Source organism: Vidua macroura, chromosome 1, assembly GCF_024509145.1.
Source record: "Vidua macroura isolate BioBank_ID:100142 chromosome 1, ASM2450914v1, whole genome shotgun sequence".
In the NCBI taxonomy this organism is placed as follows: Eukaryota; Metazoa; Chordata; class Aves; order Passeriformes; family Viduidae; genus Vidua; species Vidua macroura.
Window position 1 is genome coordinate 119,754,168 of NC_071571.1, and position 126,921 is coordinate 119,881,088.

General features: G+C 39.6%; 4 protein-coding genes and 2 long non-coding RNA genes across 15 annotated transcripts; 2 read left to right on the forward strand and 4 right to left on the reverse strand.

Annotated features, from left to right (window-relative positions):
* Positions 1-10,689: 10,689 nt before the first annotated feature.
* Positions 10,690-66,299, forward strand: SGK3 (serum/glucocorticoid regulated kinase family member 3). Of its 4 annotated transcripts, none has more exons than XM_053979142.1 (17): positions 10,690-10,878; positions 39,943-40,147; positions 44,864-44,947; positions 46,867-46,939; positions 49,766-49,841; positions 55,490-55,577; positions 57,449-57,498; positions 58,561-58,618; positions 59,416-59,499; positions 59,596-59,727; positions 60,931-61,043; positions 61,251-61,287; positions 61,400-61,486; positions 62,262-62,357; positions 63,189-63,344; positions 64,382-64,471; positions 64,908-66,299. In XM_053979142.1, the coding sequence occupies exons 2-17, from the start codon at positions 40,070-40,072 to the stop codon at positions 65,076-65,078; spliced, it is 1,473 nt and encodes a 490-aa protein (XP_053835117.1). In that variant the 5' UTR covers positions 10,690-10,878; positions 39,943-40,069; the 3' UTR covers positions 65,079-66,299. The 4 variants fall into 4 exon arrangements, with proteins under 4 accessions (XP_053835117.1, XP_053835131.1, XP_053835122.1 ...); XM_053979156.1 differs by having other exon boundaries at positions 63,262-63,344; XM_053979147.1 differs by lacking the exon at positions 10,690-10,878 and adding an exon at positions 32,461-32,871.
* A 2,194-nt stretch (positions 66,300-68,493) lies between these two features.
* On the forward strand, positions 68,494-78,818 carry MCMDC2 (minichromosome maintenance domain containing 2). Of its 2 annotated transcripts, none has more exons than XM_053981238.1 (15): positions 68,494-68,535; positions 69,152-69,280; positions 69,364-69,494; positions 69,583-69,642; positions 69,952-70,147; positions 71,118-71,240; positions 71,408-71,515; positions 72,757-72,885; positions 73,408-73,639; positions 75,300-75,505; positions 75,818-75,984; positions 76,323-76,499; positions 77,188-77,330; positions 77,849-77,958; positions 78,408-78,818. In XM_053981238.1, exons 2-15 carry the CDS (start codon positions 69,181-69,183, stop codon positions 78,572-78,574), a joined length of 2,049 nt encoding a protein of 682 aa, XP_053837213.1. In that variant the 5' UTR covers positions 68,494-68,535; positions 69,152-69,180; the 3' UTR covers positions 78,575-78,818. The 2 variants fall into 2 exon arrangements, with proteins under 2 accessions (XP_053837213.1, XP_053837218.1); XM_053981243.1 differs by lacking the exon at positions 68,494-68,535 and adding an exon at positions 68,612-68,679.
* An 833-nt stretch (positions 78,819-79,651) lies between these two features.
* On the reverse strand, positions 79,652-83,071 carry LOC128809356 (uncharacterized). Of its 4 annotated transcripts, none has more exons than XR_008437695.1 (4): positions 82,978-83,071; positions 81,316-81,426; positions 80,389-80,494; positions 79,652-79,996 (listed from the first exon to the last, which is right to left on the reverse strand). It is a non-coding gene; the product is annotated as an uncharacterized LOC128809356 (long non-coding RNA). The 4 variants fall into 4 exon arrangements; XR_008437697.1 differs by having other exon boundaries at positions 82,966-83,071; XR_008437699.1 differs by having other exon boundaries at positions 81,316-81,422; positions 82,978-83,069.
* A 2,039-nt stretch (positions 83,072-85,110) lies between these two features.
* TCF24 (transcription factor 24) lies at positions 85,111-89,197 on the reverse strand. The gene is made up of 2 exons (XM_053986091.1): positions 88,814-89,197; positions 85,111-86,056 (listed from the first exon to the last, which is right to left on the reverse strand). The coding sequence occupies exons 1-2, from the start codon at positions 89,195-89,197 to the stop codon at positions 85,943-85,945; spliced, it is 498 nt and encodes a 165-aa protein (XP_053842066.1). The 3' UTR covers positions 85,111-85,942.
* Positions 89,198-97,923: 8,726 nt separating this feature from the next.
* PPP1R42 (protein phosphatase 1 regulatory subunit 42) lies at positions 97,924-119,258 on the reverse strand. 3 transcript variants are annotated; one of them, XM_053991686.1, is made up of 9 exons: positions 119,098-119,258; positions 117,695-117,905; positions 116,326-116,492; positions 115,750-115,888; positions 113,012-113,128; positions 107,858-107,975; positions 106,461-106,589; positions 105,036-105,187; positions 97,924-98,061 (listed from the first exon to the last, which is right to left on the reverse strand). In XM_053991686.1, exons 2-9 carry the CDS (start codon positions 117,821-117,823, stop codon positions 98,017-98,019), a joined length of 996 nt encoding a protein of 331 aa, XP_053847661.1. In that variant the 5' UTR covers positions 117,824-117,905; positions 119,098-119,258; the 3' UTR covers positions 97,924-98,016. The 3 variants fall into 3 exon arrangements, with proteins under 3 accessions (XP_053847661.1, XP_053847653.1, XP_053847642.1); XM_053991678.1 differs by having other exon boundaries at positions 119,044-119,258; XM_053991667.1 differs by lacking the exons at positions 117,695-117,905; positions 119,098-119,258 and adding an exon at positions 117,485-117,644 and having other exon boundaries at positions 116,326-116,512.
* Positions 119,259-122,076: 2,818 nt separating this feature from the next.
* LOC128812841 (uncharacterized) lies at positions 122,077-122,922 on the reverse strand. Its single transcript, XR_008438848.1, has 2 exons — positions 122,673-122,922; positions 122,077-122,595 (listed from the first exon to the last, which is right to left on the reverse strand). It is a non-coding gene; the product is annotated as an uncharacterized LOC128812841 (long non-coding RNA).
* Between the last annotated feature and the right edge of the window lie 3,999 nt (positions 122,923-126,921).

Genomic DNA, 126,921 nt, shown 5'->3' on the forward strand with positions numbered 1-126,921 from the left:
GTTGTACACCGCTGCAAACAAGCAGTACGAGCTTTGCTTACGCACTGGTAATTCATTTGCATAGCAAGCGTGGTGGTTCGCAAGACAGATGCTGGTCTCGAAGAACATTTTGCGCTGGAGAATGACAGGACACCGTGATTTGCACATTGAGAACGTGAGTGCCTGTTCTGAGCTCCGGAACTCCTCAGGCGAGTGGATCAAGTAACTGCAGAGGAAGAATCCTCCTTATGGTATGACTTTACTATAGAGCACTGTATAAGGATGATTCAGGGGATAATATTTCAAGGAGAGGTTTTTCAAATAAAATCGTACTAAGGTCAAGCTCACTACTCAGACTAAGAGCCATCTCCAGGTTCAGCAGGAGAAAGCTCATTCACAGGTAGAAAGTTTGAGAGAGATTCTGTTGATATAGAGTATGTCAGGCATCCTCTGGGGAAGGCTTTCTAGATTTGAATCAGAGCAAATCTAGATGAGTAAAATAAAGTGTCAAACAGGTTGCACAACTTGATGAAATAACAAGAGAGTGAAAGAAAGACAACTTTGATACAGCATCTTTGAAACTCTCAACATTTCTAGATAATACTGAGTGTAAAGGAAGTAAAAATCAAAAATCTTTCAGAAAAAATCTGAGGTTACATGTGCCTAAGCCATCTCGATCCAAGGAACAGTAACGTGAAGAAAAATCACTTCAGTTAAAAAATGACCTTGACTCCAAAACTCAAAAAAAAAAAAAAAAAAAAAAAAAGGCAAAAAAAAGTCCACTAAATCAAATTTCCAAAGAGAAAGCAGGATGGGGAGAAAAAAAATCTAATGATGCCAAAGCAGAAAGTAAGATGTAATAAAGGGGATATAAGGAGAACACTGCAAGTGCATTATTTCTGTCAGGAATGTTTGACAATGCCATCCCAATATGGTCACCTGTTTTCTCTCAGTTTTCTCTCAGGACAGAGCACATACAGGAGAAGTGAGACCTGTCTGATCTTGGCATTCATGAATTTTGCTATTCTCTCACATTGCACTTTACAATCAAGCTGGCAGAAAATGTACTGATCTGATACTGCTGTGCTAGATAGAAAAGCCATGATTATAGCAAACTTACGTAACCACAGCATATGCAGAGCAGCTGGTCACTACCAAATTGAAAAACCATATCAAAATGAGGTTATGCAGGCATCTGTCCTCAATCTGTTCATTAATTACATGCAAGATTATACCTATCAAACTTGTGAGAAACACTGAGCTAGAAAGAGTTGCAAGCACTTTGAGGGAGAAATGTATACTTTAAAATTCTCTTGACAAGCTAGTGAAATAAATAAGATTAGAAATCAGCATATATAATATTTTATTCTCCCCTATAATCACAGGATAAAGAAGTGCATTTATTGGAAGCATTTTTCAGAAAGGATCAGGGCATACAGTGAATCACAAACTGATTGTGAGTCAGCCACGTCATATTGTTATGAAAAAGCAAAGCCTTTTAAAGGATTCAGTGAATGAGTGTCGCAGGGATACAAAAGGATCAACATGGCAACTTGCAGCAAGCACAGTGTGTGTTAGCACCTCATTTCAAGAAAGATAAGAACCAACAGGGAAAGGTCTAAGCTAAATCAACAATAAAATAATCATGATCTAGAAAAAATAAGGTTGAGAGAAAGAATGAGCGTTGCCATGTAAGCACACAAGAGCAAGGTAACTGAGGCAGATAACACACAAACTGTAACTGAGTCAAGATCTCAGTAAAGAATCATGATACAGAAATAGAGAAAATCAGAAAAATATGTTAGAGATAATATAGGTCCATGAAAAACAATCTGCTCTACTCACAACCCTTTCCTAGCTTTCTATTTGTGAATATGAGTGATAAATCCACTCCTCTGATGGTTAAGCTTTGTTCACCTCCTGTTTACACCAGGAGTAGCCAGCCCAACACTCAAGGTGAAACTTGGGGGAGTGCCCCTGACAAAGACAAACAAAAACATGCTACATTGAAAAGAAGAAAAAAAGGAAAATGATAGTTTGAGAAAAAGAGATGGAGAGATTGCCTGCTGATATGTGGGTTAGCAGAGCTGAAAGATTTAGCTAGTGCTATAGTAACCTAGAGAAGAATATTTGACTGAAGCTGTTACCCCTCCAAGAGTATTATTTCCAACTTGGCTCTTCCAAAGCACTTCACTGGCTCTCTGCAGCGTGGGGAGAAAGAAATGCATGTGGAACCTCTGATACATGGAGACACCTAAGCAGTCTGGCAGAGTGGGAAGCACCAGCTCCTCAGAAAGGTAATCCCAACAATCCCTCTTCCTTGTTGCACAATACCAAACTCCTCGAAGAAGGCCTTCTGCAGGTAAACCTACTGCAGTTGCCAGAATAAGACAGAGAAGAAAGTAGAGGCTATGTAACTGCACCCAAATCATTGTCTTTCAAGTCTAGGTGTAGGAAAGACAAATAAATCTTTAGGAACAGATAGGATCTGAAAATTCTCTGAAGTGGAGAACTAGTTTTACCACTGGTTTAATATTGATTTAGGTTTATCTAATCCCTACTTTAATTATTGTGCCTCGGTCACTCCCTAGACTCCAGACTCTTCCCAAACAGACTTTTTGTAAGCAGCCATCTCCCACTGTATGCCAAAGGATTTCTCATAAACTTGCAGCAGCTGCCACCAACAAATAAACTACCTCAGATGCAGAAAGCTACTGGTGTTTGAAATATGCTCTACTGACAACAGATCCATGGACTGTTGGTCAGAACACCTGGGACACTTGCTGGGTCTTTCCTGCTGGAGCTCTACAAAAGTTGATTACAAAATGGATGCTTTTAGACTAGACTTACAGCACACTGAAGACCCCAGAGCATAGCAGATACCCCTTACTCACTTGCACAGTTCAACTACCCTTTCATTGTATGCCCACTAAATTTCACTATGCTTATGTCTGTGTGCAAGATTAAAAAAAAAAAAAAAAAAAAAAAAGTTACTTCAGTCCTTTCCCATTTCCCATTTTGCCCTATGGTAGAGATGTCATCCATTTCCTTAGTCTCGTTGCATTTGAATTGCATTACAGGGCAGAAAAGTTCATAGAACAGAAGACAGTAAAGATGAGAAAGCAGAACAACAAAACTGAAGGGAAACAAAAATTTTATTTAATTTTTAAGTTGTACTCTTGCTATCAGCAGAGCTGGAAAGACTGCCTGTTAATGATGAGTAAGCATTAAGTAACAACACTTCCACTTGACACATATATAAAAGAATTCACATATATAAACTTTAGTAACCCTTTCACTTCACTTAGAAATGGATTACAGCTTCCTTACAGTCTTGAAATCTTGCCCACTCAAAGGGCTTATTCTCTTCTTTTAAAGGTTTTAGACTCTAACTCCTATATTAATACAGATAGGAACACCTCCATGAATTTGTGGTAGGTTTTGAGATTTTGTATCTGTGAAAGCTATTGACTCATTGCTGCTACTTCCTGATAACTCATGGGAAACATGAGACAGGGGTTCCATGTTCCCCAAAATGGCAACCACAGCTAGGACGGAAAGGAAAAAGGAGAAGAAACAAAAAAAAAAAAAAAATTCATTAAATAGATTTGTTTTCTAAGCGGGATATTTTCTTGAAGTGAAACTTTGGTAAGTTAACTCAATTTCATCTTCTTGGAAACTTACATTGTTGTATCACATGACACTTTTTTCCTGCCCTTTACCACTAAGATTTAATCCCAAGTGTTGTATTGTGTTTTTATATTTCTGTAACAGTTCTGTCATGGTTTGTGCCTTCACCCCCCATTTTCTCCCGGTGGTTCCACCCCGAGCTTTCCCGCCTTTCCCTCAATGCCAATCTCCCTGAAAATATCTAGTCATTCCTCGGTCCCCTCCCTGGCACCCTGTCCGTCACTCGGCTCTCCATCCCACTCTCCCAGAATCTTCCACCTTGGGCGTCAAGTGATTGGACAAGGGCCAGGGGTCCCTCCCTTGAACTCCCCCCATTGGTTTATGTATCTGTCTGTCCTTCTGCCTTCCACTGCCCCAAATCCCCCCATTGGTGAATGAGCGTTCCTTCCCCCTTGTTACTGCCCCGGTATTTGGGTATTTGAGATGTTGCAAGAGCCTCGAGGGCACTCTCGGCTGATGGATGCTCTGGAGTTCGGAGGGCCTCGGAGCGTGGATTAAACCTGAGACTGTTTGACTGTTTTCCCAGCCTTTAGTCGGCTCCTTTATTGCCTCCTCGGACACCGCCTCTCCTCCATACAAGGCAGACAGCGCAGCGCTCTGTCTTAGCCGCTCCCCGACTCTCCTGGAGACACAGGGGAGTGTCCCCGCAGCTGGCCGTGCCTCGGCCGGGCAGGTGAAGCCAGGGAGCTTCAGGGTGGCACGGCGGCACCCAATTCCCTTTTATACAACTTAAGAAGCAAAAGTAGACTTAGGGTTTGACTTAGGATGTCCAACTTATCATCTACTTAATTTTTACAGTTTGTATTGAGTAAGATGATTATGTGTCCTCTCATATTTTGTTTGCTGTATTGTTTGGATTTCTATTTGGAGGTATCTTGATATTACAATTATGTTTCACCTTTGCAATACATACCGTACTGCCCTTTTTTCTTATATCTTTTTGTAGAGAAATAGCTTATAATTCTTGGGTGGATGTTTGAGAATTGTTATTTAGTATATTTAAAAGAAATAGTTTCAAATTTTAAAACTATTTTAAATTTTTAAATAATTCCAAAGAACTTTTTACAGATTTGAAAAATATACTGTCTTCCATTATTTTAGCTAATTGTGCTTGCAAAGGTTGACTCTTAGATGCTGTAGCCAACATCACTGATGTTTCACATGATAAATAGTTCACAGCAGCAGGGACCCTGAATGCAAAAAATGGGCTCTGCTTTGCACGCAAAAATTTAACAGGCTTGTGGTGTGAATGGGATGGGTGTTACAGCGCATCCAGTAACAAAAGCTGAAGGGCAGCTAACCTTTTGGTCTAATTAACTTTGAACTTTACAGAGAGCATGCTAAAGCATGAAATAGCAACACAATATGTCACAACGGTTGAGTAAGAGGATATGATTGAGCAATAACAAATTTTGGTTTTGGAAGAAGGGAAAGAAAATAAAGTGTGATTTACCTATGTACCTAGACAGAGGATATGATGCTTAATTGCATACCTCTCACTATTCCAGGGAAAGAACTGTACTTACTCACTTGAAAGTTGCCCCTAGTTAGGGGCAAAGCAACAGTGCTTACATGTCCTGAAATACCAACCACAAACTTGGCAACATCTTGCGCCAATGTTCATCATCTCTCAGGATCAAACAGCAAATGACCATTATTTAATAACAGCTAAGACTAGGAAACATGTCTCTGTTTACACTCATCTGCATATCTGTCCATGAACTCCAATTCTGCAAAAATCTGATCTAGATTTACTCATGACACTGACAAGTACAAACTAAAGTATGTAATTCAAAGCATGCAACAGTGTAGGAAACATAACCAGCCTAAAGTGGTGGCTATGAGAAGAGGGACTCTACTCCTCTGTACCTGTTGTGACGTGGGTGTTTATGTGAAAGCCTAATGGCAATGCTTTGGAGAAGATATTTTTCCTTGAAGGCACAATGAGAGGTAGGGATCCCCAGATGTGATTTGGTAACTAAGTTCCTGGAACTCAATAAAGCATTTATTTTTATTTGACATTTGTGTTAAACTTTCATCTTAATTGCTGTGGTCCATGTTTCACATGTTCAATAAAATGTGTTATACTACCTTATTGGAAGAAAGCATTTTCAATACTATACCTTCTAATTCTCTAAGCTAATTAAAAATACGAACTGTTAACTAGCCTCCTGAAGATGAACTTAATAATTCCTTCAGGAACTTGCTCTGAAAAGATGGGAATTTACATGCCTGAAGATAGGAGCCTCTTCATGAACATGGAGTCAGTGGCAGATGAGTCCATGTCACAACAAGCCTTTCTCATGATACGTAATCATTGATTTATTGCCTGGTTAGTATGTGGTTGTGGGGGATCTACTCAGCTTGAGCATGTACTGTCAGGTCTGCTGAACAGAAAGCCAAGGTAAAAGGTCACCTTATATAACTCTGCTCTCTACTTCAAAACTTTTTAAACTTCTTTTATTCCACTTGTCCTTAGTCAGTCTCTATTTCTTTCATCCCTACTTTGGCCCATAGTGCTAGAGAGCTTGCTACACGTCTACATCAGCTAACGACCATTTGCCTTTGCAGTCTCCCCTCTGGAGTTCAGCCCGTGCTATTACGTGGCTTCTTCATGTGGGAGGAGGCAGAAGTAGGATGTATAAAGGCAGAGTTGCTGCGGGGAAAGAAGTGCAAAGGGATGAAAGGCGGAGACATGCAAATAGGTGGAGCAAGAGAGAGAATGAAAGAAGGTATAGCAAGAAGGCAGAAGTCCTAGTGATCTCACAAAAGATGTTTCCCCCCTTTGGCCTCTCATAGTGAGATGACAATGCATCATATCCACAACTTCTGAGTTACTACAAAAAGGGTTTATTCTGACCTGACTCTGTGCACCAGACTGTTGATATTGACAGGAGTTTTGTTACGCTTTAAAAGCAGAATATCATCATCATAATCTGTTTTTTCTCTGTTTTCTCTTTCAGTATTGGTGGTGCTTTTAGGTGTGCTGTTCAGACATTGACCAGAGTGTAGTTAAACAAATCAACCTGTCTGGAAGGATATGCATAAGAGAAGAAAACAAACAATGGAGCAGACATGAGGAAACAAATGAGGCACATCTATTAGCTTTGTTTGCTCAGCAGCCGGCCTGAGACTGATCTTTTAAAGATTTTCTAAGTTTAGTGCTTCCTAGTATAGAGGACATGGCATTAGGGACCTTGAGGGTGTACTTGTGTCCTCACAGTGGAATACCAAAGCAAGAGGAAAAAGCCATTCTTGTAGGAAAACTAAGATGGAAGAAAAGGCTGGCTGTAGTGGCAAGTCACTTTTTCCTTTGTTTCCTTTTTTTTTTTAAGAGGCTTTTACTGTATGTGAACTCTGCTTACATTGAAGTGGAGATGGTTAAGATTTTCTTTGATATTTTGGTTTTCTGCTGTGTCTGTGCAGGAGTGCAATAGCCTGACTAGCAACAAAGAAGTCTCTGGAGGAAATAAACTCGAAAAGAGCATGAACTTGCAGTTGCTCAGGAACTCCACCACCATGGCTGCATCTGCACACTGTGGTCTAGACTGGAAACTTTTCCCCAGGCTGTCAACATGGCAACCCATCACCTGCAAGAGGACCATGTCTTTCCCAAGTTGCCTAGTTTGTGCCAAAGTGTATGTGAAGCAGGAAAAAATTAATTATATCAGGTCAAAGAAGGATTTGTTGTGTTTTTACACACACATGTGCACAAAACGGACTAGAAGAGGCTTCCAGCACTTCAGACCACTCAACTGATAAAGTATTCTATTTACAGCTGACCTTTTGTGTTCCTTTGTGCCATCTCTGTGTTCTTTTATGTGGCAGGAAAACTCTAGAAAGAGTTTCTTGTTATTGTTAGTTAACTGAAGTGGATTTCACTTAAGATGGATGCTTTTGAAAATGTTTAATTTCTGGTAAGGAATAAACAAGTATACCTGGTTAGAGCTTTGGAAATAGGAATTCTATAGGCACTTTATGCAGTATTTAAGAAGCTCAAGTATTTTGAGATGATACATCAGATTATAGGCTACCTTGAGGTGGAACAAATTTTTCCTTCTTAGGAAGGGGAAAGAACATTTTTTGTTCTTAGTTTTGTCCTGATATAGGAGAAGATCCTTCAAGACTTTTTCCTCATTCAGGTTCTTTGTGAGAGAAGGGAAATGAGGGAATAGTTACATCTATTATTCAATCCTGTCTCTGCTAATTTAATGCAAGGCAGAAATAGGGTTCTGATACTGACAGATAAATTCCTGAAAATCTAGGCCTTACAGGAAATGTTTAGTTTTGTTTATCAAATCCCTTCTCCCAGTAATAATACAGCTAGAATCACTTATCACTTTTTAGCACTACTTCTGCAAAACAGGAGTGGGTCTCTTGAGTGGGTCAAACTGCATCATCTTTTTGTCTGGAGATTTGCCTTTTGGAAGTTGTCTTGTAAATAGTTTTCTGTGTGACTGTATTCTAAATAATTACACATGCAAGATGGATCAAGGACACCCACGTGTGCTAACATTAAATGTGTGCAAGCCTCATGAGGAACATAAGGTTAGGATGATCACAGAAACATAGAATCATAGGATAGTTCAGGTTGGAAGGGACCTCTAAAGGCCATCTAGTCCAAACTGCCTGCAACAAGCAGGGACATCTTCAGCTCAAACAGATTGATTAAAGCCCCATCCAACCTGAACTTGAATGTTTCTACTGATGGGGAATCTACCACTCACAGACAGGCAGCCTGTTTCAGTGTTTCACCACCCACATTGTAAAATTTCTCTTCCTTATATCTAATCTAAACCTACCCTCTGTCAGTTTAAAGCCATTATCCCCTGTCCTATCATTTCCTGCCCTTGTAAAAAGTACCCTCCTCAGCTCCCTTGTAGCTCCTCTTTAGGTACTGGAAGGTGCTATAAGGTCAACCTTCCTCTAACAACCCCAACTCTCAGCCTGTCTTCGTAGGAGAGGTGCTCCAGCCCTCTGAGCATCTTTAAGGACCTCCTCTATCTGGACAAAGACTTGTTGCAACAGGTCCATGTCTTTCCTGTGTTGGGGACCCCAGAGCTGGATGCAGCACACCAGGTAGGATCTCATCACAGCAAAGAAGTGGGAGAATCCCCTCAACCTGCTGGTCATGATGCTTTTGATGCAGTCCAGGATACAGTCAGCTTTCTGATCTGCAAGCACATATTGCTGGGTCACATCCAGCTTTTCATCCACCGCAAGTCCTTCTCCACAGGTCTGCTCTCCATCCATTCATCCCCCAACTTATACTGATAATGGGGATTGCTCCAGGTATAGTGTCTTGCACTTGTTGAACCTCATGAGGTTCCCATGGGCCAACTTCTGGAGCATGTCCAAGTCCATCTGGATGGCATCCTGTACTTCAGGCCTGTCAACAGCACCGCTTGGCAGTGTCATCTGCAAATTTGCTGAGAGTGTACTTGATCCCTTTGTCTATGCCATTGGTGAGGACACTGAAGAGCATTAGTCCCAGTATGGATCCCTAAGGGACATCATTTGCCACTGATCTTCACCTGGAGATTGAGCCATTGGGATGGCTCAAGCCACTACCCTTGGGATGCAATGAATTTTAGGTGCAGTCAGGTGACTGGGCACAATGATGGGTTAAAACATGGAAGCAAAATCCCTGGATGAAGAGAGGAATTTTGCATGAAAACATAACCATCTTGGCAAGAACTGCTTATACCTACCTTTCCTAAAAGATGTGGCTTTTAGCTGTACTTTTTCATCTCACTCTTTTGCTTCACTGAAAGCTGGGAAGGAAGGAACTATCCAAACTGATGTACTGAAGGGACATTGTAATTTAGGGATCATTTTTTTAAGATGTACTATGATAAAAGATTAACTATACTAGACCTTCATATTGAGCATATTGAGCTCATTCTGTGGGATTCACTTTTGCCCATACTATAATCTCTGTCTTCTTTCCAGCCTCTCAGGATGCAAGAGCTGTTGCTGTCCTCATCAGTCTCTTCCCTTCCCCTTATTATCACTCAAAAAAAATCACCTGTGCCTTGGTTGTGCTTGGAAAAATCTCCCTCATCTCACATCCTCTCACTGAGGCCTTCCTGGAAATTCTCATCATTTTGTGAAGTGTCCAAGCTGGTGCCATCTCCTAAGGTGTGCCATGTGGGGACCTGAGGTGGCCATACCCAGAACCATGAATCTGACAGAAATGTTTTGAGGCTGGATTGCACAAATTAAGGGTGAGGTGAGTTTTGCTGTGCTGCATCCTGTGGTAACTTGTGGAGAAGAAAGTGTGCCAGGATGCATAAAAAACCAGCCAAAAGAGAGATAACAAATGTTGTTTGAGACAAACTGATAACTATTTTTACCACATCCTGCTGTGAGAAATGAGCACTGAAGGTGATTATTGAGAAAAAAAGGCAAAATAATGCCTACAGGACAGAGTGGGGAGGATGCTTCTGTACCCTAACTGATGTCTCCGATGTGCCTCTCCTCCATCCAGCCCACTTGATCTATTTTTGCCGCCCAGGTGGATAAAATATCGGCATCGAAAACCATCGTCGCTTTCTGCGCCGGGGTGTGAGCGCTCTGCAGCGGACGGAGCGGCCCGGTGCTGGGCAGGCTCCGTGTATGTCCCGATGGAGCACGGTCCCTGCCAGCGGCCTGGCAGCACCGTCAGCTCTCGGAGCTCGCTCCCGAGGCGCAGCCTGCGCGCCCGCTCTGTGCCGCGTGTGGGGAGGACGGCGTCGCCCTGCATTATCTGCCGGTTTAGCAGGAGGATCGCGGTAATCCTTCCCTGGATCGCACACCCGCGCTAGCCGGCAGCCGCGGGCTCTGCGGTCCCTCGGGCAGCTGCAGCCGCGGGGCCCCGGGCGGGAGCGGGCCCGGCTGCGCGTCCCCGCCTGACCCCGGCTGCCGCCGCCCGGGGGGGCGCTGGTCGGGGCCGGCGGCGGGGGCGGCACCGACAGCGACGGCGACACCGACAGCGACGGTGGCCCCGCCTGCGCCGGCGGGGAGCGGCGGTGGCCCGTGGCCGCCCCGGGGTGGGCGCAGCCCCGCGAGGGGAGCCCGTCATCCCGCGGCCGCGGCGGGAGGAGCGCGGCTGACGCGGCAGGGAGGAGGAAGCGGCAACTCCAGCGGGCGGACGAGCGCACGGACAGACGGACGGACATCCCCGGCCCGCCCCGGCCGGCGGAGGGACGCAGGGTCGGAGGGAGGCAGGTACGCGGGGTGCAGCCGGCCAGGGGTCCGTGCCCCCTCCCACGGCCGGGTAGAGAGAGCCCGTCCGGAGCCGCGGAGGTTCCGCGGCCGCGGGCACACGGGATTCACCGGGGGACACGGGACTCGGGGACGTTTCGCTTCCCTTTTGTTGCAGCGCGAAAACGTCTGCGTGCTTTGCCCACACCGCCGGCGTTCCCGAGGAGTGTGTTCGGTGCGGCCCTCGCCAGGCTCCTGCGGAGGGGGCCGGGGGCTGAACGTGTTCCCGCAGGAAAGCGCCGCTCCGCGTGGGCGTGCGGCTCCGGCGGCTGGGATCCGCTTACGGACAGGGGGCAAAGTGCTCGCAGGCGAATAAACAAACAAACATGCAGAAACTTCTGCTCCCCCCGCCCCCGCCGCTATAATTTTAGATATTGTATTTGCAAAGAAGTTTTAAAGTCATTTAGTGTTTCATATTCTCCTCTCTTTTTTTTTTTTTTTTTTTTTTTTTTTTTTTAAATTCTCACCCTTCTCCAGCAGTGTTACTGGCTCCTGCTACTACTCTTGCCCTAATGTTTTTACTGCGTGTATATGTAGTTTTACACACTATGCTTTATTTTGCATGGCTGGCTCGGTCTGGGAGGGTTTATTTCTGTGTTGCAACTACGGACACCACCAAACTCCATTTCAGTTCCACTACTTAACTCCATAAAGACAGTAAAGCTATGCTGGAATCAGACATTTAAGAGGTGAAGAATGGCTGGGAGTTTACATTTAGAGCAGGTGAAAGAGCCCTTTTCCAGAGTCCTTTACCTCTGCCCCCGCAGGATGAGGTAACCCTGGTTAGCTTTGCTTTGTGCCTTGCAAAAGGCACAAAGAGGCAAAGCAGGGAACGTGGTTTGGGTCTGCAGTCCCTCTTCCTGATGGTCTCTGTGCCAGAGAGGCAAGGGCTGGAATTGTCTCTTTACTCCTTTAAACACCTTCAGCATAAGAGAAGATTGGAGGGAGGGAGAGAACTAAAATAATGCTTCCTCCTCCTGTGCACAAGAAGTTGCAAAGTATTAGTGCTCCCTGCACATGTCTTTTGTGAGAAGGTAAAATTCTGGCGCAGACTTGAGAGATTTGAATTGAGGAGAGAAGTGGTCGAGCTTGAAGGAGTATCCAGTAATACTCACTTGCATGACTTTGTTACTTGCAGGATGTCTGCCTCAGTGCTTTTGTGAGCATTGGTCAGAGCTCCTTGGCTTCCCCTTGCTGAGACTTACATGCTCCTGCAAAGCTTTTTTTTTTTTTTAAATCTGAATTCTGTCAGGCTCTTTCCCTTAATTTTTGAGATTGTGTGAAGAGCAGAAATATGCACTAGTTGGCAGCAAAAACCAGTTAGTAATCTCTGTATTTCTCTCCACTAAGTGCTACAGCCTCTTTATTATGTGGTCTAAGCATTGAAATAGCAGTAACATTTATGCTGGACACTAAGAATAGATGTTGACAGCCCTTGCATTTAATTTCTTTCATGCTAATCTGATAAATTCAGTATCTATTGTAATCTCCAAAGAGGATTAAACATTTCCTGAGGGAAAGTTATGTGGACATGGGCTGCATCAAGAGTGCTGCAAGACGTGTAATTCATTGGTTATGTTGTTCTGAGGGGACCTTCATCCTGATAATCAACAACCCATAGGAGCTGTTTCTTTTTATGATCAGCATGTGCATTCTCATTCTCCAGGGACAGATACCTTTCTAAGAAGCCTGACAAAGCTGGAGGTTCAAGTCTCATTGAACAGAAGTCTTCAAAAGACTTATGGGGGTACAGTAGTTGGGTGGTTCCTAGTCCACTCTGCTTATAAAATAATGTATTGCAGGGAGCTAATAGTTCAGGTTTTAAGATGTGAGCACTTTAAAATCACTACTCTGTTCATTTTCTGACTTGTTTAAAGTCAATCCACAAGTAGGTGGATAATTTGACTGTAATGGCATGTGTTTAAAATAGTGATTGGTGGTTTTTAATATGCAGAATTGCTTCAGCCTAGCTAGCTGGAATAGCTGCAAGCCTCCAAAGCTGACTTGACCCAGCAACAAAATATTTCCGTAGGGTATGCTGAGGGCCAAAAATAAAGTCTATTAAATAAAATGGCCCAGGTATTAGCAAATAACACTAGATGCAAAGCATCTCTTGTTTCTCTTTGGATCTAGGGTTTATGATGGAAATCGCCTGTCAATCTAAAATGCCATGCATGCTAATGGCAGGTTCATGTTAATCATCACTGTATAAGAGGGTATGTCAAATCCTATTTTCCTTCCCATCCATACAGGATAAGCTGCTAATAAGCTGTGATCCTTCAGCCACATCCACACATCAGTTCTCTCCTGGGTTGTCCTCCCTATATCCTAGATCATTTTCCAGATGGTTTCAGTTTTATAATTTGCATGCAAGTAACTAGGGCTTTTTGTCCCATGGCTACAAGCCATTTTATACACAAATAGCCTGCATTTCTGCATGAAAATAGAGCTCAGATTACACATATTTGCAGTTCCAAATTATGTTTTTGTTTTGGCTGTCTAAGTTGTCATTAAGAAGAATGTTATTTTGAAGGAATGTGCACTTCCCAAAAGGAAAGTCACTGTTGGTTGGTTTTGTGACTTCATTTTTGGACATGCCTACGTCATTGAAGAGTTATTCTGCTGTGATCTTTTTTTTCTGTAGACCAAGGAACTAGAAACGACTGTAAATAAAGTATGTACTTATATAGACTGAGCCATAGTAAAGCAATATGTTGTTTTTATTTGAAGTTAGCTCTTTGAGTGTTTGTATTGAAGGATTCATTTTGTTCTAGTTTAAGTAGTATCCATATGCTAAAATGTCCTACAAAGAAAACACACTTTCCAAAGTAGAACTGAAGGGCTTCCGCACGCTGTAAGAACATTATAAAATATGTTAATCAGGTTCCTGCTTGCATTCCTAATTCTCAAACAGAATTTATTCCCCCAAGTCTTCCAAACCACCTAACACTGTGTCTGCCTGACTCTGAAAGTGTCTTAAACTTATTGGATCTCCTTCTTTGAGCAGAAAGTTCTTAAGCGCCTTATCTAGAGCTGCTGTAGTTGAGCATCAAAGCCCTGAGGAGATGAAGAAAGTAGGGCACCTGGCAAGCACATCGTAAACACACGCGCTGATGGATCGGTTGCGTCTCGAAATGCAGCTGTGTGCTTCCTTTGGGAGCACTGCCCGAAGAGGAGCCAGTGCTCACCCTTCCCTGAGAGCTGCTGGTGGCAGGATTTGTCTGAACAGCAGGCTGTGTTCTGGGAGTCGAAACTTGGGCTCCTGCTCCCTGTGCCTGAGGGGTTCAAGCCCACATCTTCTGTCACCTCTGCAGCTGTTGAATAGGCTGAAGAAAGCCAGCAGAAGGGCACACTTTGCTTCTCATGTTCAGCCTGGGCCATCTTGTGGAAGATGGCAGCAGGTTGCCCAAGGCTGGCACGAGGGAGCACCAGAACCTTGACTCTGTCACAGCACACACTCTGAGGGCTGGGATCTGGTGGTTGCTTGCTGATGATGATTATCAGAGGTGAGCATTTCCATGACATCCTCTGTGTTTCAAGAGAGGATCAACACTTGACTAATTTCTCTAGGAGAGAACTGGGCCCAGGAGAACAGAGATCTCAGAGAGCTCAGAAATCTGGAGTGGGTGGTGACAGCTGGTTGTAGTCCCAGTTTAGAAGTTCAAGCCTGCAGGCTGAAGTGGGGAAAGTATCCAGTGTTTCCTTCCAGAAAACCCCATTTCCAGTGCAGGAATCTCCATCCTGGGCCACCACTTTCACACGGTGTATCTGTGTGGCAATAGGTGTCACCCTGCCGGTTTTATATTATGCAGGTCTTTAGGTGGTATTTTATGTGTTCTGTGCCACAGATTTGTGTGTTTGTGTCCTGACATGAAACTCCATTCCCTTGCCCAGTTCTGTGTTAGGATTCTTTCTCCCTGCTCTTTAGCAAAGGAAGAAGTAAGGTTGTATCTTCATGTGACATTTTCACTTCAGTTTCTCAGACACCCTGTGAGCATCATCTGAGGAGAAGAGGGAACTTCCTTATTCCCTCATATTTGAAAAGCTTTGCTTTGCAACTACAGTTTTTCTGTGACTTAGGGCAGGAAAGCACCTGGGAGTTGGGGGAGTGTGGATAAGCAAGATTGATGTCTACGTTTATTTCACAGCTCCTTTATTCAAAGAGATGTCACATCTTACTTCTTGGCAGTCTTGTTTGAAACAGTGAGGGCAACTGGCAAGCTGCTAGTGCTGAGTGTCTTGCCAAATACTATTGCAAAATACTGCCAGTGAAGAAGTTGCATAGCTTTACAGACTGTTATGTTTCTCTGGGGGTAAACCAAAGGGGTTCCAACTTCTGATCCTTTGCCTCTAAAGAGAAGCAGGACCAACATGTTTCCATTGCCTTATGAGGCACCATTATGGTGCTTTGCTGCTTGCTGTCTCTTCCAGCCCTTGGGATTAATTTTCCTTTAATGGTACTTCTCCATCTCTTGCTCACTGTTGTGAAATAACTGAGGAAACAGAAGTATTTAAAACATCTTCACTATATTGTTAATTGCAAAATATTTTGGAGCAGACATTGGACCAAGGAAAGCTTTGCCTCTGATCCTGGACTCAATGTTGCAAATGCAGGAGGTGCATCAAAATAAATTTGCTGTGCCCCACAGAGTTATACCCCATATTTGAGTGTTTTTTGAAGAGCCATGCAACTGAAGTCAATCCCAACTATTTATCAGTATAATATAGGATGCAAAATCTGATATCTAAATATATGCAAACTGTGTGCCAATGATTGAGACCTTGTAATTTTGCTCTTAAAACAAGGCACGAATTGGAAACACAGATCTATTTTTCAGTAACTATCTTGATAGCTATTTCAGAGCTTTGCATCGTTCATCTGTACTCAATTTGGTATTTTAGTGAGAAAATGGGCACCTGTGAAGATTATTGTCCCATGTTATTGTATATAATTTTGCATTACAGTGATATTTCTGGATTCAGCTAGGAAGATAAGCTGAAGGGGTAAGTGCTGCTCATGGCTAAACATCTTAAATCATGCTGTTATTCTGGTTAGAAGGAACCTTGGAAGGTGGTGGGTTAACTCACCAGCTTGAGTGAATTCCTTGCCCTGAGTGTTCAGACAGTGCTGCTCAGGGCTGTGTTTGCCTGGGTTTTGAAAACCTCCAAAGAGGCTCCACAGCCCCCCTGGACACCCTGTCCTAGTGGTCAGTTAAAATCCCTGTGGGGATTTTCCTTCTCATGCAATGCACCAGTGAGTCTGTCTTGGGAACCTTCTCAAAGACATTGGGAGGCTGCTGTTAGGTGCCCCTCAAGCCTCTTCTCAAGGCTAACAAAGTAAGTGCAGTTGCCTCCAGCTCATCTAGAGAATGTGCTGCAGCCCGTGACTGTCTGTGTTTTGGCCTCTTCCATACTCTGTGTTGTTCCTGCTTAAGTGAAGGAATGTTGGATGCATGTGTTAGGATGCAAGTGTACTTGGTCTGCATGACTCTGAACTACTGTGTGTTTATATTATAATAGTTTAGGTTTAGATTTTTGTTTGTTTGTTTGTAAATTCCCAGTGTTAGGTATTTATGAACTGGGATCACTATCAAACCCAAAAATATATTTTATACTAAGTTTAGTAAATAAGTAAGGACTGAGCATTCAGAAAATGAATGCTTTTACTCAACCATGGTAGAATTTGCAGTTTATGGTATGTGTTTTGCTTTAATGCTGGAAAGAGCATAGAAGAGGGACAGGAGGTAATTAAAGAAGAAAATAACTCCTGTACTCCCTTTGGATGGGACTTAAACATACTTTGCAAAAGCAAGATGCATTAAGTCTACAAGTTTGGAATGCTGCCAAAACCTACAAAACAGAGAAAACGTAGGACGATTCAGAAATAAAAACTACCTGGCAAAAGTATCCAGACTGTCGAATGCCTTGAAGACAAGTGCATTAAAAAGAACTAGGAGACTTCTGCTTCCTTGCTGCCGTAGTAGTGGTGCATCTTGAATATATTAAAGTAGAGGGGGGTGTGAGGGGGGAAAGAAAAAAGCTATATTTTCATAAAAAGGTGTGTAAAAAGAGCATGTAGCATTAAGGACTATATAGCAATGCTTTATGAAAGGTGAGAAGGGGGTTCTTTGGAGTCATAGTGGATGCTGATAACCTAGAATCCAATTATCCAATTAGCCTCCTGATTATTTTTTTTCTTTTTCTTTTTTTTTTTCAAATACTAGACCCTCCTCTTTCATTTAAGCAATAAATGTAATGCTGTTAATTTAATCTCCCAGTACTCATGGTAAATATCTTGCAAATAATTAACTTATTTTCAACAATTGCTCTTTAAAAGGGGTCACAGATTTTTCAGACTAGTGAAAAAACAGCATTTTAATATTTTAATTTCTAAATTTCACTCTCCCAAATCAGCCTTTGGTAAGAGACTATCTGTTGTCTTTGGAAGTTTTGGGACTAACAATTCTTTCCTGCCATCCTTCTGTTTTCAGAGCCCTGATAATAAACAGATGGAGTTTCTCTGTCAGGGAACCACAAAACTGTCCCTTAGTTGTGTCCCTTGAAAATAACGTGACACTTTGAGTAGTGACAGAAAACCAGATAATTACTGTGCTCTGGTGAGAGAATGTGTGCTACAAAATTTTCAGCTGTCTTGGTGTAAAGTGTTTGTACCAAGAATTAACAGTGCTGTTTGCAATGAGGTTTTACATCTTGTGTGTGTGTCCACACACATTATATGTAACTCTAAAGGCATATGCCAGATAGATTGGTTTAACTTCACTTTTCTTCAGAATTTTTAGGAGGTTGGCTGCCTCCTTGGTGCTCTTTTCATGTTAACTAATAGGTTATGTGGTGGATGAATAGGATTCTTTATAGAATTATCTAAAACCAGGCACTGATTTATTTGAAAACAAAGGGTTTCTTTAGAGCTGAGTTTAAGCTGGCATTGCCATGAATCCTAGAATTATTCTACATTTAAATGAGAGAACAGTGATGCACTTGTACTTGGGCTTTGAACAGCACAGAGCTGTTGACCAGAGACTTGGAGACTGCTGAGCAAATCTGTTTAGGTTCCTTTGCCGAAGTTTCCAAGCCTACTCTTCTCTCCTTACAGATGATGAGAAGCAAAGCTAAAAAGACACTATAAGTTGCACTGATTGGTTTGTTTGGAGGAAGGCAAGTTGTTTGCTAGTGTGTGATCAAAAAATGTATAAAATCCTGCTCTGTAGCAATCTCAACACATACTTTTTCTCTGTTTTGCTTTGGGGTGTGGGGTCTAGAGCATAGCAGCTAAACAATACCTCACTTGTTTAAAAAAAAAACCTTGGGAAGAAGGGGTGAGAAAGAAGAAAATATTTACAGTAGCTTTCTACCCAATTAAATTCAGAAGGCAGACTAAAAAGGAAAGAGTTCATCTATGGTCCAAGCCAATTAAAAGTAAATTTTGCCGCTTGGATGTTAATTTACACATCCAAGGCAATGTAAATTTAAACTAGAAGCTTGACTTAACCTCACCAGTTCAGATGAACTTCAGATTTATGACTCATTTCGATTTGGTCATAGCATCTGGCTGTTTAAGCACATTTTATGTGAATTGACATTAGAAATTCATAAACTGTCTTAAAATGTTAAATCTGTGGAGTACTTCACCAGAATGTGTAAATAATGCCTGTCTCACAAACACAGCTCTGCAACACAAGCTGGCTCAGATCCTCAGTCAAGATATTCTTATGTTTTATGCCCTCAGCCATTTATCCCCTTGTTTAATTATTTGAGAATAAAACCAGATTTCTGTAGCTTCTCTCAAGTATTAAAAGGTATCTTGAATGTCTCTGCAAATGCTTTAATTGTATTTGTTGATATTAGTTGAGATTGTTTTTGGAGTTTTACACATAAAAAGTGGGTTTATTTATAAAGAATGGAAATAGAGGTAGAAGGAGGACTATCATAACACTTACAGGGTTTTACTCCACAATTAAACTGCAAACTTGTCAATGTGTGCACAAATCAGTTTACTGTTTTATATAGGAGCATCACTTGAAATGACCTGAAATGAATGTTACCATCAACCACCCAATCAAATCCTGGATAATTATTCATGGTCAGGGAACCATGTTGGATTTGTGATGTGCACAGAGTAAGAAACAAAACAGTCCTTGAGAAGAAATCTGAAGGGACTGAGTATTTCAGAAGCTACAGAGCATAAGGAACAGAGGACGGCCTTGCAGCTCAGAATCTAAACAGGGACACACACAGACATGTGCACAATTTGACACTTCTTTAGAAAAAGGAAGTTCATGAAATGAAAATATGTTGGTATTAGCAAGTGGCAAGGAGAAACTGGAATATTCTTTGTCTTGGTTACTGGTCTATGACTCGGCAGCTGGAAAAGATTGATGACTTGGGTGCTTGGCCCTTTGCTTTGGTTTTGCTGTTTTAATTTATGAGTCAGAAATCCCTAGACACAGGTCTCATTTAAAGAAAAGAAAGTAAGAAAAATAAGACAGACAATGTTATATTAAAGCAAATGCAATTGCTAAGTTAAAATATTGTGATAGTTGTTCCAGTGTATTTACAGATCTACCAAAGATGTCCATATGTCACATCAGATGTCAATTAAAATCGTCAATATGTTGTTTCAAATCAGTCAGTGCCTGGTTTCTAGAGAGTGATCACTGTCACTCCAGTCATGCTCGTTGCTGCAAAGCATTTAGATCAGTGTTACAGTGGAGGAAAGCACTGTTGTTGGTCTGGTCTGCTATGGCTGGTGTGTCCTGCTTTGGTCTCTGCCACATGGATGTCACAGCTGGTCCCTGGATTCCTCTGGCTTGGCTTCAGATGAGTCTCTGTTACAGGATCAGTTCAGTTCAGGAGCATGCTTTTGGAGTACATCCTTTGTGGTTCATTCTGCTGCGGGATCTTGGGGAACATGAGCTGGATTCCTTTCAGATGAAATAAGATTGGAAGATGTTCTTCCAGCGTGCTCTTAGCACTGAACCAGGCACAGGACCAGGATAAAGCTGGGTTGAAGCAAAACAGACAACCTGCCATGCCAACATGGGTCATGTGGGTGCTGCATCTTCAGCATCAATTGTCTTCCTCTCTGTGGATATGCTTTTCTTGCACTGCATTATTTGCTGAGGTGGACATTGAAACAAAAACAGCAGCAAGAGTAGATCCAAGCACTGGAGCCTGTCTTTTCTCTAGACTTCAGGTGCAGCCTCATAAGTCATTGCTTATAAAAGTGTAACACACCTCTGAAATGACTCTCCCTGCAAATGGCAGTCTCATTTTTCATCTTTGTTTTCCCCAGCTTCCTTCCTGTCACCTGACTTCCCTCAGTGCTTCTCTCTGTGTTTCTAAACCACTTTTTCCTCCCCTCACTTCTGGTTTGCCACCATGGCATTCTTCAACCATTGCTCCCAGCCATAGGGTCTCAGTCTCAAGCGGTCTCTTCCCCAAAGATGCAATCTTTTTTATGAAGAAGTGTTTGCTTCGGCTGTTTTTAAAGCTCTTTCCTGGTAAAATCTCTTCCATTGATTCACTACCCTTCCAACAGTTTTTTCATGTTCTTGTGTCCCCTCCTCCAGTGCTTATTAACCTGAACCTTTTATGTGCTCATTTTAAGCTCATTAGGACTTGTCTTGAAGAGACAATTCCATTCTCTTTGAAGTAGTCATCCAAGATAACAGGCACCTCTCAAGTGGGTTCCCCCCACCCCACCCCACACTAGCTTACCCATCCCACTTCCCCATAAGTCACATTTTCTAGACCAGTTTTCATTCTTATTTCTGTTAGACCCGCACAGGTAGGACCACCATGTCCTAGGTATTCACACAAAAACAGAGTGAAGTAGAAGGACTTCTCTGAGTTCAGCAGATTATGCTCAGGCTTTCCATTCTTATTTTATATCTCACAGCAATATTTGCTTAGAACAGCATGACATTTGTCTTTGTGCTGTAGTCTGAGGCCTTGTTTCCTATCCTGTATTTCCATATTAGACGTTTCCTGCCCCTGGGCAATATCTTGCATATAATCTGCTACATTTCACTCCATTCTTCCAGATCACTACCTTGTCCTGATGATGATATATTTAACCTTTGTTTCTCACATCCAGAACTAATATTTATTCTTCCTGCTTCTGTAACCCGGTTGTAAAATATCTCAAGGCAGTTTCAAAGCTTTTCTAAAGGGAAGGTGTGACATCTGTGATTTCTCTCCTACCTCTCTGGAAGGCTGTCAGAGGAAGTTAGCAATGTGATTTAACAAATCTCTTTTGGCTATTACTTAGGATTATCTTCCAGGTGCTGCTAATTGATCTGTTTTGGATTGTTTTCCCCAGGAATTTGAAGTTAAACTGACTCACTGGTCTTTAATAGTCTTACCTGTTATTTTGTGTTGCTTTGGTTTGTGTACTTTTTTTTTTTTTCATTGTGTAGATGTGCACACACTGCCACTCACATTTTCTGTCTCTCTCCCATTTCTCCTGAAATCTTTCCTGTCATTACTATTATTTATGCCAATCACTGCTTGCATTTGACCTCCTTGGTGAAGACTGATGTCCTAGACATGATGGTCTTTTGGGTGTCATCTCTCATCAGCTTTTCTCTGTGTAGGGACAGAAGGTTTTTCTTGCTCTTAAGCTATAAACATATTGATAATAAGGATTTATTTTTGTTGTTAGTATTTTTTTTTGCATTATAATTCTACCTTAACCATGCTGATTCTCATAACTATGTACTTCTGCAGATTTTATATTTATTGCTAGCAATTTGACTATGTTTTCACATTTTGTGCCTGTCTTGACAAATGAATCTTGTGCTGCTTTTGTTTATTTTTACAGGGCACAAGCACAGATTATCCTGTTGTATTGTTTTGTAGAGGAATTGCTGCTTCTTTCTTGTCTCCCCTCTTAGTGTGTCTTGTGTTCACATTCTCTTTGCTACATTCTTAGGCTCCTAAAGTTTACATTTAGTCAACTTTTCTTCTGAACTGGTTGCTTTCCATTTGTCTAGAAACAAATCTAAAAGATCCACTGCCTTTTTTAAATGTAAAAAAAAAAAATCTGATTTTTGAATAACAGAAGTTTAAGTCTAAACTAAACTAAAGTGCTGTCAATTCACAGGTCTTTGCTCCTTATGCCATGTGACTGTTGAGATACCACATGGTAGTAGATTCAAGCTCTTTGGTTTTACTTCTAAGTTGTTAGCTGTTTGATATGCAGATTTGAGATATGAAACAAATAACTGGTGCTGGTAGGTGGTTTTTAATGGCTTTGTTGTTGTTTAAACTGATTAGCCCTGTCAGTGCAAATGGCTTGTTTTTGCAAGGCTTCAGATTCTGCTGACTGTCATTGTGATTGTTGTCTGTCGTCTACCATAGTGGGAAACATCAATTTAAAACCTAAAGAGAGTGTATCCTTTCAGATTTACAGAATAACAGAATGGTTTGGATTGGAAGGGACCTTAAAGATCATCTAGTCTCCATTTCTGGTCTGTAACCTCAGCCCATTCCTGGGATGGTCCAGATCTTATTTCACAAGTTGTTGACCCTTTATAAAGGTCAGATGCTGGATCCAGACTCTTCCAACCATGAATTGATTTCCTTGGCTCATTACAGCAATGACAGTAGAACATTTTAACTGAACCACTCCATCAGAATGAACGGCTGCTTGACGTGGGTGACCTCAGCAATTAACTGAAATGCCTCCCCTTGCTGTCTTGAATGGGGAATGCTGGACTGCATTCCACTCCCAAGAGACAACAGAACCTTTGGATGTTCACCCTTGGTGACACCAGTGATGCCAAAGGCTTACCATTGACTTCTTTCACATCCAGGGTGAGTGGAAAAGGCACCCACCTTGCTGTGGGAAGCCTGTGAGTTCGGCATTCCTCTGAATTAAAGATGTGACATGTGCTGCCACACTTGGAAAAGAAAAGGATCTGGTTAAAATGTAAGATAAATTCCACAATTTATGTGTTCAGAAGATACTAACAATTATTCTCTGGAATAATCATTTGTTAGTACCCGATTTACTTACTTTTGTAGTAAATTTGTCCTTGCCACCCTCCCCCCCATATATGTTTGGGGTTTTTTGTTGGGTGGTTTCTTTCTTTACAAAAGAAAATCTCAAGATAATTATTATTATTTTAGTTATAAAGAAAAGGAATTCTGCATGTTTTCCTCTCTCCTTCCAGACACTACAGGAAGTCGTGGTCTCTCCTCTCAACTTTCCTGAACACATAATAAAACAAAACTGAATATAATTCCATGTAAATTAAATAAGTAATCCCAACATCTTGGTTTCATACTTCCACAATTCTAGCGGCCATACAAGTATAGTTTGGCTCTACCTGTCCACCATGGTAGGCATATTAATGTTTTCAAATTTTCTTTTATGTGAAACGTCCAAAATGTCTTTTTCTTTGGTGTTTGTTTGATGTTTTATTTGTTCACTTTTTGTCTCACTCTACCACTGGTCCTTTTGTTAGTTGATAGAAGTTCTACTGCCTATTGTTTATTCCATAAATTGCTCTGACTTGTGACATCCTTCCCATAAACCAGATTTGAAAATGTGGTACAAGTTTAACTGTGCAGGTTCATGTTATGGTTTAACCCCAGGTGGCAGCCAGTCCCTTGCTCACTCTTCCTGTCCTGGTGGGATGCAGGGGAGAACTGGAGAAAGGTACAACCCATGGGTTGAGGTGAGAAAAGTTTAAGAATTGAAATAAAGTAATAATAATAATAATAATAGTGAAATAGGAGAAAATTAAAAGAAAAGAATAAAACCCAAGAGAAAGAAGTGATGGACAATAGAATTGTTCACCATGCCCTGATACCCAACCCATCCCTGAGCAGGGATTGGTGGCTGCTGGCCAACTCCCCCAGTTTGTATGCTGAGTATGATGTTCTAATGTATGGAATATCTCTTTGGCCAGTTCAGCTCAGCTGTCCCAGCTGTGATCCCTCCCAGATTCTTGTGCACCTGCTCAGTGTCAGAGGATGGGAACCTGAAAAGCCCTTGACTTAGGGTAAACACTGCTTAGCAACAACTAAAACATCAATGTGTTATCAGCACTGTTCTCATACTGCATCCAAAACACAGCACTGCACCAACTAATAGAAAGAAAATGAACTCTATCCCAGATGAAACCAGGACAGTTTACAATGCATGCAATAAAGTGCATATGAAAAATCTAATTTAGCAATTATGTGTATAGGAACGCTGGAAATGGGAGTCAGCAGTAGAAACAGCCAACCTCCTTACTGTGACTTTAAAAAAATCCTGATTACTTCTTCATTTCTCTTCTCAAAATTAGTCATCATTCCTGTAAGAATGAGGAATAAAGAGTGGTTGTATTTTCTGACTTTGGACTCGCTTCTACATCAATCAGGGGAGGTAGATGGGTGAAGGATTAAAATGTCCACAATTATCCCAATTTTATTTTAACAGAGGTGTGTGGTGAGGACCCCTTGGCTGGACATTTCCCGGCACCCCAGGCTCCCTAGGGGAGGTGACCACAGCAGCAGGCAGGTTCTGAGGTTCCCTGAGGTTCTGGTGTGGCAACAGCTACTTTCGGGAAGGCGTAAATTGGTGACAAACAAATCAAAAAAAAAAAAAAAAAAAAAAAAAAAGAGCAGCGTAGGCCTGGGAGAACCACAGTTACATAAAGGTGAACAATGAAACATTATTTCTCAAGTGGGTATTTTGAAGGGCTGTTACCGCAACACTGTTTAAATAAATGAAAGGTACATTTGAATCGGAAGCAATTTGGTGTAGCAAACTGCTACTGACTCATCCCAGACCTGAGGGGAAACAGAACTGCTGTGTGACATGGGGAGATTTTTGAGTGCTTGCATGGGATGTGCTTCAGACCATCCAAGAGTGAGAGATATTAGTACCCTCCTCCAACAGTGCTCCTATTTGCATCCACTAGCATGGTGCACATTCCAGTTAGGAGATCCTCATTGCCACTGCAATTGCATCCAATTGATTGACTGTTGGTAGTTTCTTGAATGTTATACAGATTCCACACATATCCCATATTTTAATACCAATGCAGTAACAATCTATTTATCAAGAGCTTCAGTGCAGAAGATGTACCTCTTGAGTTCTCATGGCTTTACTAAATCTTTTATCTTCTTTCCAGAACAAAATTTTTTCTCCAATTCAGAGATTTATAGAAACATTTAATGAACCAGGTTGACACAAAGATTGCCATGTAATTAGAAAACTATGACATTTTGCTCTTTTGTGTTCTTGTGCAAACTTAGAATTGTGCTGTCATCTACAAAAACTACTTTAATTTGTACAGCATTGTTGGAGAAAACTGTAGTTGGAATAAGACTTGCTTTTGATACATCCAAGAGTAGCTTGGATTATGTGCAGGAACATTTTCTTATGAAATATTTTGTTAATTTGAACTATGACTTCAAGAAAACAGTGTCTTTTAAATAAACTGATTTTTACTGTCCCTTTTAAAATGGCTGTATGTACATCAAAGCTAAATGTCAATAGATACAATTTTGGGATAATTTCTCCTACCTAGTAGTCAAGGTCCATGCTGTAACCTGCAATATCTTGCCTTCTTCTGTGTGGTCCGTACCCTGCAACACCACAACATCTAATATAAAAAAATGGTTGACCTCAAATATTAAATACTGCCATTTTCCTTTTTAAAGCTGGAAAATGTAACAATGGTCTTGAATTAGTGTTGAGATTAGATGGATTTGTTTAATTGTTGCTTATGCTCTATACTTAGATTTACAATATTCCATTACCTGGCTTCTGCTAGATTGCCATATTATAAAAAGAAAGGTAAGTTAAAGAAAAAATTAGTTTAGTGAAGTCCAGAAGTCTGTACCTACTTCTTGTTGTATTGGTTTTACCTGGTATAAGAGGACCATATGCATCTTTAAATAAAATATTGTTGATGTATCTTTATATAAGTCCTTTCTGAAACTCACTTAAAAGTTCAGACTCACATGTACCTTCAAACACTGGCCCAAGTTCCCAGGACAGAAAATGTGAATATGAAAATGTTCTTGGAGAACAAAAATCACACTCTCTGGCTAGCAGATGAATGTACATCTTCTCTGTGGGTCGGGAATAGGGCTATGAATCTGGCAAACCTGGGAAATGACTAGATAAACAAGTAAGCAAATAATAAACTCATGAAACATTTGTCTTAAATCTGTGTCCTTTCTTGGATTTTAAGATACATCTTCCTGCTTTGATAAGTTGGGGGTTTTTTTCACTGTTGCTACTTTTTTTCTACTCTGAAAAAAAGTTGGTGCATAACAGTGCTTTAGTGGAATTCATGTGTCTTTTGCCATAAACAGTTTGTTGGAAGTATTAATAGAATAACAAAAACAAATCTGGACTATTCTGTAGATCCTAGGCTGCCTTTAAAATGCTTTTATTTTGGAAAAAGCCTGTGAGCCTTTTGTGAGTGGACATACACACCCCAAACCAAAGCCCTTGTTCAGTTTCTTTTGACTAGAATACCAGTAAATAGCTTGAAAATGTAAACGGGGTCCTTGTGTTCTTGCTCATCTCTACAATTTGAGGAAGAACTCTTGACATTCTGGGTAGACCCCACCTACATAACATTGTGTGCCAGAGAACTTGTTTACCAAAGCATGTTTGTTCACCCCAGCCTGTATTTGCAATTCTAGCAGAACGTGCTGTAGCTGGGATTCAGGAGGCTGAAATAAGAAACATCCATACAGAATTACTACTTAGAGAGATTTTTTTCTTTTATACTTAGCTTTGGTATACCTTCCTGCACAAATCACTCAGATCTCCTGGAAACTCAGAGACTTGACCTATATTACAAAACTGTATTTATAAATGGAATTCCAAAGAATCTTTGTTGAGAGCAAAATGTATGACTACAGTGCTGTCAGTTGGGACAGGTTTTTGACAATTTATACTTTATGGGCTGTATTTGATAACTTCAGCTTCACAGTGTTTACCAGTACAGTAGTTTATTACTGTGTTTTATGCAAGTCTACTGATGCTAGTCTCAGAACATGTCAGCATGTACCAAATAAGCTGTATATGTGACATATCAAATACATGTGTTGCTATATGCCTATAAAGCAGCTGGGTATCTTTGTCCTTTTATTATCTATATATTCCCTTTTGTTATATGTGTATTCACCCTTGTAGGACTTGGTGGTAAGCCAGGACCAATGTGCTTCTTTTTTCCTCGTATTCATGGAACCCATGTAAATCTTTTGTGTTTCCATGTAAGCAAATAGAGGTGGCTTGAGGCAGTATCCACACTGTGGGTCTCTGAGATAACTGATAACTAAGGTAAACTAGGCTATCAGGAACTCAGCATTCACACTGTTCTTCTTCTGGCAGCTGAACTAGTTCATGGAGATTTCACTTGGGCATGCTTGCAGTGAGTGAGGGCAGCTGCAGGGCAAAAGGACATAGGGGCCATGTGCCCTCTGATAGTTGTGCTTCTCCTAAGGACGCAGCTATGGTTGGGTGATGTCTCCTGGTGGAACCCTGCCAGCTATTGGAGTGATAAGTGAACAGGATGTAAACAGCAGGGTTTCGGTCAGACAGTTCATGTGCACGGAATTCACCATTCACTTTAAATGCCTTACATGCTAAGTAATTTTTAGAAACTAATCACTGAAAAAAGTGAAACTAACCTGACAAAGTATTCCATGTAGAGTAACAATAATACATTTTGGTGTGTGCATGAGGGAAGTACTTAAGGAGAATGAAATCAGGAAAGCAGAGATTCATGTATTGAAATTGCAGATATGGTATTTCACTTCCTGATATTGCTTTTTTACTTTGAAATTTAATTGTTTGTTCATGCTATTGGCAGAATGCTTGTTTGTGTACTAGCATTCCTTTTTAGTATATGCTTCAGTTGATTTAAACCAGTTTTCTTCTGAGCTTCTGTGAAGAATTTCTTTGATGTGGTGCTGCTGTCATTTTTCTGGTTCATGTTATACACACTCTGTGATGCTCATGAAATAATGTAGTTTATTATGTTTTTTCTATAGTTTTCCATCATTTTGATTTGTGGTGTTTGCTATGCTGAGGGAGAGTCCATGTAGTGTTGTTGGAGATTGTGGTTTTGATATTCATTAACCTCTGTGCTCCAGGACATTCTTCTTGTAATATTCATGGATCATCATCTTTGTGTCTGGAGTGCTGGAAAACTGGCAGTTCACTATGTCACTATGAATGAAGCCTCCTTACACTTGCCGGTTCTTACGTTTTGTCAAAAGACAATACTAAATCTTTTAGCTGTGTTTAGGAGACTTGTGGTAGTTTCTGGTGGGTTGGTTAGTTTGCTTGGGAGAAGGGGTTGAAGTATATGTTTGCAATGAATCAGTCCTTTAAGTATTCATTTCATTCCTTCAAATTGAAAGACTGTCATATGAAGACATTCTGTAGCTGATCTAGCGTACAAAAAGAAAGTAGGGAAAAAACCATTTCCTCTGTGCAGCTCATGTAAAACTGAACCATTACTCAGACTCCTGTAATAAGCACAGGCATGCAACTATGAAAATGAGTTAAATGAAATCTATTAATATGCATACATTCATTAAGTGTTACAAAAGCAGCTTTGGTAAAGAACAGTTACCTGGCGATACTGTTGCTTCCATCTGCATTGTGATCTTTAAATCTTGCCCAGCTGGCATTTCTTCCACAGTTTTAACTGTCAGGCTTTCAGCTAGTTCACTTTCCCATCTTACTTGATGTTGTCCATGGTAGCCTGCGTATTTTGGTAATCTCATGAGCCCAGGACACTGTTTTCTCCAGTACACAACTCTTGGGCACCACGCTTTGCAGGGCTGAATGCCAGGTCCCAACTGGCCCATGCCCAAACCTCTGCTGTCCCTAATCAGATGGCAGGGTGGGAGCATGGCCTAATTAGCTGCCAAACAAGAGGCTGGAGAGCAGTGTGAGAGTTACTCATAGAACAGGGCAGGTGCATATCTGTCTTCACACGTTTCTGGGGTCTTTGTGGCAGCCAGAATCCCTGGTGTTAGACAGTATTTGCCCAGAGCTGCTGTGCCTGTGTCATTGTGAGGCCCATCCATTGCAGCCTGAGGCCTTTCTGAAGGGCGATGTCCTCAGACCGCTCAGTGCTGTGCGGGTGGGTACGGCCTGCTTTGATTAAAACAATTCTTTGATTAAAACAATTGGCACATGCGATGTTAACGACAGTGGCCATGAGTTGTTTCCTGAATGAAGTCTAAGCCCAGGGCTTGATGGGCTGAAGGCTAACAATAATAAATTATTTAAAAGATTGATTCATATCTATTACCGTATCATGTTTGGAGGGTTTTAAACAGACACATTTGGTCTAACTGGAGTTAACAGTTGGCAAGATACTGCCACAGAAGAAGTTTTAATTCCCAACACCAACTCATCTTAGTGTCCAAACTTCTTGACTATTAACAGTCTGTTCTGGGGCAAGAAGGTTGTTTTCCTTAGTGTGAGGAGTAGGATACAAAGCTTGGTGTTAACCAAGGTAGGGTAAGATATTCCTTTGAGGATCCAAGAACTGAAATGGAGAGCTGTGTGTTAATGTTTGAAGCTGATAGGGAAGTAATGATTTTGTTGCTCAATGACCTGCTGTGTTTTAGAAGTAACTAAAGTTACTAGAAGTAACTTTAGAAGTAACTAAAATTGACTATGCTTGTCAAGCGGTTTGGGCTGTGCTTTTTGTCTTAATATTTGAATGTATACAAAAGTTTCACGGTATATTTATATGGAACAGTATTCACTAGCAAAATTCCTGGCTCCATTTAAACAAGTCATCTGTATTCCTGCTAGGCTCTGTCTTACAATTTTTTTTATGCTCTGTTTTTTTCTGTACGGCTCTCTTGATGTTATAAAATGAGACTTTTGATCTTTGGTCAGGGACAAGGTTTTCATACTGATTTAAAGACATTTTCAGTAAAAACAGAACTGAATAGTTCATATTGTTGCTACCTGCTCTTTCTGGGCTTGGAGAAACATGTTAAAGGTACTCTGCATTTCTGTGACCTCTTGCATTTGCAGTGGGTTGAGATGGGTCCTTCATTTCTCTTCTGTTTTCTCATATTTTCCACCCCCAGCACCCAATCACTGATACTCCTTGAGCAAAGGCTTAAAATCGTTGGGATGGCAGCACATGACATGGATTTGTAACATTCCTTAGAAGCAAAGTACTGCAAATCAGTGGAAATGAGATTCTCTCTGTGTGTTACTGCCCAGAAAACATAAATGGGGAATGCAAGGGAGTTCCTGGGGACAAAAATGTCAGAGTGAATGCTGACCTTTAACTTCACTAAAAGGCAAGCTGAGTTCCTTGCATTTCTCTGTGTGCTATGCAGTTAACCACCTGGTACCCACCCTGACATTAGAATATTAGCCTTTAAAAGATCATCAAGCAAATCTGTAAATTACAATTTATTTAAATTTTAGGACCTTAACAGTCTTTTGTATAGCATTGATGCACTAGACAGATGAATGTGCTGTGGAATTCATTCAGGCAAATTACAATTTAAGGATATGTACCGTGTTGCTAATCTCTAATCACCTACACCACAATAGGGAGAGGAACTGCATAAAATTAACCACTCGACAGCCCAGTCTTCAGAGGGATTTTCAGTGTGAGGAAGGGCAAATAGCTGCTCGTTAGTCAAAGGTTTAGGGCTTAGACTGTGTGGACAGGGAGACAGAGTTAAATTATCTCCAAGCCAGGGTCATCTTGTCACTTGCCTAGGTTGAGGCTATACTGTAAATCAGTCCAATAGCTCCATTTAACTGATCTGCTGACGAGTGAATGATTAACTGAAAACTATCAACCAGACAGAAGCAGAACACTGTTCAACAACTGCTAAGTAAAATAGCTCTTGAATACAGATTACCTGATTAAATTATTTGTCAATGAGTTATTCTACCTGACTGAAGTTCAGAAGCATTCTGGTCTGGGGCTCACCACGAGAAGGCCTAACAAAGCTTCTTTAAACCTCTCCATGAATGCAGAGGCAAATACCTTGCCAGACTGGAAGGAGCAAGAGAAGGCTGTTGCTACAATGCCAAGTCTAAGTATCTAGCAGTACCTATCCAAAACCACAAAACTCCAAAATCAGGAAAGGGCAGGTTAGAATGGGAAAATTCCTCATTTCTTCCTGTGTGTACTTTACTGAAATGGAAGCTTGTGATCCAATTGACTTGTAGCTTGTGTGGACGCAGTTACAACACAGTAATCCAAACACTGACGTATTTTAAAAACTGCCAGACTGCTTCTCTGATTTGTTTTTGGAGAATGCTTGGATGACTGTCAGTGCCTGACACCAGAGTGTAGCATTATGCAGGAATACTTCTGCAGCAGCACTGTTCAGAAACAGGATCTCCTGAATTGCTGCTTGCCAGCTACTTGCCAATACCTGTGACTGTTGAAATGAGCACCGTCATGTCCTGTCAGGCCCAAATACAAGTCTGGTGAAGGCAGGCCTGTAGAATGTGGGGCTTCTCCATAATCAATAGAACAGTTCCTCATGACAGCTTGTGGGGTTTCGGGGACACCCTTGTGTTACATTGGGAATACAGTGGAGTGGGCTGCAGTATTTTCACAATTGCTCATTCTTTACATGGCCGTTGAAATCCCAAGAAACATTTCAGGTATTTATAGGGAGGAAGCTAAAATGGCATAGGCTTTTAACTCATCCTGAGTGTTACCATTTGCATTAGATATTCCCTGCCTCTTAAGCCTTCTCTGAATGTTTGAAAGCATAACAGACCCTCAGTAAACATGAGGCTTTAAATTAATGGGTGTGGTGGTCTTTTCTGTTAAACAGAATCTGTGCTAACTCCTGTTTGTCTCACACTTTTAGATCTCGTTAACAAAATAAAGGAGTGATACTGTCATTAAAGGAGCTCTTTCCCCCCCTCTATAATTTATATTTTTATAACTGTTTTATGGCCTCAACCTGCTCAAGAAAACGTAGCAAGTTACAGATCATTTTAAAGACGTCCCATTGAATTTTAGCGGGTGTATTGAAACTTACCCCTGAAATTTTAGAGGTTGCAGAAATAGTTCCCTAAATAGCGCTAGATATCATACAAACCTATCTCATTTTCCCTGTGTTATTGCTCCTGCCCATACTCCCCTCCCTTCTCTCAGAAGGCTGGTTGGTTTAATGACGACCTTGCCGGTGGATTGTGGGCACCTCTGGACACACTGAAGAGTTAAACTGAAACCCCTCGTGTGCGCAGGGGTGTTTTAAAGTTATTTTTACCAGAGCGTTGCTGTTTTTCCAGAGTTTCTGTGGGGAGCCGCCCAGCAGAAGCAGGAGCATCCCCCTAGGGGCTGAGGAGGGGAGAGGGGACTGAAGCCTTGGGATTAGGGAAGTGAAAACTTGCCCCTAGAACAAAACATGTTTTTTAAAGTTTTTTATTTTTGAGTAGCTATATAGATATATATAGAGAGAGAGCGGGACGGGGAGAAGATCTCACCTCCCGGCCCCGTCCTACAGCCCGGGGCAAGCCGGGGTCTGGGCTCCGCGGAGGGTTGCGCGGGCGGGCGGGCAGCCTGGCGCCGCGGGCGGGGAGGGGCGGGAGGCAGGGAAGGAGAGAGGGAGGGAGGGAAGAAGAGAAGGAGGAGGGAGGGAGAGAGGGAGGGCGGCCGCAGCCTCCGCGCCCAGGCGGAGCCGCCTTTCCCTTTCCCTGGCCGCCGAGCCCCGAGCGCCTTATCCTGCGGGGGCGGGCGATGGCCGCGCGGGGCGGCGGCGGCGGGCGCTGGGCCGGGAACGGCAGGAACGCCTTAACTTCCTAGAAGTCGAGGAGCCCAGAAATAGTTGCTGGGGTGAAGGCGAGAGAAGCTTGTTTCGTTCCCGAGGTACTCGCGGTGCGGTGAAGCCGGTGGCTGCGCCGGTGAGGAGGAGGAGGAGGAGGAAGAGGAAGAGCAGCCGGAGGAGGAGGAGGTAGGTGCGGGTCCGTGGTACCCGGGGAGTGGAACCGGCGCGGCCTCTGCGCGGTCGCTCTCGTCCTTCTCCGAGTGGTTCGCAGCCAGGACGTGCTGCTGTTTCGGAAGAGCAGCACTGAAGTGTCTTTGGCAACGCTGGTTTGTCGAAATTCAGGTACCCTTGAGGAATTTAATTTTGTGGAGGTTAATTAAAAGGCTGTTGTAAAGTATTACGGCTAAAGCTCTTTTGACAGGTCGTCCTTTTTTTTGTGTGTGTGTGTGTTTATGTGAGTTTTCCTCCTCTAGCAGCTCGCAAAGCTGTAACTGCTGCTTCTGAACGTGCAGTAGTTTCGCAGGATAGAATGACCCTTTCTTATTCCCCATTAAACTTAGGATACGTTGTTATGGGAGTAATGCATTTCATCACAGCACAGCAGTGTCACCTGAATGCCCTCATGGTTCTTCTTGCACTGAAGATTTCTGTGAATATTGCTTGCTGCAGTGTCCTTGTAGCTAAGGTTTGTTTATAACTTCTTTCAGACATTCCACGTGGTTTTATAGACACACACAGAATGGGACTGTATTTTTAAAGGTTGATGTTACTCTGTTTTGGATTCTTCTAACATTAGTGTTGTTTCACTCTCAGTGTCTAAATATAGTTCTGACCTTTTTTTTTTCTTCACCTGCACATCAATTTCTTCAATGACTGTAATATGAACTAATGGTAAAAACAGAAGCTGCATATGGAGGAGTATTTTCCTGAAGGCTTTAAGATACTTTAAATTTCAGGGAAAATTGTTACTAGCTTTTGGAAAGCATTTCGGAAAGTTCACTGTTGTTAAGGTAGTCTCCGTGCATGATATTTCTTATAATATAAAGCTAGAAAACTGACCTGTTTCTTAAAAGATACTTTGAGATCCTCGTTTAGATCAGAAATGCAGCACAATTGACTTGCCCGTGTCAGTGAGAAGTACTAGTTGTTTAAAAAACCTTGGCAAAGCTGAAGAAGTAGGCACTAGTGGTTACATGATAATGTAGCATAATAATAATAACAACATAATGTGTTAAAATTGCTTTCCAGCCTCGAATTCCCACCTGTGATGTAAATTACAGCCTCACCACATCTGATGCTGTTGCACCAAATTCTGTTTTCTGTACGTGAGCCACTAATCTGTGAATCCTTATGAACCGAACCTTCTCATTCTCTGTGCAGTACAGAAATACGTGAGAGTTCAGTGTACGCTCTCACCTGCAGGAGTCTGTAAACTGTCCCTGAGGAATGGATGTAGAATATTTGCTGTGGTTGCACTGATGCAACGTGATGAATCAACTGGTGGTGAACTGGACATGCAGTTTGTATATTGCTAAAGGGTCTTTCTCCTGCTTGCTTTTTATATTCCAGTGTTTAAGTTGTTGCCTTTCCATTATCAAATAGCTTTATGGCTCTAGGCAGCCATCAATTCTGTAAAGCACAGACTTCAAAAGTGTGATTTCTGGATTGTGGCCTGTAACTTGGATTTGCATATTTCATTATGTCATTATCCAGCTATATTCTGTTATATGGATTTTACCCTTTTGCTGATTACAGTCCATAAAATCCTGGAACTCTCTCCATGTTCAATGTGTTAGCAGTAACGTCCATCTTAAACAGATTGGAATTCTGTATTTATGTAGTGAAACCAAGGGAGAGCAGTTGGTGACTTCTGTTGAAGGTCATGTAAGAACATGTCCAGTATATCTGGAATTGAAATGTGGTGTTCTCTCGTTTAATTTTCATCCAGAGGGGTAAAATGAGGCTGGATTTGTTTGCTTGGTGTTTACTGAAGTCTGACTGCCCTCTTATGTAGAGCTGACTATGTTGCAGGTGGCTGCTGTCAGCTGTCTGTAAGAGCTCTTCAAAGTAGTTTATGGTGCTGTTGCTGCAACTCCTGAGCTGTGCTATCCTTAGGCATCTACATTTAAAATTTAATTGGACCTGGTGTATAGGCAGACTAAGAAAGCACACCAAGAAATGTGCAGGTAGCAAGTGGATTTCTTAAATATACTCTGTTGTTTGTGTAAGTTGTACTGTCTGAGACACATAGAGGTCCTTGTGGATACTATGGACACAGGCTAAAGTTGAAATTATTATGTAGATGTGTTCAGGATTAAAAGACAACTGCCTCTTACTGGCAGTATTTGTTCTGAAGACCTGTTTTATTACTCAGGTTTGCTTACCACAGCAGAGAACCTGTGTTCTGTCATGTAATAAATATGAATGCAAATAGGTCTAATCCAAGCCACGAATCTTGTTATATGCCAGTTAAGAGTAATTTACTGGAGTTTCTTTTGGGAGGTGGGGCAGAAGGGATGTTCTTGGGTGCAGTACAGTCGTGGGAAGGTAATGTTTGCCTGACTTCTCCAAAGTAAATTTGATAGAGACAAAAAGAGGGTAATTACTTATTTCATCCCTTTGGTTGCATTTTCACTTCACTTGCAGTCCTTTCCTCGAAGTAGAAAGATTCAGTTGAATTGGACTTTGCCCATGTTGCTGCAGAGGAGTGGTGCTACTAGAAATTTTTAAAACTGCTAGGTAGTGGGTGGACGTGTAAACAGGGAGCAGGCTTTTTCCTTTATACTAGTGGCTGAATTCTCAACTCTCTCCAATTGTACCTAGAAGGGAGTGTGGAGAAAAGCCAGAGATTGACTGGAGTATTTTGGTTAGTGCTCTGTTTTTTTAATTCAGGTGAAGCCTCTCTAGAGGTCTACCCTGGTGTCTAGTGTTACTGTATTAAAAATTGTATGTAGTGTGATATTTAAAAGGCTGTATTTTGTGAATGAAACCTGTTTTCCTCCAGAACCTTGTTATTGAACAGCTTCTGGCCATCCCTCTCTCTTTAGAGATTAGCAATCTGTGTTTTGCTTTTGACTTTTTATGAAGCATTTGACTTCATGTATAGTTCCCTCATCCAGTATTTCTGTTGCACTGGATTCCGACTATCTTGCCTCCCATTTCCTGTGTGTCAGCTGCCTGTCTGGTAACAAGAATGGGACACCATTTCTTCATAGAGAAGTTGAGAAAAGTTGACTTTCTGGGTTTTCTACAAGATTGTGTAAGGCCCAGTGATATGTTGAGCCATTATCAGTGCATTTGTGGAGAAGACTGAGGAAGTGATGAAAAGCATGCCAAAGTTGATACTTTCTCTAGTTATAATAATAGGAGTGCCTCCTGTGCCTTGCTTTCCGTTTCTTTATATGCATGTTCCTTTTGTAATTGGAATCACAGGTGAGATTTTCAGCAGCTGCTTTAATGATAGCTCAGTCCCAAACGAAGTCCTTCAGGGCAGATGATTAGTGTATAGAGAAGTGCCTATATGCTGTTCCAATGTTCTGTTCCAATGGATATGGATCCTGGTGATTCCTCCAAATGTGCTTGCAGGGAGAGTCTTTTGTGCTTGCAGGGAGAGTCTCTGTTTGTGTCTCTGCTTCCCTTGTGTTACTCAAAGAGTGAGTGTGATTTGTCCTGGTCTTAGAGATAATTAAGGCAACGTGGCAGCAGCTGGAGAGGCACCAGGTGAGTACACAGCTACCTGATCAAGCTTTGGACATTCTAGGCAGAGGCTGATGCATAAGCACCCAGAAAAAGGATCTTTACTTTACAGTGATACCATCTTTAGGCCATTACCATTTTAAAAAGAATAGAAAATATTTCAGTCCACAATGAAATAGTCTGATTAAATTTCAGAAACCTTTTCTAATACAGTTTGCTTATGTAGAAGAGAGTAAAAGGAGGATGACACATACTGCTAAACTATGTCATATTTGCCTGTTTCATGCAGCTATGAGGAAGCTGCACAGAAGATTTTATAGTCAGGCATACACTTGTGGGTGTAGTAGATTTGTGTATGCTCTCGTAGTGTCAGGGTTCTGCTATTGCCATGCTCTTGCTTTACTGCAGGCAAGGGTCAGCCTGAAAATTGATGTTGTTGTGGCTTCCTGCAGGAAACGGTGAAAATACTGCTGGCTTTTTGACAGCCCCCATGGAGAGAATGGACAGTGTAACTGTTGATAGGCTTGAAACTGTGCCAGAAGGACTGGTGACTTCTGATCTACTCTAACTTTTTCTGTGCTTTCTCCTGTTCCAGGCCTCCATAAGCCTGTTTAAGTTTTAGCTGTTTCTGGACAACACTGGTCTCAGCATTAATCTGTCTTACAAGTTATCTACATTATCTGTGTCTTTCACTGGTGGCCAAGTTTGATTTGAGGGGACTTACTTTGATATGTGGTTTTCTGAAGTTCCCTTCCCCTTTGGTCTATTATCAAAGTTGAGCCAAGGGGCTGCTTGTTTTTAGTTCCAGGAAGTGCTGGAAGGTAGAGGTAGACACTTCTCTGCTGACAGTGTCTGTTAAACTCACTCGTACCTGGCATCCTTCAAAATGCTGCAATTTCCATTTTGAAGCTGTGGATAAAAATGTCTCTACTGTTTTCTCTTCATTGTTACTTCATGTAGTTATCACAGCATTAGTGATTTTACCTGCTATTTAAACTACAGCTGTGTTCCTAACTGCAGCATGGTAAAGATTAAGGCAAGTCTGTCCCTATTTCTGTAGTCGGACCTACAGTTCAGATGTAAGAAGCTCTCAAGAGCTGATATGCTCGAGGCAAATAGAAATTGAAAGAAAGCTCTGATCCGCTGGAGCTTAGTGGCAAAGTGAAAATGCAGTTCTTCCAAGTTTGTCAGTTCAGCTTAGTGTTGGTGACCCAGGCATGGCTCTGAGGAGATGCCTCAGGGTAAGAAAATAATCACAGCCAGTGATCTTCCAGGCAACATAATGAATGAAATGTGAACATTACAGTTTTGGTTTCTCAGATGGTTTATTCTTCTTCTCCCCAGTAAGATGAATAAACTCTTCCTGAATTAATCTGGTTGACACTTCCTCCTTTTGTTTTTCAGAGATCTTTCAACTTCAGATCTGAAATAAAGCTCAGTCTTCCAAGACTACAGCTTTTAATCCATACGGCTCCTGTACTGGCATTTAAAACTCTGACACTAAAAATAAGAAACTGAAAGGATGAGAGAAATACAGCCTGTAGTGTGAAAATGAGTACAGGCATTTGGAAACCTTTGTAACAAATGCTGGTTTACAAAGGAGAAGGACAGTGAGTGATATTAATCAGGGAACACCTAATCCATTTTAAAGCTTTACTTGTTTTTCTGTGATGAGCAGTAAGACAGATAAAACACAGGGGCTTATGCTCAGTTCCTGATACTGGACCTGAAGTAGATAAAGATTGACACAAGCGCTTAAAGTCTAAGCTTAGTGAAACACTTACTGGAAGTGGTGCCTGTTGACTGTTTTAGTGGACCTCTTATGATGGGGAAGAACTCAGTTAACCTTTACATCTCAGTTTTAGTATGTGGCAATGGGAGAAGAGCACTGTTGATCCTATAAAATTGTGGAAGGTGTGCCTTGTAACAAAGCTTTTAACAGTAGCTTTCCAAAGGAAAAGAGAAACCAATTTGAAACCCATGGTCTGTGTAACTGTGTTGAACTGTGTTCTAGTCAAATAAAGATGGGGGAGAAGCTTAACCCTGCTCAACACTGTAATTACCTAATTGGTGAAGTAGGGAACAATCAAATTAAGGTAAATGCAGATGTAGCTAAAAATATTTTTCTGAATATCTTGCAGTATGGATGATCTATCACTTTGCTGTGATTTTAGTGGTCATAAACATTCCTTTTTGTTCAAGTCATCACACAGATCTTTGAAAATTAACTTAATTTTAAATGGCAAAAAGAGAAATAACAATATGAAGTTTGACGATCTGGTTTTTGAGAGCAAGAAAAATAGTGAGTTGACTGACTGAGCTAGTTGGGTATCAAGAACAAATCTTTTCACTCGGTTTCAGGAGCTTTGGCCTTTGTGCCAACATAAATATGGGTGTCTCTCTAATAGCAGAATTGCATGGGATTCATTTGTGCTTTTTGGAAATTTATGATATGAAATATAGAGTTCACTTTTATACTCCCCTGTTTTAAGAAAATAGGGAGTTAGTGTTGAACTGGGCACTCCTTTTTCCTCTGGCTATTTTGAAGAGACCTGAGGTCTCTCTCTTTCTAGACCACTTTTCTCATGTTTGTAAGTTGATCAGACACATCTTGTTCTAAAGCTGTGCTGCATTCAGTGAAGCAGTTCAGATGGCTGTGCTCTGCTGTGCAGGCCCAGAGGGTTGTAGCTATGCAGCCATTAATTTTGTAGCCATTTTGGCTGCTCCTGTGGACCACTGAAGTTCCTGTTGTTATCAGTGGGGTCCAGTAAAATAATGTGCTTGCGCTCAGGGCAGGTCTGGAGAATGCTGTCCTTCCGCAGGGGAAGAGGCATCTCATTGACACTAAGCTTTCTGCCTTTTTGATGGCTTTATTCTCAGTCTGTGTTGTGCCCTTCTCACATTCTGCAAGGAAACTTAACTGTTCCACTGAAGGGAAAGGGTGACCTTCCACCCTGTGTTCTGCCAAACACAAAGTATGCCCAGTAAGGGGAAGGAGGGGCAGAGAAGGTGAATATTCAGACAGACGCATGATGCTGCCTGTGTCCCTCTCTAAAATTCGCATGAAAAATTAGTTTTTCTCATGTCGTCTTTAATCTCTGATGTGACATGTAAATGCACTCAGCATGTTCTGACAAATCTGAAGTGCCCTCTGGTAGAGATTCATGCAGTTGAAAACCTTTGGTATTGAAATAAATTGTTCTGAATGTACAAGTTGGTGGCATTTCTTAGATGTCTGGTACCAGGTTGTCATCTTCAATTATTTCTTCATGCCCTTTGTTCCTACAAGGTATTCTCTGTAGTGGGCCCAAATCTGTTTCCAGTATGTCTACACAACTCAGTGAGTTTTTGGATGCACTTGTGTCTTTGGAGAATGTGACTGATTTCAGTGAAACAACAAAGAACTACAAGCATGAAAGTTTACAAAATAGCCATGATTGTGGCTTTATATGTACATATTAATGCGCATTTCCTGCCAGCAAAAGTTCTTGTCACACAGGTTTTCAGCAATGTGAGTTAAGAGCTCCTGTACTTAAACTTTCCTTCTATGTTCACTTTAAGATAACATGATGGAATTCAGATTTTCTCAAGAAAAGCTGCGGATCCTGGACCAGTACCGTTGACAAGACTTCCTGATTGCAACACCCAGAGCAGGGTCCTGTAACGAATTTGTCACAAGAAACATACAATGGATCTCAAAGAGAGCTGTCCAAGCGTTAGCATTCCCAGCTCTGATGAGCACAGAGAGAAGAAAAAGAGATTTACTGTAAGTATGTAAGAGAGTAAGCACAGTGGGCAAAGGCATAGCTATTGGTGCCTAGCAGTGCTGCTTTCTTTTATTCTGCTACTAAGTTTCGTATTATTTTCAATAGGTTTGTGGAAATCAGTTTCCATGCTCTTGTGAGTACTGGCCATAGTCCAGTGTGAAGAGTTGTGAATATTTTACAGTGTTTACCCCGAAATAGCTGCATTTGCTTGTATAAAATACTTAAGTATCCAAGTACAGGGAAAACATTCTGCTACCATTTTTAGCATTCTACATGATTTTTCATGAAGACATTTATTTTGTAAAGGGCTAAAGTGTGAATTTGGCTCTTTGTGGGGGTTTGTTTGTTTGCTTTAACATCCATTCTTTCACAGATATCCTATTATACTACTGTATTTTTTTGTGTAAAATGAAAAAAACATATAAACCATCAAATTTTTTCAAAACCTTTTTTCTGTCTTCCTTCCTGTTTCTGATTCTAATGCTTATGAGTTTTTTCCTATCCTGTTCCCATTTCCACTTCTTGTCATTTCTCTCCCTCTTCCTTTCTTTACCTCCTAGTTTGACTTTCTGGTTGTGAAGTCTTCCTATTGTTTGGGAAATTCTTTGCATTGTGTACTGAAAAATAAAGTGGCGTGGTACGGATTTTTGTTTGGCTTCTATATAATCCTAAATGACAAGATCAAAATACTTCCTTTAGAAGGCTCAAACTCTTTCATTGCTATTGTGCAACTTCCTCTAAGATTTTTTTTTTCATTGAGTGAATTAGTCACTCTTCGATGAGGAATGCAAACACTGTGGAAACAATATGGAGTTGCTGTCTGAAGAATACAACAAAACAATATTTTACTAGGAGTTACGTTGTCTCCTTTTCCTCTTCACCTCCCTTCCTCGGAGAAGAACAGTGCTCTTTGATTCTACAAGATGTAGCTTAGGGAAGGAGTGTGCCAGTAAAGGGAACTTTAAACAAAAGAGAACTTTACTAATTCCTTAAAGCTGCATTCATGTGAAACTCAGGTGAGCGGAAAAACCTTTATGAAAGTCTAAACTTGAGCAGAATGGTTCTGTTTTGTTGCCTCAGTGCTGGCAGTTCTGCAGTTAAAATATGCCACTGTGGTACACTGAGCATGTACTAATGTTGTGGCATCCAGGTCATTTTACCTAAAGGTCTGTGAGACAGCCTGGGCAGTGTAAAGGCACTTTCTTTGGGCATGCCCTTGAGAAAGCAGTATGAAACATCAGAAATGAGGGGCAGAGAGAGGAGGGGGGAAAGAATCCAGCCTAGATTACACTGTGCAGAGGTACACTTTGTCTTGCTGTCTTCTGCTTTCTCTGCCAGGGAGTAATTAGCAGCTTGACAAGAAGTGCTTTCACAACCAAGTTTTTGAATATTATCACATATATTTTAGGATTTGATAACAGAAGTGAGGGTCATACTAAACTTCATGGTAGAAACTGTGAATTCCAGCATGTGTCAGTGCTGTTATGTGTCCTCTGTTCTGTAGCTGTGTGTAATGACAGGATCCCATCAGTACTTTGACAGGGAGTGAGAAAGGGGTGCAGGGGGGAAGCAGCTCTTAGCAAATTTGTGGTAGGTATAACTGTCTCTTCTGATGGCCACACTAGTGCCATTTCTATAAAGAGCAGAAAGAAGGGTTTTTGCTTGGGGTGAAAAGAAAGGTCAGAGTGATAAAGGCTAGGAAGGATTTCAGGTGACTGTATAGTCTTCACCTTACCATTGCTCAGAGTGTTTCACTGCTGCTTCTGAGACGCTTCTAGAATCTTACTGGTCTGAACAGAAACTGATTTTCAGCTTAAACATTTCGATGGCTCACTTAATGCTGGCATGGAAACAAGACAAGTATGTGCAACTTTAGCTTTTGCTAGCTCTACTTTTTCCCCTCTACACTTACTCTGCTAAAGCATTTTTAAAAACAGTCATGTCTCTGAGCAGGCATCATTCTGATAATTAAATGAGCTTTTCAGGGGTTTGTCTCTGGAAGTGAACTTCTCATACCTCCTGAGCATTTTCATGACCTTTTATTCAATATTTGATTTGGTTTTGTTAAATACTGCATACTTTTGATATATTTACTACCAATTATATTTTTTCTTTTTTCAAATGATTACATGTTTGCATTTTTTGGGTGTTCTGGCAAGGAACCTTTTTTGCTTCCACTTAATTCATGGCAACCAGCCTCTATGTCAATCCACACTAGTTCACTGTCCCTCATTTTTCTGAAGATTCAGCATTCACTATCTCCATGAAAGGAGTAAAGTATTTCCTTGTTTTGGACCATATCTAGCCTATATTAATTGCTTTCTGCCCTTGCTGCATATTAGGTCATTCTTTTCCCTGTTTTGACAAATAGCTTTGTTTTGGGTTTCTCACTTTTATCCCTATGCTGTTTGATGTCTGAGGCTTAATTTTCTCTTCTGACCTGTTCTCATTTCTCTTTACACTCAGATCATATACAGGCTTATTAAAAAATCTCTTTCAAGGATGCTGTTTGTCTGATTAAATCTGAAAACTTTGTCTCAGACCTGTGATGTACAATATTAATCCCCATCCCTGTGGAAATTGGGAGTTGTTTTTCTTTTTTTTTTTTTATTTGTTGACAATAAATAGTTTCCTTACTTTCTCAATGATTGCTCTGTCAAAATTGGAAAACATCCTACCTTTTAATTTTTCTTTGTTTAATAAAAATCAAGCATTTAATCCAGGAGCATGAACTACCACAGAGTTGAAGTCTTTTAATTTCAGTGACTTCTTTTGTGAAGAAATCCTACTGCATCCAGAAATAGCTGGATCCTGTCCTGTCTGTATCTAGGAAGACATTTTATGGTGATGTTTTCAGAATTCTGTTTATTTTTCTTCCTTTTTATTTTTCTCAAAGCTGTGTGGTTTTTACCCACATACTATGAGTTGTGATGCATCATATCTATGTCTAAGGAGTTTTCTAAGACTAAATTCAGATTAGGAATAGTTAGACTTTAAAAGGTTATTATCTAAGTAAGTCTAGATTTCTCCCCCCTACCTTTCTAGAAATAAGCATTTTACATCTCTCTTATCATTACATAGGTGTAGCTGAGAGTAGTAAGACAACTCTGACACGTCATGGTTTTAGGTTTTACCAGATTCTTAGGGGGTTTTTTTGTGTGTTTTCTTACCACTTAGTGTGCCCATAACTGTTGGACTTGCAGCTGTTTCTTTGTTGGGGTGTGCAAGAGCTTTGTTATGACCTCATAGAGTTTTTTTTAATGCTCTCTTGTGTAAAAAATGTTGATTGTGTCATTGTTCTACAGCTACTCTGAGAACAAAACTGTTTAAATTTAGCAGTTGCCAAGGAGGTGGATATCATCTCGTATCCTGAGTTATGCTTGCCTGTGCGCTCTATCCGTGCTTCTGCCCAGCTACCTTGGCCCTCTGCTCAAGTGTGTTGGCATTGAAGTGCCGTGCAGTCATGGGGAGCAGAGGTGTTTTGTGTTTGAACATTGCTTGCAGGATTTGATTGCTGTAGAAGAGACCCACTTCACAAGGACAATGCTTAAGTTTTGCAGCTGAAGCTTTTGCTGCCTACAGTGTAGGGAGGCTCTAGAAGGGGAGTGGGTAGGTTTTATGCTAACACTTGTTTAGCAGTATGAGGCAAAGTGGGTTTTCTTAGAAGGTCTCATCAGCATTCTGCTGGATGCTTCCATCCAGCTTCCTGTGTTCCCCAGGACCAGGAACTGAGAACAGCTTATGTGAGCAGTTAGCACAGCCTGACTGCAGCCCTCAGGCTGGGAACCGATGGTGGTGGTGGCTGCCACTTCCACTGTGGGAGTTAGAGAGAGCAAAGGTGCTGCTGCAGGGCAGAATGGAGACTGGGGCATTGGTCCAGTAGTCTGCATTGGGAATTAGTGGTGCTCTGCACTCATTTCCTTGCTGTGCCCATCCACTTCCCTGAAGGAACAGCTGAGCTCCTTCTGAAAGTACAAGAAAGTAGAGAAGTGAAGACAGCTAATTGCTGAGAGACAGGAGAAACCTGCTGGACACACAGCTGCCAACCAGATTCATTAATCCAGGGACTGACAATCTCTCCAGTTACTGAAGTCCTCTGTGACATGGCATTTGAAAGGGCTGAAGTGTGCAGCAGGTTCCAGCTATACCTCCCTTCATCGCAGTGCTGTGTATTATGTTATATAGGCTGTATTTCAGCCTCAGCACCACTTCTTCCTCCCTGAACAACTGTGCCATCAGCCAGGATTCTTCTGTATTCAAGATGTTCAAATGAATAGTTATCTTTGTACCTTCCATATGTACTTTCTCTTTAGGTTTTGGTGAAGGCAGTCTTTAATACTTTTAAATGCTTTGCTTATTTAATATTTGTCTTTATTATGGATTATTGTGTTGCTAACAATTTTAATAGACCACTGTCTGATGGCCAGGTGTTCTTTTTGGATACTAACTGATTTATGAAACTCCACTAAATCAATTTTGGTGTTAGTTTTCACTTACCTGGTGTTTAAAAAATTTTCTGCAAAGTACCAGATTCTTTTAGTTGTTCTTTTAATCATTTCTGTGGATGTCTGTGTGACTTAGCTATAAGAAAGACATGGTTTGATAAGTGCATTTATGCAATAAATTTAACAACCTGCCCTTACTTCCACCACAAGATTAAACCTGAGAAGTTTTACTAACCTTTGTGGGCAATAACACTGTCCTTGTTCCTACAGGTTTACAAAGTGTTGGTTTCTGTTGGCAGAAGTGAGTGGTTTGTCTTTCGACGGTATGCAGAGTTTGATAAACTCTACAATACGGTAAGCAAAAAGCAAGCTATGAAATCATGCCAGACCAGCAGAGTAATGCTTGTAGTGTTGTGGTTTGAGTTAATCCTCTCTTGAGGAGTTTGGGTAAACATTTAATAACCATAGGAGTCTAATTAAAGAAGATGATGGAGTGGATTTTTTAAACTTTGGTTTGTTTGAATTTCAGACTCAAAATCCACTTATTTGTCACATTGTTTATAGCTCCTTGGGATCATAGCTTAATGAAACTTCCAGCTTAGTTGCTGTCAAAACATATAAAATGTGCTTTTGTTCATGATAAAAAACCCCACAAAATATCTAGATAGATATGTTCCTCCTAAATAAGTGTTTTTCTTTGAAGTACTGAAAACAATGAACAAATCCTTTTTTCTTAATATAAATTTTGTAGTCAGTCATTGATGGCAATTCATACCTGCAGTTTCATAGCAGGTATGATTTTTTGCACCAAAAAATGTGGTCAGTGTTCCAAAAAAAAAAAATAGCCCCCTTCAGCAACTAAGTATGAATTTCTTGGGTTTGTTGCTAGAAGAGGGTTTTGCTGCTTTTACGTAGTGGGCAAGTGGGGTAAATACTTGTTCAGATGTGAGTATGACTTATGTCTGCTGTGCCCATACTTTCCTCCAGTTCTTCATGTTTGGAAACCATAATTTTTGCTTTAACAAAAGAGGAAATAATTCCCCTCTGATTCCCATACTAAAATATTATCAGCTGCTTATTTGTGCCTTCCCTTCCACTGTCTCTCTGGGAACTAGTCAGGCCTTCTCTCTTCTGCCTCCCTATGCATGGATTTGCATGCGGCAGTAGCCTCTAAACATAGGCTGTGATCTTGGAAATGTTCTTGGAAATGTTTGAGCTGAAATGCCCCTGGATACCCCATGCTGTGCTTTGCCTGCATCTTGTAGAGATAGAACTGTAAGGGATGTGAAAACAGAAAATCCTCCTTTCGGAGGGAGTGTTGGTGATCCTGTTCCTTTGCTGTGTTCTCTCGCCATTAGAATTGGCCTTGCTCTGCTAAAAGTTTGTTCAGCCCCGGTCTCTCTAAACATGGCCAGAGGTGAGGTTCTGAGGAAGCATAACCAGGAGGACATTTAGTCCCGTTTCTCTTCAGAAATTCATACAATTTATACACAAAAAAGAACTTGCGCTGCTAACTGAAAGAAATACTGGTGTTGCTAAGGGAAGAAGAATTGCCAGCTACTGTATTAGAAAATTACTCCCTTAAAAAGGATGAGAGCAAGATTTCTCTTCTGGAGCACTTGAAGGTGAAGTAAATGTAGTCAAGGCTTGATTAGTGTCAGGTTTGGGGTTTTTTTAATGTATAAGTCACTGTTGTTGTGTACGATCTTCTGGTCAGTTTATCAAGTGTAATAATAATTGAATTATCAAGTGCAGGTACCTAAAATAGACTGTTCATCTGCTTGTGATTTTGATGTAGGGGTAGACCACCTGTGATTTCTAAAGCTTAAAGAATGTTATTTGGACAAAATCCAGATGCCTGTATCCCCAGCCTATCCTAAACCTCATGCATACAGCCCTGTGTAAGCAAGCAAATAAGAGAAAAACAAACCCCAAAGAGATAAAGAATTGATGGAGGAAGGAAGAAGAAGAAAAATAAAAACAATACTGAAATTTGTTTTTTTAACCTGGGGCAAATAATTTTGCACTATTGCAAAATTAAGATGAGATGGCCTTTGAATTTAAAAGAGTATGTCTTTTGCAAACAAACTGAGTACAGATTGTTCTGGGTATGTTTTTTTCACCCATGTGTATGAGCAGAGGAAATGGCACAGTGGAGCAGAATTACTAATAATCAGGTGTTCAAACTGTTCATCAGAAAACAAACAAAATGCAATTATTTCTAGGTACTTTAATGTCTAAGTACAATCCAGTTTTATGTGTTTTGTTTTCAGCTAAAGAAGCAATTTCCCACCATGAACCTGAAGATTCCAGCTAAAAGAATATTTGGAGATAATTTTGATCCTGGTATGCCATCATCTTGTTATTCATTTTGTCAGTTTCTTTATATGAAAATTGATCTATTCCAGCCTACAAGAAACTGCCTTATATGAGTTTTGCAACGGTCCTCAAAACAGTGACTAAACCAAAGTTTAGTCATGCTTCAGTCAAGAGCAGGAACTAGCGTGGGTAGGTGTTTTACCTTGTGATAGTGAACGAAGCATTGCTTGGTCGCCCAGTGCCTCTCTTGGGCTGAAGGCTATAGCTCCTCCCAGCCCTCCCATATTCAGGATTCTGATTCTGAACTGTCAGATGTGAGCTCTCTCCTATAAAAGCAAAAACCAAACCCCAAACTCTTCCTAAGCGTTGTGCGTAGTCCATTTTAAACTTTCTTTGAGTTACATGCCCCACAGCCATCTCTGAAAAATGAAACAACTCAAGGCTTTATGTTGAGGACTTTTGAACTCTCTGTATCTGAATGTGCTTCCTTGTACAGTTCAGGTGAAAACGAACTTCTGTGAGTGGAACAACAGGAAGCATGTCTGATGTGAACGTGTTGTGCTCCAGTTACCAGTGATAGGTGGCCATTTGGCTTGCTCTGTACACAGCAAAGTACTAATGACAGTCACTAGTAAGGTGCCTTGAAGTAACCTGGGTGGCACCACGGATGAATTAGTTAAAAAGGCAAATGGGAAGGGCAGACCATTGCTCTGTGTGTTTGTGCTATTCATTCAAGCCATTTTTACTTCAGGCTTTTCCTGATGCACTTTGGGCCCCTCCTGCCCTCCCCTGGCTTGCTGATGTGGTCAGACTGTAGTTTCATCTCCTCCTGCCCCTGTTTCAATTGTTTCATTTTTTCTTCTGCTGAGGAACAAATGAATCCAAAGCTGTTGAATTCTTAGGATGTGTATGTTTGGGTTTTTTAAAGTTCTGACACACAAACCTAGTTTTTGGCAGTTGCAGTTAATCATCTGGATCCTGATGTGAAATACTGTTTTATTTTTTTATTAGAACAATCAAATACAAGTACCAAGGTCTGATGTTCTCTTCTGATAAAGATGTAAATGATTGCCAATAGTTCTACGTGTATTTTGTCTACAGGGACTTTTTAGTTCTGGTTCTTTTTCTCTGACCTTGGGATTATCAGAGCTGGCTGAAGACCAGAGAATGCCATGAAGTCTGGTTTGCTGTACAGGCAAATATGCAGGTGGATTTCTTGGAGCCAAATTTAGGAAACTGGAGTTTTAATGGTGAAAAAACCCTCAACTAAAACTTTAATAAAATTATATATGTAAAACAAAGTCCTCAAACTTGTTTTAAATTTCCGTGAACTACACTGAAATCCTTGAAGCATGAGAAACCGAATAGTTCTCAAGATGTTTCTTGCTGGGAGGCAGGGTGGAGATGGAGCCATGATGCTTATGTAAATAATTTTTTCTTAACACTGATTTATTGAAGCTTTGATGTAATGTTTCTGCTGGCTCCTGAAACAAGTTACGTATTTTATAAATATTGAAGAGGTATTTTACTTCTGTAATCCATCCATGGGTATGCAGCATTGTACTATTGCATTGAAATGCAACAGAGTGAGACCTTTGCATCCTTTTACCCAAAACTACCAAAAATACTGTCATTTAAATTGCCATTTAAATGCTCCAATTTTATTGGCACTTAGGTTATTTTTAAATTAATCTTGTTTTAACTTGAAAAAATGGAACAGAAATCAGTCAGAATACAGAACCTGAAAATTTCAGATGTTACAGGCGTTTCATCTTCACAGCATGGATAGCCCTGTAGGCTTAGAGGGACTGATGACACTGTACATCTGCCACACTGAAACTGCTGCTGTTGTTCACTCCCATGATATCTGTATGCAAATTCACCCTTCTGTTAGATGTCAGTAATATCCCTGTCAATAATCAGGGATTATTAAATACCCTAGGAAGGATTCAGGGATTACAATTACCTGAAACAATACGGACATTTTTCTTAATGTTTTAAGTACAGCTGTTTCAATTAACAACTATTTAATTTTAATTTAAAATTTTAATAATAGTCAGTAATCTGGATATGACAGTTATTGAAATGCCTTAAAAGTTAGTGCAGGACTTAAGTATTCTTTTTTCCATACAAGTTATTGTTGATATGAGTAATGAAGGATAGGATTATTCCATTTTACACTTTATGTTAGAACTCCATCTCTATTCTAAATCCTTTGTGTATCTTTCCATGTTGCTACAGAACAATTACATGTCTTAAGCTTTAGACAAGGGAAGGGATTCTGAGGATTATCTTTTTTTAATGTTGGAGATGATGTCCAAAATCTAAAGGAAAGTGTTTTATTTTGTTATCTTTGATGGCTATATCTGAGTGCCTGCTGGCAGGATGAATTGTGCAATTTTCCCCCTGCCATACATACATTATGGAAATATGCTGCTTGGTGGGACTGTTCATGTAAAAACTTGAATTGTGCAACTGATGTCAGGTTTTGCCTGTGACTTCTTGGGGTTTTTGTTTCTGTGGAATCAGGTACTGAAGGGCTCACCCGTGCAGTGAAGGCTGCACAGGTTAGCCCGCTGCGGTTGCACACTGTTCTTGAAGCACAGGGTGGCACTTCTAATCCACCTGCCTTTCAACATTTGTAAGTAGTGTTACAGGGACACTGAAATTTATTCTCTCAGCTCAGTTCAATGTTTAAAGCTTGCAGTTTTTATATGTAGAATCAATCTTGTTCTAAATTAGTCATGGGCCAGTCTCCTTTTAACTGCTGTTTTAAATCCTAAAAAAACTGAATAAGAAAATAAGTCTTTTTCACAAGCTGATTGATGATTCTAATAAATCTGTTTTTTTCAGATTTTATTAAACAGAGAAGAGCAGGACTGAATGAATTCATTCAAAATTTAGTTAGACAGCCAGAGCTATGCAACCAGTAAGTAGTTTCATTTCTGTTTTATAAGGGCTGTTGAAAAGACATGAGATGAAAAGATATGTTAAATACAAAATTGCTAATTAGGTATTTAACCAGAAAATGTATTTTACCTGTTTAGAGCTCTTCAGTATAAAAAATTAAACTTTATATGGCCATCCATTCAGGAAAAATCTACAGACTGAAGAGTATAAAAGTATTTTTGTTTTCTGAAAACCAACCTACAAATCAATTCGCAGGCAATTAACTGATCTTAATTCCAGGGGTGCAGATTCCACTGTAAACTGTTGCTGTGCTGGGCAGGTGTTTGTTTTGCCAGTGGCTGTAGTGTTTGAGGGCCCTGCTGTCACTTGCTGCTGTGTTGTTGGCAGTCAGTCACTGCCTGCATCTTTTTTTTTGTTAAGAGCAGTTCATGTGTGCTCCAGAACTTGTTTAAAGGACAGTAACCAAGTGGCTTAATTAGCTGGCTGAGGTGGTTTGGGACAACCAAACTGAGCTGCCTAAAGGAAATGATGGATAAGCTTGTACCTAAACCCTTCCCAGCAGAAGAACTGCAGGTGTGTTTACCACTACCAGTGGTGCATGGGAGGTGGTGTTAGGACAGAGTCAGCTCCAGCTAAATCTGGAGAACAGCACTTTGTGTGTGAACTGCAGGGCAAAGACGTGCCTTCTTTCAGTCAAAAGCTGTAATCAGTTTCAGCTAAATCCATGCAGCTTTCTGGGTTGCTTGAACTGGTAAAATGGCAAAGCTCTATGCTTAGATTTAGTGTTGAGTAAATGTCTTTAAAAAATATGCTTTGTTAAATTAGCCTATTTGTACAGCCTGTGAAATTGCCCATTTCCCACAGGAAAAAAGTAACTCTAACAGAATATCACTGCAGTTCTCAGCATTCATTTTTCACAACAAATGAACTATTTAATGTCCTATCAACTTGAAATATGTACTTCCTTTCCTTTCTAGAAAAATAAAAATAGGAACATTTTATATATATTTCTTTTGATTAGTGAAAAAAATTAGTAATGAAGTCTTTACGGAAGGATACCTTTCCACCAGAACAAACACTGTGAGGTTTAGGTTTATGGTACTATCCTTTGGGAAATAATAAAAAGCTCTTTAATATAACAAATTACTGAGAACCAATCTGTTTTGTTTCATTGGGAATGGATACTGGTTTATTTAGGCCAATCTCGTCCTCTGGTTCTCAGTAGATTCAATTACCAAATATTTTTGTTTTGAAACATACTAGTCCTCCAAAGGTAAAATGGTGCTTTTCAGTTATGGAAAGCACAAAATGGTGTGCTTAAAAAAAAAAAGGCATCAAACCTCAAATCCACCTGCCTCCATAAATTTTGGTGAGCTTTTAAAATTGTTTTATGCTTGAATGTAACGGTAGAAGAATCAGTGATCTTTGATATGGGACTTAGATTGCCTGATCCATTAAACTAACTTAAACCAGGGTTAAGACATAGGCCTGATAGTGTTTGGTGCTGATGAAAGTGTGTTCAATAATAAGCTTATGAAACAGAGTTCTACAGTAAAAACAATAAATAGAGACCAAAGTTTGTCTCTACCCCACCCTTAAAGAAATACTGAATTAAGCAGGAGAGAAAGCCTTTAATCCACAGTTTAGTGCAAAAGCATTTAATTTTGAAGTAATTTCTGTGTTGTTTCTCTTTTAATCACTGCAAGGTGATTGTTTTTCTGAAGTTAGCTTTTACTTTTTGCAGTGTTGCACTGCAACAAATCATATTAATAATTATGTAATCTGTCACCTTTTCTGTTGTGCCAGTGAATGTTGTCATAGAAGGAATACCAATTCTTTGATCTTGGTGCTTGGAATTTTTTGTAAAATCTGACAGAAGCTACTCAAGGGATATGTGATGACTGAGTCTTCACAGATAGACCATCCTTGCTTTCTTAGTTTTGCTTTAATGTGCTAATTAAATTTGAAATTAGGTCAAAAAACTTATGTAAAGTTAGTGATGTGCAAGGAAGGCTTAGTGGGATGTGCATTCTCACAGAACCATTAGGAAATCCACCTTCCACTGCATCTTTTAAGCATTAAAACCACTATCAGCATGTCATATATTTTAAGTCCTGCTTAGGAGAATTGTTTCACTAAAAGCATAAGGGTGATTCAAGGTGTTCTCATTTTTGGATGAGAAGGTACCTAAACATCTGAAGTGAAAAACACAAACGTCAGATTCAGTGTGTCCAAGATGGTAATATTTACATTATTCTTTGAAACGTGCAGCACTGTGTTCTTATTTTCCATCAGTGGAGTTTTTTTCTTGGATCTGGCACATTTCTTGAATATTGAAGCCAAACCTTCTTGCTCAATAAAAAAAATCTAAGAAAACCTAAGGTGTATTGGAGTGCTTAGAAGAGACCCTGTGACAGCTTTTCCTGCAGTTACTGTCAGGTGGAATACAGTGTGAGATCACTGGCTTAGTCCAAATTGGGAATTAAGTGGACTAGATTCAAGCTGCATTTCCTCAGCAAACTTGCTGTGATAGACAGCTTGCTCTCACAGGTAGAATGTAGGTGTTCCAAGAAAAGGTAGGGATAGATAAGGCAGGAGGGATAGAGGTCTGATAATGTGTCCCCCTTGCTGACTGCTGTCCTTAATAGGAGCTGGGAGTTTCTTCCTAGTGAGCACTGTGAGCCTCCCTAAAACACTACACAACTCCTGAAAGTGGGCTGCTCACCCCCTCAAATGTAGGCCTTCACTGAAGTATTAATGCATTTAATTGCTGTCTATCAGAACATGTCCAAAGAAAACCTGTTTGAAAAACTGTATAATAGAGGATGCATTAAAGATATAATGCAGTTATTTTTAAATAGTCCAAAGTAGCTCCTTAATGAGAATGAGAACATTTGCATAACACTTGAAGAACTCAAGGATGACAATACTCTGCAACCTGTGGGGAAATGAGTTATCAGTTCTCTAAGTGAGAGGCAGGGTCTGAATGTGTTCCTTAGAAGAAAATCAGTCACAGTTTTTTTCTAATTTCAAAATCTGATGAATATAAAAATGAATATGAAACACCTGAATAGTAGAATCTTACAGTCCATGCTGGGGAAAGCAAACCTTGCACTATATTATTGTCTTCTTTTAAAGTATTACTTTAGCTTTACTATATTAGGGCTTTTTGAACCTTTGCTTTCTGTAAGAAAGATATCAGTGGTTTACTTTTTAAGAAAATGTGGTGACAAGAGGGAGGAGCTGCGCACTATTATTTAAATAAAATGTGTCTTAAATGTTAAGTTTCTGTCACTGGCTATTAATTCTACCATTTTGCTTCAAAATTTGTGTGACCTTTTGGGTTTCTTCATATTTCTGTGTGCATCCAAAATTTTTGTGTGGTATTATAGTGTTTTTACAGAAAGACTAATGCAGAATGACTATTACATAAGCAACAGTATTAAGCAGAGCTTGACACTCTTTTGTGTATTTCAGAGATAATCCACAAATTAAATTTATTCAATCAATCATAAAAATCCAGACAAAATCAAGTTTTCTGGTAGTATATGTACAGTGTATACTGAGTATCCTTTTTTAAGTGGTTTTCTCAACCCTTTTAATTTCATAGGTGAGGTTATTTTAGGAATAGTTTCCATGTATTCTTAAATACATTGAGTTAATCCATGCGAGTTAATACAGCATAGAAGTCTTATCAATCTGTATAGCGTTTTGCATAACATGCTGCAATCTTGCCTCAGAAATTGGTACATAAAACATTTTATTTTTAATCAGTAGTTCTTTGCAGTGCTTGTAGAATTGCAGATGTGAACAGTGTAGCATCAATTAGTTATGATTCTGGCTATTGTGGAGTTGTGGAACACCATGCAACTGTACTGCTACCTTTTCCTGTGAATTAATATTTTTATGTTTTTCCTGCTGTGAATTCAGTCATGAACAAAGTTACTATAGTAACTATTTGAGATGTATTACAACATGCTCTATTTAATCAACCAGTTGTCCAGAATAATTAATGCTGAAAGGTAATTAAGGTCTGTTTCTGTTTTTCTGTCTAGTGAAAAGCATTAACCATAACTTATTATTCTTGATTTTATGATATCCAAACGTTCTGAAACTTAAATTGTTGCATCATGACCCAGTATTACTACAATATTCAAACAACTGTGATTTTTGTTTTCCTGGCCTCAGGATACAAGACAGATGCTGAAATAGATCAGAATTTGGAGTTCATATAAAATGGGAAGTATTAAACTGAAATGATGGTGGGAAATTATGTGAACAGTCTTGTTGCTGTGCTTTAAACCTGAAAGGCTGAAGGTAACTGAAACATATTTCAAATAGGACTTAGAAATACAGAATGTAAGTGATGAAGAGTGTGAGCCTCAGATAGCCTGGGATATGAGGTAGGTTCAGTAGAGCTGACAGGAAATTGCAGGAACTGGAGAAGTGTCAGAAACAGTTCATCTCTTACTTCTGATCCTCACTGATCAGAGATGTGAAGGGTGAACGGATTGAAAATAGGGAGTACATTTGTTTCGTACTTAAAATTACCCTATTTTATATATTCTAGGGACAGATTAAAAGAGCAGCTCCATAGTAAGCTAGTGCTTTTCTTGTAGTGAATGGCTCATGTGGAGTTTCCTATCAGTGACTGCCCTGAGTCCTCCTGAAACAACTTTGTCTCTGAAATGTAGGTAATATTTCTTCCTTGATAAGAAGGTTGCCTTTTAGTGAACTGAAGGAACTTGAAAGATTCAAACCACCTCTTGAAGTGGTTTATACAGGCTATACACAATACCCACGTTTTTAGGAATTAATTTTTCCTCAGTCGTATTCCATTAATTATTACTTGCACTGTGCTGTGGCTCAGAAGGACGTTACATTCTTTTCATCTGTTGGACAAGCCTTTCATCCTGGAAGAAGGAATTCTTGGAATTCTCTTACTTTCCCACCTTTCTCTCAGTCCTTGTCCCCCAGCCCCACCAGGACAGAGCTTGAAACTGCTGCTGAAGATAAAATGCATCTCCTTAGGTACTGTGGGAAGCCTGTCGCTAATTCCTGAAGCATTTGTGTCCTGCAGCTGACTGGAAGGATTTCATAACACTGTTTTGACAGTGCCCAGCCAGAAGGAATTCTGAATACAAGATCACCATCTTCTGCTTTAAAGTGAATGGGGAGAGGAACATTACTGCTGTGTATCTCTTGGAATATGTATCTTTCCTTGGTATACAGTTGATGTATTTCATTCCCTATTGTATTGAACAATTCAATTAATTTTAGAAAACAAAAATTTAAAGTCTTCTGGTTTTGGGAAGAAAGTTGGTTTCTTGGTGGCTGCTAGCCAGTTAGAACACATGCTTTCTTCTGATAATTATCTTTAAATGCAGTTCTGCAGGGTTTCCTTCTGAAGTCTTCATATACATATGTATACTTTAACTTGTCAGGTTTTTGCAAGTGAAAAGGTTTGTGCTGTATAACACACTTGGCAGTTGAATTATGTTGCTGTAAAAGTATTGCTTGTACACAGCTCTTAGTTACCAGAACTTAAATACAAAACTTTGTGATGAGTAACTCCTCTGTATGCTGCTGTTCAATCCTATGCTCTGTGTTTATGGCTGAAAATCATGCAGATTAATGGTGTGCTAATGAAGTTAACTGTTCTTCTAGCCCAGATGTCAGAGCATTTCTTCAGATGGATAACCCAAAACACCAGTCAGATCCATCTGAAGATGAAGATGAAAGGAGCAGTCGGAAGGTAATAAAACAGAAGTAGAACAGTCTTCTGAATTTTAGCTACTTGAGGGCAATCTTCTTAGGTATATTATTTATTGAAAACTACTGGTATGTTTTGCCATAAATCCCCTCCCTGTTCTTTTAAACAACTCAGTTCCACTGTGGGCTGTAAGCTATTTTTTTGTCAGATGAGAACTGCAGAGAGGAGTAAAAGTGATTGCTGACTTTGTCTTGCTTATTCTTCCCTTGCTATATGGGTTAAAGAAACACAACTTTAGTCATAGCTTAGCTGTCAGAGTTTTTGCAGCCTATTCAAAGGCTCTTGCTAAGAACATCTGGCAAGGAGCAGGGGAGATTGAATGTTTAATTGTCTTTTTGTTTGCTTGTGTGTTCTTCTTTTTTAAAGATGGGGAGAAATAGAATTCTCTCAGGGGAAAAAATGCAGTCTTTCTGAAATTCACTTAGGAGGAAGGATGGATTTGATTTCATTTCACATATAACGCTGTGTGAGGTCTGAAGTTTCTTTTGTCAAAAAAGCTACTATATAGCTGGATGTATTCTCTGAAAATTAGTTTGCAGCCTCCAGAAACAGTGCTGTTTGAAAAAATGAGATCTAGGAAGGCAGAGGTGCCATATTTAAGCTTGTCTTCTCTATTACTTACTACCTGGCAGAAAGATGTGATATTACTGCTTCTTTTCTTATTCAGCCCCTGGTAAAGATGTAAGAGTTGTTTCAGTTTGTGTGTGATCCTCAGGAGATTTAGTGTGTTCTGAAGGTTTCATTTTAAAGTCACTAGTTTAAGATACTGATTTCCTCCTCCTTTGAAAGGTATTTTAAGTAATGTGGAATGATACAAACCATCTCTGGAAAATTAATGATGTGTCATACCACAACAAATTCCAAAAAGAGAGCTACTGCATAATGGCCTGGACCCCATATTTTTGGTGGAAAATTCACCTTATGGATAGTGTAAATGATGAAGTCAAACAACAAGGAACAAAAAAAAAGCCTTCAAAAAAAAAAAAAAAAGTCTTTTTTACAGTAGCTCTTTCGAAACTGTCCAGCACCACTGGCTCATTTCAGTGAGTAATGGCATCCAGTGCTGCAATCAGACCATTTCCCACTTCTGGACTACTGCTTTGTGCTGCCTTGGTAGCCTGTCCCCAGGTAAATTGTATTTGTGTGCAGTTTATTCTTCTCTAATAAATTCCAGAATCACAATGAGAGTACAAATACCGCTTTTCTAAATCAAAAACAAATTGAGAAAATCACCTAAATGACAGTCGCTTCCTCTGCTCCTGTAATTTACAAATTCTGCCTGGGTGTGTACCAGTAAGATTCATGGAATTCCAGGAATTGAGTTATTTAACCTTTAATGTCAGGATAGAAAAGGTTGGTAATGTTTTTCTTGGGGTTGGAAGAATGTTCACTTCCATGTTTTTAAAAGCACTGTGTCTTTCATTAATTACTCTTTTATAAACACTGTGGGTTTAAAATTATTGTATTAGTCAGATCTTGGAGAATTTGGAATAAAAGGCAGAAAATATGTTCATGAAGCAAGTAGAGAAAGAGTTAAGTTCTGAATGAGGAACAAGTTGTTTATTGAAATACTCTTCAATTTTTATTTCTGATCTTTTCCTCTCTGAATGAACGCAGATATTTTATTACCTTCATCTTGGAACAGGATGTGTGTAGAAAGAATTTGTGACAAGGTGATGATGGCCAGGTATTTCAGTTTCCAATCTAGATGTTAGATCTCTTTAAAATTCTAATGTAACAAGTATAAAAGTATGGATTGAGCAGATCAGTAGAGTATTTTGAAATTAGTATTGGTTGAAAGATAAGAGAGAAGAAAAAGCATTACAAGTAAACCTCTTTGTTTCTCCCAACAGTTAAACTCTACCTCACAGAATATCAACCTGGGACCATCTGGAAATCCTCAGTAGGTTTCAGTTAAATTGAATTTAATGTAATTTAATTTAATGTAAATTTAAAGCTTAATTAAATGGGATTAAAATTAATTTTAAAACCTGAAAAGTTAGACTGACCTGGGAGTGGTCCTACAGTGTCTGAAAACTAGTTTGGTTTATTGCATGTCAAAGGAGCCTTGTTGGTGCTACAACCCAGTTACTGCAGTGCTAACTTGTGTCTCTGTTTGGTGTCTTCTGTAGAGTTTCTGTTCTCAGTTCTATGTGAATCTGCTTTTCTCCTCTAGGAGATAACTGCTATTTTGGTTTTGCTTTCCTCACAGATTTGTTCTGGGCTAGCAGGAGGAGGTGGTTAATAGATTGCAGTAAGAAATGAAATGAAATATAAGAGTCCTTCCCTTCGGGAGCAATAAATAGAGAGGTGTACGGTGATGTAACTTGTTTTGCAATTTGAAAACACGGATAATTGTTTTGCTGACAGAATTGTATTCAGGAAAGAGTAAGGGAATCCTGGGAAAAACTGAAAGGAGTGATGATGTGGGAAATGGAAAAACTGAGAGTAAATTCATACAAACACCAAGAAGAGGCAGGTGTTAGGACCTGCCTCCTCTTACTGTAATTTAAAACAAGGGAGAATTGGATGGAGAGAAGAATGGAACAAATAAGAGGGAATAGATAATAAACTTGGTCCTTCCTTTCCTCATGTAAGCTTTAGAATCCATTTGGACTGCTGGAAATAAACTCCAGGAGACATCATGGGGAAATGGAGATTTAAAAATTACAAGAAACTAGACCATGGAGAATGAAAGAATGGTCTTGCTTCTCCTTTACATGATAAGGTTAAACTTAGTAAATAAATAAACTCAGAGGATGCAATTTGAACACTTTCCTAGAGAAAAATGGAATTGCAAAATGAAGAGGAGTTGTGTCTGAGGACAGGTCTGCAGAAGCAGTGCTGGGTGGAACAAAGAAAAGGAGGGTTCTTACACGCCATTGTGCTACATTACACTGCTGTACAGCTATAAGGCTTGTAATTTCTACCCAGATGACCTGTCTCCTTCCTAAATATCTTTCAGTGCTAAACCAACAGACTTTGATTTCCTGAAAGTTATTGGGAAAGGCAGCTTTGGCAAGGTGAGCTTTTATTCCTGTGTCTTATGGTGGTGCAAGGATGCTTGCTGGTTTCTCGTGTACAGTGACTTGGCCAGAGGTTCCAGAAGTGGTGTTGCTCTAGGGTGGCCTATAAACTGTTCTGTTGGATCCTCTTTGCTGCTGATTTGTGGCCCTGCCATTTTTTCCCTGGTGCAGCTGTTGGCTGCCTCAGCCACTTGTTGGGACTAAGAAAAGGGAGATTTTCCCTTTCTCATTACGAGCAGTTGCGATCCTCTGTTTCCCCCCGGGAGGAAGGGAGGTACCCCTATGCTTATGCAGCAGCTGGAGTACAAATAGAGTTTTTCCTCTTGTTGTCAGAGACTATTTTGTGAAACCTCTGATACTATGGAGCAGTGTGAGCAACAGCACATTGAAAAGTGACTGAAGTATTGATATTTTACAAAGATGCCAAGGAGAATCCTTTTTGAAATCTCAATTTTCTAATTATTTTTTGTGTTGTTGTTTTTCATTCAATTATCTTTACAATTTATCCCCCCCCCCAAAAAAAAAAAAAAAGCTGAAATTAATCTTGATAGAGATTTAGCAGGTCATGGAAAACAAATGTTATAATTCAATCTTTCATTATACCACTGTCGTAATAAGTTTTTACTGAACTGTAAGCTCACTCTATTAGTAAATACATTGTTGACTGACTATTAAAAGCTGTATTGTGAAAAAATAGCATGAATCCCTTCCAGTTAGGCTGAAATGATAAAATATTACCCATAGTAGGTGAACTGCAACAATCAGATTTCTTCCTTTTCTTTTGAATTTCACAGGTTCTTCTTGCAAAACGAAAACTGGATGGGAAATACTATGCTGTCAAAGTCTTGCAGAAAAAAATTGTTCTCAATAGGAAAGAGGTTAAGAAAAATAGTCTTTTTCCACCCACCTCCCTTGTTTTTTCCCTTAATTACAAAATCATTCCTGTTTACTTATTGATCTCTTACTTCTTGCAGCAAAAACATATTATGGCTGAACGTAATGTGCTTTTGAAAAATGTGAAACATCCATTTTTGGTTGGACTACATTACTCATTCCAAACAACAGAAAAGCTTTACTTTGTCCTGGATTTTGTTAATGGAGGAGAGGTATGTGATGGTTTTGTTTGCATTGTAGTCTGTCTATTCTGCTAATTCTAGGTGGGAGGAGTGAAGTGATCCTTTACAATGGGCTGTGATCAGCATTCTCCCAATTTTGAAAATTCTGTTATTATCTGATGTTGCTACAGACTTCTGTAGCTATTTGGACCCTATTCCTGTTCTTATTGACAACTTCAAGCCAAATTTATTCATGCTTGTCAGATACAAATACTGTATTTTACAGTAATATAAATTTAATTACAAATTAATCTTATGTTTACATTTTTCACCGTGGAACACTGGCTTCCTCTTGCGTATGCATTAACTGAGATGCTTATATTTCAAAAGGGGAAGAAAGGAAACTGACAACTGAATTTATTATATTGTGTCAGAGTTGGAACAAGATGGGCATTTCTCTTGTCTAATGTACCTTACTTAGACTGTATTATCAAAATCCTGGTTTGCTCTGAATTGTGGTCAGAACTTAGTTTTGTATTGTTTCGGGCAAACTAAAATACAGTGCAAAGCAGCTTTCAAATCTCAATGGAAAGCTTGGAAAGCTGGGGTGGCTTTTTATTTTTCCTGACCTTTGTAGGCAGAAACCAGAAAACTTTGTTTTCCTTAAAACCTTTACAAGTTGAGTGTGTACTGTAGTTGAATCTGTATGATTATTATTTAATCTTTATCTAGACTTCTGTATCTACTCAAATTATTTGCCAGACAATTCTCTGTAGTAGAGAGAACTGGTGGATCAGCTTGGAATATACATCTCACTCAGTGATCTACATCTAGGTTATTTCAGAATACAATTCTATAAATAATTATGCAAATCTATGAATACACACATTTTCAGAAATGAAAGATGACTTATTTGACACTAGGTTATATATTCTCCTTGGAGGCAATTTTGCATGATTTAGTCTTACCAACTTCTATTCACAGCTTAGTGATTTACTCCAGCTCCTTTTGACTAGTTCTGGTTTTAAGGGAATGTGTTTGAGTTACCTATCCATCTGAGTCACAAAAAAGAAGCAGGGAAGAGAGTAAAGTAATGACTACATCATGTAGAAAAACCAATTCTATTTCATTGTGCTTAAAAAAAAAAAAAAACTGGACAGCAAAATAAATTACTCTTCACTGTAAAATTACATGTTATTAACCTGACTTGTTTTGCCTGTGTAATATTCTTATTTCCTATTTGCATATTTACAGCTGTTCTTTCACTTACAAAGAGAACGTTCCTTTCCTGAGCACAGAGCCAGATTTTATGCTGCTGAAATAGCCAGTGCACTGGGCTACTTACACTCCATAAATATAGTGTACAGGTACGTTTCTGAAAGGTATCCGTGTCCTGCAGAAATTCAAAATAGGACAAATTACCAAATAAACTGTACAAGAAATCATCTTACAGGAAACCTGAATAAACACTTTCATCAAAACTTGAAGTTTTCAGCTGAAGAATAATAAAACCCCCTTGCCTCTGAAGCATTTATGACTACTATTTTGATTTACTACATTTTCTTTTTTAATAGGGATTTAAAACCAGAAAACATTCTCCTAGATTCACTAGTAAGTATGCAAGATTATTTCTGTTTTCTGTGTTCTCTCACAAAATTGACACTTCTGTGTATTCACATGTTGAACATGTTCTCTTTTTAACTTATCACTCTTTCTTAAACAGGGTCATGTTGTCTTGACAGACTTTGGACTTTGTAAAGAAGGGATTGCAACTTCTGATACCACTGCAACTTTCTGTGGGACCCCAGAAGTATGTTGACAGCTTTCATGGGTTTTTTATCAGTAATTAATGACTGTTGACCACTATTAATATTTGTGTAACTGGAAGGTCAGATACTGTATTTTGTACTGCTGGGAGGTTTGCATTCTTTGATGAAACCAACCCAAAGACAAGCTCCCTACACATCTATTCATTGTTCTTCTTACTAATATACAGTGTCTACTGCTTGCTACCCACATGGCCATAACTCATCTCTTCCTTCCTCTGTTTTTCCAGCCCTTTTGAAATACAGTTTTCTCCCATGTCTCCTAACTGCTGGGTAGACACAGGACAGTTAGCTTGTATAACAGCTGCTACAGATTTTTCAATATGAATCTACTTACCATATCCTGCCATTGATTCTTAGTAAGTTTACAGGGAATTAATATCTGTGCCCCAATCAAATTATTGCATATGCACAAAACTTTGAACTTGCTGACTGAGTTATTGAACTCCGTTGTCTTTTTACTGGGTAAACTGCACTGGAAAACTTAGAAGGCTTGAACATGTATGAGGGATTCACCAAACAGAGGATTAGAAACTTTGGTAACTTGATAAACATACTTTAAATTACAGGAATGACCTTGAATACAGTGAAAGATGGGTGAGGTGTAGTATTTAGCTGAAACTAGAGTGTTTCAGCAAGCTGAAATTTGAGTGTTATGAAGCAACTTTTCTTGAAAGTGTTTACTGTGAAGTGACTAAACCCTATGTTTTATCCATGCTAGCCTAATTCTCTAAAGAACTTTTTTAAAATTCATTTCAGTATCTTGCACCAGAAGTCATTAAAAAGCAGCCCTACGACAACACAGTAGACTGGTGGTGCCTTGGTGCAGTTCTTTATGAAATGCTTTATGGGCTGGTATGTACCTGATATGTAAAGGTTGTTTTCCTCCCCTCTCCCCTTTTATTTGAAGTGACCTTTGAGTGTTGTTAAAAGATACAAACTTTTTCATAATATTGGAATACTCCATTTAAGCAGATTAACAGATTGCCTTGTACTTACATAGTGCTTGTTTTTCTTTTTGGATTTTACATTGCCTCCTGGTATCTGACAGTTTGTGGAAAAGCAAAATCAGAGACATCAGCAAAATCAATCATCACTTTGAGGGACTGTGAGAGTAAACTGAATCAACAGTGATAATACACAAAAAACCCAAAGCAACTTAAAAGTAAAATTTTGTCAAATATTGCAATAAATAAAATTAAAAAACTTTTTTTTTACTTGGCTATCCCAGGTTTTCTCCTAGCTTTTGACAGCATTAGAACAAAAAAAAATCTCGCTAAGCTTCTTCTAGTCATATGTAATTACTCCAGTAAGAATCTGTTCTTCTAGTTTTTTTGAGTTCTGTCTCTTCCCATAGGACCTTAAATAGGGAGATGGATTTGTTTTACCATTCTCAGGTTCTTTTCAGGCAAGTTCAGTGGGAGCTTTGAAGCTGGATTACATCTATGGCTACTTATTAGTGTGAGAACACGTTAAGAGTAGAGAAGGCGGGTGGTGGGAAGTTATCAAGTGTAAAGTTCTGGCAGTGGTGATGACTGAATTAGAAGTTAGCAGCGCATAAAAAGGAGATTTCTGCTCAACTGCTAGCAGCTTGTATGTCTTACAGAATCATTTATTGATCATATGTAACATATGAAACAACATTGCATGTGGCTTCAAATTCATGTAGAACTTGTATTTTTTTAGCCTCCTTTTTACTGCCGTGATGTTGCTGAGATGTACGATAATATTCTTCATAAGCCCCTGGTTTTGCGCCCAGGAATCAGCCTTACAGCCTGGTCTATCCTGGAAGAACTTTTGGAGAAAGATCGGCAAAGCAGACTTGGAGCAAAGGAAGACTTTGTAAGTAATGTCCTAATTTATTAAGCCCTATTTCATTTAAAGGGACTCACTAAATTAATGTGCACAGCACAGGATTAATAGTTGGAGACAGAAACTGCATTGCTGCATCTGTCTCTCTTCTCCTCTTTTTTATTTCTTCTGTAAAGACACCAATGTGGTCTATCCCTGGAAGTTGCTGGGGATAAGAGAGCAGTGATTGTTGTGGGGTATTTTGAGCTTGGTTGCTGCTGTACCTGGCAGCAAAGAAAAAACAGTTGCTGGTGTAGCAGTCACTAAGGTGCAGAGAAGTAGGTTTCACTGTTCATAGTGAAACTGGGAAATAATCAAAAGAAAAGGCTGTCATGTGGTAATACTAATGATTTGGAAACCAGTCTTCAGGTAACGAGGAACACTAGTTCCCTGCAAACAGCAGCTTTTTTTTCAGCCTTAAAATCATGGCAGACATTTTCCCAGTGTAGCAACAAAACCTTTGTTTGCAAAAAGAGAAAGTTACAGGTGTCTTCAGAACTGTGCAATGAGGAATCATCTAGAGGATGTACTCCATCCATTAGTGATGGGATCTTTGTAGTCTTTGGTTTGCAGTCCTCATGTTAGTCTGTGGACCTTGTAACTGAGCAAGATGCAAGGATTTAGCATAGCTGTTTGCTGCTTCTTAAATAGTAAATATATTGCAGAGTTGTTGAAGCAGCTGCTTCTCAGATAGTGATATGCTTTACAAAAACTAACAAAACTTTAAGGCAGGAACAGATATCAACAGAAGACATTCTTGTTCTGGGGTAGACTTCAGGATTGTTTATTTTAGGGCTTAAAAGCAGAAAGTATGGTTTTAGAAGGAAAACTTTATAGAGGCAATCTCACAAATTTTAATTGCTGTTTTTACCGACTACAGCTTTTATTGCAAAGTAAATTGTGAATAAACAAATTGATAAGGACGTGCACATAAGAACTTCCCTATGGACATGTAGTATGAAGTAATGTTTACTACGATCCACAGGATGGATTTATGAAATATCTAAAATCTTTATTGTTTGCTACAGCTTGAAATTCAAAAGCACCCATTCTTTGAATCTCTCAGCTGGACTGATCTTCTTCAGAAGAAGATTCCACCACCATTTAATCCTAATGTGGTAGGTGCCTGGGGAGTGGTGATGGTGTTAGGGTTTGCATCTCAGATCACACATCACAGAATATTCTGAGTTGAAAGGGACCCACAAGGATCATCAAGCCCAGCTTTTAAGTGAATGCCCCATATGGGGACTAAATCCATAAAATTGGTGCTCCTAGCACCATGCTCTAATGAACTGAGCTAATCTCCCTAAGAGAGACTTTTTTCATTAAGAATGTAAGATTTGGTCAAAACTCCAACCTCAATGAAAAAAGCCCAGCCTTTTAATACCTATTTTCAGAGAAGGAGCGATGTGCTTCCTTAAATTTCTTTGCTTAAATAGAATATAACAACAAAATAGATAGCCTTGAGAGTTAAATTTGGAATCTAAAGGACAAGCACAAGTGTTTTAAACTTGTGTATTAATTTGATGACTGACAGATCCTTCTGTTTTCTAGGTTGGACCAGACGATATTGGGAATTTTGATGCAGTGTTCACAGAAGAAATGGTCCCATACTCAGTTTGTGTTTCTTCGGACTACAACATTGTTAATGCCAGTGTCCTAGAGGCAGATGATGCATTTGTTGGATTTTCTTACGCACCACCTTCTGAAGATGGATTTTCCTAGGAACTTAGAAGCGAAGAGTGCTTCGGAAATCTTGGGTTGAACTGAAATGTTAGGATTATGGACACATTCCAAAATAGCGTAAATAGTGCCTCGTCTTGTATGTAGGTTTGAAACCTATGAACAAACTTTCTCTGCTGTATAGGAAGAATTTGGGCATTTTGGATGGCTTTCTTTGGGGTTTGAACTGTTTGTTCCTGCTGCAGAAAATATTTTTAAAACCTTTAAAAAGCATTCTCTATGTATTTTTTAAGCAAAAACACTGACTGTTCTCCTCAATCCCTTCGAGTTTACATTCATACCTATCTAATTTGGCTGGCACAAACAGCAGCAGATTTAGTAAATTTATAAATGCTTTTGTACTTATTTACAGTGACTTTGTGCTTGAATTGTAACTATGCAAATTGTCTTTTGTATATTCTGGTTTAAAAAAAGGTAAATGTTTTCCCTGTTACCAGTTTGGAATACGTGTTAATTTACCTGTCAGCACTTAAATGAAATAAGTTAAGGACCAAGATTCTTAAAGGACTTCTGCAGAATGAAAGCTTGGTCACATAAAACTGGATTGTTGCTCTTGTACTTGCTGAAGTACCCATTGACTCAACTGGATTATCTGAGGTATGGGGGATTACTCAAAGCAAGGACAAAACAAATTAACTGGATTGATTTGATAACATTACTTATTATGTGTTCTACTTTTCTTTCTTCCCTAAGCTAAGTATGTCTAGATTTCAACTACATTAAAAGTATTTTTGGTTAAAACTCTGCTTCTCCAAAGATCTAATAGGCAATAATCATGGTTACTTTAAAAGTAAGTCAATTAGCTTTGACATTTTGGGGGTGGGTGGTGAGATGATCATACCAAATATTAGGGATTTTTCTCACAGATTGGTAGTTTAAAACACTCTTAGGTTCCAAATTGATTGTATTTCAGCGCTCATAGCTACTTGTCTTTGTGTTTCAGTTTGCACCATTTTTAAATCTTCACTTGACATTGGGGGAAAAATGTAAATTACACCGATAATTTTAAGAATGTGAAAAGCTATTGTATTTCTCATAACATACACATGTATGGACAAACATAATTCTGAACAATTTCTGTTTAAGGAAATTTTTTTTAAACAATGCAAAAATTGACTGCAGTTAGAGTGTATAAAAGGCATATAATAGTAGTAGTTTTATTATATATATTACTTGTAAATAACAACTTATTTTTGTCTGTTACTCCAAAAATGTTCAGTGTTTTTTGTTCATAAATAGATGCAGTTAAATGCCTTGATTTGAGAGAAGTCTGGTAAGATACTGATACATCATTTATGTAACATTAATTCAATTTTAAGCAAATTGAATAATTGTTACATAAATGTCAGTATCTTAGGTCACTTTTTTTTTTTGGCAAAATAAGCAGCTAACATAAATACACTTTATACTGCATCAAGATCTAATAATAATTAAGAGCCTAGGGGGAGAGAGTGTATCAAATCATATTTTTTATAAATAAATATTGTATCAATACATTAGAAGAATGGAAAGTAAAACAGGATTCCTTGCTTACCTCAAGGTTACCTCAAGGAGGTAAGGAGTATCTCCTAGAGCACAGTGTCCTACACATAGTGGTTAGGTGATGCTTAGCAGTTGCTACATGAGCTTTTGGAAGGAGTGATTGGGTAAAAAGTAAGAATTGACATTGGCAGGGGAGGAAGGAAGGAAGTGTATCACTTGTAGGAGCAGAATGGTGACTTGGCACTCATTTTCCATAGTTCTCTTCTGCAAGGGTTGAAAAAAGCTGTTCAGGACAACCAACAATTACGTGAATAGTTTCCTTGGCATTAATATAATTTGGAAGTAACAGCCCTGGGGTTTTTAGTTTGTGGGTGCGGGGGGGAGTTGTTGGTTGTTTTGGTTTTTGGGTTTTTGTGTTGGGTTGGTTGGTTTTTTTGTTTGGTTTTTGTGTTCTGGTTTTGGTTTTTTTAACATGGACTGGGAAACAAATTGGTGGTATGAAAGGAAGTATCCATTCTCATACTGAATTTTTAGTCTGTATGCTCCTGAAATGATTGTGTAATTATGTGGCTACTGTAACTACCTTCTCTTCATGGCAAGGAGGCACAGTTCTGTAGAGGGATGGGAAGGAGAGGGAATATTTCAGAAATTGTGGGAACTAGCAGTCTTTTACATTTTTGTCTTAAATTCCAAGACATTCATACCTAGCTGCCTGACTGGATGAAGGGTTTTGTGTTTCTGGTTTGTTTGGTTTTGTTTTTTTTTTTTGGTTTTTTTTTTTTTGTTTTTTTGTTTTTTTTTTTTTTGTTTTGTTTGTTTGTTTTTTTGTTTGTTTGTTTTTTGTTTTTTGTTTTTTTTTTCCCCCAGAGGTTCTTGCCTTTAAAAAATAGTGTGGCAGTTGAAGTTATTTCTTGGAGAGCAGCTTAATAATTGTTTATTAAGCTTTTTCCTTCGGCAGAGTCTGCCTTTTTGGCAAAGTGTGAATGTGTTCAGCACATGACTTGAAGTACTTAAGTTCTTTGAATTGAAGATTAACAGACTGTACAACATCAGGCAATAAAGCCTCATAGTATTTCTGTGCCCAGTGCTCTTGTTCCACATCTCTGTGCATCCCGTGAGGATGGTGTCCAAAGTAAGACGTGCATTTGGAGTGTTGTGGCTGCCTCACCCAGGGCTGAGCTCTGAAAAGTGTTACCTGAAACACTTGGTAAAGCCTAGAGCGGAGAGTGGATCTGCGCAGGAACTACCTGTGCTACTCCTGTTTTGGCTGATAAGTCATAAAGGGAGGCAAAATTTGCCTTTTTGTGATTAGTGCAGGGTTTTTTTTTTCTGCCTGCCTGTAGCAGAAGGGGACTGATTGTTGCTCCCCTTGCAGAGAGGGAGCCCAAGCACGCCATGGGGAGCAGGCCTTTCTCCGGTGCTGTGGAGGCCGGGAGCGGTGCTGCTCTTGTGGCCTGGGGGAACGAGAGACCACACTAAAGCTGGACTGACTGAAATGCACTATGGTTGTAAAAATGTCAACTGAAATACGACACAAATAAGAGTTCAGAGGTGCTCTCCCGGAGAGCTAAGTTTGGGAGTGCCCGTCAGCTAAAGCCAACAGTTAAATATGCAATGTGTATTAATGAGAGAAAAAGGCTCTGCCAAGTACGTTGCCGCAGTGCTTTGCACGCTGACAGAGCCGTGTCCCGTGCCCAGTGCCCTGCCCGGGTGAAGGCAGTAGCTGTGTGGGGCCGAGTCGCCAGTCCCGGCGGCGGCCGCGGGGCTGGGGCAGCTGTGGGTGTGGCGTGGGCTGGGAACTGCCTGCCCTCAGGACTCGCACTGGGCACGGGCGGTGCCCTGCGCTGCCGAGCCCTGCGGGCCCTGGCTCTCCCCGCACCGGCGGCTGAGGGGCTGAGGGGGCGGCGCGGGGAACGCCGTCCCGCCGCTGCCGAGCCCTCGCTGCCGCCCCGTGCAGGTCAGCCTTCGCCTCGCCCGCGGGCACAGGGAGCGGCGTCCCGGAGCTAAGGGCAGCCCGGGCCCCGCGGTGCCCGCTGCTGCCGACCCAGCAGGGCCGGGGCAGGACGGGGCGCAAGAAGCCTGGTGAACAGCTGGTGGGGAGGTCTGTGAGGCAGGGGTGCCGATGGCAGGAAGCCGAAGCCAGGCGGGAGATGCTGGTTGTCCGTGCCGAGTCACACCTGGAGTGGGGTTAGCTGGCTGTGGGGACAATGACCCTGGTCAAGCTTTATTTTCCACAGCTTAAGCGCTGGCTGCTCAGTGTGCAATGAGCGGGGCCACAGCTCGCTCCTTCCTATCATATGTGGTGTCCTGCGTGTCCAGCCCGGGTAACGCAGGATCCAGGGAGATACAGTGGATCTACGTGTGCACATTTCTTTAAGCCCTTCTTGCTCAAGGAATGGAGTAGTTGTTGTGCAGGAGTAATCCCAAAGACATTGGTGGGGGGAAATCCCTATTATAAATTGTCTTTTAACTTGTGCCTTTAATTTTGTGTGGCTTTGCTAGTATGTACCTTTATTATTACTGTTATAGCACGGACAGTGCTACCATCATTTCTTCACGGTTTATTCCCACAGCTGGATAAAGTGTGCAAAGATCTTGGAAGATGGATCCTGAAATACAGAAAATGAGGGAAGTTGTCCTTGTCTACCTTGACAGAAGTGGTGGCCTTCAGAAATTTGTGCATGATTGCAAAAAATATAATGGTATTAATACAAAGTCTGTTAAATTGGGTACATAATGTTATGTTAACAAATCCATTATTTTAAAATACTTTCTGCTCTTACAGACTCAAAACAAAGTTATGCTGTTTATCGTTTCATTATTTCAATTAATCCTTCTGACATTGCTGAACTAGATGCAACTCTTGGAAACTATATTCTTCATAATCCCCTACAAGCTGCACAGATTTTTCAGTCAGTAAGTGTATAATAGATGAATAGAAAGTGCATCATCTAAATTTTAACAAGATTTTACTTTCTTAAATGAAGTTATTTTTCCATTACAGGTATGCTTCGTAGCTATTAAGACATTATCATTAATTGAACAATTGCAGACAGAAGCCCAGGTGAGTCTGCATTGGTTTTCTCCATTTAGATCTTGAATCTTCTAAGTATAGTGAAATATTAACAAATATTGTTGTTATTAAGTTTTCATTTTCCCTTTGGTTGCCGTATTATTTATAATTAAAAATAGCTGGAAGTCTCACCCTACCACATTGCAATTGTGAGCTTAATTAATATGAAACCTAGTTACTCTTAATGTGTTTCTGAATTTTTTTAACAGTTATGTATCACATTGTGTGTTTGTCCATAAAAAGTAAAGCATTTTAAATAAAAATATGTTTTTATATTAATGCTCTTGTGTCTCTTGCTAGATCAGTATATTGCTGAAACCGACACATTTGCCACCTTTACCAAGTTATGTTCTGAGTCTTTCTGCATATCCCTTTAATTACACATCTCAAAGATTTTATATGTCTGAAGGGATAGTGATTGCACTGGGAACTGTAACAAAATACACACAAGGAGCAAGATTTCTTTGTACTGAGGAAACCTGCCCATTCTCTGAAGGTAGTAAAAAATATAAAATTAATCAGTACTATTTCAAAAGCTTTTAAATAAATTTGGTAATAAGACATTAAAAGCCTAGTCTAACAACGGTATTTTCCTATATAGTTTTATTATGCATACATTTTTGTAATGAACACAGCAGGATTTTTGTTAACTGAAAGGAGTGGACTTGCTCAGCATTATTAAATGTTTTGGAAGAACAGCTATGCCAGCAATCCCTTCTCCTAATGCTGAAGCAGTTTACAGCAGAAATAGTTTATAGGAGAAAACATAAGTCACCTGTATAACTCGAATATATTTAATATCCCAAATAACTTAATACTTAAATATCTTAAACGACAATATCTCTAAGCTAAACTAGTAATATACCTTTTTCCTTGGAAACTCTTTCTGTCTATTAAAAAAAATACCACAGAACATGCTTAAATGGATGGCAAAAGCTTCCAGCATAGAACAAGTGATGCTTTGATGAGTAGTTGACTCCTGTGGTACTACTACTTTGAATAGTATTACTGAACTTCTTGTACCTTTGCAGAGAGAGGCCCTAAGTACTTTTAAAGCTGTTTTCTTGCTTCTTCTGTAAGAGAGCATACAGTTATAAAAGAGATGCAAAATCCCCAAGTTTGGAGACTGCAGATTAAGTCATACAGACATCTTTACGAGGACACGAACCTCTAATAGTGACTATCCATATCCCATGTCATTCCCAGGCCAGGCAGAAGCCAAGAAAGCCCGGCCAAGCTGTTCATCTTGGGACTGTGCAGTAGGAAACTCTGCCATCTCGTGGCCAAACACAATAACTTAGATGGATTATTTTAGTGGAATATGTAAGGGAGGCTCATCTGAAGAAACACATAATACATTTAGAATTGCACTGTCCAGTATTTAATTGCTTCTGTTCTCCATGGGAAATTTAAAACTAGAGCTATGCCCTCCTTTTAAATGGTTGGTAAATTATTACTTTTTTTAGGGTTTAGGTGCATCAGAGTGCATTGTCCTGGAGCTACAGAATCTGCTACAGTGAGGACTGATTTTGTGTGTAGCTTGTGTTCTTCACCACTTCAGGAAGACATGAAATTTAGAGTACTTGGTGGTAGGATTTATGTAATCTTACTTTTAGATCTGGTAGTTTCCTACTTCTGTTACACAATAAGTAAACAAAATATTTAAGTGGAAAAAGCTCACTTAAAATAGACCAATCTTTAAAAAAAAGATGTTTTCAAGAAAATTAACCTTTTTTCTTTGCCTTTGTTTTGAAAGATAAACAAATAGTTGAAATGACTGATGCTAAAATTCTGAATGCTTTGAAAGGATATTCCATTGATAAATCATATTTTAGGATTCAGGCATTTACATTGTTCTTGAGAGGTAAGCTGAACTTTGGAGTTCTGTCAAAAATGTTTTAGAATTGATCTATAATAATCCCCCCCCCTTTTTTTTTTTTTTTTGTTAAAATGGTGAAAGTCATTATTTATATTGCATTCTTTCTGTACTCTCTCCATAATTTTATAAAAAGTAGCTAGGTGACAAAGCAGTGTGCACAGGTGATTGCAGAGTGTACATAGCAAAATTCTTGTGTCACTTTTACACCTCCATTTAATTACAATCCCCTGGCCAGCTCGGCAGTGTCTTATTGTAACTGTTGCTTTTTTTCCCTCCTTTCTACTTCCTTTGGTCATGCTGTTCTGTATTAACTTCATGTTTATTTAACATCCTTCCTCAATCTAGCTGTTTTTCACATTCCATCAGGATTTTTGGGTTCTACTACCACTGCCCTCCACCACAAACATTAAATGGTTTCTAATGTTAATACCTAAATAAAATCACAACTCAGCAACATACTTCCATTAATTCTTCAAAAGACCCCAAACAAACACAGAGACAAGCAACAAAAAATCCTCATCCATTCCAAAAGTCTAGGGAATTATATGGTTGAATACATATTAAAAACTAAATAGAAGGTAGTGCTAAAATTATAATAAAAATTTATAGAACCATCTATGGTCAAGATACTGAGAGTTCATGCAGTAAATTTCTGCAGGCTCTAGTGATCAGTGTGGTTACAGTGTTTCTCAGACTGAGACTGAGATCTGGTTGGATCTAATTCTCATTTTCAAAAAATAAACGGGATTTGGTTTTATAAGATGCACAAAAATATAAAGGTTCACAAAGCTATTTGTGGGTCTTTTTGAAATCTCTGTAGTTTGTATCTCCTTTATTGTGTTGGTTTTTTTCTCTGACATTTTATAGGACAGTGACTGATAATGGTGATGCAACAAACTTCAGAGTAGGAAATATACTTGCAAAAACTATCCATCTTCTTTTCAATGCAGGACTAAATGCATTGTCCATTTTCTTTATTATGAAATCTGTTTTCCCTAACCTGGTATGCCTTCCTTATCTTTTGCACTAAATGATTAAAACTGTATGTTTCATTTTATTCTAGCCCATTATCAGTATGGCCTCCAGCTGTTTTCTGCCAATGTTAAATCATAAAATCAAACGTTCAGAATGCGTAGAAGTTTTCTGACCATGTCTTTAAAACTGCTTTTATGCCCTAACATATCTGTAGCTTTGCCCCCCTGCACTTAGTTTTTTATTATTTGCAGATGAACTGGCCAATAAAATGACAATAGGAAACCACTACAGGATTATAGGAATTCCAGCTTGTGTACAAAATGGCTTACAAGTGACTGCATGTATAGAAGTCAATAGTATACAGCTCTATAAACCAAATGGTAAGAAGGTTCCATTAAAAATTGACTTAAACCCTAGAAAACCTCCTAGAAAAAAATCTTGAGAATTGGTAGAGTTTTTTATTATCTAGAGGTCCAGATTACAAAACCACTCAGGGACTTTCCTCTTACAGTCTGAAATGTGTACTTGCTGTTATTTGAGAATATCTGCTTTTGCCTGCTTTCCATGCATTGACAAACTCCTTAAAATTATTTAGTAGTTCTTCAACTTCTCTTTCTATCTTCTCCTATCCACTGGAAAGTACTATGTAATCATATAAAATGAACCTGATATTTCAGCTTGGTTTTCCTTTCTTATTCCATGAGTTTTAGCAGATCATGCCTGCTACCTTTCTAGAAGTAAAATTAACAGTGTCAGATGCTTACATTCTGAATTTGTGCTTAATACAGAGATATATTTGTTCTTGGTAAGTTTTTGTATGAAGACTCCAATGGTGATTTGTTCTAACTTACCTGCATAGGTTTCTTTAATGTGTTTGTTCACCTGTACTTTGTTTCCATTAGGTCCTTCTTTTGTCAGTGACAATTTTAAGTATCTGCTCTCACTGACTTCAAGTTCATGCTGGAGATTTACTGCTGTCCTGGCCAACATCTTTGCTTCTCAAGTTGTTCCACCAGGCACTTACAATACTCTTAAACTTGCAATATTGCTGAGTCTAGTACAGACGTGTGAAAAAGAAAATGCAGATTATCTGGATCTCTTGATTATGACAAGTGACACGCTAGTAATTGACAGGTAAAGAGATTCCTTTTTTTTCATGTAAGTTAGAATTTAAAATCTAGTCTTTTTAAAGATAATAGGATTGGTCTTACATGAAAAGCTAGAGACTTTGTTTTAAAAGCATACACAAGGCTCCAACTTAGTTAAATATTCAGTTTTTATCTCCTGGACATTTTTGTTTCTTTCACATAATAACTCTAGATCAGAACTTCATTAATCATAAAACCTACAAAAACTCTCATAAGATTACGGTAAGGATTTAACACTAGCACTGTTTTGCAGAGCTCAGATAAAGCTCATTCTTCTAAAATCAAAACTGAAGGCTGTTCCAGAAACTGGTAACAAAAAAAAAAGAAGGGCTCAACTTTTCAAACCTTGTGTCAATATAAACCCTCTCATCACTGATTCCCAGCGGTCGGCCTTTTGAATAATTAAGCAGCGTATACATAGGTACTTACATTTTTATCTCTTTTTCATAAAAACCATTCAAATAAGGTACCAGACTTCACATGCATTTTTACACATAGATCATAAATCTGGTTGTTGTTGTTGCCTTAAATATTTTTCACTATGCATTTTATGTATTTACCTATTCATGCAACAATAAACTGTTAAAACAATTTTACATACACTGCAGGAAAGTACAATATGCTCAGATTTACATTAATTTAAGCAAAATTACTTTCTCCTTCCATAACTTAAGATCTCTGAAAGGGGCATGAATTTTATCTTCATTTGGAAGTTATTCAACCAATTCACTAATATTTTTTTGTTGTGAAAAAAAATCCTAAAACTTCAACCTTTTTAAAATTTAGTTGTAGAAATTAGTTCAAAATTTTAAAAATGTGAACTTCAAGATTTCTTTTTTCCCAGGTTAAGATTAAGATTTCCTAAGACAAACAGCAGTTCAGTGTTTTAAGAATCAAAACATCTGGTTAATATTAAAACAGTTGCACACTGTAAATCATGATTCGACATTGTAATTTATACTATCTTCCATGTGCACAGTATTCACTGTCAGCAGCCTGTTGAAGTAGGCATTTCCTACATATTTCCATTGCTGCAATACCCTATTTACTAATTCTTACTAATTTTACTTAGTAATTTTCTCCCAGGTCATAACAGTGGGGCAAACCATGCTCTGACATCTTAAAATCATTAAGAGCTTTTGATTGTGGAACCAGACAGACAATTTGCAACCTCTCTGTGCTAAAGAACATAGTACAGGGGATGAAAAATATTTTTTATACCTTCTTTCTCCAAAAGAATTGGAGGGGAGTATGTAACTCAGGAAGGCAGAGCTTGCAAGTTCCAGCCTTTTCATTTTTCCCAGATGGCCAGAATTACTAATCGTCTAAACTTTAAATCACTGGAAACATTTCTGTAGAATAGAAAGATGAGTTAACGATGTGGGGTAAAATTATGAGATATTTTTGATTTCCTAGGATTTACCATGATTTGTCTCATGTTTAATCTATAAGAAACAGTGTCTTGTTGACAGCTGTTGGAAAGCAGGCTAGAACCTTTTGCATTTAAACAATTAGTTTTGATTCTAGTTTCACGTTAAGGTTTTTTTATCGTTGTTGTTTCTAAGTTAGTTTTAATACTTTCTAAGGTTTTTTTAGAAGTTAATAATTTAACAATTTATGACTGACAGAATTATTTAATCCTCCAGGCTTCTGAATTACAGCTTATGTCTTCTGCCTCGTGGCATACGACACCCACCTTCCAGTGACATTTTTCCTTCTGTGTCCAAAGATAAACATGGAACTGGAAGTGCCAGTATTCAAGCCTGCAGTGCTGTGCTGGCCAAGGGTGGCATCTGTTACATAGGAGACTTAAGTTCATATAAAAAGGATAAACTTGAACTTCTACAGTCTGGTAATCTCCCACCTCCTAACAAATGAGGGTACAGAACTAAACAAATATGCAGTATCAAGGCTAGGTTTGTTCCCCAGCTTATGGCCCTCAAATGCTGCAAAAATCTGTATGCTGTTTTTAATGCATGTGTGTAAAACACAAAGACAAAAAAGCCAAGGTCCTGTAAATTTAAATCTGTTACACTACAGACATTCATTAATCATAACAATTCAACAAACTCATAATCATAACTGATTTCAGAATGTGTGTGGGACTAGAATTTATAGCTAAGCTAAATCCATCACGTAACTGATGAATTTTGTCTTATCCTAGTGCTAGAGAGCAGAACAACAACAGTATTTATTCCTGGGAAGAAGTATGGAGAAGAGGCTGACCAACAAGTTACTGTTTCAGTTCAGACCAACTTTTGGTCCTTTGTAGATGTGGACTCTTCCTCAAAGAAACATATACAAAAGGAGAACTTTCTAATTGGACAGATGGTAAAGCACATGCCTTGTTATGAGAGGAACTGTGCTATAGCTGTCACTGGTGTTTATTTCCACCAATAAAATAATGAAAACAATAAAACTTGTTAGTAGTTCCCAGAAAGTCACAACTTAAATAACTTTAAATCAAGTATCTTCTAAAATGAGATAGCCTTCCCAAAAAAGTAGGTGTCATTCAAACAACATTTTACCAAGTAGTACAGGTGATTCATTAGATAATCATGCAGTATAAGTGGATATAGGATATTTCAGATATAAAACACCGTGATGCTTCTACAAGTCAAAACCCCAAAATAAAGTAGATGTTTTCTTTCTGTGGGTCTCTTCTTTAGGATGTGAGTTTGATTCCAGTTAACCTTGTAGATGGTTTTGGGCTCTTGATCTACAATGAGTTTCCTTCCTGTCGCCTGTCTTCTCCTGTTGTACATCATACTTTGAAAAAAGCCATTAATCCTGAAGCCATGGTGTACAAAGTCTCACAGCAGTTCAGAACACAGGATTACGAGGAGGTAACAAATTATACACAATAAATTAGAAATGCATTATATTTGTGAATATCATACTGGGTTTGGCATCAGAAAGTTCTTTTAATACTCACTTTCTGCCCTTCCCCCCACCATATTTCCACTAGCACTATTAGGATCACTGACAAAAGCAGCTTCAGATCTTAAAAAGGGTCAGTATCATAAATACAGTTTGAACGTGTTTCTGGAAAACATACTAAGTTAGTATTCATATGAGAACAGATCTCCAATATCTATTTTTGACCAAAAAGTTTACAACCAGTAGTAGAAGTTAATACTCCATTCTAATTAAATTGTCAATATCTGTAGCATAACTAACAGATAATTCCCCCTTGGAAGTGTTCAAGGCTAGGCTGGACAGGGCTCTGAGCAACCTGGTCTAGTGGAAGTTGTCCCATCAGAGTAGAGTTGGAATGGGATAACCTTTAAGGTCCCTTCCAACCCAAACCATTCTATAATTTTGTTTACTCTCCAAGATGTGTCCTTGTTATTATCCTTCATATTTTCCTTATTCAGTATAGCTAAATGGTGACAACTATCTTTACCAGTAAAGGTATTGGTAGAATATATTGTCCAGCCTGTATTACTATGCCACTGGTATATTAAAACATGTGAGAAAAGGTCAATTCCTTATTTTCCTGTTGAATATTTAAAATGTATGCCCTCTCTCTAGTTTATTTTGTTTGCTAGGAATCTTCATGTTGAACTGAGTTCAGAAGCAGAAAGTCTCATTCAGGGCTATTATCTTGCAAGTCGCAGGGTGAGAAGAGATTCCATTCATGGATCAACATTATCAGCCTCTGCACTAAAAATTCTGTACGTCCTACTTTCCATTTTCAAAGAGAAATTGTGCTCATCTGCTCAGGAGCTTTTTAATAAAAAGCTACATAAGACTCACGTTTTGAAAAGTTCAAGCATAAATAATCTTACTTACTATTTATGAATGCCATTTATTTTATATATTGACACTGTTAAAAGAAACCCAAGTCCAAACAACTTTGCCAGGCAAAAGAAAACTAAAAACCCCAGCTACATACAAAACATGTATCATTATTAAAGCTATCTAGAAAAAAATTGGGATTTAAATATGTACAGCTTTATTATGGGAGCAAAAAAAGTATCAATGGATAACATGCAAAGTTCCACTTTTTAGCACAAAAAGTTTATGCATAATATGCATTTTGTCAGTGGTAAGTGGAACTGCACAGCTGAAGTAGGAAAAAAACCACCCCAGTGTTAACTTTTAATTTACGCAAGTGCTTGATACAGGGCAATACACATTGCATTCATGCCTGCAGTTATTTATTTCTGACATACTTATATTGATCTCTTAGGATTTCACTGGCTAAGGCTCATGCCAAGCTCAGTTTAAGACAGAGAGTACTTGAGGAAGATGCAGTGATTGCAGTCTTGTTACTCGAGTCATCGCTGACCCTAAAACATGGTAAATAATGCACAGCAGTTCCTTAGGCTTGGGTGCATCACTGTCACATTTTGTCAGTCTGAAAAAATTCTTAATCCACTGATTGCAATAGCAGGTAATTTCAAATCAAAATCCAGAACTTCCACTGTTGAAAACTGGCACTGGAGAAGTCTGTCAGTTTGTCTCAGTGCTGTAAGTCTGTCCTTCATACTGGTTTATTTAAGGCATTGCTTCTCTGACACTGGCTCAGGTTAAACTAAGGACAGATTTCCCTCCCTGGGAAAACCAAAAACATTGGACTTTTTTTGTTTATTTAGCATCAGTCATATTTGTTCACACACAGATTTGGAAGCAAAGTAAGAATTATGATCTAGGATTGCATTACTAAGTAATTTGCATCACAGTTCCTTTTTTCCCCTCAAAGTACTGGCAAATACTAAGTCTTACAGCTTAATTTCTTCTTTGCCTAGGCACATCTGCACTATGTGTAGCACCAAATCCCGTATTTCCATTTGACCTCAGTGATGAAAACTCCCTGCAACAAAGAGATATTTACCTCATGCAGTGTCACCATCAACTGCTGAAGTTTATTGCTGCCTATAGCCCAGGAATTCACATTAATACTAATGAAGAGTAAAAACTCCACTCTAAGTAAAGCCTGAGGCTTTGGCTTTTTGAGAAGCTAGTTAGAAATACAAAATTACTAAAACCTTAGAAGACAGTTCAGTGATGTTTTACCAAGGAATAAAGCATAGCTGACAGGACTTGAATTACAAGTTTTGTGAGTTATTTGAAGGCACCAGGGATGTCTTCATCCTGGAAAGCCATGGCTTCAGAATATAGCCCCAGCCAGAACTTCTCTTCCTAGCTACCACTCTCTATTCACAGCTCAGCAAGGAGTAATTTAGGATTCAGGATTTTTAATAAGACTACAAGTAAAAATTAAACCACCATTTTAGAATCTAATGTTTCATTTCAGCTACCTGAATTCTGCAGTTTTTCTTGTTGCTTCCTTTTAAATGTATCACCCAAACAGTTAAGGAGTTTTAAGAACATTAAAAATCTTCTTTTCATAGCTTAAGTCAGTCTTTACTTATTCATGGTGTATAGATTTTAAGATGTATAAAAGTATTATCATACTGCTTCATGTTCTGTGTCTTTTTTTACATTACAGCAACATGAGATTAGACAAGGATGCCAGATGCTCCTGAAACCAAAACCCAAACAAAACAAAAAAGTCTGCAAAACTAACAAACCACAAAAGAAACCCACCAAACCACCCCAAACTGCAAAACCCAGTGTTTCCACATTATTTTATATAGACTGCAGGGGATAGTAGAGTGCTAATTAGGTAAAAGAATATTAGACAACCTGGTAGGCAGGTAGCTCAATGAGTTCAGCTCTACCTCACTGTAAAAACAAATGAAGAACGTGTGGTAGGAGATGAGATGTTCGGAGCACCCTATACTCCCCAACTATGGGCTTTCCTCTCTTTCATCTTCCTAGTAAGGATATAGCACTAGGCATAATCCTCAGCAAGCCTTGCATCCAAGACATACACCTTAAATAAAAAAGTTGCAGTAAAATTGTCCAGACTTCCTGTCAAATCTGGACAAGCTGAATAATTTAAGGCTTGTGTTACTTCTACCCAGGATGTCATCCAGCAGGATCAGAGTGCTACTGCTCCCATAGCCTTGACAAAAAAATAAATTACTGACAACAGAAATCCAAGATTTTATTCATACCCACTACTAACACTGTAAACACTCATTTAGACAACGCAAATTTTCCCACATTTTAATCTTTGCTTTATTCACTTTTGATCCATTTATTTGATACACTCAAAAAATCATACTAAGTTCTAAGACTGCCCAGAAGGCCACTTCTCTTTCTAGAGTGACACACTACACCAAACTTCATTCCAGGATTATTCATTTTCAGTGAACAGCTACTCCCCTGCCGTACTATGGAACCAAGCAGTATTTCTGATGAGCAGGAAAGGCAATGGAAGCATTTCCAAGGACATTAGAGCTCCACATTCCAGGCTTCTGTTTTCAAGCTAAGAACAATAACAAGTTAGTTTCCTGTACCCTTAGTTAATCTTAAACAAAGGTATTACCCTCACTGGCATTTCAGATCTCAAGATACACATCAAAAAACATTCAGATGGGTAAACGGCAGAAGTCTCATCATTATGCCAGAAAAATTACTCTTTAAGGGTAGACTGAAATAGAATTCCTTTATCAATCACTATTTTTGAGAAGCAATATTAAGAGCACAACATTTTATCCTTGCTTCTCCCCAGTTTCTCCCATGAGCTCTTGAAAACTGGAAGCCTTGTAGCAGTACTACAAGGAAAGGATGGTAGCCAACATGGCCAGTGCAGGCTTTCCCTGGATGGCAGTACAGCCTGCAGGAACCTGAGATTGTGACAGTAAAAAAGCAACTGACCTCCTTAAACACCCACACTTCTAGAAGTGAGTGGACTCTTCTGTTGGCCCTGTGTGCACACACAAGGCTGGAAGACAGTGGAGGTGGTCATCTGATGTCACAGAACCTTGAAAAAAAAAATCTAAAATCAGAAATGACAGGAGCAAAGCAAACTGGAAAAAACTACTGATTAGCTGGCACATCAGATATACAACACTGCTCATCACAGCATTCAGTTGGGTAAACGGCAAAGGGTTATCATCACTGTGCCAGCAGTTTCCTGCCTATGTAAGACTGCTTTTTCCAGGTACTAAATACAAGGGAATTGGTGAAGTTTGTCTCAAGAGTTGTACTTCCATAAGCTGAAGCAGAGCCTTCATCTTAACTGTTAAGCACAGAACAGATTGAGTACAACCAAGAACAAGAGAAAAACAGCTCTATTTGGGCACAAAAATGGAGGTCCCTCTCTTACATTCAAATCCCAGATGCCAAGTATCTTTCTAGAGGTAAACCTCACTACCACAGTCACCATTCCTTTTGGAACATATTCCAAGACTGACGCAGTTGAAGTGCCACCATGGATTGTGATCTGAACATACTGTTGTTCACTTAATTCTCTCAATTTCAGCTAACATCCATGAATTCTTCAAATCAGAAGTCATGTTTCCCCACTTAAAAACTAGGTTCTCTGATACAAGCCTCTTCCTTTTGACTCCTTTGGGATTCTTGAATTGCACCTGCTTTGTTCTGGGGAGCAAGTCTTAGGAAATTTTATAGCTGCCATAATAGCTTTTGTTAAGATTTCAATCTCTTAACCCTACATACAATCAAATTTCTCCTTTTTCCATCTGTAAGGGACTTTACAAGCCATTTAACAACTCCAGAACTCTTGATCTGGATTTCATGATGCTTCCCTCAACATCTTTAAGTACAGTAAGAAATACTTACTTCTGCAGCTCCAAAATTCACGTGGCATCTTTCTGCTTGCAAGGCATGGCCGAGTCCAGACTGAGGATTCCCAAAGCCAGTAACAAACTCATCTTGAGCTTCACTTTCTGCCTAAAACAATGAAAAGAAGATGTTTGATTCAGAGAGCTCCACTGCTGAGCCAGCAGCAGAAAGCACTAACACTTCTTTGGGAACAGTAAGCCAGTCCAAGAAACACAAACCTCATATTCTCTTTGTAATTACCTGGCACAGAGCATCAGCTGGGATCAAGGTTAAGCAGAGGCATGACCACTTTCCTAAAACAAGCTCTGGTGTGAGGAATGACTAATTGCAGGACAAGTACAGTGCTCCTAATGACCAGCCAGGCTGGGGAGAGGAGCACCCTGGCAGGGTACAGCCTTTAACCCCAATTCACATGCGGCACTCTGGGGAACTCAGTGATGTTTTGACCACCAGTTGAACTGAGGTCAGCACTCACACCGCAGTCTGTAATGCAAGAGAGCATTATCCCAGAGGCTGCTGATACTCCTGGGGCCCTGTCCCTGCCAGACCCCACCAGTTTGGATCTGTGACTATAACCCGAACAAGGGCACAGTCTGGGTCACCTCACAGCCCTTGCCCAATTCCCTAAAGGAAAAAAAGGTAATTTATCTTTTGAATTATGACAGGCATTTGCTGATGAAAACGATCTGTCAGCAAAACCAAGTGTCTCTGAATGTCCAATCTGTCATTCCTTTCAAGACTTGATGAGCCAGGAGACAGCTCGAAGTAACCACCGCATGGCACACAGTAATTAGGTCCATCTCGGTGTCCCACGGCACCGGCTCTCCTGGGCAGCCTGTGTGGCTGGAGTGTCAGCCTGAACTGCGCCACCCCAGCGCCCAGGGGAAACACAGGCACAGCCACGGCAGCGTGACAATCACTCCTCTTTCAAGTGACAGCTTTGGCTGTTTAGAAAAGCACCTGAAACCATCCCTGCAATTCCTGACATTACAGCCATTGCTTTGACCTGCCATGTCGGGATTTCTCACATTAACCACCCAGGAGCATTTCTAATTCCTCTGAGAAGGGCAGAGGTGCTCGACTGTTCAGACGAGCACTGCCGAGGCAGGACCTGCTCCAAGGAGCACGGCGCAGGTCGGGCGGCTGACGAATCACACGGATCGCTGCGGATCCACACGGTGGGATCACGGAATCACAGGTTAAAGGTCTGGAACGGACCTTAGCGGGCATCCAGTCCCAACCCCTTTCCTGCCACGGGCAGGGACACCGCCCACTAGACCCAGATTGCTCAAGGCCTTATCCAGCCCGGCTCTACAGGCCACCATGGCTTCGGGCACTTCACAACCTTCCTGTTCCAGCGACCTCACCACCCTGACAGTAAAGAACTTCCTCCAATACCCAACCTAAACTTCCCCTCTTTCAATTTGTACTCATCAGACTCGGCGGCCGCTGCTGCCGCTCCCACGCCCGAGGCCGGGGCACGGCGGGACGGCTCCCAAGCCACGGATCAGCACGGGCACGTCCCACGCCCGGGCACTCCCCCTTCCCAGGCACCGCCCGGGGCTCCCCTCGCCAGCCCGGGATCCTCCGGCAAAGGAAACCCCGCAGACACGGGCCGGGTCCCGCCACATCCATCCACGCACCCACCGAGGCACGCACCCCGACTGGAGGCGGGCAGGCGCGGCGGCTCCGGTCCCGTCCCCCATGGAAAGGGCGATTCCCCCCCGCGATCCCGCTAAATACGCGGCGCGCCGGGGCGGGGCGGGCGCGACGCCTTCCGGCTGCGCGCGCAGAGGGACGCGGGGAAAGCGGCGAGGGGCGGGATTGGGATGTTGAGAGCGGGCGATCCGTGTCCGGAGGCGCTGTTGGAGTTCCAGCGGAGAGCAGCGCGGGGAGGAGGTCCCTGCGCCGTACGGGCAGCGCCTCTGCTGTGGCCGCGGGAAGTTCACCTCCCATCCCTCCGAGGGAAAAGCTGTCATGACAATGACCGAAGTTTGGCGAGATCTTTTAGGTTCCTCCATGAAGAATGCCAGCTTTTGATGGCGTATAAACATTTTTCAACTGTATTCCTAGGCACGTGCATATTCCTAGTGTTAAATGCCAAACTCTTGTGTTTCAGTATACAAGGATATGAACTGTTCCTAGGAAATGCAGCATTGGAACCAAACATCAGGTTTGAAGCAAGCAGGTTCAGAGGATCTATTGTTACCCTGCTTTGTAAATTTTTAGAAGATAAAAGCTCTTGCCCCGCTAGAAGGGAGCGTGTTGCCTAAGCTAGTGTCTTCTGGAAGGAAAGGCATACTTCTGATGCAGAATAATCTGTCTCAAGGGGAAAAAAATCCCCACTCATAAATATGGGGAACTCTTCTTAACTGAAAAACTGCTGTTGTAATTTTGCATGTTCTTACAGGCCTGTAATAATTCCATAAAATGCTGAAAAAGTCTTAGGGACGTGGCTACAATAAGTAACTACAGTGCTTGCTGCTCTGATTCTCTGGCTGCCTGCAAAGCATTGTAAATATTTTGTTGTAAATACTGCAGGGGTTGTAGAGAGCTCCAGATTTTACCATACTTTTTTAACAAAATTTGTTCTTGGTAGTATTTTTTTTCCCTTTTTCCTAAATGTAATTTTAAAATTTAAAGTCTGCATAAAGGAGACAAGTGTAGTAAACACATTTCTGTCTCTTAAGATTTTTTATAGATGTGTACAGAGAAAAAGAGAAAACAATTTCTATGTCTGCTCTTTGTTTTTCTTATATAGAATGTATTTAGAGAATTGTTTACTTAGAGAGATTACTTAATTGAATTCTAGTGAAGATTGTTTGAACTTGACAGCTAATCAGATTTACTTGTATCTAAACTCTCAAGAACAGGGTCACAAGTTGTTAGTTAGATATGGTAGTTAGAAAAGTAGGAATGTAGTTTTAGTATCTTCCTTTATATAGTATATTAATGTATTATAGCATAATTATAATAAAGAAATCATTCAGCCTTCTAAACTAGAGTTAGACGTCATCATTTCTTCCCATTAAATTCACCTACATTTTACAATAGTCAACATCTATAAATTCAGAATATTATCATGTACAATGAGAAACTGATACAGGTCTTGCAGCTTGCTTGAGTCTGAAATGTATTCTCTGTGCCATCCATTAATAATTTTCCAAGTTTTTTACCCTTATTGCTAAAGCATTTTTCATTCTTACAGAATCAGATAGGTTGGAAAAGACTACTGATCCCCTTTGACTGATCACCACCTTGTCAATTTGATCACGGTACTAAGTGGCACATCCTGACTTTCCTTGAACAGCTCCAGGAATGATGACTCCACCACCTCCCGGGGCAGCCCATTCCAATGCTTAACAGCCCTTTCTCTGAAGAAATTCTTCCTGATGTCAAACTGACCCTGTGCTTCTTGGTTAAGCAGTCAGAATCTTTCAATGCCATTTAAAGGAATAAGCCTTTTAAAAACACTGAGGAATATTTTTTTTTCCCTGTTCTTGAATACTGTCCCTTCCAGGTATATTATCTTGTTAAAAGCTCAGAATGCTGCAGGGGCAGTTGAGAGCTCCAGATTTTACAGTACTGTTTTTATGAAAGTTGTTTTGGCTAATATTTTTGTTTTTCTAAATATAATTTTTTAATTTAAACCATGAAGCTTTCAGAAAGAAGACAGCATCTATAAATGTAGAATATTATCGTGTACAGTGAGAAACTGATAACAGATTTTGCAACTCAAAGTATATAATATTCACTGAATAATATTTAATAGAACATTTACCTAGGCAATAACAAACCATGTAAGTACAGTGTTTTACAGAACAGATAGAATGGATGGCATTTGTGCATTTAGTTTCAACTTTTCTTGTCAAAATACCGATGTTTAAGTGAACAAGCTAACACTTTGGGTACACCTGCTCCAACGTGTGAACTGAAATGAGCCATGGTGTGGTGAGCAGACACATGTTGTGCCAGGGGAGCAAGCCCGTAACATGTAGCGCAGTCCTGCGGGTGGGTACAAGCAGTGCCCAAATTACAGCACTCTGTGCAGTAGGGACAGGTCTCCCAGCACATTTCTACTCCATGAACATGCATCCATATTCCCAAAAATAGCTACAAACGTGTAGGACTACCGATGGCTGGAGCCCTGACCTGACAGCTGCCGTCAGGGGATTTCTACCATCGGCTTTAAGCAGTGGAGAAAGTCTATGTGGGATTACAGTTGCTATTTTTAGCCTTGCCCTTCTCTTTTCACCCAAACCTGTTTTACCCTGTACTTGGCCATTAGCACGTAATTCCTCCTCTCTTTTCTTACAGGGCTTGTCCCAGAGAGGACACGGATACTTAACTCTGCTGGCAGCTCTTTGCTGCTGCTGCTCGGATTGGTGCTGGTTGCAGTCACCACCTCCCACCCTCCCTCATTCAGATCGCAGCAGTGGTAGAAAACAATGATTGTATCACGTTAACTTAATGAGGTATTAATTACATTTAAGAATCAATTCATTCTTCTCTACAAACAGCATTTCAGGAATTACAGTTTGTCTGTAGATACTGTTTTTTAATTTAAATATATATTTATGTAAGATGTAATAAATAATCTTTTTTTTAAAAGCAAGAAGGGAGGTTAGATCTGTGAAGATGTTGATGTTTCCCCATGGTTTGCGCTGTCTCCTTGTGCCGAGTGAGTCAGAAACTGCCCTGTGGCTCCAATGTACAGCCTGGAACGCATGGGCCACTTCTGCAAGAGAGGAAACAAGCACAGCACTGAGACACCCGGGATCTTTGCACTCCAACTGCAGTTCTCAGCAAAGGTTTGATGGAATCATGGTACAAGAAAATAGGAAACTGTGGATATTCTTAGCTCAGTCAGAGAGAAAGAGAAAGGTTTTCTAACCAGGCGAGAGCCTGGGAAGCAGTTGGGAAAGAATGTAAATAATTCTCTAATCTATCGTGTTGTTCACATTGTTTATAGATATGCTCTGCCACTGTGCATCATTCACTGCACACCAATGGTGTGGGATGTTTTTACTCTAAGACCAATGAAATTAATCCGCACGATGTTCTCTATATATAGAGCGGTGCATTTGACATAAATCGGAGTTCATTCTCTTTGCCTTCTAACTTGGAGTCTTCATTCCCGTCCTGCTCAACGGCGACAGGAAACTGTTGTTATTACCAAACAAGTTCCTGTTTTGTCATTTGCTGGAAAATGTTTGGAGCTTGTTTGGAACTCAGCCTGGGTATTTGTTTTGGTAATTAATCGTGAGGCACAGCTCCCAGCCCTGCTGTGCCCCAGCAGACAGGACCAGGCTGTGCTGGCCAGTCAGCCTAGGTCAGTTTGTGTGGTAGATGTTCTGTTAGTAGAATAAAACAAAGAATTCCTTCTCAAGGCACCAGGGATGCTACAGGGATACACCTGCACCTGCAGGGATTGCAGCCCCATGTGCACACCTGTCCCTGCTGGCTGGTCCCCACAACACCACAGGGGCTGCTGCTGAAGGCTGTGAGTCTAAGGGAATTTAATGTAATTGCCCCTTGGCAGTCTTCAGCACTCTTAGCATCTTGTTCTTGTGAGCTCCAGCTATTTCAGATGACACAGTTCATCTTTACACTCACTGATTTTTGGAATCATCAGTTACTTTTGGTGTTAAATATTTATTCTGACAGCTTGAGTTTCTAACCCCAGCAGGTTTCTCACTGCAAGCAGCCCTGTGGTGTGGGTGGCCACAGCCGGGCACCCAGAACTTGGGAAGGAGCATCCAGCTCCATTTGCTGTGCCAAGGTCACTGTTAGAGAGGTGGATGCTTGAAAAGACAACTTGTCACATACATTGGATGCAAAAATACCTGAAATGCAGCCAGCACGTTGTTCCAAAAGAATGCAGGTCTTTTTAAACTCTTTTGGGAACAGACTGGCACCTTTCCTGTGGGTAAGGGGCACTTAATAATACTGCAGATAAATCTCAGCTCTTCTGTTCAAAGACCTGAAGCAGCAGCATATTCTCACTTAGAAAGACTGTACAATCTCATTCAGTAATTTCATTTCCAGCGTGATGTTAAGAGTTTGTCACCAATAAACCATCGAAGTTTAAAGTCATTAACACTATTTTTCATTCAGTGTACACACAACTGTACTTGAATATTTAACTTTCCTCACTATTTCCTCACTATTTAAGCATTTACTATGCTTAATCCATGAGTTTAGTTAAAGACTTTCTCTCTAAAGTCTCTAAAGTCTCATATCCTGCATTTTGGGGTTTTTGAAGCACATACTAGGATTGATTGTGACACATTCATCAAATATATTAATAAAAAAATAATTGCTTAAGTGAATCTAGTATTACTCTCTCCTAGTAGCTTGGGAAATGGGCATCTGGATCATTTAGCTGCTGTATTAACTATTCAAGAGAATTTTTCTCTTGAAAAAAGTAGTAGTTGGCAGCTGATAAAAAGTACCATAAGAAACCTGTGTCCTTTCATTCTGACTGAGGGAACTAACAGAAGCTATTTTAAACTTATTTTGAAATACATCACAGCATTTTTTCACTTAAATTATAGCCATCTGCTAATTGATATAGAGGTTTTGCTTTCTTTATGATAATTTAAATGGCCTCAGAAGCCTACATTCACATCATGTTGTAAAATACAGCAACCAACACTGTGAACAAGGAACTCTCTGTGAATTCGGCACTTTTTAGAAATTAGATATTACTTCAGAAATTAATCTTAATTAAATCATTCTGAATTCAGACTCTAAAAATAAAAAAAAAAAATAAAAAAAAAAGAAGAAAGAAAAAAAAAAAAAAGAAAACACCCCAGTGCTCTAACTCACTCCCTGTGAGCAGAGCCAAAGAAAACACCCTGCAGTCAGTGAGCACTGCATTTGGAAACAGTTTCCAGCCCGGTCCTCTCCAAGAGTAGTTCCCCGTTCTCATCCCTTCTGCCTCACTGTGATTTTTTTTTTTTTTTTTTTTTTTTTTTTTTGACAAAGGGAAGAGCGTATACCAACCACAGAAATGTTTTAGAAGAGCACTTTCATGGCAGTAATTAACACATGGCTGGTAATTAACAGCGCTGTCGGCACTGGGCTGCCTGGGCAGCAGAAGCAAATCACTGCTGTGGGACAGTGTCACCTCACCACGTACACCCTTCACAGCAGGATCCAGTGGGTCCGTGAGGATCACCGAGGTTTCCTCACAGGGACCAAGAAGATGCAAGGACTTCTGTGGTGCTGACCTTCACTTCCAAAAACCAGGTTTGCATCTACACAAGATTTGATATTTTGGTGCTAAGTCCCTGAAGCTGGAGGAGCAAAGCTCCAAGATATTTCCATCAGACCCCTAAGACCTAGGCACAGCGGTTAGTCCAGGCAGAATTTCCATGTAATACCGCTAGGCAAGGTACAGGAATGTGAAATCTTTAGTTTCAATTACGTGTCTAAGGCCAATGCACTCACTCACTGACAGAAGGTGTTTGCTGCTCCTCAGCTCCCCTACCTTGACAGGGTGGAGGTATCCATCCCCGCGGAGTGTGCCCAAACCCTCTCCCGGCGACTCCTCCTCATCCTGAAGGCTGCGGGTGAGGTGTGCGATGTAGGTGGTGGCCAGGAGGAGCACATCCAGCTTGGAGAGCTTGGTGTCGGGCGGCACCGAGGGCAGAGTCTTCTGCAGCTCGAGGAAGGCGTGCCGCAGGGTCTGGACCCGGCTGCGCTCCCGGGCGGCGTTGGCGGCGGCGGGGCGGCCCGGAGCGGCCCCGGCCCGCGGCCCGGCCGCCGGGGGCAGGCAGGAGTTGCTGCCGGCAGAGGAAGGCGGCAGGGGATCGGGCTCTGCGCCCGGGCTGGAGATCTCCTCTCTGCTCTCTGCTAAGTGTCCACAGTCCATCGGTGACGTGCCCGGCAGGGAGGGTCCTGCAAGCAACAAGAGCATCTCTAAAGTAAGATGCTGCCGTGAGCTGGAGCCAGCAGCCTTGTTCTGAAAACAAGGATGCTCAGAAACTCAGGCACTGCCTGTGCAGGGAAAAGCCTGAATGCAGCTCTGTGAGCCACTTTTTCACTCGCTACTTACGAAGTCAGCATCACCCAGGGGTACAGAACAGAAGTTAAAATCTTCGCAGCTATCAGTATTTGACTTTTTTTTTTTTTTTGCAGTATTACGCAGAGCAAATTTTTTGAGTGACTCAGCCCAGAGATGTCTTCTGAGAAAATCCAACAGGCACCAGCCAGAGGGACTGCCACAGTGGTTTCCATTTACAATCAACTACAAATTAGGCTAAAGGCAATTTTTAAAATATATTCTCTCTATGATTTGGGATGTGGAACTGTTAGTATATTTTCTATTTTCACTGCAATAATTTTATGAACAGTCTTATACGTGATCAGTGCTCCATGGACTATGGAAAGAAAAATATAATTTTCAAATGCATCAGTAAGTGAAGCCACAGAGCATGGACTCAGTTTTTGAAGGGCAAAACTTGGCCCATAATTTTAAAGGATCAGGAACTAACTTCTCCTGTTCTCCCACCCCTAACTTTACTAAAGAAATTGTATGCTTATCCTTTCTCATCTACATTTTCAAACTTCAAAAGAATTTTGTAAGATGTATTTTGACCATTGGGGGGCAAAATAACCTTTTGAAAACATAAAAAAACTTTTTTAGAGAAAAGCTGAAAACAGTAACCTCTTTTCTCAGCTTTTTGTAAAGTCAGTCAGCTCTGCCTGTAATGCAACTCACAGTCCTTTAATTCATTCAGTTCCACAGAAAAATGCAATTCAATCAATATTCCCCAAAGTGTAGCACTTCTTAGCTGGAATAATACCTGCTCCTGTTGTCCTCAGCCAAGCAGCCCTTGTGGGTGTCCCAGATCCTGGCTTTCACGTGTTAGGAGTGTCTGTTCCTGAGACAACCTGACTAGACAAGGACAGGAACAAGTTATTAAACCTTTTAATTTCGTCCAAATACTGTGTAATTAAAAGTTTAAATAACATTGATGCACATAAATGACTGAATATCTACATTTACAAGAATTAGCCCTTGATTTTGCAGAGCATTTCAAGCATACACTGAGGTCAAAGATTTCTATCAAAGACAAGGAAAGATTTCTAAATAAACCTTTTTACAATGCTATAATTTGATGGTATTTAGAAGAATTTTTATTGTTATTATTTTGGGTTATTAATTGTGATTAATTTGCTATTAATGTGGCTCACAGAGTATTATCATGTAATGGTCTTTTCAGTAGTAGTACAGTTTAGACTGAAATTATTTGTGAAATATTCTATGCACATTATAACTCTATACCAAAGGAAAAAAAAAAACCTCACTACTCTTTTTATTGTGGTGTTTATGATCAGTATAAAAGAAATCTTACATTAAGACTTCATGAGCTTATCTTGAGTGAGGGCTGAAAATCAGTCCTTACATTGGCTATTGCCTCTAACTTTTAAAAAAATTATTATATGCTTTTTTATTGGTGTTTGTTCATTGTGTTAAGTAGATAGTCAGATCTGGATGCATTTTAGTTTTTTAAAAAATTATCATTGTGGAGATGGACATCAAGACATTCATTTAAGATAATTACAATGATCTTCACTGGCAGAAGAATCTAACAATTTATGTTTAACAGCAGGATTTCTCACTACCATCCCATCAAATACCATTGGTAGGGGGAAGTCTTCCTCAATTACTGGAGAAGACTGGATTACCCAAAGATATGGACAGACTGGGTTAGTAAAAATACCTGCTCCTCTACTGAAATACAGGACTAGGGCTGGTTTACACACATTTTGATTTTGCTGTGCTGGTCTACAACCACATTTAAAACAGGAATGACTTCAAGTGACATACAGTATATAGTAATGCACATACCTAAAAACATCATCTCCTTGGGTGCCCTTGGAAATAGGAGTTTCTGGTTTAGGAGCTTCACATCTATATGAGATAAAATCCTGGGCCTGTGGAAAAAAAGTACAAAATTTCAGCTGCGGAAACGAGAGATTTCACTATGAATTAAATTTCTCTGCTGTCAGACTTCCCATCAAACACAAACAGCAAATGGCCTAGGAAAATCTGCTACACAAGGGATCTGCTGTAGGTATGTACATATGTGTAGCCAAATCATGGTGGTTCCTGGATCCACAGTCAGGATCACTTCTGTTGCACACTGGGACTGGGCAGCATCATTCTTCTCCCTGGAGTAATCAGGACATCCATTCCAGGTGCTTCAAACTCAGGTGTTGCCAAAACCTCATGGTTCAAAAAATGCTGCTAAAAACTAAGGTAAATAAAAAGCCTCTGGGCAACGGTCATTTCCCTTTTAAAATTTTACAAGAAAGAGTTTTGGTTTTTAAAATAATCACAGTAATTTTTGCAAGCACCCACTTGTCACCTGGTATGCTGACAGAGTGGAGGACAGGGCTTTGAAAATAAGTTAAAGTATTTCTGTTGTTTCTAAAGCACTTCTAGTGCAGTATTTCTGAAGCATGCAGATGCATTTGTGTTTTTACACGACACTACAAAGACGTGATTGGTTTGACATCTTTTACCAAAAATACCCAGCACAATATTTATTTTAGTCTTATATTCTGTATGAATGAAATGGCAATGAAGGCAACCTGCCCACACAGACAAGGAAAAGATGGAAAACGCCAGAGCAGAGCGCACAAACTGAAAACAAGCAGGTGGAAACCTTAGATACAATTTTCCGTTGCTCCTTAGAGGGCAAAATACAGTGAATCTGAATTATTTTGCATCGGTTTTAAAAAGGTCTTGCCCACCGTGTAACTCCGGTAACAGGTAACGAAGACCCTTTCTCCAGAGCGGAGAAATCGGAACTTGCCTGTCGGTGTGCGGAGGCAGCACCGGCGCTCACGGCCCCGCCGGCCCGCGGCGGCTGCTGCGTCCCGGTCCCGCATCCCGGCTGCCCGGGACCTGGCAGGACCCCGCGGTGCCCGGCCGGGGATGAACTTACCGCTCCCGCCCGCTGCGGAGGTTCCCGGCGCCTCCGTCCCGTCCCGTCGCGTCGCGCCCCGTCCGGCCCCGGTGTTTATAAGCCGTCGCGACCGGTGGGTGCGACGGGGCTGTGTCGCACCTGGCCTGCGGGCTCCCCCCTCCAGCCTGGGCGACAGCGACCGCCCCTTCCCGGGCGGGTGGGTCATCAATCACGGAGCTGTCGGGGCGGCATCGCCTCGCGCTCCCCTCGACCCCCGCCCTCCCCCGCGCCCGGCCCCGGGTCCGTGCGGGTCCCGCCGCCCCGCGCCGCCGCTCGCCCCGCTCGCGCTGTTTTTCTTAGGATAAAGTAACGGTTTTGCTGGAGGAGAGAAATTTAATCGCTGGGCTGGGAGCTCAGGCGATGCCCTGTTAAAAGCAAGCCCTTTCTCTTCGCTCCGCCGCCGCATCTCCGGCTCGCGGATGTTCCCGGGCGGAGCGGGTTCCCCAGGGCGAGGCTCCGTCCCGCAGCCGCGGGGGGAGCGGGTCGTGGCTGCCCGGGCACCGCTCCGGGGGACCGACCCACACGGGATGGAAACACGAACGGGATGAGGCGGGCCCGGGCGGGCAGAGAGGGGATTTAACCGGGAACGGGGAGCGATTAAAAATCAGTAACGCTAATGAGAAGAGACAGTCAAAATAAATACCGGGGTAAGGAATTAGCCCAGAATAACATTTTGAACGAAGCTCGATTGTGCGATAAGAGAGACACAATAAATCAAGCTTCGGGAGCAGTGGAAAAACAAAGTCTGAGCGATTCGTTACCGGGTTTGCAGCCAAGAAAATTAAAGACTTAAAGTTTAGCGATAATTGGAAGTCCCGGGAAGGGACGAGCCCGGTGAGGAGCCGGCGGGGCGGGAGCGATGCAGAGGGAGCCGGACACCTGCCTTCAGCCCCGACCCGGTTCGGCGGCACCCGCACAGCGCCCGCCGCAGCCGCCAGCGCATCCCAGCCAAATTCTCCGGCCCGAGAATTCCAGCAGCTCCGCTCTGGGGGGAACGGGCGGGGGCTGCCCGCGGGCGGGACCCTGCCCCGCCCGGCCCCACCAAGGCCCCGCCACGCTTTCTGCCCTCGGCCTGACATTCACAGCCATGAGGAGCCGCCTCCGCCGGGCCGGAGATTGCTGGATGGCAAGGAATGCTGTCGGTTCTGAATTTAAGCACTAAATTCTAAGTTAAGTACTTAAATTAACCTGTAAATCTAAGTACTGAAACTATGCCTCAACGTTTACCTTTGCCTGGTGCTGTCAGCCTCGGTGGGGGTTTCCCTTCAGCCGTGGGGAGCTACTCTGACAAAAGCTACTCTTGTCCCTATGTACACGGGCGCGATGATGGACTTCACCGGCACCACAGATCATCCTTTGGCCTCCAGGGCGCAAAAGAATGAAGACACTGGTTCTCTGGAGGACAGTGGAGGAGCCTCCAAGCAGCCCTGCTAAGCTATGTTTTTTTGCCCCCAAGGTTTCCAGGGCTGCCTCCAGCCCAAGTAAGCATTACTGAATCCTTTCTGCAGGAGAAGAAAACCTCTTAAAAAATGCACTCGACAGACATCTCTCTGCTCAATCAGCCTCTGGGGCTCAAACAAGCAGTTCTTGAACACATCCTTAAGCTTGTACTGAAAGCACTCTGACTGTGGTGTGATGTGGAAGAACTGATCCCAGACTCCCTGGGGAGCAGGGAGATTTGCCTTCCAGACCCAGTTCCACTGCATCTCCTCTCTCATCTTGTAAGTGCTAAACACGCACTGTCTGAGACCAGCACACAAGTCTGGGGATCAGCTCTCCCACACCCCAAGGAGGTTTCTAGGTCTGCTGCCCACCTAAAAAATGCCTACTCAAGAGGGGCTTCTCACTAGGCCATGGGATGCTCAACTGTGTCACTGACAGAGAGGTGTCCCAACACCCTGAGAGTTCCCAGCCACCCTAAATTAGCAGATTGTGAGTGCTGTGCTTTTCTCTGCTCTGATTGGATTAATGACACAGTATTTTTTTGGGGTTTCCCACTGTACACAGAATTCTGCCTCAGTGCAGGAAATCCAGCGGAAGGTGTTGGAAGAGAAGTGGTGGTGGAACTCCCATTACCATCTTTAGACAAGACCGAATCCACCTTACTGCAGAGCGTGATTAGGGAGATTGCATAGTAAGAAATTGAGCAGTGTTTGGAGACACCACTCTGGCTGCTAGCCTTGTTACCAAAAAAGGGGTGCTTTAAACATAATTTAAAAACCCAAAGAGATAGAAATGTAGAAATAGTTGTTCTTTGCTCCATCAAGACTTTCTCCCATCAGATGACACCTCCTCTGTTATAAGCACAAAGACATCCAGTGATTATTTTCTTGTACGAACCCACTATTTAAATCTAAAGCTGTAACAAATGGCTGCAGCTGTTTCTTCTTCTTCTTTCCCAGACAAATGACTGAAAATTACTTTTCCTGCCTTACCTTCCACAGTATATCTCAAATCTGAAAAATGCCAGAGTCACAGATTTCCAGTGTGATTTAGGTAAGAAGAAGTTCTACCAGAGACAGAATGATGTTTTTCCAGGTACACTCTGCTCCCTTTATGTCAAATTAGTTTCTGGTTTTATGGCTACAATTCAGCACAAACATTCAGGGTATTTCTTTCCAATTTGTTAATTTTCTCCCATTCCTATTTCTGTATAAGGATTTCTCAAGTGTGCTTGCCTGCTGGTATGGTGCAGCAGTTATTGGTGCTTCTGACAGAAACTAACAGAAATATTGTTTGTCTGAGTAAAACAGCTCCGGCAGGAAGCCACACACAGATTGTATCTGGTCAGGTCCCACAGATTCCAGCTGTAGCCTGGGAGCAAATCAAAGGCAGGACACAGCCACAGGAGAATAAAAATAAGTTGTAGTTCACAACTTTTGCTTCTTGGGGAAATCTTAGCATAATGGATTCCAAATCCAAACAAATATTTTGAAGATTTCCAATTAAATACTTCCCCCCCACCTTGTTTCAAATGCCATATTGATAATGTACTGTAGAACCATAGCATATTCCACAGTTATGTTAAATATGCCATATTACAATGTGTCAATACACTTCTTATAGCATTTTCTTAGTAGTAATTACTCTAAGAATTACTTTAAAAATTACTTTTAAAATATGTATCAGAAGGGCTCCATTCTGAGGGGCTGTGTGTGTACATAAGTGTTAGACCAGGGTATCGAGACTTTCTCAGGGCTTTGCTTTAGCTGGACTTGAGTTGCTTGACTGTGGGATTCTCTGTGTGAAACCTCATGGCATATGTTGCATTGGGAGTAATTAATTCAGGTCTTCAATGTTTTATTTATCATACAAGAAATTAAAATCTTTAATCCAGAAATATTCAGAACCTATGAAAAATATGCCATGCTCTAGGTGGCTTACACAGCATAACCCACATTAACAAATACTAACAATCCATTAAATAGTTTTAAATGGGTGTGTGTAAGGCAGAGGGAAGCGTAAGATGCAAAGATAACACCACAATATAGAGATCAGGCAGCGACTTCCTAATGTGCTGCTTTGAGTCAGCAATCAGCAGCTGACACTGTGAACATGTTCATCAACACTATTGACATTCTTCTCTGAAAATTGCTTAAAGAATCAACTTTTTATTTTTTAATGTATGCTTTTCTGTCCTTCTTGACCTGAATATCATTGATGACTACAGCTAGAACAAGAAGTATTGTACTTGGTTAGTACTGATTTCAGTAAGGGCCTAACAGCTACACATCTGAGCTTTATTTCGTGTTTAGAATGTTCTGATTTTGAAGGCAAATGACTCACCAGCCTTATATGCTGCTTTGGGCTGGGGTAGAGTTAATTTTCTTCCCAATGGCTGGTATGGGGCTGTATTTTGGATTAGTACTGAACACAGGGTTGATAATCTGGAGATGGTTTTGTTATTGCTGAACAGGGCTAACACAGAGATGAGGCCTTTTCTGCTTTTCATACTACCATGCTGGCAAGGAGACTGGGGACATGAGAACTGACAACGTGGTAAGTTGGGACACGTGACCCCAGCTGACCAAAGGAATACTCCATACCATATGACATCATGTTCATGTATCTGAAGCAGGGGAAGAAGGAGGAAACAGGGGGATGTTTGGATGTTTGGCGTTTGCCTTCCCAAGTAACCATAGCATGTGATGAGCCCCTGGTTTCCTGGCAATGGCTGAACACGTGCTTGCCCATGGGAAGTGGTGACTAAATTCCTTGGTTTGCTCTGCTTACGTATGTGGCTTTTGCTTTCCCTATTAAACTGTCCTTATATCAACCCATGAGTTTTCCAGCTTCTACCCTTCCTATTCTTTTCCCAATCCCAATGCAGGGAGTGAGCAAGTGGCTGCATGGGGCTTGGCTGCTGGCTGGGGTTAAACCACAGCACTTTAACAGAAACACTGGCACCTCAGTGTTGCAGTACCACTCATTTACTAGCTTAGCTTTGGAAATCTTTGTCATGAAGATGAAGATCTTGTTATTCAAGGGGAGAATGCATGCAGCAGTTAAATATATTTTAATCATCTCTACCAAATTATCTTTATAAATGTTCACAAAATACACAATACATTCAATGCAAAAAGACAGATTCTGATTTCCTTATTCAGGAAAAATTCCTTTCTTATTTCAGAGAGGGCCGTAAGCACAAGATGCTGAGCTGCCATTTGTACAGAGAAACTGCATTAGGAAAGGTCTTTTCCCAGGGGCAATTTGTAATCTGGGCTTTCCTTTCCTTACCTGTAGGATTGGAATTTTCCTATATCAGAACTCTCAAGCATTTATTTAATTACTTAAACTAGTGCAAAGCAGTAAAACTAACAGAATTTGAAGTTAAATTAATGAATGATACTCCCAATCAAAAAATTAGTCAGCACAGATATCATTAATCTTCTCATGCCCCCTCTGCTAACTGTTCCACATTATTAACTAGAACTTGGAAAAATACAAATGATGGAAATTATTTTTTAGGACTACAGATTTTCTCAAAAATAATGTGCTAATAGCTTATTTCTGTTTGAAAGGAGGCTGTAGACAGGTGAGGGCTGTTTTTTTCTCTGAAGTAACAAGAGACAGTACAAGAGGAAATGGCCTGAAATTGCACCAGGGAGGGTTTAGATTGCCTGTTGAGAAAAAATTCTTTGTTGGATGGGTGGTCAAGCATTGGAACAGGCTGTCCAGGGAAATGGTGGAATTACCATCCCTGGAAGTGTTAAAAAATGTGTAGATGTGTGGTTTGGTGTTCACCACACCATGGTTTAGTGGTGAAAATGACAGTGTTTACAGTTGGACTGCATGATCTTAGAGGTCTTTTTCAACCTTAATGACTCCATGACTCTACTGTGAACACACCTCCTCACAACTGCTGAGTACCATATAGGGAAGGGAGCAGCCGCTAGGTAAGGCACTGGCTAAAACCAGTCCATTTCTTGAGGAAGCTTAAGAATTAGGCAACCACTTTAACCTAGCATGTGCTGATGTTTTTACATGCTTTTGAGACAAAGCATTGCTTCTAAATAGATAGGCAGTCCTCTTATTTTTCCCAATGTTCTTAGAAAGCAGTGTTAAGTTCAACATCCTGAATTTTGTCTGGTTTTGAGATTAAAAAGACATAGACAACATATCCAAAGGGACACCAGTATCTTTCTTTGTAAGTTTCAGGGAGAAAAAGAAAATCAATAATGGCCGAATCTTCACATCCTGTAACTTCTGGCTTTTAGAATTCAAACAATTCTGTTGCTACTTCAGATTCCTCCTCAACCTACATCAGAGAGATCAGAGGGGACAGGTGAGATCTTCATGTCACAACCACACGAAAAGCACCTATTGCTCCCATTGTCATTAACACTTTCTGGGAGCACTCAACATTTCTATAAAAATTATAAGCAGTATTATCAAGTGCTGCTGATTAGCAAAAAAAGATCTTTAACTATTGTAAGATTATTGGCTGTTGCAGTGAAAGTCCTTTTGTTTTTCTTCTCAGTGCCAAACCTGGAACCAGAATATCCTGAACTGACAGGATCTGTCTATTTGGGTATTGTACATCCCTTTATTACAAAAAAGACTTTTTCCGTGGACAAAAATGGTATTAACATTTTTTTCCTACATAAATGTGTATCAAATACTTTTAATTTTCAAGTCCTGCAAGAAAAAAAATCTTATTAACAATCAAAGCAATTTCTCATATAAATGAAATCAAATAAGAGTCAGTATTTTATTCCAAAACATTTTCCTACAAACTATGTGTAACTGATTATACCCAACTTTACTGGACATGTAATCAGTGGTTACTATGGCAGTCTAACATATTAACTCTCCAAGAAAGGAAGAGCTTATTGATTCAAAACTCTTTTTGATTTGAAGTATTAGTCTATTACATGGATCATTTCGCAGCTGGCTTGAATTTATCTTGGTTTTGATGCAGCAATTAATTCTGCTCAGAATTAAGAGAACAGAATGATGTAGTCAGTCATTTCTGTAGTGTCTGGTTACAGTGTAGTTTGATTGAAGAGGTAAGGTTCAAATACAACTTTTTTAACAGGGAATTCCTAGAATTCTTCAAGGCCAAGTGGCTTTAAAAAAAAATCACTGGTTTTTTTTTTTCCTAGCAAAGTAAAAAGTAAAAAGTATTGTTTCCAGTTACAATATATAGCATTTATAATTTTGTGACTGTAAATAATCAGGTTCACATAATTAATCATTTTACCTCAGAGCTCTGTTAGTCAGGAGAGCTACTCTGCCCACCACACTGAGATAAAAACCAAGAAAATCAGGGAAGAGAGCCTTTCAGTTGCACTTAAATTTTACCAGTTACACTCTGAATACAATCACATACTGTCCCATATTAACAGATCACACATGAATCCTCATCCTGAAAAATCAATGGGCACATCTTGAACACTGACAGCTTTCTGGCTGTTTTTCCCCCTGTCTATCTCAGAACTTTTGAACTGTATGGCTTTTAAAACTGTATCACAGGCAGTGCTGTGTACTGCTTTATACCTGCATATAGAAAGAAATAATACAGCATTAGAAAAAATAGGATTTTTTCATCAGCTATTAATTAAAAGTTCAAATATGAGCTTTAGATCAGTAACTCAAACACTGTATGTTTATATGTGTTCTGATTATGGTAATAGCATTATCAAGGGAAGGCATTTGGGCAGTGATGTCAAATTTTTTTCCTTTTGGTACTTCTAACACACCAACAGTACTGTGTAAACTCTAAAAGCATTGGAATCTTTACTAGTATGGCCTGGTCTCACACCTCTTATGTCCTAGGAACAGTTTTTGGTGGGGGGAAATTCTACCAACAGTAGATGATGACTGATTTAGGAACCACTAAGGTAAATCTGACATATCCAAGTCTTTGAACTGGATGGGATACATCCCAAATGTTGGAAGTGAATTCCAGGAGGTATAGTTGCTACTAAGGAATTAGTGGTTGCAGTGCTGTCCTCCAAAATGTAGTAGCTCATCTTGCTGGATGAGGGCACAGTGACTGTGTTTTCACCACAGGTTTGTAAAAGCAGCTGCTTTCAACTTTTCAGAGAAGGGAGTGTGCCTACATAATGTGTGACCAGATACAGGAAGGCAAATATTGAAAGAGTGTTTATAAAATTGCAGTAAATTAGATTATTGGAACTGACTGCAACAGAACTATACTGAAATTACAGAATTTATTTATATATTCCTATTCAAGCAACACTCTTTATTTTAACCTCAAATTACTTTTTCCAACTCCCATGCAGTTATGTATTTAAAAACCTAAAAATACAGCATTACTTCTTTGACAGTTTTCTAATTAGATTCATATTTGTGTTATTAAAGTGATATTTATGATTTTATCAGTCAGTTACACAATAAAAATGTGCAATGCTAATACAGCAGACCAAAAATGTTATGAAGTTTTGAGGTTTTATCTCAACAGTATTCTAAAAGTACTGACAACAAAGATTTAAGGATAGGAAAAAAATAAATACTGCATACTGAATGTTTCATTTATCTAATAACTATTAAGGTGAACATGTAACACCTGAAAAATAGCTAGGCAAAGATCTGAGTTTGCTTTTTGTTTACCATCCTAAAATAGTATTTCATTCCTGATACAGTTTTGATGAACCCATTTACAAGATGCAACTCACACTAACATCACTAAGTAGTCCCCTCTCATTCTGCATTCTGTTTAAAATGTTACTGACTTACAGTTGGACTCAACGATCCCCCAACCTAAAGCATTCTAAATACTCATGTATTTTATGTAGAAGGTTTCAGACAGTCTGGGTTTCAATGTTCTTGAGAGCATCTGACAACCTGCAGCCCCAGATGTGCCCCGGTAGGTTGCTGACCACCTATTGGCTGACAAGTCACATGTGCAATTTGGTCTTCTAAACGTCTAGGAAACAGTCCCTATCTCCTGGAAGAGGGAGCAGACTATTGCAAGCAAATGTGCTCCTGCCAGATTGCCCATCAAGAATGTGTCTATGCTCTATCTGGTCAGCCAGACACGTAGGAGTATGCATAGTCCAGCTGGCAATCTGCTCACCAGCAAATGTGCTTTCTGTCTGGTTTGAAAAAAAATGTAATCTTTTCAAGGGCACAGGGGGTCTATCAGTGCACGTGTTCTGCCAGCGTGGCTTAGATCCTTACTCCTCCTCAGCTTTGGACACAGGCAGCAGCACAGAGAACTGGAGTGGGGAGGCAGGGCACAGGCAAAAAGGAATGCCTTTTATCACTGCCTGTAGGACGCTGGATGACATGGCAGTGTTAAGTACTACAGATTTGGCATATAGTAGACCTACTTCTTCTTGTTTTTTTTTTAATTGCCACTACTGAAAGAAGTTTAGACAGAAGACAATGCTATTGTTTGTGTCTTGTATGTTTGTGATGACAGTTATATTTTTCCTTCTGAACAGAGTATGAAGGATCATGGGGAGAATCATCCAGCACCACATTCAGCAAGGCTGTAAACATGGATACCAAAAATACCACTAGGCTGAAGATTACCATATTATTAATTACGTCTCTGCAAAAAAGGAACCAACCACTAAAACTGGCTGAATTGACTGCTGAGACTTTACATGGGCAACAGTAACCAGAAACTTCTAATACGTGACCTTCATTCAAATGGCTCTGTTTCAGCAACCCTATTTAATTTCAGAACTTCACTTTATCTCTTTAACTCTTTACATTTTATCTAGCATTGTGGTAACTCCTTTCATATCCTATGTCATGGCCGAATAATTCAACGGCAAGTAAATTCCTTACATTTCTCTTCCACAGCCTTCAGCACTAAATGCTGATTGATACTTTGTAGACCTCACTAAGAAGGTGTTTACATTTTTCCTTCAACACCATCACCGAGGAAAGGCAGTGAGACGGGCTGCTGGAAAAGGCATTCCATTTCTGTTCTAAGCATGCTCTCGGCTCTGGCAAAGTGCTCCAGCTGGTATCTCTAAGTATTTAATGCACTTAATTCTGAATACCTTTGGAGTGCTTGTAAGTTCTTTGCTGCTAAAACCAACTCAAGGGTGCACGGCTAAAACTGCCCTGGTTTATACCTTATATCTGTGTTTCTCCTTCTCCTGCAGCTAAGACTGAGGATATTTTTTATTTTTGAATTTTCAGATGTTTCCTGAAATTGATATTCAGTAAGCAAACAAGAATTAGGTAACCCAGAGGTAATGTATTTCTCCACCTCCCTCTCAAATAAGAGAGGTATATTCTGTAATTCTGTGAAGTGTGTGATTGCAAAGCTTATGTTTTGGGTATACATCATTATAGTCTCAGTATCATTTTGCCCCAAAACCCTGTCATATAATAAGCCATAATAATTCCATTTATTATAATGTCAGTTAGATTCATATAAACAAAAGCCCAATATACATGCAGAACATGCACATTCCTACCTGTTATCAAATATACATTATCCTGTGTAGATTTCAGACCATACACATCACTGCAACTCAGGGCATTGATAAATATTTAATTAATTAAATACAATGTTCATACAAGCATCTGCCTAAGAAGAGGGAGAACTAACATTGTTCACTGCAAGTTCCTTCCTTTTGGACTGGAACTGGAAATATACGTGATGTGCATGGTGGCAGCAGAGTGGCTTATGATTAGTTGGCACAATCCAGAGTATTTATTACATGCTGACTGTATAATTGAAAGATATTTCCACATTGCTAATCCCATAACATACAATGGAGGGACAAAAGGTGACTTTCCCACCACGTTCTGAATTGCTACAAATACCTACAATATTTAATTCCATGAGTAAGGCAATGTGGGCAGAAACTGCTGGTTACAGATTAAGTTTACAACATCAAAATTTCAACAACTTCCCTACTTAGGGAACATTAATAATGGTGTATCCCATTGGAAGGTATTAGGTATCTTTAAAATAGTTAAGTGATTTGGTTTCTTTTAATTACTTCCTGCCAATATCCATAATTTTCCATGAATGTTCAAAACAAACTTAAAATTCAATATAAAATGGCTATTGTTTTTATATAATCAAAAAAAGATTAATGACATATTTTAGTAATCTAGCAATAAGTGGCTTTTTTCATTGTTCAAGCCGCATGCAATCCTCAGTGGATCTTAGATGTATGTTAGAAAGGTATTTAATGCCTATTTTTCAGTTTCCAAGGTCAAACATCACCTAGTATGTATAGGGAAAGAGGAAACATCTGTTGGAATAATTTATTTGACTAACACAGAGGTTAGGATTAAAACCTACTAATTTCTTTGGTCCTATAATGAATTTCAATTAAACAATACAGGTTGGAAAACTGAAACTTTTTCAGTTTGAAAAAGTTTCCTTCCCTTACTTGTAGGTACATTAATGTATATCCCTAATTAGTGGATCTGGCAAGGGAATACTATGATTTGTCATTTTTTTTTTTATCTGTATAAGCTCTGAGAACGAATATTTCTATTTTTTGAAGTTTTGGGTTTTTTTTTTCCCAATAAATGTTCTAAAGAATTCACAAAACTTTAACTCCCAAGACTCTTTGGTTTCCATGGAATTTCTCTACTAGCAATATTGGAATACATCTCAGGATCAGTGATTACACATGAAATTGTAATGTACAGCAACCTTCAGCATCTAAGATAAAAGTTTTTAGAAAATGTTACAAGTTTTTAGAAAATATTAAATGCATGTCATCTGACTGCAGTTTCTTCTAACCTTTCTGTGCAATCAGACTAAAATCTACTAGATTAACAGTAAAAAAATCACTTGAATTGTTTAATTTACAAATGTAAATTAATAAAAATATAGACATTTTATTTCAACCAAGTGTGGAAGGTGCTCTCTTTGCCTTTCCTGCGTCAAAAGGGATTTCAACAGAGCTGTAATTGTATTCCAGATTTTTAAAACTGAGAAAATATTTTGCTAAGCAAAGAAGCTCAACAATTGGACAACTTTTTACCATTGTAAAGCAGATTCAGAATGCTTTGTCTCAAAGGGAATAGCAGAAGGTCTTACAGCAGAAAGGATATTGTACACGCATGTTCCATTCTTTTTTAGGACTAAGGGGAATGGTAAATGCAAAGCACAGTTTTAGTCAGCCTGGCCCAAAAGACAGATGGTAATAGAGATGACATGCAAGCTGACAGAACACTAAGCATGTGGACAAACCCATCTTACAATAGAATTAAAAAAACCCCAAATCTTATATGGCATGAGTATTAGTCTGTATGCCTCTAAATTTCAGAAGCCTGTACTATTCACTGGGAAATAATAGGGTACTACTATAGTAGTAGTAACAGTATTACTTTTTATAATAATGAGTACATTGTTCCTGCAGTTCTTGCTTTTAACTGCTCCACTGCTTTCTGCAGTGAAAAAAAAAAAAGAAAAAAAGCTCAATAACAGGCACATATATGACAAATTCAGTTTCTTTTTTAGGCCAGAATATATCCATTGTCATGTGATGAACAAAAACTATTATCTGAAAGAGAGCAGCTTTGTGATTTGCAATTCTTCCTTCTCAACAGAAAAGCAGCTATTTTTAATCAGAACAAATAATCAGAAGAAACAAAACTCATAGAATGGAAAGTGGTAAGTTGTCAAAAATAAAATAGCATTAAATGTTGCTCAGTTAAATTGTCAAACATACTGTTAAATTCTAACTTGATGGTAAAATAGAATACTACATATATTAATTTAATTACAAAAAAAAATACCTGTGTTAGTTGCATGTACTTATTTATTTTATCGACAGCATTGTATAAATGATGGAGTTTTTTTTGTTGGCTAGTTCAGCTGATAAGTAATAAAACTGTTAGGTTAAAAATAGCATTAAAAATCTGGGAGGAGTGATATTAGGTCCCAAATATTTAACCATACTATCGCCACAGGTGAAACTGGAGCATGGTTGTTAGAAGTAAGCTGTAATGATGAAAACTGATTGTTTCTCCTTCTCCAGATGATTCTGTGCACTGCATCACCCTTCACCAGTGGTCCTCACACTTTAGCTTACTCCTGAGACTTCAACATTATTTTACCTTTGTGGAAAATGATTACAATTAAATGCATATGACAGAAACTAGTAATATTAAAGTTACTACTATTAGCTAGTCCACTGATTTGTAACCAGAAACTGAAACCTATTATCCTGCCTTTCAAAGAAATAAAGACAATAAATATAACATGGTTAAAAAAAATTATTTCTGACAAGCAATAACCAACATAACTAAAAGGAAGTCATTTGAGAAACACACCTGAGTTTTCATCTGACTTCTTCTTTCACGGATTCTTGGCAGAGGTTTTCTTTCAAATTTCTGCTTGTGAGCCAAATCTAAAAAATCTGTTGTTTCTTTCACAGAGTGACCAGGGTGAAAAGGAACTGTCAAATAAGGAGTTTCAGAGTCAGCTGCAGAAAACAAAAAGAAAAAAAGATTAATTCAGTATCCCAAGTCAAACCATATGTATTTAATATTCTGTGTGATAGATCACATGTTTCAATATATCTTGTTACAGAAAACAGTGTAATGATCCTTAAGGTAAAATACCTCAAATTTGATAATTGAGAATGGAAAACTTTGAATGGAGTTATGGAAGGTACTGCAAACACTGATGAAGGTGAATATTAGAACAGGTATTCCCATTCAGGTAGAGTTATTTGAAAGGGAGTAAATTCAATTACATAGCACCTTCTTATATCAGTAGTTATTCATAAGACCATTTCAAAACCATTGCCATTTACATATGGCTTCCAACTATTTTAGGGCTGGTGCTGGCAGGCAGAGCATCAGTATTCATGTCTTCAAAAATAACATATTAATTTATCTCCCAAAAGCAACAGTGTTAGTGTTGCATCCTGGGATTGGGTTTTAGGTGTTCTTATTTGTGTTAGCTAGCCAAGTCCTGTGTACCCCTGTGCTTCTCCCGCATGTTAGTGCCCCAATTTTATTTTATAAATATGGTAATTCAAACAATTTTGAATAATTTCAAGTTAAATGTCTGTATCCAAGTCCTGCAAGATGGCAAGACATACTGTTAAGTCATTTATACTTTAACCTGCAGTCAACTCTGTAACAAGCACTACCTTCACACCATTTTTAAAAAACTTCAAAGTTGTATTTCAGGTTTTGCTTGAGTTTCAAAACTAATTTTTTTTCCCATTTGAGGAACAGGTTGCCTTTAAACCTCAAAAAAGGCTTTTTTACCTCCCAGACATTTTTTTTTCTTTACAAGTTTAAAACTTGGACTTCTGCTAGACATGTATCTTGCAAAGGCCTTTAAAAGGACTGACAATATGCAGAGATCAAATAAGTATCAACAAATAGATTTTAAAAGCATGATATATTTCGTGCATTTTTATTCTAGAATGCCCAACATTTTTAAAATATGGAAGTAAATGTGAGTATTTACACAATCAAAATGCACAAGCTACCCCTTTCCATAATTCTGGGAGATTGGGATGTGAGGAAAAAAACAATATATGAACTAGTGCTAAAATTAAATTTTATAAAAAAATTTTCAATAAATTTTATATTTGTAAAGCTCAAATCTACTCAAGTCTTTTGGACTCATCATTGGTACAAATGTCTTACAAACAATTCTTAGTATATTTATTTTTAGCTGTTATTTTATGATTTCTGTAAGTTTTAAATAAGCATGAAGTAATTGATTAGTTTGCTCACAAAATTCTACATAGGCTGCATGTTCATCAGTCATTCTTTCATTGCTTTTTTTCCTGGCAGCTCTGGAGGCTTTCCAATTCATTAAGAAACGTCTTTCCATTTCATGAATTTCTTTCCCATCCAGTGATTCTGCAAAAGAGAACATTTTCTGTGATACAAAGTGAACTAAAGGACTATACAAAGTTGTAGGTAAGGTGTATTGGCTCTGTATTAATCCTCTTCAAGCCTTTTTTTCTTTTTCTAGTATCTTGCTAAAGAAAAGAATACCCAGTAAAGACCGATAATCATATTCAAGCTGCAAGAGAGAGTTAACATGTCTTAATTACAAAAAAAAAAAAAAAAAACCTACAGTTTTTATAAGTTTCAAGGGAAATACACATATTTCACATTTGGTTAACATGCAAGACTTTCTATAATGTTCTGCAGAAAAGTTATGCTCTTACACAGGATACAGATACAGAAATCCAGGTGGAGAGGGAAACTGCACGTCTTAGCAATCAAGAAATTCTACTGATCATGGAGACAGTCACACAGATTCCCCTCTCTAAGGTTAAATTTACTCACTTAGGTGCCATAAACCTTATACTCTATGATTCATTGGTTGCATCTGCATTTTGAGCCAGCCCAAATGAAATACCTCATGTGGTCACAAATTTAGATTGCATTAGAACTGTCCTGAGGCACTTCTGTTTTCATTGTGCAGATAGGCTTTTTCTAAATGGCCAGTATTTTGTGCTCTGAGAAAAACCAAGTTCTGTAATTATAACTTTAAAATAATTGCCACCTTTATCCAAAAAAGTAAAAAATTAGCAGATTTTTAAACTTATTTATACAGTATAAATATTTAGATACAGAAGAATCAGTTTCTTCCTTTCAGGGTAAAATTTTATGCAAAATAATAATATAAACTGCACCATAATGGTTAAGATTAACAAATACACTCACAACATAAGTATGAACTGCATATAAGTTTAAGGATGAATGTTATATGACAAATTCAAATTCTCACAGATGTGAGATCTGCACAACTACCACTGTACAACCAAAACACTTTAGCAGCTACTACAAATTGATAGGGGAATAGATGAAACAGATCTTTGAAAATCAGTTTCACAACATCTGGAATATGAACACAAAAAACTGTCTTGTAACAATCTCACCAATCATCTATTATAAAACAAATAATTACTACTACTAATACCAAAAGCCAAACAAGATGGCTTATGAAGCTGATTACATAAGCAGTTTTAGCTTTCTACATAAATTAAAAATTCATGATTTGTCATAAATATCTATAGCCGTGTTTACATGCATAGCACTACTCCAGAAAAATTAATTTTTCAGTTGTTTCCTAAAAGAGTGGGGGTTATGGGTGGGCTATTGATTTAATTTTTTACCTAAAGTCAGTGACTGTATTATAATCCTATCCTTGTACTTTGGTTTTTGGCAGATGGGGTTTCCTGTAAGATCTATTCTGCGTAGCTTTGTCCATTTTTTTAATACAGCCTCCAAATCCTGCAATTGAAACAACAACAGAACATTGTGATTATGTTTCCCCCTCCAGAGTAAAATTCAACAGTAATGTGATTTGTTCAGCAAGGCCCAAATCCTGCACACAGAAATAACTTCAATTAGACTATTCACATGTATTATGCACATTAAGAATGTGCATTTTCAAACAGAGTAGTCCACAGCATCCCCTGAATATATCAAAATTGCACAGAAGAAACAGTGACGTTGGATTATGCTGCATTTTTAAGGATACAGTAAAGCCAGCTATGGAAAATTACCACTTCAATCCCACTGATAAGCACCCAAAACCCAGGAACTACCAATGAAAAAATTTGTATTATACACAATGTCTGTTAATGCATCCCCAAGGTCTTACAGAGCCCTTAAGAGTATCAGTGTGTGGAAGAATAAATACTTTATCCAGATATAGTACAGACTAAAAAAAAAAAAAGCTAAAAATCATGCAATTCACAGTGGACTGCCTCTCTCTTTATATATATGTAGAACTGTATTTTACAGGAGAAACAGTAATGCCCCCCTACCTAACTGTGGGTGGTCAGTTACAGTACTGGCCTACACAGAGAAATTAGTGAAATATACCTTTCTCCATCTCTGTTTCTGTCTGGTTACCCAGGGGCAGTATGACCTAGATGAAACTACTCTGCCTTTCAGATACAATAAATTCAAGTTGAAAACATGCAAAGTTTATCAGATTGGTCCTTTCTACTCAGACACCTTACTTTCTGAAATACTTTCTTTCCAAAATTTCATTTAACTCTCGTTCTTGACAGGTTTTCCTTGTATGTGTGAAAAGCTTAAGGAGGGATTCAAGACAATAGGTATAAATAGGAGAGAGGATTTATGTTGTACTGTTGTAATAATTTGGAAAATTCTACTGATCATGCTGTGATGGATTCTAAACCGCAGAGTGTGTAAAACTTTGTAGCTTGATGCCAACAATGAAGCCTCTGGCAATGTATATATCTCTTAGCTCCTTCAAATTTAGAAAATTGCTTGGGTAACACAAGCAGGAGAATTCTGCTTTTGCTGGCTCATCTCCCTTGGTAGAAAATCCTCTTGGAAATATTCTATCGGTTATATAATACATGTTTAGAAAAATTGTCTGGAAGAGAAAGTGGCAGCACAGCCTCATACCTCCAAACCATATAATTTTTGGTCTATCTATGATGATGGTGATATCATCTATTGCTATTCAGTGATAAAAATGTATTTTTAGAAAACTAGAGAGCAAAAGTCTGGTTCTGTGAGCATCAAAACTGATAAAAAATGCAAGAAACTCTGAGGACTAGTCCATATGAAGAAATGTTAATAATTCTCGTAATGTTAATTCAGCAAAGCTTAATCAGTATGTATCAGGATAGAAACGTGATAACCCCCATAGCTGAGGTGCTAATCACAAACAGGACTTTAGGGGCAAAATATTTTAGGCTAGACTTACTAAAAAAAAATAATTTAGCAAGTATATTTATTTATCCTAAGCATTCAGATACTATCATTGAAGTCTGTAATGTGTTCTAGATTTCATTAGAAAGAATTTTTCCAAGTAATAGTTTTGCAACACAAAGTTGTCTATTACTGAAACAAAATGTATACAGTTTAACTTTGATGAATGTATACAGAGTCCTGTAGATTTTTGTTAGCTGTTACTTACTTGATAAATGACCCAGAACATGCTTACTCCAGTGTATGTTTATCTAAGAGCACACTAATCCTGTGCTGAAATATGATTACCCTTTCGATACGCTCTAGTTGTTCATTGCCTTCCTGTCTCTAATAAAGTGCTTTCACTTCCCAGCCTTTCAATAAGCTGTACTAAAGGGACCAGACACTCTTTTGGGCAGGCTCCGTTTGATAAATGATCATGTCATGCTATCACTTTGAGGTCTGCTACAAAATACTGACGAGCAAATTATATTCCATCGGGGAGGGTGGGGAGGGGGAAGGGCAAGTGCCTGAGTAGGCAGCTGTAGTGCTGGCAATAACTTTCTTACCAATTAACAGTGGCCATTTAAGAATTGGTATTTGACCAGTGTGCTCCAGTTTTTATTGGAATCGTCTAATCCAACAGCCCCAGCTACATCTACAGACAGCCATTTGTCACCAGTTTGATTACCTGTCATAATCTATTTGAGAAAATCTATAATTTTTCTCTTGTTCCTGACTCAATTCTAAAGCGAATGAATTCATCTTTTGTGATATCCTCTTGTCATAATCAATACTGGGCAGAGGTTGAATAAATTAAAGACTTGGGAAATACAGATTTTTCCAGGTATTTCTAGCTATATTTTTTTCTATCTATCCAAAGACTCACATAACTCATAATATTTCCAAAACTAACAAACGTAATAAATAAATTATATTCTGACTTTTTGTAAAAAGGAATAGTTGTGGGGTTTTTTTTAATAGACATAGTGTTTTAAACATTTTCCTTAATTCCAGCCCAAGTACACTGCAGTCTAGAAGACCTTGTGATCCTGACTAAAGCAAACCAGAACCTCAATACAATGAATAAATGAAGTAGCAAGCAATAGAAAACAAAGAAAAGCCAATTCTATTAAAATAAATTATATTCTTGATAACTGACCTGAGACATACTATTTGCATGTGGTAGCTAGTCATAGTTATTTTGCATGAATTCAGAAAAATTACTTGATTTTCATCTGTCTGCTTTTCAGACTGCATTATATAAACTTCAGTCGAGTGAAACAAGGTCATATGCCTTGATGTCTGTTAATTATGCTAACAAAGCCCTGTATTAGCCATGACCTTAAGTGCTTGAATTTATTGAATTTATTAGTCCTAATTTTCAACTATGCTGAAATCAAAGTGGCATAGGTAAGAAAGCAAAAGAATATGGGTTTTCATAATGAAATGAAAAAACCGAGAGAAATGTTTAAATATAAAATAATTATACTAAGTACACAAAAGTAAGAAAAGTCTACATAAGGTTGTATTTCATGCATTTCTTATGCCCTTCATACTTTCCTCATTCTTAAAGGTTCCATGTTATTCCTGCAGTTCTCCAGACCTGCTCAGACACAGGTAGCTCCTCTACAGCTTCTCTTCCCACCAGGTGAAGCACAGCTGGGTACAGGGCACTCCAACACTTCCCTGTCACGTGGCACTGCCACAATCTTTGGTCAATGCCAGACATTCCTGGGAAAGTTCTTGATGGCAGTGATGGCAAAGCAAGAATGGGAAAACAGGGGATATAGTGCTTTTGGCATGAAAAAGAAGTATGCATCAGAGTTTTGATAATAGAGGGGCAAAAGGGAGGAGAAGGGAGGCAGCTCATGTGGGAATGAAAGAGCCTTTGCTGCACGTAACAAGTTCAGCCAGCAGAACCAGTTAAGGGTATAGAACTGTATACCCCTAAAATCCTTGCAGCTTTCACAACTGTAGAATAATGTATGCCATGCAATCATGAAATTCAGGGGTGCAAAAAAAAAAAAAAAGAAATATACTCAAAACTTCCCTCAGCTATTTCTTTAAACAGTCAGTGGCTGTATAAGATTGTTCTCCTGATAGATGTCCACTGTGAGCTAAAGCCTCTTACATGGAGTTACAACTGACTTTTTAAAAAATACTTTTCATGGCTTAATGCTTTTTTCATCAGTTTGGTTTTTATTTATTTAAGAATTTATATTAGTGATAAGTAGAGCCTACCAAAATGTAATCCCTTAAAACTCAGTAATTGTAGCTGGAAAGTTGGATATCCACCTGCATTACACTGTATATTAAACACATTTGATATATTCATTAACTTTACAGGTCTGCAAAGATATGAATAGAAACACCCTGTTCCATATATTTCAAAACTTGGAGATTGTTTAGAAAACACACAGAACAGCCGCTTTCAAAACATACTGGAGCTTAATACGAGTGTAATGGATAGCAAATTCAAATGTTACTTGTATAATTTTTCAACAGTTGTGACTATATAACATAGAAATCTTCAGGTCTGACTGGTTTGGGTAAATGTAATTCTGGTTTTCCTGATGATTCAATAATGAAATTTAATAAAGAATAAATAATATATACACAGATACTGAATAATGCAGTCATTTTGTGCTCTCCTTATTCTGTTTCAGATGATATTGGCTTTTCCTCGAAGATACTGAAAATGCTGTCCCCAAACTGGCATCCTCATTCTTAAAATTAATTGGTTTTTTGGCTATGACAATTTTCTTTTAAGATCATCACAAAAAAAGTATATTTTATTTATAAGCCAATGTACACTTTTTTGTAATATGTTTTATTCAGAAATTGATTCCTTTTAAAAAGGGAAGATATGGGGATATTGCCTATTTGAAAAAAGCTTTTTGCTATTTTGATGTAACCAACATATTCAATGTGAATTTAATTATTCAGCAAAAGCCTACATGAATTGTATTTTGATGTAAATTCAATCACAACTGCCAGCCATGACTTGAGGTACAAAGCATTAATAGTTCTGTAGTAAAAAAGTAGGGTATCATTCAGCATTTTTTAATATTATAGTGTAAAAAAAATGAAGAGTCCAAATAGAGTAAATTCATCTAGATAACTGATAGGTTATGCATACAAAATACTGCAATCTCCTCATTAGTAAAGAGAATTGCCAAATTCTCTCAACAATCTGTTAAAAAATGTTGTGTTCTCAGAAGTAATAAGAATAGTTATTTTAATAATTACTAACCAATGAAAGTTAAGTTTACTAAGAAAATAAAATGTTTATGCAAACCAGAAAAGGGAGAGTTTATTTCAAGCAAGACTTTGTCTTGGTGATTTGGGTTACTATTTAAGCCAATTAATTTAACTATTAATTAATAAAATTATAAATTTTTACATCCTAGGTAAATACTTCTCCATTTTTAGTCTTAGGAAGATTTTTATATGAGAAAAGACAGCATCCTTGACAAGCAGATTTAGTAACTGCAGAAGTAAAATTTCTTTTTAGTTATATATTTAGCGGTGAAGATGAATGTGACTAATTCCTGAACACCCATACTTAATATAACACATATTTACTTTAATACCTTCATATGTTTAAGTCGATTGTCGACTGCTTTAAGATAAGAAAGATTTTCCAAAACTGCCAGTTCTTCTAATTCATCAATGTTGTTATTGCTGATATTCAACACAGACAAAGATTTCTGAAGAAAGAAAAGCAGAAGAAGAATTTTTTTTTCATGCCATGTATGAGTAAAGTTGTAAATTATTACAGAAAATTATCTTAAAAGATGAACAAACATATGAAGAAGAAACATGCAAACACCACCTCCACATACCATACAGATTGTTTTATGTTGGTGTTCCACCTTGTCCTAAAATGCAATTTATTTTAGTTTTGAAGTGAAACCAAATTCTCAATTATTTCAGAAATTCTTAGTAAATACAGAATTTTTGAGTTTTTTAAAACAAGTTCAAATCCTTTACAGAGTTCTGCAAGTGCTATGAACTCTACTTTTGAAGTATGAAACATACATTGAAACTGACTGCCTTTTTATAGAATAATAGAATGGTTTGGGCTGAAAGGCACCTTAAAGATCGTCTATTTCCAGCCCCCTGCCATGAGCAGGGACACCTTCCACTAGTCCAGGTTGTTCAGAGCTCCATCCAACCTGGCCTTGAACACTTCCAAGGATGGGGCAGCCACAACTTCTCTGTGTAATCTGTTCCAGTGTCTTACCACACACACAAGCAGAGAAATTCTTCCTAATAGCTAATCTAAACCTGCCCTTGATCAGTTTTAGGCCATTACCCCGTGTCCTGTCACAACACATCCTTGTTAAAAGTGCCTTTCCAGCTTTCTTATAAGCCCCCTTTAGGTACTAGAATGCTGATATAGGGTGTCCTTGGAACCTTCTCTTCTCCAGGCTGAAAAACCCCAACTCCCTCAGCCTGTTTTCATAGGAGAGGTGCTCCAGCCCTCTGATCCTCTCTGTGGCCCTCTCTGGACTTGCTCCAGCAGGTCCATGTTCTTCTTATACTGTGGGCCCCAAGACTGCATCTGAACTGCAGAGCTGAAGCCCATATGTGCTACCCACATAGTCTCATTTAACAGCTGCCTTACACTACTTTTCTCTCAGGCTTGATCCTACAAACCTCTTGGTATCCATACCTCTGATCCTTACCCCTTCTCTGGAACAGTACTGAGCCACATATTGCACTTTGCCATTTGAAACAGACAATAGTTACAGAGACCTTTACATTTTAGACAAAAATCTAAATGTCTTTCAGGTGTTTATCTTGGGAAATACTAATGTAGTTTCACATAAAAGGAAAAAGTTTATAACTCTAGAAAATGACAAGGGGCTCCTAATCCAGTGAGTTTAGAATTATACAAAGTATAAGACTTACCATTATTTGGAAAAATCTCTATTTCAGCAGTTTATACAGGAAACCTGACCCCCTTCAAAAATTTGACCAAGACCTACATTGCAGACAGAAATTACCAGTATCATCCTGATAAACACACTTCATAAACTTAATCTTCTTGGTCAGATTCATGACATTGTGATCATCAAAACATTTGCCTGTGGTACACGCAGAGATATATGGCCTCATGATTTTATCTCTGACACCATTAAAACAGACAGAAATATATTAAGAAGTAAAAAGTGATGCCTTAAAAAGGCTCCAAACACTTAGCACTTAAAGGATAAAAGAGAATATTTTATTTAACCTCCACAAAGATGTTACAGCATCAAGAATGCAAAGCTGTTTCATAGAAAACAACAACAACAACAACAAAAATACCACATGAAAAGGCCTTAAATAAAAGCCACAAAGAACAAAATCTAGACCAGGCTGCTGAAAAACATGGAAGAATTTATTATACGTTATTATCCTGGGAAGGTTACAGCTGTAAAACTTCCCTTTACTTTGATAATTTCTCCAATATAGAAGGAACAAAGTACACATGCTCTCACAGTAATGACTCATTTCTATTAAAGAAAGACATGAATACGTGTCTTGGATTACATAATCTCAAAACAGGAAAAAAATAGAGCTAGGTCAAATATTTTTGATATACATGTGAACAAAAGAATTCACTTTTTAGTGAGTTCTTCGACTTCACAAAAAAAGGCTCATCAAGCCCTGACTACACTACAGGAGATACGGCAAGAGGAGTTTTTATAGTACAGAACTATATCCATTAGCAAATAAATTCTACTTTTTAACCTCTTCAACTATATGTTTTATGAGCAATTAACACGTTGAAAGACAATTTCAAAGAGATTTCCTGAAGTCTTGACATAACACAACATAGAAGAACTGCAGAACTAACACTGAATGCTTTTGATTGTGTTGTTCTTAATAACCAGGAAGAAAAATCTGTTTGTGCCTTTTTTTTTCCATTCCATTTTTCTACAGAAATACAAAAGGCAATAAATAAACAACTATAACAATCAAATCACTGAAATATCAACAAACGAATTCACTACAAATGAAACAGACTAAGAAAACTAAGTGATAATTTCCACCCCCCTTTTTAGTTTATTCACATTCTCTTGGTATAGGGCATCCACATATTTCCTTAATTCCTCTCTCTCTTGATTCGCATTTTCATCCTTCATAATGAAAAAAAATTGAAGTAGAATTTGCTGGACACCTTATAAGTGAATTAGAGTGGGAGTCTCTTGGTAGAATTTGAAATAATGCCATCAATTGGCAAAGGAGGAAAACACAGAGTGATCAACTCCTAACAATTTCTTCTAAAAATACTGATCTCCTGATAATTGGCTCATTGTAATTCTCAAAATATACTTACTGCCAGGGAGTTAAGAGATACTGGATCAAACAAAAGCTTTTCACCAAGAGGGAGATGCTGACTTTCAATATGTAGCTCCCTCAGTTCTCCTACTTTATCCAAACCCTCTACTACAGTGATATAGTTGCCTCCTAAATACCTACAGAATAGAACACAAAATAGATTTAATATCCTTTGAAAGTAAGAGCAAACACAAGGCTTCAATATACAGAGAAAAATATTTTCCAAGCACTATTGAATAATACTTGGAAATTATGATAAAGTAAATAATCTAGCATACAAGTAGAATATACACTTAACTGATTAAAGCAATTTTTTCCAGTTTTATCTACTGCTATTATTATCAATATTACTAGACTGAAAAAATAAAATCATTTATATGGAAATATATATGTCAAGATGATATGTCATTACTTTTATCAAAGAACATCTCTTAAAAAAATAAGCAATTACTTCTATTTGAAAAGCAAAATTTAAGAGATTAAAGGACTTTAATGGCTACATAATTTTAAAAAATTCTTAAGTGTCATAACTATTCTTTTTACTAGTAAAATAAATACATTATTTTCAACTTACAGTTTTTCAAGTTTTTTCAGCAATGAGAGATTTTCTATACTTGAAATACGATTGTTCTGAAGGTAAAGGTGTGTTATATTTGAAGCAAAGTCCAAGTTCTGGATTTGGTTGATTTGGTTATCATATAAATACAGAACTCTCAGATTTTTACAGAAAGTGAGGTCACCCTGAAATAAACAATCACATGCTACTTAACATTCAGTCACTGCCTGCTTCTGGAAGCTATTGATTGTTCTTATATTTAAGTTCTGATGCATGATTTATAAATTTTCACCTTTAGTAAACATTTTGTAAATCTATTTTTCCTAGAAAAACAGAGTTACTATATATTGTCAGTTATCTACAGATTAAAGACTGAAATCTGTCATTACTATTTTGCCATACAGAATCTGAGGACTACAAGCGTCACCAGCAAATACAGCAGATCCAGAGTGACTTCATTCCATTCCCTTCCCTGTCTCCATCAGATGGATTTCAGAAAAGCACAATTTTTTGTGTAGTTGTCTCCATTAAACTGCACTGATGTAATTGGAAACCAGTTCTTGGCAAAGAATTATTGGTTTTTACAAAACCTTGCACTTCAATCTATTTTAATATATTTCTGAACTCAAGTTTGCACTCAGATGTTGAGTTTCTTTGAACATATTCCTATGAAACAACTAAAAGACCACTCCTCATGAAGATTTCTGTAAAACTTTGCTGTGGCAGCTGATGAAGCAGAGCCCATCAAATGGACTGATCCAGTTACTAACTCACTATGGCTGTGCATAGGAGTGGGCTGAATAAACCCATTTATTTGCAGGATCTGTTCACATAGAACAAGTGATTTCTTCTTGACTGAAATCACGCTTTTAGAGCAGAAATTCACCACATTCAACAATGCAGTTGTTCAGGGCTCAGCAGTTTCCAAATTTACTCACTATCTTCAGGGGATCTGAATTAACTCAGAACTTATTGAAACTTGTATACATTTCCTATTATTAAACTCAGAGGAAGAAGGACTGGGTTAAGTTTGCAGGCTTAGTCTTTGAAAACGAAAAAGCTCATGGATTATTTTTTACACGAGTAAACCCCAGGGAGCAATTAAAAAAAAATATGTATATTTTTAACCTGGCTAATTTGAAAAAGCCACTACAGCAGTCCAAATTTGTTAACTCACTCGGGTTATTTCCTGTTCTTGAATTCTCCTTTCCTTTCTCAGACTTCCTCTGAAATTTAAGGAATAAATCACAGATAGATTGTGAGTTAATAAATTTGTAAAACTTGGCTTTCCTTGTTTGTCTCTCCAACAATGAACACCTCATCATAACAGTAACTACAAAACATTAGAGTAGCCAGTTGAAAAGGAATAATAAAAAACAAATCTTACAATTGAATCTATATTTTTATCTGACAAATTCAGATGAGTTAATTTTTGCACATATTGTCCAAAATCCTCTTCACTACGATTCTTGTGACCGGCATTTTTAGCAATTAGGTCCATTGTTAGTTGAACCATGGTTCTGTAATAGGTTGAGCTGCTCTACTGCTTCTTTTAATACTGTATTCCACGTGCTCTTCTAAGTAGTATTATAGAATGCCTTAGAAACAAAAAGGAAAATGTTATACTACTTGTACCCCATATCTTCAACAAAACTGCATGTATACTTCAAATCTGACATATCCTCACCAATGTCCTTTTCATTTACAGTGATACTACGTTGCTTATAAAATCCTACCCCTTTTATTGCTGATATTTTATCAAGTTTTTGGTGTACTAATAAATATTTAAAATATTTTTTCTATTTGATTTGTTGATTCAGTTTGCTTAAGAATATTATATCCTAGTTTTTAGCACAATGCTCCACAGCAGGCATAATTCTCACACATAGTCGCTAGCTAATGGAAGCTTATGGTTATAAATTAGAAAATACAGGAGACTCTATAACAGGTTTTACAGGCTGTGAGAGGTGGTATCAAGCTACAGGACTCTTTTATATCTGTGTAGCACTTTTGTCATGCACACAATTGCATGTTCTGCACAGTCAAGAACTGTGAGATTTCCCCACTAAGGCATATTATAGAGGCTCTCACAATACCTACTTTTTTTTCCAAACTCTGGCTCACATAAGTGAGCTTATAAATGACAGAATGGGGGAGAGGGAAGAAGGCAAGCGGCTAATCTTGAATGGGATGCATAAATGATCTGAGGATAAAGATACCCTAATGGATATAACTTAATGACTCAGAACAGAAAGGTCTCCTATTTAGCCAGTACATATACCAATGTATATTATGTATTATAGCTTATACACAAAAGCCCCACATTAGTGTATCAGAACAACTGAGGAGACGGCAGAAAGCATCCCAGTGCTAAACCTCGCACCGAGAATCCTTCCTGCCAGCATTACAATTAGGAGAAATTGAAGAAAAGCCAAGATCGAGGCTGTGAAGGCAGAAGAAACTTCCTTTCTGAGCAAACAAATCTGAAGCTCAGTAGCTGTCCTTTATCCATACGGGATTTGCTTTTAACTTTTATTTTAAAAAGTGGGGATGAAGAAGAGCTGAAAGGACATTGTGGGTTGCCCGTTTTACTACTGTGAGTTTCTTACTTTTTATATAAAAAACACCTTTCAGAGCCCCTTCTCAGACCTTCTTCCAAAGGCTTATTCTTCCAGCAGAACAAGCGAGGGAAAGCCGGGCAGTTCTCCCTCCCGCGATCCCCCAGCTCCTTCCTACCTACAGCCGTGCGATTTCACACCGCCCTCCCCGTCCCGTGGCCCCGCCACCCACCGCCTCCCAGCACGGCCGGTGGGAAGGCGGCTCTGAAGGCGGGCACGGGCCGGGATCCGCTCCAGGCGCCTTCCCGGGAGGAAGCGCCCCCGGCCCGGCTCCGCTCTCCCCTCAGCTCCCGGCCCGCGCGCGCCGCCGGCCCCTGGTTGCCGCGGCAACCGCACGCCAACCGCCGAGGGGCGGGGCGCTCCGCTGCCGGCTGCGGCGTGCGCCCCTCGGACCAATCAGCGCCCAGGAAAGGGGGATGGGCGGGGCTTTATTGCTCACGCGCAGCAATGCTCCCGAGGCGGCTTGGCGCGGGCCGGCCTCGCTGGCGGCCATCTTGAGGGAGGCGGGGAATATCCCGAGGCTGAAGGGACCCGCCGGGGTCATCGGGTGCAGCTGCTGCACGGGGCACCTCAAAAGTTACACCATACGCCTGAGTGCATTGCTGTCATGCTTTTCGAACTCTTGTTAGGCTTGGTGTTGTGACCACTTCCCGAGAGAGCCTGTTCCAGGGCCCAGCAGCCCTCTGGTTGCAAAACCTTTTTCTAATAACCGACCTAAACCTCTTCTGACACAACTTCAGGCCATTCCTTCGAGTCCTGTCACTGGACGCCACAGAGGAGAGATCAGTACACTGACCTTGCATGTTCCCTCATGAGGAAATTGTATACTGCAACGAGGTCTCCCCTCAGTGTCCTCCAAGCTGAACAGAAAAGGTGACCTCAGCAGCTCCTCATTCAGCTTCTGCTCCAGGCCCTTCACTATCCTCCCTGCCCTCCTTTGGACCCTCTGTAGTAGCTTGGTGTCATTTTTATATTGTGGTGCCCAAAACTGTACACAGGACTGTTGCAAAATGTGCATTATGTAAAAACTTTTTAAAGGATGTTATTTCATATTCAGTCTTTGTATACTTTCAAGTCCAATCAACAAGGGAGGTTTAACTTGTGAAACAGCAGCTAACAAGCAAACTCTAAGTAATATCTGTGATATCTATGATGTCTAGAAGAACAAATTGCTTGCTTGTAGAATTACCTTGTTAAAGTTTAGGGGTTTACATGCTTCAGTGATCTGAGACCGAGGGGGAGGTTAACAAAGCTTGGGAGAAAGGATCCTGACTGATACTGGACACAAAGAATGCAGAATTTATGACCTACAAAGACATCTGGTAGAACTCTGAAGATAAGGCAATAACTAATAAAGTCAACTCAGCAACTGTGCTGAAATCAGCTCCAGCTGAGTGAAAGGCAATTCCAGCAGGGGGAGATCTGCAACTTCCAACTCAGAGACCACTGACCCAAAAGAAGAGAAAGATTGGGATTGTGGACTGATTAGCATAAGAAGCAAGAGAATTGTTAGCCAGTAGTAGAATATTAATTCATAAGAAAACTATGTAACTATTAGCCAATGAATACTAATTCCTTTACCTGCTAAACTTTATAAATTGTAAAATGTTTTGGTAGTCCATGTGCTTGATTTGTGGAATTCCACCAGGTGCCCAGGCTTGTGCAATTTGAAATAAATAATCAATGTCCCTGTCAACTGTGTTATTATTGACTTGTTGCACACTGGGTAATAAATACAATTTTTGCGGACAACAGTACTCAAGGTGTGGCTGCCCCAGTGCAGCACAGAGCAGGACAATCTCCTCCCTGGCCTGATGCTGTGCCTCATGCACACCAGGACAGGGGCTGGCCATCCTGGCTGCCAGGGCACTGCTGACTCACATTCAGCTTCCTTCGACCAGGATCCTCAGGTCCCTTTCTGTGGCATTGCTTTCCAGCCTCTCATTCCCAGTCTGTACGTACATCCAGGGTAGCCCCATCCCAGGTGTAGAATCTAGACCTTGCCCTTGTTAAACTCCCTATTGTTGGTGATTGCCCAGCTCTCTAATTTGTCCCAGAAGAAATCTTTGAAACCTGATAATGCAAATGGACTTTCAACAACATCCCCCACACTGCCCACCTCTACAAAGAGCTCTTTGTCTTATTAATGTCTTAATGAGGCTATGTGTTTTTAAATCTTGTTAACCAGCAGTTTTTCTGTTTGGTGTTGCCTCTTCTTCCTCCATGCCAGGCTTTTTTGTGAGCATAGACTACTGGCAAAATCAAGATCATATGGTTCCTTTCCCTCGTGCTTGAATTGGAGAAGCTAATCATTTTATAAATGGAGTGAATACGGTATTTGACAGCAAAGTTCTACAAAAAAACATGTTAGCAAATGTTTCATGATTTTTTTTTTTTTTAATGGTGAAACATTATTCCAATTTGGGTTGGTTGGTTGTTGGTTTGTTTTGTTTAATCAATTATATCACACTTTTTAGTGCATTTACAAAAGTCAACTAATTAGTTGCTGATGACACAGAAGTGGGAGATACTGGGCTGATACTGCAGTGGGTTGTGCTGCCATGAGGAAGGACTTCAGCTGGCTGGAGAAATGAGCCAAGGGGAGCCCAAAAATGGTCACCAAGGGAAAGTGCAGAGCCTGGCCCATGGGGAGGAACAGCCCATGGGCCTTTGCACCAGCAAAGACCAGCTGGAAAGCAGCTTGGCAGAAAATGACATGGAGGTGGACACCAAACTGTCCAATGTAGCAGCAAGGAAAGCAAACGGTATCCTGGACTGCCTTAGAGGAATATTGCCAATTGTAGAAGATCCGGCCTTTTTTATTCAGCGCTGGTGAGGCCACACCTGGAGTGCTGGTGTCCAGCTCTGAGCTCTTTAGTACAAGAGAGACAGGGACATATCAGAAAGAGACCAGCTAATGGCTGTTGAGAGGATGAAGGGACTCTTCCTTCTTAAAAGAGAAGCATCTCTCTTAAGGAGTAGTTGAGTGAGCTGGGACTGTCCAGTCTGGAAAAGAGAAGGCTCAGGTGTTTGCATCTAATGAAACTGAAATTATGACTTCATTTCTCTTATAGGAAAAATGACACAAAATGTTGTTAGGAACAAACGTGTTTTATTGTATAAAATATGTCTTGGAAATAACTTGTTCCAATTAATTTCAATTTAGGTTTTATGTTTTCAAAGGTAGAAAATACAAGATTCTCAAAAACATGGAGCAGAGCAAATAGGGGAATGGGGGTTCTGGAGAATGTCACTCCTTCCTGCTTAGGGGAAGACTCTATACCCTGTTGCCTCTTCCAGCATGGACTTCCCGTGGAGTCAAAGCCTCCTTCAGGCATATCCACAGGCTGCAGGTGTCTGTCTGCTCCACCACGGACTTCCATGGGCTGCAGGGCCACATCTTGACTCACCATGGTCTTTACTATGGACTGCAGGGGAATCTTTGCCCTGCTGCCTGGAGCCCCTCCTCCGCCTACTCCCCCTCCTTCTCTGATGTGGAGGTCTGCAGTGTTGTTTCTCTTCCATATTCTCACTTCTATTTCCTAGCTGCTGGTGTTGCACAAGTTTTTTTCCCCCTTCTTAAATATGTTTTCCTGAGGTGCTACTACCATCACTGATGGGCTTGGCCTTGCCAGTGGTGGGTCTGTCTTGGAGCTGGCTGGCATTGCCTCTATCAGACATGAAGGGAACTTCTAGCAGCTTCTTACCTAGGATGAAGAAGCCACCCTTCTATCCTACCCCTGTTACCTGTCCTGCCAAGTGGGTCTGTCCTTTGAGGCTGTCAAGGCTCTGGCTGCCAGGGACAGCTGTGAGCTGCAGAGCGAGGGTAGGGCTGGGAGTGTCTGTGATGGGCTTTGGCCCTATGACATCCTAGGGGATGGGTCACAATGGGGCTTCTTTTCAGGGCCTGGGCCAGAGGTAAGTACATGACGGGAGGCTGGGCTGGGTGAGACCTGGGACAGAAATGTGGATTCTCACCCTGCATCAAGAACCCAAGCCCCTGCCAGCAGCCTCACCCCTTCTTCTTTCCTTCTCCTTCTCCCCTTCTCCCATCTCCATGCAGCTCCTATACCTGCTCCCCGCTCCTTCCCAGACCCGCTTGACCCTTTCTTTCTCTCCTTATCCAGGCCATGGCTGCCCGAGTGTTCTTTAAAGTGGTACGAAACATCATCATCCAGCACCCGCAGATGGTCAGTAGGGATCTGGATGAGGCCACACGTGAACGCATGCGGCAGCGTGAAGAAATGCTGAGACAGGAGATGACTCGGCTGCTGCAGGAACTGGAGCAGGATGACATGGCCCAGAGACACCCGCTCTTCACTGCCATGCTGCAGTGGCGGAGCTGGGCTCTAGCCGTTGTTGTGCTTTTGGGGCTGTGGTGGTGGCTCCGATATTTGAGAAATCATCATAGAATTGTAGAATCCTAGAATGGTTCAGTTGAAGTGACCTTAAAGATGCATTTAACTATCATTTCATTCTAACTCCCCTTCCATGGGCAGGGACACCTTCCCTTAGAGTAGACCAGGTTAATGTCCCATCCAGTATGGCCTTGAACACTTCCAGGGGATGAGGCATCCATAACTTCTCTGGGCAACCATTAACCACTATTCCACTACCTCACCACCCTCACAAAGAATTTCTTCCTAATGGCTAATCCAAAGCTACCCTCCTTCAGCTTAAAGCCATTCCCCTCTTGTCCTAACACAGCATGCCCTTGTAAAAAGTTCATCTCTGTTCTTCTTGTAGGCCTGTTTAGGTAGTGGGAGGGTGCTGTAAAGTCTCCCTGGAGCCTCTCCAGGTTGAACAACCCCAGCTCTCTCAACCTGACTTCATAGGAGAGGTGCTCCAGCCCTGTAATCAACTTAGTGGCCCTCCTCTGAACACATTCCAACACGTCCATGCCTTTCTTGTTTTAGGGGCCCCAGACCTGGACATAAGTACTCCAGATGGGGTCTCATGAGAGTGGAATAGAGAGGAAGAACCACCTCCCTCGACCTGTTGGCCACACTTATCTTGATGAGAGTCCAGGACACAGTTGGGCTTTCTGGGCTGTGAGTGGACACTGCTGAGACATGTCAGGCTACTTGTCCTTTCTCAGCCCAGCCCATACTTGTGCTTGGGATTGCTTTTACCTGGGTGCAGGACCTTGCACCTGGCCTTGTTGAGCTTCAGAAAGTGTGCATGGGCCCACCTCTGAGGCCTGTCAAGGTCCCTCTGGGTGGTATCCCTCCTGTCCAGCATGTTACCACACCACACATCTTGGTCAGTAAACTTGCTGAGGGCACACTTGATCCCATTATCCATGTCACCAACAAAGATGTTAAACTGACTGGTCCCAATGTAAAGCCCATTCAGCCCTAACACTAAGAAATGGAATAAAGTCATGAATGTTTCATGAATGTTTGGCTGCTGCGTATTCTATTCCTTAGCTAATACACTATTTTTAGCCAAAAAATCTACCATAAAACAAGAAGTATAATATTGATGCTCAAGACTTTGGCTTCTAAATTTGTACTGAATACAAATTCATTTTGGATCAACAGATGTTAGGAATTACCTTATTCAGACCTCTAAGGGACAAAATTATATAAGTATCTATAAAAATGGAGAATTAGCAGTGTTATCATCCTCCTATGCACACTTCATGTGTTTGAACACTATTGTCTGCAGACCTGAAGCCACCATCTCAACTTCCATCTCATATCAACATGAACACATAGCATTTTGTTCCCACATCCTAAGAAAGATGGGGAGGAAAGAATGGGATTTTATACTCTTTTGGATTGAAATTATTTGAATTTCATTACAGGGCATAGGTTACTTTCTTGTTTTACTTACATGCAAGATATCATTGATCACAATATCTTTTTCCTAAAGCCAAGAACACTTACACATTGCTCTGCTTTCCCTATTTTCCATGCACAGTACAGTGGTTCTGCATTTATTTAGCAACAATACTGAGCCCTCTGCAAAAGTTTGCTCTAAGTTCAGAACAGGAGAAAAGTCTACATTTCATTTTGCAAGATTAATTCACATCGTTAGATCTCCTTTTAGAAAGCTAACAAACCATGTTAGAAGAAAAAAATCTTCAATGGAGAAGCATTGCATTCAAAAGAACATATATCACTGACAGAGACCACAGTTCATTTCTTTGGCTCATTTTCTGTAGCAGCACAAACAAGAGATCTACACATCTTTTTTCCTGTTAGAAGCAAAACCTGGTGCTCTACACAGCTGGACAACCTTGTCAAAGGATTTCAGAGATAAATGAAAGGCTTTAATATTTATGAGGAGTAAACAAATACGTTGAAATTATTGAAATTGAAAAACCCCAAAACACACCAATGAAACCTAAGGGAGGAAAGAGAAAGTTCAACTACCTTTAAAAAAACTGCCTTTCAATAGAGCAAGTTCAGTCTGAAGTTAAGATCTCTATTTGTATAATTTGATCCTTCTAGGACTTCAAATAAAATAAAAGTTTTTATCCTATTAAACCATGATTGCCTGGTTACAACTACCATAACCTCACAAGGTGTTAAATTTTTCAAGTTTGTTTTCTGCAGCCCAAGCAGTATGCAGGCGGGGGCAAGCAAAACTCTTAACTTAAAACAAGGAAGTTGAAGCTTTAGAGAGCTTCTTCTATTTATGCAATGTACTATTACAGCTAATTTCACACTGAGATGGACGGACCTCTTCAAATCATCTGCACTACACACTTGCATGACCTGAACAATTAAGCAACTGGGATTGGAGCACCTCCAGTCATCAAAGACAATGAAGTGGCATCTCAGATCTGCAGCATTAAAATCTGTTGGAGCCTGGAAAAAAAGGAGAAGTCATTAGAAAAATATTTCTTTGTTAGGACAAACATTTTATCTTTGTAATGTTTATTTTTTCTTTTAATGAACATTGTATCTTACCTCCAGCAGAGATGACAACGTAGATTTGGGGAATGCAAAATCCTGTCTCCAAAGATGAGTGATAGGAAATAATTCAAAACATCAAGTTTTCACCATAGAGGAAATAACAGCTTGGCAAATTTTCTAATGAAGTTTAACAGATGAATCAAGAATAGAAAGTTAAAAATTATTATATGCTGCTATGATTCAGAAACAGTCCAAAGATGTATTGGTATCTCAGCATTATTTTGTCAAACATTGTATAGATACTTGAGTACTCACACAGTCAATCTTTATTCTTAATTGGGTGTAAAATATTATTTATGTATTATTTGTCCCTAGCTGATGATTTACATAAATATTTGTGTTAAACTGTTTTTGCTACTCTCAGAGATTTACCTAGACGTCCTAAGAAGATTTTTAAAGTGGAAAAGGAAGAACTTCCACACAAACTTGGAATAATGAGAAGCTAGTTTGGAGCTTGTATCACCATATAAAATACATCTTGTTTAAGTTGAAACAGTATCTGCCATTTTCTCTACTTAGATCTCCAGCTTTGTAGAACTCAGACTGAAAATGCCTCCCTTAAAAACAGATTTAAAATACAAGCTTAATTCTAACCTCAAATGACGTGAATGCAACTTGTTTTCAGCTGGAGAAGAAAGTTCAGATGGTTGTAATTACTAAAGATTGCATGCCATTAGATGCAGGCACATAAATTAATTTCCTTTTATAATAAAGTAATGCCACTGCAGTTGCATATAAGCCCTAAGGTAATCTGGGCTAGAGGAAACAGAAATTCACACAGGAAATGATGCACAAATTTACATTGGAGTTGAATACATGTTTCAGTTGAAAATGAAGAGTTCTGAACACAATACATTTATAATCCCCTCAAAGGACTTAGCCATTTCCTATCTCTGATGATCTGAAGAGAAAAACTATGCAAAACAGAGTAAACATTCTTTGCTAACAGCATTATTACAAGTTGTTATTAAAGGTGGCAATGTCTGACAAACTAGAGATGTATGACCATTAGTGCATAAACCCTGTAATACTTATGTATTCTTTATCATCTACATTTTTAAAAGGCTAAT

Excerpts from the sequence above, each read along its gene's own strand:
- SGK3 (XM_053979142.1), top strand. The coding sequence starts at position 40,070 with ATGGATCTCAAAGAGAGCTGTCCAAGCGTTAGCATTCCCAGCTCTGAT. Across the intron at positions 61,044-61,250 it reads TCCATAAATATAGTGTACAG|GGATTTAAAACCAGAAAACA; the intron begins GTACGTTTCTGA and ends CTTTTTTAATAG. Across the intron at positions 64,472-64,907 it reads CACCATTTAATCCTAATGTG|GTTGGACCAGACGATATTGG; the intron begins GTAGGTGCCTGG and ends TCTGTTTTCTAG.
- MCMDC2 (XM_053981238.1), top strand. The coding sequence starts at position 69,181 with ATGGATCCTGAAATACAGAAAATGAGGGAAGTTGTCCTTGTCTACCTT. Across the intron at positions 70,148-71,117 it reads AACCTGCCCATTCTCTGAAG|GGTTTAGGTGCATCAGAGTG; the intron begins GTAGTAAAAAAT and ends TACTTTTTTTAG. Across the intron at positions 72,886-73,407 it reads ACAGCTCTATAAACCAAATG|GTCCTTCTTTTGTCAGTGAC; the intron begins GTAAGAAGGTTC and ends TGTTTCCATTAG.
- TCF24 (XM_053986091.1), bottom strand. The coding sequence starts at position 89,197 with ATGGACTGTGGACACTTAGCAGAGAGCAGAGAGGAGATCTCCAGCCCG. Across the intron at positions 86,057-88,813 it reads GATACCTCCACCCTGTCAAG|AAGTGGCCCATGCGTTCCAG; the intron begins GTAGGGGAGCTG and ends CCTCTCTTGCAG.
- PPP1R42 (XM_053991667.1), bottom strand. The coding sequence starts at position 117,632 with ATGATGAGGTGTTCATTGTTGGAGAGACAAACAAGGAAAGCCAAGTTT. Across the intron at positions 116,513-117,484 it reads AAGAACAGGAAATAACCCGA|CATGTGATTGTTTATTTCAG; the intron begins GTGAGTTAACAA and ends AATGTTAAGTAG. Across the intron at positions 98,062-105,035 it reads GAAGTCAGATGAAAACTCAG|GTTGAGGAGGAATCTGAAGT; the intron begins GTGTGTTTCTCA and ends TCTCTGATGTAG.